General features: G+C 47.4%; 6 protein-coding genes and 1 non-coding gene across 9 annotated transcripts; 3 read left to right on the forward strand and 4 right to left on the reverse strand.

Annotated features, from left to right (window-relative positions):
* Positions 1-19,192: 19,192 nt before the first annotated feature.
* Positions 19,193-32,215, reverse strand: PSMD13 (proteasome 26S subunit, non-ATPase 13). The gene is made up of 13 exons (XM_063093714.1): positions 32,049-32,215; positions 30,436-30,514; positions 27,049-27,083; positions 26,908-26,963; positions 26,641-26,684; positions 26,363-26,449; positions 24,489-24,660; positions 23,415-23,494; positions 23,206-23,331; positions 21,449-21,511; positions 20,522-20,602; positions 20,225-20,341; positions 19,193-19,643 (listed from the first exon to the last, which is right to left on the reverse strand). The coding sequence occupies exons 1-13, from the start codon at positions 32,141-32,143 to the stop codon at positions 19,548-19,550; spliced, it is 1,131 nt and encodes a 376-aa protein (XP_062949784.1). The 5' UTR covers positions 32,144-32,215; the 3' UTR covers positions 19,193-19,547.
* A 545-nt stretch (positions 32,216-32,760) lies between these two features.
* SIRT3 (sirtuin 3) lies at positions 32,761-52,262 on the forward strand. 2 transcript variants are annotated; one of them, XM_063093082.1, is made up of 7 exons: positions 32,761-33,029; positions 36,716-36,907; positions 36,995-37,227; positions 38,550-38,650; positions 47,225-47,386; positions 49,807-50,016; positions 51,689-52,262. In XM_063093082.1, the coding sequence occupies exons 1-7, from the start codon at positions 32,761-32,763 to the stop codon at positions 51,707-51,709; spliced, it is 1,188 nt and encodes a 395-aa protein (XP_062949152.1). In that variant the 3' UTR covers positions 51,710-52,262. The 2 variants fall into 2 exon arrangements, with proteins under 2 accessions (XP_062949152.1, XP_062949153.1); XM_063093083.1 differs by lacking the exons at positions 36,716-36,907; positions 36,995-37,227; positions 38,550-38,650 and having other exon boundaries at positions 32,990-33,029.
* On the reverse strand, positions 51,205-58,806 carry RIC8A (RIC8 guanine nucleotide exchange factor A). Its single transcript, XM_063093081.1, has 10 exons — positions 58,659-58,806; positions 58,386-58,433; positions 57,708-58,298; positions 57,088-57,179; positions 56,405-56,555; positions 55,262-55,357; positions 55,013-55,157; positions 54,785-54,929; positions 54,272-54,391; positions 51,205-53,853 (listed from the first exon to the last, which is right to left on the reverse strand). The coding sequence occupies exons 1-10, from the start codon at positions 58,740-58,742 to the stop codon at positions 53,733-53,735; spliced, it is 1,593 nt and encodes a 530-aa protein (XP_062949151.1). The 5' UTR covers positions 58,743-58,806; the 3' UTR covers positions 51,205-53,732.
* A 1,937-nt stretch (positions 58,807-60,743) lies between these two features.
* BET1L (Bet1 golgi vesicular membrane trafficking protein like) lies at positions 60,744-65,153 on the forward strand. Of its 2 annotated transcripts, XM_063094024.1 has the most exons (5): positions 60,744-60,831; positions 62,163-62,254; positions 62,542-62,598; positions 62,748-62,847; positions 63,859-65,153. In XM_063094024.1, exons 1-5 carry the CDS (start codon positions 60,813-60,815, stop codon positions 63,984-63,986), a joined length of 396 nt encoding a protein of 131 aa, XP_062950094.1. In that variant the 5' UTR covers positions 60,744-60,812; the 3' UTR covers positions 63,987-65,153. The 2 variants fall into 2 exon arrangements, with proteins under 2 accessions (XP_062950094.1, XP_062950095.1); XM_063094025.1 differs by having other exon boundaries at positions 62,748-63,951.
* Positions 65,154-66,372: 1,219 nt separating this feature from the next.
* CIMAP1A (ciliary microtubule associated protein 1A) lies at positions 66,373-68,903 on the reverse strand. The gene is made up of 6 exons (XM_063095212.1): positions 68,795-68,903; positions 68,454-68,654; positions 68,001-68,102; positions 67,743-67,864; positions 66,845-66,985; positions 66,373-66,465 (listed from the first exon to the last, which is right to left on the reverse strand). The coding sequence occupies exons 1-6, from the start codon at positions 68,901-68,903 to the stop codon at positions 66,373-66,375; spliced, it is 768 nt and encodes a 255-aa protein (XP_062951282.1).
* A 1,795-nt stretch (positions 68,904-70,698) lies between these two features.
* SCGB1C1 (secretoglobin family 1C member 1) lies at positions 70,699-71,759 on the reverse strand. Its single transcript, XM_063095213.1, is given in 3 exon segments — positions 70,699-70,731; positions 71,185-71,387; positions 71,705-71,759. Coding segments are annotated over 3 exon segments (291 nt in total).
* Positions 71,760-101,896: 30,137 nt separating this feature from the next.
* LOC134377510 (small nucleolar RNA U3) lies at positions 101,897-102,108 on the forward strand. The gene has a single exon (XR_010023535.1). It is a non-coding gene; the product is annotated as a small nucleolar RNA U3 (small nucleolar RNA).
* The last annotated feature ends 31,603 nt before the right edge of the window (positions 102,109-133,711 follow it).

Consider the following 133,711-nt stretch of genomic DNA (forward strand, 5'->3'; position numbering starts at 1 on the left):
AATTTGGCTGCATCGTGTCCATACCCTAGGACTTCGTGGAAGTTGGAACTTCAGAGTTGTGAACCAGAGTACTTTGGGGAAGAAATTTCTAAGCAGCAAAGCATTTAGGAAGCTGCACGGCTACTTGCAACAGCTGAGTTATGGCGGCAAAGGCATGACATAAAGCCAGAATTTAAAAGAGAAGCAAGGTGTAAAGATTTGGAAAATTTGCAGCCTGGCTATGTGGTAGAGAGTAGAGAGCATTTTCAGAAGAAAAATCCAGTGGTGCTACGAAGATTAGTACAAAGGGAAGGGATTATCAAGGGAAGGAGAAAAAGGCCCTGAAGGACTGCAGAAGCCTCTGGGGCCAACTCTTCCATTTCAGGCCCAAAGACCTAGGGGTGCAAAATGCTCTTGGGGAACAGGCCTGAGGTGCCCTCCACAGGCTTGATGCCTAGGACTACCTTGAGAAGCTGCTTCCAGCACCCCAGCTGCTTTGGCTGCTCTAGCCATGGGTAAATTGGCCCCAGGTGTGGCTGGGCCTGCAGCTTTGGAAAATACAAGCTGGAAGCCTTGGCAGTGTCCACATGGTGTTAGATCTAAAGGCTCACAGAATGCCGGAGCTGTGAAGGCTCAAAAGCCTCCACCCTGATTTCAGAGCATGTATGGAAAAGCCTGGGGGCCCAGGGAGAGATCTGTCACAGGGGTGGAGTCACCACAGACAACCTTCGCTAGAGCAATGCCGAGTGGAAATGTGGGGTCAGAGTTGCAGCAGAGAAACTCCATCAGTGCCATGTCTAGTGGAGACCTGAGAGTAGGACCTCCATGGAGACCCCAGACCTGTGGAGCTACCAGCGTGGAACACCAGCCTGGGAGAGCTGAAGCATCACCTGAGACATAGGAGCAGAGCTGCCTGAGGACATGGGGACTCAAGCCCCACACCAGCGTGCAGAGGACATTGAACATGGAGTCAAGTTAACTGATTCACCAGCTTTGAGATTTAATGCCTGCCCTGCTGGGTTTCGGACTTGTTTGGGACCTGTTTCTCCTTTCTTTTGGACTATTTCTCCCTTTTGGAATGGGAATGTGTACCCTGTGCTTGTCCCACCATTGTATCCTGGAAGTAGATAACTTGTTTTGAATTTCACTGATGGGACTTTGAACTTTGGACTTTTGAGTTAAAACAAGTTAAGACTTTGAGGATAAAGTGAAGGTATTTGTATGTAAAAAGGACAAGAGTTTGGGGGGGGCCAGGGGTGGAACGTAGTGGATTGAATTATGTCCCGCCAAACTCATTGAAGCTTGAATTGTATCCCCCACATTTTACGTATTAGAAACTTTGCCTTCACTGTGATTGTTAAGAGGGTAGGAAATCCTATTATGGTAATTGAAAGGTGGAGCCTTGAAGAGGTGATTGGATTGTAGGACCGTGCAGTAGTGAATGGATTAAAAATGGTGGTCAGGGGCGTGGTTCTGAGGGCTTTAAAAGAAGAGGAGAGTTTGTCTTTCTCTCTGCTCTCTCTGCTTCCACCATCTTGCAGTGTGAGACCCCTGAGTCACCGTCACCACCACCAGATGGACTTTGGACTTCCCAGCCTCAGAAGCTGTAAGCAACAAATGTCATTTTTCTTTATAAAATACCCAGTTCCATGTATTTTGTTATTAGCAACGCAAACGGACTAATACACAGGCAAACCCATCACAAGAAAACTAAAGACGAATATCATTTATGAATAGAGACACAAAAAAACTTCTCCAGAAACTGCTCAGTGAACAGAATTCATTAACATGTAAACAGAATTATAAACCATTACTAAGTGTGGTTTCTCCCAGGAATGTAAGTTGGTTTAATATTCCCAAATCAATTAATGTAACATATTACATTAACATTAACAAGGACAAAAACTACATGATCATCTCAGTAGATGCAGAAAAAATATTTTACAATATCCAATGCCGCTTTATGATTAAAAACACTAAACAAACTAGGAGAAATAGAACGGAACTTCTACAGCTAGAAAATCCCAAAATACTTGGAAACAGTACAATTCCAAATAACACAGGGTCAAAAAAGAAGTCTCAAGAAGAATTAAAGATATTTTTAACTAAATGAAAATGAAAATACAAGTTGTCAAAAGTTTGGGGAATTCATGGAAAGCAGTGCTTAGAGGGAAATTTATAGCATTGAATGTATATATTACAAAGGAAGAAAGTTATAAAATCAATAATCTAAGCTTCCACCTTAAGAAACTAGAAAAAAGAAAGGCAAATTAATTTCCAATTAAGCAGGAAAAAAAGAAATAATAAAAATTAGAGCAGAAATCAATGGAACTGAAAGCAGGACATTAACAGAGAAAATCAAAGAACCAAAAGTGATTCTTTGAAAAAAATAAAATTGATAAGCCTTTAGCCAGGCTAACCAAGAAAAAAAGAGACAGGACACAAATTATTAATGTTAGGGGCCGGCCCGTGGCTCACTCGGGAGAGTGTGGTGCTGATAACACCAAGGCTACGGGTTCGGATCCCATATAGGGATGGCCGGTTGCTCACTGGGTGAGCGTGGTGCTGACAACACCAAGTCAAGGGTTAAGATCCCCTTACCGGTCATCTTTAAAAACAAAACAAAACAAATTATTAATGTTAGAAATGAAAAAGGGTCATCACTACTGATCCAATGGACATTAAAAGGATAATAAATGCATATCATAAACAATTCTGTGCCCACAAATTTGATAACTTAGGTAAAATGGACCAATTCCTAAAAAGACACAATCTTTCAAAACTCACACAAAAAGTAAATAAATTAAGTAGGCCTATATCTATTAAAGAAATTGAATCAACCTTCCAAAACAGAAAGAATTAGGTCCAGATGGTTTCACTGGTGAATTCTACTAAATGTTTAAAGAAAAAAATGCTGACAATTCTCTGCAATCTCTTCCAGAAAATAGAAGCAGAGGGAACATATCTTAAATCATTCTATGAAGCCAGTAATACCTTACTACCAAAACCAGACAAAGACATTACAAGAAAGGAAAATAACAGACCAATATTGCTCATAAATGTAGATGCAAAAATTCTGAACAAAATATTAGCAAATCAAATCCAAGTTGTATAAAAAGTATTATACATCACAGCCAGGTAGGATTTATTTCAGGCGTCCAAGGCTGGTTTAACTTTCAGATATCAAGTAACATAATCTGCCACATCAACATGGTAAGGAAAAAAAATCATATGCTCGTATCAACAGAAGCAGAAAAAAATATTTGACAGAACTCGACCCCTATTCATGACTAAAAAACTCTCAGCAATCTAGGAATAGAGTGGAACTTCCTCAAGTAGATAAAGAACATCTACAAAAACCCTGCAGCTAATATCATACTTAATGATGAGAAACTAGATGCTTTCTCTTTAAGATTGGGGACGAGATAAGGACAGTCCTTCCTACCACTCCTGTTCAACATTGCCTTGGATTTATAGCCTATGTAATAAGACCAGAAAAAGAAATAAAGGGTATACAGACTGGGAAGAAAAAAGAAATAAGTTGTTTTTGTTCACACATAATACAATCGCCTGTGTAGAAAATTTCAAAGAACAAAAAACTCCTGGAATTAGTAAGGGATTATAGCTAGGTTGCAGGATAGAAGGTTAACACACAAAAGCCACCTGATTTCCTTTATACCAGCAACATTGGAATTTGAAATTTAAAACATAACACTGTTTACATTAGCATCAAAAAAGCGAAAACTTAGGCATAAATCTAACAAAATATGTACAAGATCTATATGAGATAAACTACAAATCTGGGATGAAAGAAATCAAAGATCTAAATAAATGGGGAGATATTCCATGTTCATGGATAGGAAAATTCAACATTTTTAAGATGCCAATCCTTCCAAATTGATCTGTAGATTCAACGCAGTCCAAATCAGAATTCCAGCAAGTTATTTTGCGAATATCAAAAAAACTGATTCTAAAGTTTATACGGAAAGGCAAACAACTCAGAATAGCCAACATTCTACCGTAGAATAGCAAATTGGAGGACTGGCATTACCCCACTTCAAGACTTACTGTAAAGCTACAATGCTCAGGACATTGTGATATGGGCAAAAGACTGAAAAAATAGATCATTGGAATACAACAGAGAGTCTGGAAATAACCACACGCAAATGTCGTCAACTGATTTTTGACAAAGGAGCAAGGGCGATTCAATGGAGAAGGAAAGTCTTTTCAACAAATGGTGCTGGGACAAGTGGACACCTCCATGCAAGAAAATGAAGCTAGACACAGACTACACACACTTCACAAAAATTAACTCAAAACAGACCATAGACTTAAACGTTAAATGAAAACGCAATAAAACTTTTAGAAGATAACATAAGAGAAAATCTAGGCAACCTTGGGTTGACAATGACTTTTTAGGTACAACGCCAAAAGCATGATGCATGAAAGAAATCGATGAGTTGGACTTCGTTAAAATTAAAAACTTCTACTCTGGGAAGACATGGTTAAGAGAATTAAAAGACAAACCACACACTGGGAGAAAATATTTGTAAAACACAAATCTGATAAAGGGCTGTTATCCAAAATACACGAAAAACTCTTAAGACTCGGTAATAAAATAACAAATGACCTGATTAAAAAGTGGGGCAAAGACCTGAACCTCACCAAAGGAGATATACAGATGGGAAATAAGCACATGAAAAAATGTTCCACATCATATGTTATCAGGGAAATGCAAATTAAAACAGTGGGACGCCACTACACACCTACTAGAATGGCTAAGATCCACAGCACCGATCACCAAATCCTGGCGAGGACGTGGAGAGACGGGGGCTCTCAGCCATTGCTGGTGGGAACACAACATGGCACAGCCACTGTGGAAAACCGTTTAGTGGTTTCTTACAAAGTCAAGCATAGGCTTATCATACTGTCCAGAGACTACACTCCTAGGTATTTACTCAAATTAGAGAGGAAACTTAGGTGCACACAAAAACCTGCACATGGATGTGCATAGCAGCCTCCTTCATGATCACCAAAACTTGGAAGCACCGAGCTGCTCTTCACTAGGTGGCTGGATAAACAAATCGGGGCACGTTCAAAACAGCAGAGTATGGGTGCTTCAAAAAGTTCAAGAAAGAAAAGACTTGAAATTTAGTATGAATCTTTCCATGAACTTTTTGAAGCACCCATTGCATTAATCAGTGATAAAAAGAAATGACCCGCAAGCCATGAAAAGATATGGAGGAGCCTTAAACACATAGCGCTAAGTGAAAGAAGCGAGTCTGAAAAGGCTACGTGCTGCATGATTCCAACTATAGGACATTCTGGAAAAGGCAAAACTATGGAAACTGTGAGAAGGTCAGTGGTTGCCAGGTTAGGGAGGACTGAGGCATGATTAGGTGGAGCACGGGGGACTTTGAGGCCGGTGAAACTATTTTGTATGACACTGTCGTGGTGAACACCTGTTGTACGTTTGTCCAAACCCATGGAAAGTGCAACACCCAGAGTGGGCCTGAATGTAAACCACGGACTTCAGTTAATAATCCTGTGTATCAATACCCGTTCATCAGTTGTGACAATGTACCACGCGACGTCAAGATGTTAATAACACGGGAAAATGGGGCTGTGAAAACTCTTTGTACCTTCTGGGGAATTTTTCTGTAAACCTAAACCTGCTCTAAAGAATAAACTCTTAAAAAACCATAATATGGGGCCGGCCCGTGGCTCACTCGGGAGAGCGCGGTGCTGACGACACCAAGTCAGGGGTTAAGACCCCCTCACCGGTCATCTTTTAGGACCCCCCCCAAAACAAAAACCCGTAGTATGACACACACTTTTCAACTCACTAGGACGGTTGTAATAAAAAAGATGGAAACAAGTGTTGGTGAAAATGTGGAAAAATTAAAACCCTCATATGTTGCTGGTGGGAACGCAAAACGGTGTAGCCATTTTAGAGAAAAGTTTGGGAGTTCCTCAAAATTTTAAACGTGGTGTCACCGCAGGATCCAGTAATTAACTCTGAAGTATCTACCCGAGAGAAGTGAAAATTCCCATTCACACAAAAACTTCCACACAAAAGTGCACAGCGGCCTGATTCACAGCAGCCAAAAAGCCTGAGCAACCGCAGTGCCCAGCCACTGAGTGGACAGACGACGCGGACACTCACACGCGAAGCCCTGCTCAGCCAGGGGAAGGGACCAGGCGCCGCCACACGCTGCTGTGTGGACGGACTTTGAGCCCATCACGCTGAGTGAAAGAAGCCAGATGCAGAAGCACAAGCAGCGTGTGACTCCATTCGCGTGAAATGTCCAGAACGGGCAGATCCACAGACACAGAGAGTGAGTGGGGCCACGGCTGCCGCAGGCTGGGGAGGACCGCGGGTGACTGCTGGACGGCGGGTTTGTTGTGGCGGAGGAAACCCTCCAAGCTTCGGCCGTGGCGATGCTGGTGCAACCGGGAATGAAATGTACTGAGAGCCCCTGAACTGCGCACTTTAAATGGGTGATTTTATGGTGTGTAAGTTCTATGTCACTGGAGAGGTTTTAAAGACGTTAATTCCAGTCTACGACTTTAGGGGGGAGTTTCCTAAGCAGCCTTAATTTGGTGACCACCCCAGTGTGGGTAACCCTGGTTCTCTGTCTGGGCCCCCAATTCCCACAACGTGTGGTGGCCAGGCCATTGGCTCAGCTGCAGTGACAGACCCCAACACATTAGTGGCTTCAATGAAGAAACGACCTGGGCCTGAGCATTGCCAGGACTTGCAGGGCTGCTCTGCGGGGCCAGGGGCCCAGTGCCCGCTGTCTGGGGCTGGTCTCCTACCACAGTGCAGCCTTGTCTGGGTGGCCATATTCCGAGCATGCTCCCTCCCTCCAAGGTCAAGGCCAGGTCTGCACCTCACCTCCGCTCACTCTTGGCTACAATTACTCGTGGGGCCACACCAGCTGTAAGGAGTCTGGACCACGTGCCCCACCATGAGTCTGCCAAAAAGTTACATTCCGACCCCACCAGTCCCCTTGACCTCCAGGGTCTTCCGGCAGCTGGTGGTGCCAGGGACCCTGGCTCAGGCCTAGGGTGACACTCCAGTTCAAGGTGCAGCAGATACCAAATTTAGGTCCCGAATCCCTGAGGATCCCCCACTGGAACTCACCCAAGTACAAACAGCCTCATGACCCAGAGGCCACAGCTGCACCCAGAAATCCTCAGTCACCACTGGAAGTCTCGACAGAAAGGACACTCTGGTTCAACTTCTCCAAAGGGGCAGCAGAGGAGCTTACCCCGCCACGGAGCAGCATTTTCCTCGAAGAACCTCCAGGCATTTCCCCGCTGCCCGGAGTCCTGTGCGCAGTGCAGTGGCTGGAAACCCCCTGTCCCCTTTCTCTTTGTCTCCCCACTTGCTTGACAGTCCCTTTGGTAACAGATCCTCTGTCCTTCTCTCCCCTCAATTCCCCAACACTCTGACAGCCCCAGGCCACCCCTCCGCTCCTGCTGAGGGCGACACCAAGGCTCCCGCGCCCCAGCGCCCTCCACTCTCCTCTGGGGGCCCCACGTGGAACCAGACGAGGCGGGGCCTGCAGCTGCTGACCAGGGCCCTTCTCCCTTCTTCCTGCCAGCAGAACCCCGTCTGTGTGGGCAGTGAAGCGCCTCCCTGCAAAATGCGATTTCAAGGGAGGTGACCGTGAGACGTCCCGGCAACAAGCAGAACCCAGGTGGGCTTCCAGGAAAGCCACAGGTGTCCCGAGGATGGACGGAGCTGGCACGGACCCTGGCTCTTGGCCTCCCTCTGCCTTGGTCCGGCTGGGAGGGGACGCAGGGCCTGGAGGTACAGGAGTGACCCTGGGGCCGAGAGGACGGCGACGCTTGCTGGGGCCGAGGAGGAGGCCCCCCACAGTCAGCGGGGCTGCCTGGGGCCTTGCCACTGCCGATCGCTGCCCCGCGTGTCCCCGTGCCCGCGGCTCCCCCAGGGGTGCCCTCTGCTGCCCGCCCACAGGCCCAGGGGTCTGGCGAGGCTTAAGAAGGAAGGAAATTCATGCTGCAACACGGATGGGTCCCGAGGACACTGTGCTGAGTGAACAGGCCAGACACAACAGCACAAATTCTGCAAGGTTCCACTACACGCAGTACTAGAGTTGTCACACTCAGAGACAGGAAGTGGGATGGTGGCTGCCGGGGGCTGGGAGCTGGTGTGTAACGGGGACAGAGCTCCAGTCTGGGAAGATGAGGACGCTCTGGGGTGGGTGGTGGTGATGGCCACACAGCAGCGTGAATGCGCTTAACACGACTGAACTGTACCCCTAAAAACAGTCAAAACAGTAAATCTTATGTTACGTACATTTTACCGCAATTAAAAAAGTAAGACAAAGAAAGTCAATGTGTCTATAATCTGATTGATTATTAGCTCAAGTGTTCTCCGCAGGCAGGTCAGGACTCCAGGCCTCTGCTGTTTCTCCAGAAGGGCCCGAGGCAGGATGAGAGAACGGCAGTAAGTCTGCCCCGCCCGGCCACAGGGCTCATAAAGTCTTATCAGGACTGTCACCACCACCGACACTTGCTACCCTCGGAGAACAGGGTCCTGCTGGGTGCCCACCCATGCCTGCCTCCCTCTCAGAGCCTGGGCTGGTCAGAACCCTGAAAGTCCCTCAAGGATGAATGAATCTTACCCACTGGCAGCTGGCGGGGCCCCTCCTGTCACTCTGGGGTCTCTGCCATCCTTGCTGGCCTCAGGCTCCTGCTGGCCCCACTGGGGCTTGGCAGGGAGTCATAGGTGGGCTTCTCCTTGTAAAAGGTACCTGGACTCCCAGCCTCAGGAGAACAGATCCCCCATTTGCCTCCCAGATGGATGTGAGGGGGGCACCTGTGTAGGAGCCCCGGGGCCTGCCCCTCCACTTCCCAGGACCAGGAGCCAGGTGCCCCGGGGAGCACAGAGCCCTGAGTGGGGCTGGCGGCTCTCCTGGCTGCTGAGGCCGGAGCTGCAGCATGGGGGGCCCTTGTGCCCTCCCCAGCTCACACTCCAGGGTGATCACTGCAGTTCCTGTGGCCACTCCTGGCCCTTCTAGTTTCATTGCTCCCCCTTGGCGAAAACCTCACCAGTGGTGCCGAGCATGGCTGGGGACAGCTCTGGCAGTCTGGCTGCAATGGCTGCAGCTGCAGGGGCCCCGAGCATGGCCCAGCGTGGTGCTGCTACCCCGCTGCTACCTCCTCCCAGGAGAAGCACCTGCGCCCGTCCCAGCCCACCTGTGGCAGTCCCGCCTCTGCTCCGGCTCCACCGCTCCCCGGACACCCCTGCCCGGCCCCTCCCCTGCGTGCCCGGTGCCTGCCCGGACTCTGGCACTGGTTTCTTCCTCCCAGACTCACTCAAGATGCTCCCTCCTCTCCCTGCGCTCCCCTGGACCATCCCATTCAGACTCGTGCTCTAAACAGCATCTCTATGTGGACGACTCCCAAATTAAGTTTCCACCTGAACTGCCATCTTCTCTCCTGAACTCCTATGTCCCATGTGTGCAGCCACCAGCTCAACAGCTCCACCTGCATGTCCAGCAGGTGCCACAACTGCACCTGCCCAGTGGCGCAGTCCTGGTCTCTCTCGCACATGCACTCCACCCGCAGCCTTCTCCTTTGCAGGTCGTGGCAATCTGTCCTTTCAGTGGCCTGGGCCAAAAACCGTGGAGTCATCTTGGATTTCTTCTCTCATCCCCCGAATCCAGTCTGTTATGACATTCTATTGGTTCTATCCCCCAAATACATCCAGAATCTCACCACCCTGGTCCGAGCCCCCGCTCACCTGATTCTTCCAGTCCCTGGACCAACTCACTCCAGCCACCAGAGTGGTCATGTAAATATGTAAGTGAGACCGTACCCCTCTCTGCTCACTTCCCCAGTGGTTTCCCATGTCACTAGAGTGAGACCAGCTGCTGCGATGACCTGCAGAGTCCCACAAGGCCACTGGAGCCTCGATCATCTCTATCGGCCTCCCTGTTCTGCTCTGGCCCTGCTGGCCGACTGCTCCTCCTTGGACCTGCCAGGTGCACCGCCACATGGCTTTCATCCTCACGTCCTTCAAGTCTCGGCCCAAATGCCACCCGCTCATTGAGGCTGTGCTGGCCACCTTTCAAAGCTCGTGATGTGACCCTTCCTGCTGTTCCTGACCCCCGACGGAGTCGTCACCCTTCAACACACCAGACATCTTAACTCTCTGTCGTGTTTATTGTATGTCTCCCTCTGCTGAAACCCCGTGAGGGGTGGGATTTTGTCTGTTTTGTTCACTGACGTGTCCCCGGCATCTAGAATGGCGGCTGGCACATGGAAGGAGTACAGGCAGTGTCTTCTGTGTGAGTGTGCCCGGTGGCTCGCAAACTCACGACGGAAGGGGTCTGAGGGTCTCCCCACCAGCATTATTTAAAACTTTATAAGTAGCAGCTGAATGTATTGTTTTTAAGAAATTCCAATAATATGAATATGTATAAAATAAAATGTAAAAGTGGCCTTTCTCTCCATGCCAGACTCTGTTCTTTTTGCAAATAATCACTGTTAATCACTTAGTGTGACACCGGAGACCAATTCTGGCGCAATGTGATAGATAAATGGTATGACAGTCCTTCAAAAAGTTCATGCAAAGTTCCTATTTTCTTTAAATTCTATTTTTCCACAAACTTTGTGAAGTACCTTTATACATATTCATTTACAATTTGAAGACTTTTATAAAACATAAAGGGATCACACAAAACATGCTATTTATTATTTTCATAGTTTTATCAAAGTATAACCTACGTACGAACTGTGGTACACAGACCCGTGAGTCACCACGAAGGAAACGCACCTGTGTAATCAGCACCCAGGTCAGGGGACAGACCTCAGCATTCCCTGGAAGTCCCCCTGTGCCCCGCCTGGGGCACGTGCCCACTCCCCACTGTCTGGAATCACGGAGCATGTGTTCTTTTAGGTCTGGCTCTTTCTTTCAATATTATGATTGTGAGATCCAGGTTGCTGAATGTTTTATTATGTAAATACACATAACTTACTTATCCATTCTATTTTGATAGATATTTCCCCCAGTTTTGCAACTGTGCTGCTAGGACTAGTCTTGACCATGTCATTTGAGCTATGCACGCATTTCTCCTGGTTGCCCGTACTGTATCGCATCAGGGGTACACAGTCTCAGCTTTCATAGACACAACAAACCATTCCCCAAGGCTTGTACCAATGCATGTTGCACGTCCTTACCAACATGCGGCAGTGCCAGTCTTTTCAATTTAGCCACTCTGGAGTGTGTGGAATGGTTCCTTGTTGTGGCTTTATTTTTATTTTACCTGATGGCAAAACAGGTTTAATACCTGTTCATATGCTTATTGGCCATTTGTATGTAAAACATGTAAAACATCATGAAGTGTCTGTTATGCCAGATCAGGGAGTTGCGTGTTCCATTTGCAGTCACAGTCATGTGGCCAACCCTGACAGCAGACAAGGGTAGGAAATGTAGCCCCGCTATGTGTCCAGGGAGACAAGAACAGGGATTCCGGACAGCTGCGAGGAGTCTCTGCCACATGACTCATTCGTGTTTTCTATTGAGTTGTCTATTACTAATTTGCAGGGGATATAAATACATGTGTATATGTAGGTATGTGTATATTATATACATACACGTGCATACCCTGCCCCCGTGGGAAACGACTTTACCCACTAGAGTGTGATGCTTACGTACCGTCCCTTTGCCTTTAGTCTCACAGACTCCACCAGTTTCCACAGTTGCCAGGTCAGCACCTTCTCCCACCGTCCCCTTCAGAGAGGCTGCTTCCTGCATTTGCGACGCACGCTGCTTCCCATCCCGGGATTCCCTGACATCCTAAATGACATTTAGATTTGCAAACATTAATGGTCACTCTTTGTGCTCTATGAATTTTGGCAAGTGTATAGTGTCCACTTAGTGCCAAAATCTTGGTTTCTAGGGCTATTCACCAGTGTAAGGCACCGGGGCTCTTTGGCTTATTCTCGGATTGGGGCAGGAAATATGTAAGGTGAGTGAGAGCATTTCATAGTGCCAGAAAGCAAGAAAGCATTTAAAACAAATTTTAAAAACTCCACAATTATAAGGATATGCCAAAGGGACACAGAGCCAAAAGACAGAACTTCCAATGCCTGAACCTTAGACAGTTTGAGCAAAAAACAAAAGTCGTATTAACTATAACCCAAAGCATAAAATAAACACCCATGAGTCCATACTGATAAACAGGGCAAAAAAGACAAATCTCGAATGCAAAAGAATTCTGAGTAAATTCTGCAGATGCCCCACTCTCAGGAGGTGGCACCTAACGCTGCAGTCCTAGTTGTGGGCTGTGCACGGTGACTTCCGAAGGCGGCAGCGCAGGGCAGGGAGAGGAAAGACTCACTTTACGATGGCGAGAACTGACAAGCTACCTCAGCCAGGGGACCCAGGTCAACATCACCAGCAATGAGTCATGTTGACAGTAGGCTTAATACCACGTGGGGAGAATGACTCACGTCTGTGGTCTTCCTCCCCGAGCCCCGTAAACCTAGCCCAATCATGGGAAAACAGTGGACGCCTCTCAGTGGGGCGTCGTGCACCGCGTCTGCCCAGCCCTCCAAAGCCCGCCACAGCCAAGAGGAGCCTCAGGACATGTGGGAACCAAACGCCACGTGGCGTCTTTATAGGATCCCGGAACAGGAAAGGGACGTTACATTAGGGAAAAACTGAGGAAATATAAATAAAGTAGGGACTTTATTGAGCTAATAAGTAATGTATCAATATTTGTTCATTAAGGGCCCACTTGGCTCCCTTGGGAGAGTGTGGTGCTGACAACACCAAGGCCACGGGTTCAGATCCCTATATAGGGGTGGCCCGTGGCTCACCTGGGAGGGCGTGGTGCTGACAACACCAAGTCAAGGGTTAAGGTCCCCTCACCGGTCATCTTTAAAAAAAAAAAATTGTTCATTAATTGTGACAACTATTCCATACTAATTGTGTTAGTCAGTGTCCTTCAGAGAGACAGAACCGGCAGCGTGTGCGTGTGCGGAGAGGGAGATGTATTTTAAGGGATTGTCTCCCGCCACTGCAGCCTCGGTAAGCCCCGAGTCCGATGGGGGAGGCCGGCAGGCTGGAGAGCAGGAGCTGAGGCCGCCCTGAGTCGAGGCCGTCGCAGGCAGGAGCCCTGTGCAGGGAGGCCGGCTCCATCCTGCTCAGGGCTTCAGCTGATCGGATGAGGCCCGCACACATTGTGCAGAGCAACCTGCTTTACTCATTTACCCATTGAAATGTTAATCTCACCCAAAAAGCACCTTTGCAGAAACATCCAGAATAATGTTTGACCGAAACTCTGGGCACCATCACCCAGCCAAGTTGAAACATAAAATTTACCATGATAGCAACAGCCGGGTTGTGAAATGCTGTGACTCAGTCAGCGCCGGAGTTTCCTGTGGGCATGTTCCATAGGAGGAGGCTTGGGTCAAAGCTGAGCTTCCGAAGGTGGGACAGAGGCCACACCCTGCAGAGGTCTCTACCCATGAGCCCCAAAGTTTCTGTGAATTCTGCCAAATGTAAGAAATACTTAGGGAAAGTACCTTTTTGTAGATAAAGGGAAGAGGCTGAGTCTTGCAACTTGGTTTAATTTTTCTGGAAGTGGCCATTTAGTTTCAAATGAAATAGTGTGAAGAATCAAATTTTTATATGACGCGAAAATCGTTCTCGAACTTGATTGTGTATCAGAATCACCTGGGGGGCTTTTATATCAGGCCAGGGGGCCCACCTCAGAGTTTCTTTCTTTCTTTTTTTAAAGATGACTGGTAAGGGGATTGTAACCCTTGACTTGGTGTTGTCAGCACCGCGCTCACCCAGTGAGCGAACCGGCCATCCCTATATGGGATCCGAACCTGTGGCCTTGGTGCCATCAGCACCACACTCTCCCGAGTGAGCCATGGGCTGGCCCTCAGAGTTTCTGATTCTTTTTTTAACAAGTTTCCAGGTGCTGCTACTGCTGATGCAAGGACCACACTTTGAGAACCACTGTTTTATGTGATAAAGGTAGATTTCTGATGCAATAAAAGAATATGCAAACGTTTGCACACATGTGCATTCTTTCTGGGTCCCTGATGCTAACAGGCTCCGTGGCAGAGGCTGCACCCCCCGCTCCTGACCGTGACTGTCTTTCTCCAGCAGCTTCTGTGGTTCCAAGTCTGGACACAGGGTGGTGCCACATGCCCACAGGTGTCCACCCAGACTTTCAAGGTGCTCCTGCAAGCCGAGGCGGCCTTGCAACTTTGCGAGGGAGGGTGTGCCTGTGGCTGGTCCCCTCCTGCCTCCCAAGGTATTGGGGGCACGTCCAGGGCGGGCTTGACTGGAAAGGGTTGAGTGTGGTTGGCTGAAGGAGGTGGGGAGAGGATTCAGCCAACAGGGCCATTTCTGTCCGTCAGAGCTCTACAGAGCACGTCCTGATGCTGCCCCCTCCAGGATGAGCCAGGATAAGCCCGGATGGGCCTGGTGGGCCCTGAGTCCTCTCCAAGCCTCAGTTTCCCCAGCTGTTCCATGGAGCCCTCACTCCATCCTGCACCCCCACTTGGCCCCCTTCTCTTTCTTCCAGGATCATATCGTTTCCCTTTCAGTAAAAGGCAGACCCGGGTGGAGGAGGTGAGTCTGGGAGGGGAGATGAAGGGAGAGGCTGAGCTGTGCTCCCACCTCGGCAGCCTTGGTGTGCGTGGGGACCACAGGTGTCTACGTAGTTTGGTTTGAACAAGTGGCTCAAACCAGGGATTAGGAACTGGGTTGGGGTGAGGACTAAAGCTCAGCGCTGCAGGCAGGAGGCCCCAGAAGCTGCGTGAGTGGGGAGCGGGGCAGGCAGTTCTGTGCTTGGAAGGGTCAGAGGTCAGAAGGCCTGTTGCAGGGCTGGGAGGGGGCGAAGGCTGGAGCTGGGTGCATGTGGGCTTGAGGGGAGGCCCGCGAAGTCTCTTGCTGCTGGAGGTTGGCGTCTCCTCCTTGCACGGCCCCACCAGTTCCCTGGCCCGGCCGTCACTGGGGCCTCACCCCCCGAGGCTGGGCTGCTGGTGGGGGCTCGTTTGGGAGCCTGATGTCCTGGGGTGCAGTGGGCCTGTCCACTGGCCACCGCACCCCTCACCTACCGAAGCCCAGGAAGGTGGAGATGAAGGCCTGGGTGGTGGGGCCGCGGGCTCTCACCTGCACCGCAGGCTGGGTTCTGATCCCCTGGGCCCAAAGCTGTAATTAAAGGCTCAGGCGGAAGAGATTACGGCAGAGGAGGGACAGAGCCCCCGCGGCCTGAGGCTGGCATTGACAGCCTGGAGCTCTGGAGATAAGTATTCAGGACACCCTGACCCTCTTCTGGCCTCTCGGGACTTGGCTCCTTCCTGAGAAACCAAGTCACAGGAAGAGAGTCTGGCCTGGGGCCTGGGCGGCCGGTGGAGAGGTCAGAAAGGAGGAGTCCCACACTGAGGACACGTGGTTTCCGGGGAGGACCACAGCGAAATTGTGCTCCCCGTGGAACGCATTCACACCATCAATTCGCCACTCCCAAGCAAATTGATAGGGGCACGGCTGTCCCTAGTGAGGGTGCTGACCTTGGCCAGTCGGGGGTGCAGAAAATGACCATGCCTGCCTGGGGACCTGTGGTCAGATATCCTGCTGCTTCTCCTGGTTCCTGGGCCCACGCCAGTCCGGTCTGAGGACAACTAAAGAGCACACTCTGGGCTGTGGCCTTTATCATTGTCGGTGACAATATCGTGGGTCATTCTGATGGTGCAGTGGAATCCCTGCAGTTTTCTCTCATGTGACTCAGCTTTGTATCCCCCAAATCTAGCACCGTGCCCGTCAGATAATGGAAACCCCATCCGTCCTTATATGCATCCCTGCAGTCACCCACCAACCCACCCACCCGTACGAGCCTCCATCCATCCAACATCAAAAAATTTGTTAAGCCAGACACTGCTCTAGGCCCCAAAGATTCAGTGGTGAACCCAACAGAGTCCCTGCCCTCATGGGGGCTTACATTCCAGCTGTGAAAGCAGACAAACAAGATATACGTGAGGAGATGTCGTTTGAACAGAGCCTAACTGATCTGCGGAAACAAGTGAAAACATGAGGGAAAATGCTGTCCAGGCAACAGCACCAGCATGGGCCGGAGGCTCCTGTGGCGACGTCGGGAGAGCAGGCGAGGGGTGAGGACAGGCACCAGCAAGGCAGGTGGCGGTCGGGTGGGAGGAAGGCAGTGAGTGGAGCCTGTTGCAGGACAACATTCAGCCTGAGCAGCTGTGGGGGGCTGGGGAAGGATGGGGGGTACTCTGGAGGGAGGGCGGGTGGAGGGACTGAGAGGGGCCTGGGCCGTCAGAGGTGAGGCAGGAGGAAAACCAGGAGCTCAGCATCCAGCAACCAAGGAGAGAGGGAGGCTGGAGAAGACACTGATGCCAGAGAACTGAGCCCTGCGCAGGTGAGAGGGAGGTCGGGGGCACAGGCTCAGGCTGCCTAGGGGCACCTCCAACAGGCCCACACTCTCCTGGGGGTGGGCGTGGGGGTTTGCACTGAGTGAGAGTCTCCCAGAGAGCAGGAAAACAACTTTATTAACTCATATTTGCTACGGGAAGGAATGAACAGCTCGTTGTCTGTAGAAGTAAGAGGAGAGAGAGGGGAGGCTTGGAGATCACTCAACGGTGGGCATGTATGCTGGAGTCTGACCGGTCCAGGACACCTGGCCCTGGTTCCTTGACCTCCCTTTGGGTCCAAAGGGCAGGAATCTGGGGTCAGACGGTGTCCCTGCCCACAGCTGGCACTCACAAGTGTCTGCTGAACTTCTCACACCTTTGCTCCTCTGCAGCACGACTGTGAGGGCCGCCCACCACTCAGAGGACAGAGGCTGCCTGCTCAGACTCCCCAGCCCTGCACAGGGCACAGCAGGCTCAAGAACCCCGGGGCTACTCTGCGTGGTAGCGCTTCAGTGCAAAGAGAAGGCTGGACAGCTCATTCAGGAACCCCTCAGAGAATTTTAAAGGGGCTCTACGTGGCACTGCATGGCTGATATCCCAGGTATGCAGGTTTACATCATGTCACTGTTTCCCTCTTGCATTCTCTGACCTGTCTTCCCTGGCCCACTCCTTTATCGAGGTCCTTTCTCACAAACAAGTCAATGCCTGAAGCTCCTCGGGGTCACAGCAGGGACAGCATGCCAGGGGCTGCCAGTTCTCTACTAACTCAAGTTGGTGTCCTTTCTGCCAAGCCCTGTGACAGGAGGGGACAGCTGCAGCTACCCCCTCCAGCTATAAAAAGTCTCAACACCCAAGCAAGCAGAGGACACACTGAGCAGAAGACATTCAGGGGAACCAGGCTGGACCTCAGAGAGGAGCGTGGCCCCAGAACCATGCCGAGGTTGGCCCCCGCTGCCTGGCTGCTCCAAGCCCCCCTGAGGTGTTGGGTGGTTCCGAAGGTGCACGTCTCCTCCAAGCCGGCCAGAACACCCACCTCCCCCGCAGTAAGTGACCTCCAAGGCAGCAGTGGGCAGTTCTGAGAACTGGGCCCATTTCCTGGGTTTCAGGGTGACACAAGTCCAGGTTGGTAAAGGGAAGAGGTGATTATGGTTCTGGGTCTCAATGCTATGGCTGCAACAGTGTCTGAATGCCAGGAAAGGGGTCCCTGCAGCTGTCGCCTGCAGGCCAGCAGTGCCAGCCAGTGGGGAAGGGGCTCTCGCTGCTAAGCCCCCACTCACCTGCTGGCAGAGGACAGATGCTAAGGGCTGAGACTGGAGGGTGCTCAGTGTAAGATCCAGAGTGGGGCTGCTGTGCGGGTCAGATGAGCACGCAGGCAAAAACAAAACCCTAAGTTAACCCTCCTGACTCCTGGAGGGTAAGCGTTTCTGTTGGAAGCATAAATAAACCAAGGTCTAGAAGGTCATTTGTCCAAGGTCATGCAGCTGGGACCTGAAGCCAGACTAAGGTCCTTGTTCTAGGCCAAATGTGCTCTTAAAACTCTGGAGGTTAAAGTCAAAAGGGAGGACTGGGCTCCAACCTGGCATCTGATTCAGATTTAGGATATAGAGGGGTGGGAGGACTGGACCCAGCCTGTTTCAGAAGGAAACTGAGTGGGGGTGAAATTTGGCTGGTGCCCCAGAACCTGGCTCTGTAAGTTCAGCCACCCACAGAGAACATGAGGCTCCAGGTGGGGTGGGGTTGCCTCTGCACACGTGCACACACGTGCACACACAACACCCACGCAGGCACACACGTGGGCAATCTGATCTTCACCCAGGCTTCTGCACAAGGCTGCCATTTAGAGAAAGGCAAATACCTTAAATCTCAGTGGTTTCTGCCATTCTTCAGAGGGGTATCCAGAGGAGTGTGTCACAGGCAGCCAAGCAGGCTCCTGGACAGAGGCATGGGGCTCTGACGAGTGCCCCAGTCTCCATGGGATCATCCCCCCTGCTGAGGGCTAGAGACTGCCAACCACCTTGACGACAGTGGCTACTCACTGCTCACGCGCCACGCATGAGAAGTCTGAAGGCAGATGGAGATAACATGGCTGGCATGAACTTGAGGGGGAGGGGCAGGGGGCAGTCTGTCTCTCCCTCTCCACTGCTGCTTCTGGATAGGACAGAGTCCCACACCACAGGTCCCCGAGGACGGAGGGCAGGCAGACAGCCTCCCTCAGCGACCCAGGCCTGGACCCGCTAGCGGCCTATTGGGCTTACGTGTGCTTTCCTCAACAGGAGCAGGCCGTGGGGCTCTCCCTGATATTCCTCAGCTTCCTGGTGCCTGCAGGCTGGGTCTTGTCCCACATGGAGAGCTACAAGAAGAGTTCCTCAGCATGAAACCTCCACAGTCACCCCAGGCACAGAGCGAAAGGCTGCATTAAACGCTCCTTCCACCTAATGCTCTCTGATTCTTCTTTGTGTACGTACGCCCCTATGCCCGGCTGGACACCTCAGAGTGGTTTCCTTGATGCCCAGCACCGGGAAGCTGCTGAGTGATGCGTGGTGGCAAGGGTGTGGACGCCGGTGTGGGAGAAGGCACCCCAGTGTCTCTCTGACAATGGATAGGACTCCCTTGCTTGGTGGCCCTCAGGGCTGGGCTGTGCCCCAGTCCCCTGTATGCTCAGGCAGATGAGGGGCCGAGACCAAATCCCCACCAATCCATCCCCAGGTCCCAGATCATACTTATCTCTTCAGGCACAGGCTTGGTCTGGAAGCTGAGCCCAAGGAAACAGAACCATGAAAAGGACAAAGCAAAGGTGTTTATTACAGGAACATTCCACAGCCACACTGGAAGAGGTGTTCCCACAGGAGGGTGCAGAGGTCCCCCTTGGAGTGCATCCTCCCCCCATGCTCTTGCCCTTCCTCATCACTTGAGACCCCCAGACCTCCTCCCACACTGCAGGCTACAGGAGACTCCCACAAAGGAGCCTTCTCCCTGGGGCTGGGGCCCCCGTCAATGACGGTCCTCAGTTTTTTAGTCCCTACTCCAGACAGGACCACACCCCCACCTCAACTCAATGCAGATCTTCCTAGCTGTCAGTTTCATCAGCCACAGAAATGCCTGGGGAAGGCGGGGGGACACCAGGGGCACCAGAGGCCCTAGGTGAGGATGTCGTGGGCCTGGTGCTCCACCAGCATCTCCATGCTCTTCACGTCGGTGCACCAGAACTCCAGGCGGTCCTTCATTCCCTTGATCTGAAGTGCAAATCAGGACCACATGGGGCGTTAGGACACTTGGGAGTTACAGGCCAAGCGGCCAGGGCACCTGATGGGGCAGTTCTAAATCTCCAGCTAACTCTTTAGGGCAGCACTAATAAAAAGAACTTCAGAGCTGGGGGTGTGTGTGTGTGATGGGATTACCCTGGCCAATTCTTATCACAAGAACATTTAAAAAAACTTGCATGAAAGAAAACAGGCAAGAATAGAGGAAATCCACGGGATTAAATTTCCAGCAAATGTGAATAAAATGGATTTGAGCTCAAATCACAGAACCAGGAATCTATTTGATCAGGGTACCAATTTTAAGATTAAAAAGCATCATCAGCACAACCAGCACTGTTGTCATATAAGCTTTTAAATGCAGGGTTCAAATCCCAGGCTTGCATTAAATTAGGTTCTTAGACAAACCCTTAGTCCCTACCGCAGTAATTCATTCTCCCAAACCTCTTCTCTAATAATGCTTTCTTCCTAAATGGCTTCCATCCAAATGAAACAAGACAGCATAGATACAACCCAAAAACCCCACAATGGTGAACTGTGGGTTTCAATCACGTCACCTGCTGCAAATCCAAGACTCGGGGCTGCACCCAGGTCATGTGAACTCGCCTGTCCACCTCGTCCACACTGCCTTTCACCAGCCCCACCGACAGAGCCTTCATCACCAGCAACTCCACCTGTGCAGAGAGACAGCTCACATAAGCCGCCTGCCACACACACCGTGGACCCTGGCAACCCTGGAAATGCAAGAAGCGGCTTCTCCTGTCTTCCCTGACAGGGTCTCAGGAGCAGAGTGCTCACACAGGAGCCCCTGATGCCTCTGGGTCTGTGGAACATCCTGAATCCAAGAATCATACCTCATTCACTGCAATTTTAGCACTTTTGGCAATTTCTTCAAAAGTGAGTTGTCTGTGATTGGCAGGTCGTGTGAAAGTCATCTGAAAAAAAACTCTTGTTTATTAAATATTTAAAACTATTTTTCCAAATAAAAATTGTTAGAGAACTGACTAGGATATTTCTGTCAATACTTGCTCTGAGAGTAGAGATCATCTTATTAATATGCCACATACTAAAATTTCTTTAATCATATACGTCACTAAGAACAAGCTTTTAATGCTTACATAAGAAGGTTAAAGGCAAAAATAAGCTTTATAAAAATGTCTGACAATAGACATTACTGATTCCCTGAACAAGGACTTGAGGTCACCATGTGTTAGGGGACACCACAGTGAGCCAGAAGTACAAGGTCCCTTTCCTGGAGAAGCCTGAATCCCAGTGGGGAAAAACTAGCAAGCATGCAGACAGGAGAGGAAGTGCGGTGAGCAGAAAGCTGCGTCCGCGCAGGAAGGGGCAGCCCTGTCAGCTCAGTCAGTCAAGGATGGCCTCTCTGGGGGCCGAGCCTGTGGCGCACTCGGGAGAGTGCGGTGCTGGGAGCGCAGCGACGCTCCCGCCGCAGGTTCGGATCCTATATAGGAATGGCCAGTGCACTCACTGGCTGAGTGCCGGTCATGAAAAAGACAAAAAAAAAAAAAAAAAAAAAAAAAAAGGATGGCCTCTCTGGGAGGGGCCGTTTAAGACCCAAATACAAACTTAAAGACAAAAGCACGTGGTGGCAAAGGAAAAAGGAAGGTAGTAAAGAGTGGGGCGGGGCAGAAGAAGTACCAATGAAAGTGAAGACTGCACTCAGGAGAGGCCTGGAGAGTCTGCAGGGCCTCAGCCAACCCACTGGCACCTCTGACCAAGGCCTTAAATCACAGGCGAAGTGGTTTCTGGGTGTTTCTTACCTCCATGAGGCACAACAACTGAATTTTCCTCAGAAGCTGGGCTTCGTTGGCTGCTAAATCAGGCTGTAAAGTGCAGAAAGACAAAACAATGTCTTCCGTGTTTGTGCTTATCATTTACCTAGCCCGGGCTTTGAAATTCTTTCTACACAGTTGATTGAACAAAAAGGAACTAGGCAGATCCAAACATTTTATGTTACAGATTGCTGAAGCTCATTAATAGCTTCAAGTAGCCTGAACTTCACCTTCCTTAGGAAATCTGAAGAAGAGTACCTAACTGAAAGGCCATTTCTCAAGATGAGGAATTTATAGGGTAAGATCTGTACTAATGTCACAGACACCACTATGCAGGACCACAAGGTGTAGGTGTTTCAGGACTCTCTTGGCACAAGGTGCCGTCAGGGAAGGACATACTCCCACGTCCTGGGAGGCCTCCGAGGGGCGCTGCCTGTTCAGGCAGCACAGTGCAGGGGAGTCCTTCTGAGGGACAGGCTCCTTAAGTTCTAGGGACTTGTTCTGAATCAAAAGAGCAAGTTATTAATTTATAATGAAGAATACTGTCATCATGAGAACTACAATACATCCTTCTACAAGACCTGCACAATCTTGTAGGTGGACCAAAAGGTTATATGGTGAGCAAAGAATTAAACTAAGGAGAGCTGATTACTTGACTCAAGTGTTTAGTAACTCAGACTCTGATACAGGTAGCCCAACAGAGACATTTCTGCCACAGGAGCTGGACAGGTCAAGCTCTTCAGAAAGGGCTCACTCCCTAGCCCCAGACAGGCTTTAGTGGCTTGGACAGATGCTGTTAGCATGCCCCTCTAAATTTCATGTTTTTTCTTTAAATTGCTAAGGCTAGCCGTCTTTCTTTCTGAGTGGCATGTTTGTTCCTTCGAGATATGAACACATAATCAACTACAGTTAGGTCTGGCTGGATCTGGTGTTTTCTGTCTCTTCACAATCCCTTCATGTATATCTACCCTGCTACATTATACATGAATTTTACAAGTTTATCTTAAAGTTTGAGAAAATCGAAACTTTCAGAAAAGTACAAAAACAGTAACACAACCATAAGTCTTACCTCAGTTAATATTTTAGTAATATTTGCTCCTAATAATTTCATTTAAAGAAGAATACATTTACTGTTAAAGCTCAAGTCCCTGTTAAGCATCTCTCACTAACTTCCACTTCCCAGAAACTCCTTCACCCAATCCCCCACCCCCATGAACTGACCTGAAATGACTGCCCCCCGTCCATGACTGGACCCCTGAGCTGACCACTCCCCCACCCCACTGCACCTGTTCCTCCCTCATCCCAGTCTCCCTCCCACTCTCATCACCCACCCACTCCCATCAGCCTCACACGCCCTCTCTCAGCTTGAACTTGTTGAAACTTTTCTCTGCTGAATATGCTCTTCCCATAGCTCTGCATTCACCCCTAAGCCACACAGAACATCATCGTTTCCTCTGGGATGCCTTCTGTGACACACCTCCACCCAGCACAGAGGAGGGGCCCATATTATATTCCGTTCTCTCAGAACACTCTACTTTCCCTTTCTAGCACTGAGCAATATTGTAGCTAACTAACCATTTAACTCCCTGCTTTATGAGAGCAAGGTCTACCCTGTCTTAGTCTCCTCTCTGCCCACTGCCTCCTTCTGTGCCTGGAGTGTAGAGGGAAGATGCTTAAAAACATTTGTTGAATAAATGAACAAATAAATGGATAAACAAGCACCAGGGGTATTGTGGGAGACCCACCTGCTGGCCCCATGCGGTCTTCAGAGTCTGGAATCTCTCTACATTGCCACTATTGAAGGCATAGAGGGTGTCAATCAGCCACTGCCGGTCCGTGTTCCTCAGTGATTCCAGCACAGGGTGCATGAGCTGCAAGGACAGAGACGGTCAGCTGGTAAAAAAAAAAATCAGTCTCCCCCTCGTTAAGGAATCTGAGCCCAAGGACAACTTACGAGTTCACCAAAGTTAAAAACTCCCTCGCCAAGAAGTCCCGCTAGTCCCAGTGTAAAAGCTCTCTCCTGCTGCTCAGACACTATGGCAACAACATACATCCAGTTACACCCTAGTCACAATAATCAGTCTTGTTTGGCTTAAAAAATCTCACATAACAAAAAAGTAAAGAAACCTCTCTTTGTATGGTTATATTACAAAGCTTTAACATTAGTCATCTTTTCTGAAGTTCTGGATTGACCTAGGTTATACCAGGAACCATATTACTGTGAGTTTTGTGGGAAGAGCATTCACATATTATTTTTTTCCTAAACATATATGAATCTATTCATATTTTCAGACTATACTACTTCCTGAAGTAATGAGTTCCTTAAATCCTTTACCTAAAATGGGAAGTAGTACCACCTGTTATTAACCTTAACGTTTTCTCATTTAGCCTCCTTTCAGCCTAGAATTAACGTTTTGTTTCCATACAAAGTCCTTACTCTCCTGACTACATTAGCTGCTTTTCTAATACATTTTTCTTGAAATATAGCAATCAAAACAGCATTAACATTTTTAAGAGCTGCTGGTCTTCTTAGATTCAACAGTGTACTGTGAGAAACACCTAAAATATGCTATAATCTCTTTTCTAAACACATATTCCTTGCATTTTCCCCCAAATTCACTGGTTACTTTTCTTTCTACCCTCAAATCCTGGAAATACTTTTGTAATTTATTCCCATGGATCTGGAATTTCAGTTTTCAGAACAAGGACCTCAGCTACAGGGGGGAATTAGAAGGTACTTACATTGCTGTACTTCCTACCAAAACCTCTGCTGCAGGTTAGGGCTTGGAGAAGAAACAATAAAGGGGCTAGGAGGAATTAGCCCCTTTTCATCAGAATTAAGCACTGGAGAGAATACAATGTAGAAACTGAAGATTAAACAAAATTTTCCACCTTTTCTTCAAAACAGGATGAATTCCTCGTGGTAATTTCTGAGACCTCCTAACTCAGGCACCTCACAGCTGCTATGTTTGAAGAAAACATAGCAGACTTCACTGAAGTGAAATGGACTTCAGTGGCCCCATGTTACCTGGAAGATCCTTTATGTCAACACAGCCCAGAAATCGCAGAGCATCTTTGTAGTAGGATGCATGGTTTCCTATCGTTTGATAGTATTTACTGGAGAGATCGTAGAAACGACTGTGAACTGACGTCACACCGGGGAGGTTGTTGAGCATTTCTTCAACATCTTCAATGGTTTCCTATACACAGGGAGCAAAATTGTCTTTCTTTTTAACTTAAAAGATTTTAAAAGTAATATATCTTAAGATGAAAAGCGTAAGCACAAAGGCAGATTGATAAATGTAACTACATTAAGATGGAAAACTTCGGTTCACCTAAAACACAGAAAAAAGTGCAAAGACAAGCTACAGAGTGGGAAAAGATATTTACAGCACATGTTACCCGCAAGGGATCATGACCAAGAAAATATAAATAACTATGACAAATCATTCAGGAGACAAGTAACAGTAGAAAAATGGGCAAAAGATATTCACAGGCAATTACAGAGTTGGAGACATAAATGAAATGGCCAATAAACCACTAGTAATTGAGAGTTGCAAATTAACTCCTCAACAAGATACCATTTCAACTCCATTAGATCAGCAAAAGTTAAACAGTCAGAAATATCAAATGTTGAAGATATGGAGCTTCGAGACAGCTCACATGGTGCTGCGGGAGCTTAAGCCACCCTGGAGAAACATCTGGGAATATTTGGCAGAGCTGGAGATGCACAGGCCTTACACCTGTGGTCTCCAGGCACAGACCCTAGTGAGATTCTGCCCAAGTACACAGGGGAGCAGGAACAGAAATGCTAATAACAGCATTGTTTTTAATTAAAAAAAAAACCAACAAAAAACCCAAAATCCCTTCAACATGAGACTGGACACATACATTGTGAAACAGTTATACAATGAAATACCACACAGGAGTAAAAATGAACTGGTTACACTGATGACGACTCTCAAACCTAGCACTGAGCTAGTAGTTAAACCTTACTTGGAGTTACGCACCCCATCTAGTGCAGCACAAGGAAACGCATGGGCACAAGGGGGCACTGCTGGGGGAGGAACATGGTCTGACGGGCACAGCATCTCAGACTGTGCTATGCTGCTCCATCCTCAGCTGTCTGGGGCTTGTGGATACCTATTATGGCATTCTTTAGAGTGTCTTAGAGCTTTCGGTATCCCAAATATCTCAAAACAAAACACAGTAAGTATGCTTATAGGCTAGGACTGGGAAGAAATCAATAAAAAGTATTTAGGGCAAGGAGAACATGGGCATCTTTAACCTTACACCCAATATCTCCTTTAATTTTATGGTTACCAAACAAACCAAGTCAAAACAAACACATGCAGCCTCTGGTTAAACAAGGTGGACTGAACACGTGTATTGGTCTCACTGCCACCCATATTCACACCTGTCCCCCAAATGGCACTAAAATGAAAATAAGGAAGGCATAAATGCAGACAGGAAACTTGGACAACATTTAGGAGCAGAAGGAGGGTGAAGGAGTGGCACAGGACCTGTCAGTGGTAAGCAGGGCTGACCTTGGTCAGGGAGAATCTGTGTGCTGTGGACCATCCCTGAGTGGACAGATGTGCTGTGGTCATACAGGGCAGGGCTCTTTTGAGTAAGGGTAAGAGGCATAATATCAGCAACTAACTCTTAAATGGTTTTGGGAAAAAAACACAACTACACACACACACAGAATAAGGCAAAAGTAGTAAAAGGTTAACTGTGGGAAATCTGGGTTAGGATATGAGTTCTTTATGCGATTTTTGCAACTTTTCTGTAACTTAAAAATATTTTTGAATAAACAGTTAAAGAGGAAAAATAGACTATTTTTTCTACAGTTCTAAACAACTTTTAAAAAAAGATAAGTCTGTATTACGGTGATCTTACTTTTGTAACCTGCAGGTCCCCAATGTTTAATTTTAGAGCTCCAATTGCTGTTTTACACAGGATCACTGCTTCATCACTACTCTTCACCTACAGACATCAAAAAAACAAGGGAACCTGAGAAGTATGGACAACCAACTAACAACTTAAGCCAGCTACCCATATATTGACTTAACTTTCATGACTAGAGACACAGTGGTCTCCAAAGGTGTGGACGGTAAGCATGAACACAGACTACAAGTCACACATTCTAAAAGGTATTGCTCAAACTTCACATTTACCTTCTCACGAGTCTTTTCCAGAAAAGTAAGAGCCACATTAGGATCTAGAGAAAAATAAAGTCAGAAGAACCACCAACAGAGTATCTCTACAGGCTGTTTGTTCTCTACCAACCAAGATACCTTTGGGTAGGATAATCTTTAGGTTTAGACTATAAAGTATAATAAAAACATATTTTCTATCAAAATACAGGAGCTCAATTAACATATTTCAAGATGATTTTAACTACCACTTGGATCTGCTCCTTTATGAAAGAAAGTGAGACTTACCAGTCATCTGTCTGACTACATGAAGAATGATTTCTACCAGGGACAAAGGATTCACTCTGAAATAAAAACCACCAGTCTTTGAGTGTCAATGAGCATTAATGCACTCATTTTCAAAGTAAAAAACTGACAAAAGGGTTTTACCTGTGTTCAAATTCACTGATGAAGTTTTCGTAAAGCTGTGGAACCAAAACATGGAGGGTAATTACAGTATGTCTTTCATTCTGCAAAATCAAGACTTCAAACACTATTTTTAAAGAAGTGGCATCAATGTTATCAGGTTATGAGTTTGCAAACAACAATGCCCATCACATAGTGAGCACTGCATAAAAGTTTGCTGAATGATAGGAGACCCATGCTAGGGCACATTGAAGTTCACAGAAATGCTCATCAATGGATTAAGGAAACCTAGGCTTTCTTTCTAGTTTTGGAATTAGAACACTGACCTATAAGAATCTCCTGAAAACCAATTCCTACATTCTTTCTCCAAGACATTCTACGTAAGATAGACTAACAGTTTAAAATGCTCACTAAGTAAGCAGAATGAAATTCCTTCAGATTTTAGAAGGCTAAAGGCTAATTACGTCCCAATACTAAATTTCTTGGCCATTAGCACACATTTCCTCAGACTCTACATTAGGTACCACAGACACAGAATGTCTAAGACAAATGCTGTGTCTTTGAAGAGCTCCTGGCCTAGTGGAAAAGACAGTCTGTAAACAAATAAAATACTGTGAATTTAAGAGCAAGAAAAAAAAGTACACAGGTGGATCAGCCAAAGGGAGAGGTTTCATGGAAGGTTATTTTAGAAGTGGTGATAACTGAGTTTCAAGAATGAAGAGCAATTAGAGAGACAGAGATTTGATGTGAGAAAGGGGTCTGTGGAGAGAAGAACACTCTAGACAGGAACAAATATGTGCAAAAGCTCTGAAGAAACACTGCATTGTTTCAGGAATATTATTGAAGGACACAGAGAGTGAGAGTCACTGAGGCTTGTCTCTGTCTTAAAGGCAAGGGTGAACCAGTGGAGACACACAACCAAGCTTCTTTCTCCTTTAGAAACATGACTGGAGGCAGAGAGGATAGCAAATGAAAAGACTGAGAGAGACTAGTTAGAGGTTACTAGTAGCCAAGACAGGACAGTGAGTGAGTAACAGCAGTGAGGATGGACAAAGCATCAGTGAAATCTGCTAAGTTGAGCCAGACTTGATCAGGTGTGGGCTGGTCACAGAAAAGGAAGCTCACAACAACCCCTGAGCTAATGGCCAGGCAAATGGGCAAAGGGAGTGCCCAGTTTGGGCAAAGCCGGGAGAGGGAACCTCCAGATGACCTCAACTTTGGATGTGGAGAGCCTGAAATTCCTCTGGGATATGAAGGCAGAAAGAAGGAAATGTCCCTGTGGCAGTTAGATATTTAAATCTGGCACACAGCAAACAGCTACCTAAATAAAACAGCTTTTTTATTACCAGGGACTATTTCAAAGACATCTTCCTCATTAAGAGGGAATATTTTAAATTTTCTGATACCTATTACAATTTATGAAATTATCTAAAGAAAAAAGCCCACTAATTCCAGAAACTCAAACTTACTTCTGGTGACTGCAAATTCATGAATATTATTTATCTTACACTTAGGTGAGCTGGGTCCCATAATGTTTTTTAAAAATTTACTATTTTTTTATTTGTTTGGTAGCTGGCTGGTATGGGGATCCGAACCCTTTGACTTTAGTATTATCAGCACCATGTGTTAACCAAGTGAGCTAACAGGCCAGACCCAGTCCCAACAATTTTAAATGTTTACTTTGTCCATGAAAAAAGTAAACTCAAATTTGCTAACCTGAGTAACTATCACATTACCATGAGGTTGAAGAAATAGTTTGCCATGTATAGAAAAGCGATTTAATCATAAGAAAGTAGACCAGCAAAACCTTTCAGTGAAGGCTGGTTTCAGAGCTTGCTTAATACCCCTCCCTTGATTGCTCCCCCGTCTAACAGCTGCATTTGGCTCCCTTCTAACATTCACTCCTAGACGTGGACACAGCAGCCTGTGTCAGTGCTGTCTGATGCCATTTTGTGGCCTCTGAAACATGTGCATTTGGGTCGTTGGTGCATATGAAAATAAAGGACAGGCTGGTCACTCAGATCCAGGACTCAGGTGCTTTTGAAGGCTTAGGAGAGCTTTTCTATCAGTCTTCCTCCCCCCGCACCCCCTTCCTCCTTGTTGCTGTGCTGTCTCCTCATGCCTCTCCATTCCTCCCTCCCACACTCCTTCCTTCCCCCATCCCCTCTATCCTTCCCTCAATCCTTCCTTCTCTTTTTTATCTCTCCTAACTCTTTCTTCTTCTATCTGCCTAATTCAATAAATATTTCTTGGGGGAGAAAAGAAAGCAATAGTCAGAAAAAAATACTTATGAATTATCCATCACTATGATATAGAACCATAGGGAATGAGTATTAAGACGGATCTCATTTATCATTTCTCCATATAATCTAGAAGATGAAATGTCCAGCAAAATCTCCAGGCTTACAGATGATTACAAGTTCCTTTTATAATAAAAGGTCAAATTGATGGGCATGAACCACAAGAAAATCTTACAAGCCCAGGTGGTGTAGTAAACTTCACTGTGAGCACATATAAAGTAATATATTCAGGAGAAATAACTCAAGCTATCATTACAAGCTAACTATCACTTACAATGCTGGTATAAATCTCTGATTCACTCTCAGAATCAGAGGAAGTCATCAAAGAGTAAGATGTCAGGAAAGACTTTAAAGAGGAGGTTACCAGTAAGCAAATTTGTGGGGATTTGTATCCCTTCCTCAGAGTATCAGGGGGAGGCTGGGAAAGAGAGCATATATTTTTTTCTGTTGGAAAAATTCTAAAAGTGCTGTATTAAAAAGGCAGCATGATATTATGCAGGACTCTCCCTCCAATCCCCCTCACCTTCAACTGAAATACAAGAGGTGTTCTCTCTTCAGCACTACCCAGGAAAGAAGTGTTTGGGCGAGCAAGCAGAGTCAGAGTGGGTGAGGGAAGGGGAATGACGGCTGTGATCTAAAGGGTTCCTATGGGAACCCTCCTTTATATCCCACCCCACCCCTAACTGGTTTTGAACTTTCAGTTTTTGAATAACTGTTTTCCAAAATTAGCGTACTCAAAACCAAACAAACCAAAAAACCTAAAACTTTATGAACAGTAAGATACTAGGGTATGCTTTAAGACAGTATTTTAGGGTAACTAAGCCAGAATGTCTGTTTTTGAATCCTCTTCTGTCTCTTATTAGCTGTGACCTATGGTAAGTTACTTAAACTCTTATGTCTGCTTCTACATCAAAAAAAATGGGATAAAAGTAGTACTTTATCTCCCAATGTTATTATGAAGAATAAAAAAGTAAATATGTAAAGTGGTTAGAACAGCATCTAATATGAAGTAATTGCTAAATAAGTATAGCTTATTATTACCACAAAGCCCATCTATTATTTTAAAAAATCGTTGAGCACATTCATATAATGTTACCTAGCAATTATTTACCTTAATGAGACCGTCTCCTTGGGCAAAGCACGGGTCCTGAACAAAATCAAGCACCTGAAGTGTCAGCTGATGCCACAACCTGAAAAACATAAGGCCCTTAGGATCTGTAAACTAATGTCCAGTCACAGACACCTTTAGCCTTGATGGTCCTGTCAAATAAACACTAACCAGTCTCTACTGGGTAGTAGCAAGAAAATGCTAACAAACCTGAGTTCTTTTGCTGGCTCTGCTACTCAGTGGTTGTGTCACCTTGGGATCACTTAACTTCTATAAAACTCAGTTTTCCCAGCTATGAAATGGAGAACGTCTTTCTAGATTACCTCAAAGGGTTACTGTGAGGTTCAACTGGAAACAAAAACTTTGTAATTGTACATATCTAAATTGAAACCTTGGCTGTTCTACTTATTAGCTGAGTAACTCAAAGAAAATGATTAAATCAAGCTTCAGTTTCCTCATCTGGGATGAATGAAAGGTTAAATAAGCTAATATATAAAACTCCAGGACAGTGACACAGCACTTCATCCAAAAACCAAAGGCTAATATTTAATAATGCAGGTAAAATGCTCTGAAAAATACAAAGTGCTACCCAACACAAGCAATTATTTGCTAAATACTAAAAATATTCTTTTCTTTCTTTCTTTTTTTTTTTAAAGATGACCAGTAAGGGGATCTTAACCCTTGACTTGGTGTTATCAGCACCACCCTCTCCCAAGTGAGCTAACCGGACATCCCTATATAGGATCCAAACCCATGGCCTTGGTGTTATCAGCACCACACTCTCCCGAGTGAGCCACGGGCCGGCTCCAAGAATTTTCTTTCAAAAACTGCTAACAGCAGAAGGCTGCTAAACATCATCAAAACATGTATTGAATACCTATGTGAAACGTACTATGTTAAATGCTAGGGATGTTAACGGGGAAGTTACTACAGGAAGTGTATTTTCCTACGGAACAGCTCCAGCCCAATGCTGGCAATTTATTATAGTCATTTTAAGAGAGGCTGGTGTTTAACCACGGACAACTTAATTGTTCTGAAATGTAACCTGTTTCTAGACAAACCTAAACTCTGACACATCTCTACGAGCACAAAGCGCAGTGTGAAATACAACTGAAAGGAGAGACAATAGGAGAGGAAAGAAGGAGGTGCACACCGTGGAACCAGTCGCAGAATCAACAGGAAAAAAGAACATACTGCACTGGTCTCTGGTTTATGGGCTCCAGACTGAGAAAAACAACTGTAGATACCACACTGTGGCATAGCTAAGTGCAAGTCACCAGGATCTCTTTCCCAAAAGGGGCGGCACCCCGGCCGTGAAAGTCTGCTCGCTTGTTTGCGATCCAGAGCTAAAATCGCAGACCGGCCTGAACGTCTTTAGTAGACCACGAAGGAGGGGGGTTCACAGTCCCTCGGTCAGGAACGCAGTGAACCCTAGACCCCCAAGCCCTGGCTACAGTTCTGCTTCTTAGTCCTCGTGAGCTGTCACCCCTTTTCCTCATCGGCCCTGCCCCTAGGGGTTCCTCAGCCTGCCTCCCGCCCAGCCCGTGTCCCCATCTCCACACACGTCCCCGCCTCCTCAGGCCTCCCCGCCCCGGCCCCCTCGCTTCGGCGCTCACTTCTTCGTGTAGAGCTCCTCCAGACGGTGCCACACAGCGGCCTGCCCGGGCCCGGAGCTCTGGCTCTGCTGCAGGAAGCCCGGGACGTCCTTCATGACTGCAGGAGGAGCCCGGCACTGAGACAGAACCGAAAAGTCAGCGCCGCGGGGATGGCCGCCGGAAGTGCTCGCTCACTTCCGGAAGTGTTCGCTCACTTCCGGCGCCGCGTCGCGCGGGGCAGGCCGGGAGCGCGGTCTCGGGTTGCCAGGGTGACCGCGCGCCTCCGCGCCCTGGCCACGTCGTCGGCGGGTTTGTACCGGCCTCCCCGCCCACCCGGCCGTGTCACTGAGACGTTAGAGTATGGCATCAGGGCCGAATCAGCCTTCGTGACCCGCAGTTTCTCCTCTCAAGTGGGGATGGGAGAGGGTCTTCTAGTAGCGTCTTGCGGGACTAAGTGTGGATGGATGTCTGACCGCAGGGAGCGTGCAGAGAGGATGGGTTAACATTACCGTCCCGGCTGAAAGAAGGTGGGAGCGCAGGGTGGAGGGAGGCAGACCCCGGGGTGGCCTCCGGGGCAAGAGGCCAGAGACCAGCAGGCTAGGGAACCGCCCGCACCCAGCGTCCACCTGCCCCTGGGCGCGTCGGGGCGGGACCAAAATTTGTGGGGCGGGGCTAAGTTGACGCCGGGGCGGGGCCAAAATCGGTGGGGCGGGGCGGGGCGGGCGCCGAGGACATGGCGCTGTGGGGCCGGCACGCGGGGGTCGCCCTCTGGCTGTGGGGCCCGGGAGGTGGGCGCGGCGGGGCCCGGGGCGGTTGGCACCCCTGCGGCTGTCGGCCGGCGTTTACCGGGACGGAGGGCGTCAGTGCGGGCGCGGTCGGCCTGGGACTGGCCCGCACTGAGAACCGGACCGCGGCCTGTCAGACGCCCCTTTCCGCTGACGCGGTCGCGACGGCGCTGCGGACGCGGCCCAGGGCGTCGGTTCCCCGCCTCTTCCTTCGCAGGTATTTCGGCGAGAACACGCAGTGACTCCTCCCGTCTTCAGGACGGGTCCGCCCCGTGCTGGGCGGTGTGTCCTAGAGGTCAGGCCCCTTCCCTCTCGGTGCGGTCCGTCCACTCTGTGGAGGCCTCGTCGTGTGTCACCTTTCCCCTGTCGAAACGGTTTCTGATCTTTAGTTACTACAGGTAATGCTGCGGTGAATACCTTGTCTGCACCTCGCTTTTTGGATAAGTTCCCAGTATTGGGACTGTTGGGTCTAAAGGTATAAATACACTGAACATTTTAGTTGTCCTCTATGGAGACTGTGCAGTTAATGCTCCCACCAGCGTGTGGTCATGCCCGTCTACACGTTACCCTTTTCGGAGTCCTTACCAAAGAACTGAGCCTACAGATGGAAAAATCTTCAGGCCCATAGTTGTTAATCATAGTTGTTAGGAAACATACTTAATTAAGTTAATAATGGTGCATTCACTTGATGCTGTCTGACACAGCTACTAAAAATGTTTATTTGGTGAAGAGTTTAGAAGAGAGATCCTGGGCTGGCCGGTTAGTTCAATTGGGAGGTCGTCGTGCTGAGAACACCAGGGTCACGGTTTGGAATCCTCTGATGAGCTAGCCGCCAGAAAAAAAAAGTATGAGAGATCCTGAGGAGTCATTCGTTCATCCAAGAGGACTTTGCTGAGCTCTTGCCCTTTGTCAGACTGTGTTCTAGGTGCTGGGGATAGAGCAGGGACCAGGACAGACAAAGGCTTGCTTCCATGGAGCTAATTCACATATCAGAGATTTGCAAGCGACTGTCATTACACAAATCCTGGCTGCCATCCTCCTCAAATGGGAGACACAGGGTTGCCTGTGAGGAGCAGTCCATTTGCATGGGTTTTCTGCAGTCTGGAATTTCTTCCCCTTGACTTTAGATTTTGGGGCGCTGGTGTGAATTCCTCCTTTGCGTCCCTTTCCACAGTGTCTCTCCCAGGCAGCACCTCAGGATCCCGCTAGTCACAGTAAATTTCATACTTCATAGCATATACTTTAAATCATACACCTTAAGTGAGGTAAAACTGTCCACGTGTTTTTCAGTGACTCACAAACATGTTACTTGTGTAAATGGGGATTGTGTTTCAAGTACCCTGTGTAATACCTTGCACTCGGTAGGCACTCAACAATGGTAATAATTTTCCTCTCATGGTTCGCATTTAGAAGGAGCTCAGTAAATGTTTGCATAAGGACCTTAGGTGAATAGACGTCCTTAATGCTTTGTGAAGTGGGGCGATTAAAGGTCGTGGGGTGCTGGCCAGTTAGCTCAGTTGATTAGAGCATGGTGTTTTAACACTGAGGTCGAGGGTTCGGATCCTTGTACTTGGCCAGTCACCAAAAATAAATAAACAAATAAAAGTTGGTGGGATGGTTTTGGAGTCAGGACATTCCCTCTTCCTGACCATCTGGACAGTTTTCATCAGAAAACCCCTTTTTAGGTTTCATTGACTTGCACTCACAAGAGCTACCTGGGCAAGGTGCTTTTATGCACACCTCTGATGTGGCGGAACATTCTTCAGAATCTGTGGCCTGCTCTGCAGCAGTGTGGGGAGGAGGAGAAGCATTGTCTTTCCCTGCTGTGTGTATTTTCTGTACTTTCTGGTGGGAGGTTTACAGCTGTATATTTTCTCAAAACTTTCAGCTTCGGCAGCTGAGGCTCAGGTTGAGTGGTTTGACTCCCCTTCTTGTGCCCTGGGCCCTGCAGTGTGTCTTCCCTTATCGTGTGTCCCTTTCTCATTGCATGTCTCTCAGAGGTGTGTTCTCTGTGTGGTGGGAGAGGCGAACACGCAGAAGGATGCATATGGCCTGCCACTGGTCTGTGAGCAGGAAACCAGTCCCTGAATTACACCGTCGCTGACCCAGCGTGGAGTGAGAGACAGCTGTGAGGCAGCTGCATGGAGGGAAGGGGCGACTGGCACCCGAACAGGAGCAGGGACCCTTCGTCTTCCAGAGGAGGGCCAGGGGATTCAGCCCTGGCTTTGGGAGGGAAGTGGCAGTTGATCCTGGCCTTGACGCTGGATTTGGACATGCTGAGGTGGAGAAAAGTCTTTTCAGGCAGAGGGAGCTGGGTGGGAAGGGGGCTTGGGAACATTGGGTTTAGGGCATTTCCACAAAACAGGGAGACTTTTTGTTTGGCTGAAATGAGGGGTATATAGGAGGGAGTAGTGGGTGGTTAAAACTGTCACTGGGGTAGGATATGTTGTAGTAAGACTTTAGGATCCTGTGGAGAGTAGAGAGCTTTTGGGAAAACCATGGCAGCAGTGTGTCAGGTAGATTGGTGTGTGGAGAGATTTTGTAGTGTTGGTTTTGTAAGGAGCAATGGGAAACACAAAAGACAAAATAGCAAACAGAAAAGTGAGTTAGGATCACCCTAAAAGAAAATTTCTGAATTGTTATGACATGTGTCTAAAGGTGAGCTTTTAGGTTGCTTTTTCTTGTCTGTATGACAGATAGGTAAAAGAAATGTTCTCAGTTGCCTGTTTTTATGTCTGTATTCACTTTAGACTGATCATTTATTTAGGGAGGGTTGTCAGTTTGGTGTGTGGAATCTCTTTTCCCATCAGAGTGGAGGGGTCTCTATACTGCAGACAGAAGCATTGTCCAGGATGGTCACATGGTCATCTTCTGGAGGAAGGAATGTGGTAGCTGCTAGTCCTGGGGTGTGAGGGAGGGGCCTGTGCATTGGGTCATGGCTTTCCTGAGCTCCGGGCTGATCACTGGGAGACGCCAAGAGACGAGGACTGGGAGCAGTTTGGTTAGATGCCCAAGAGCCAAGATCTAGCAACCCAGGAGGCTATTGAGGGCCTCGTGGCTTCAGTGCCTTGTGCCTCTTTCAGGTGCACACTCTAGGGGGATCTTTTCAAGTGCTGCCCCAGGCTGTGTGTGATTTGCATTGCCTGTGTTTTCTTCCTGTTGCTTTCTTGGGTGCTGAGTCATTTACAAAGTTCTGAGACCTCACTGGAGCCTGTGTCTTGTTTTTTGTGTGTTTTGTGCCTTTTTTTTCCTACGAAAGACCATCTCCTACTCCTGACGTACTCCTCATTCCTGGCTGTGAGTTTCTTGGCTCCTGGCTTCTAGAGAGAGCCCTGAGCTGCAGTCACTCACTACCGTCTACTATCTATAGCCATTTGAACCCCAAGCTGTCAGGGTGTGAATGTTTGTCTGGAGTGGTCTCTAGAGCCTACTTCTCATCCTAGTAACAAGTGTAAGTTCTGAGAATTTTACTCTTCTGTGAGTGTCACCGTGTGTTCATCACGTCCCAGGTAGGTCAAGGTGTGCAGCTGTGCTGAGAGCTTGCCCAGAGACCCCACAAAGGGTGTGTTGGCTCTGGTGTGAGCTTGTGCTGTGGAACCCTGTCCTCTCAGCACCGGCCTTTGGTCACGGGGATTGTGAAATGATACTTTCCTCATTCACACAGTTCTCATTAACCTGAAGTTTTTGCTCTCAAATAAGTCTTGATTTCTGAGTTGGGACTGCTTTCTCTTTGACCCCAGTAATCATCCATGATGAGAAAGGTGATTATTTGGGGTGATTGGAGAGAGGTGCATAGACATTCTCAACAGTGGGGATGGAGGGAAGGGGTGGAACCATACTTTTTCTTGCTAGCATGAGATTGATTGCCACATGTTACTTTTGCCACTCTGCTTTTTCTGTCAGTATCGCAGGTGGAAGAAGGCCCATATCTTTTTCTGTGGGTGCTTTAAGCATCTTTGGAAGCAGAGGCAACAGTGAGAAGGGGAATCTTTCCCTACAGGACATAGCTGACCTGATTCGGGCCAGAGCCTGCCAGAGGGTGGTGGTCATGGTGGGTGCTGGCATCAGCACGCCCAGTGGCATTCCAGACTTCAGGTACGGCCTGCAGCGCCTCCCTCACTGCCCCGTTACTCCACTCCCTGCTCTGTTCTAAGGGGCTCAGAGCCTCTTCTCTCTCTGCAGATCTCCAGGGAGTGGCCTCTACAGCAACCTCCAGAAGTACAACATCCCATACCCTGAGGCCATTTTTGAACTCGCATTTTTCTTTCACAACCCCAAGCCCTTTTTCACTTTGGCCAAGGAGCTGTACCCTGGGAACTACAGGCCCAATGTCACTCACTACTTCCTCCGACTGCTCCATGACAAGGGACTGCTTCTGCGTCTCTACACACAGAATATTGATGGGCTTGAGAGAGGTGAGCCCTCCATCCTGTCCCACACATTCTCTCTCCTGCAGGGAAAGCTCGGGTGCCTGTTTCTACATAAGGTAGAAACACTGAGGCCCAGTGCTTATACCTCGTCCCGGAGACTGTTTTTGAGCTAACTAGTTATGCCTTTGTTCCTAAAATAATGTCCTCTGGGAGTGTAAGGGCCACTCTAAGGCCCTCGCTGTGGGCCTGTTCTCCTGACAGACCTGCTGGGCTGTGAGTTTTGGGCAGAACTAACGTTGACATTGTTTTGCTAATTTGGTATGATGATCTCTCTTTTTCCCTTTTTAAAAAATTTTATTATGGAATTTTTTTGAGCATACAAAAACAAGAGAAAAATGTAATGAACCCTCATGTCTTCACCACCTGGCTTCTGTTTTCAGCACATGCCAGTCCTTTGTCTCATGTCTCCCCACCTTCTCCCTCATTCCCGATTGTTTTGAAGCAAATCCCTCATGCTGTAAATTTAGTCTAGAAGTAATCCATAAATACATCAGTGGGTAGCTCTAGAAGATAAAGACTTCTAAAAACGTAACTCTGATGCCATGATCACACTAAAGAATCACTCATAATTCCTTAATATTGTCAGACTCGGTTTATGATGATTTCTGGACTGTATCCACATGGTGGCCACAGCCAGTGATTCACAGACTGTGCTGTCCTCTGGGCGTGCATCCTGGAGAAGCATTTGATGGGGCCTCTTTCTCTTGTGTGGGGAGGTGGCAGGTGCTGTGGCAGTCAGCTCTCAGCCAGTCTACAGATGTGTTGTGCTTTGAAAAGAGGAGTCACCTTGACACCTGGCTGTGGGCATCAGTGCTGCAGACTTAGGATAGTAGCAGGGACGTGGGAGGCCGCCTGCAGCTGGTACCCTGTCTCTGCCCACCGCAGCCTTCAGAACCAGATGGTGGTAACAGACAACTTTCGTGAGAAGTTACTTTTTGTCTGTTTTTCACCAAGCAATTTTTAAAAATTTATGGTATTTATATCTTCATTTTTACCTGGTTTCTGTAGAATAGAAAAAGTGTTCCTTAGATACTGTATATAATTTTATCTGAGCTTATATCAAGTGCTTTTTTGTACTGTGTTTTGACAGGCTTTGTTGTAGCTGTGATTTGGCTCCACCTGGGAGCCCTGCGTCCCCGTGCCTTATCCTAGTTGGTGGAGCAACACTGTAGGTGATATGGAAGGGACTTCAGGCTCTACTGGGGGCTGTGACTCCTTCCAGGAGGTCTGCTGAGCCTAGAAGTCATGCTTTTGGACTTTGCAGCCACCCCAGAGGCAGCAACACTTAGCTTTGGTTTGAATTTCAGTGTCTGGCATCCCTGCCTCAAAGCTGGTTGAAGCTCACGGGACCTTTGCCTCTGCCACTTGCACAGTCTGTCGAACACCTTTTCCAGGAGAGGCCTTTTGGGTGAGTTATCCCACTGATGGTGTGTCCTTTTGCAGTTTGCAGTGGGGGTGACTGGGAAAAGTGGTATTTTATAAGCATCGTGTCAGAAGGATGACAGAAAAATAATAGTGTGAAAATATTTTTCTTTAGTTTCAAATTAGAGAAGTAATACATGCTTGTGAAAAATTAAGGTGATACAGAAATATGTAGGGAAAATGAATTTCCCATCAACCAGTTCCTACTAACCACTTTTAACAGTTTGGTGTATAAAGTTCCAGGCCTTTCTTAAAAAAGGAGGTATGTGTATGTAAACGTACATGCACACATTTATGTACATATACCCACACTAACAGATAAAACTTTTTTTTCAGTAATGGGATCATGTTATGCTTAATATTATACAACTTGCATTTTTACTGAACAAAGTTTCATGGATATCTTGTGTCAAAACCTACAGTTCTGCTCACTTTTTAAATTAACTATAGAGTATTACATTTAGCTCTTCACCTATTATGGGACATTTTTTCATATTTATAATTCTCACTATAAAAAATAATACAGTGGTGATACCCGTGCTTGTACCCCTGTGTACTTCTGTGAATATTTCCATGATAGGACAGGGTGGAAAATCTTAACAAGTAAGGATAAAACTCTGAAATATTAACATGGCGCAGGACCCTGTCTTTTGTTTATTTTTTATTGAGGTGAAATCCACATAACATAAAATTAAGCATTTTAAACTGTGCGATTCATTGGCATTTAGTCATTTGCAGCCTTGTACAGTCGTCACCTCTGTCAACTTCCAGAACACTTGGATCACCCCATAAGGAGACCCCATGCTCATTAAGCAGTCACTCCCCATCTCCCCTCCTCTGGCCCCTGGCCATCACCAACCTGCCCTCTGTCTCCATAGGTTTGTCTGTTTTGGTATTTCATGTAATGGAGTCATACACTGTGTGGCCTTTTGTGTTTGGCGTCCTTCACTCACATCACATCTTGATGGTTTGTTCACATTGTAGCTCGCATCAGTTTATTCTTCTTCCCTTTTTATGGCTGAGTAATGTGTGTGCCACAGTTTGTTTATCCACTCACACTCTGATGGATGATTTTTCCGACCTTTTTGCTGTTGTGGATATTTTTGCTGTGAACATGCATGTACAGGTATTTGGTGAGTCCCTGTTTTCTATTCTCTTGGGCATGTACCTAGGAGTAGAATTGCTGGGTTATATGGTAATTCTATGTTTGGCTTTTTAAGGATCTACCACACTGTTTTCCTTAGCAATTGTAATATTTTACATTCCCATCAGCAGTGCATAAGGGTTCTGATTTCTCCACATGCTTGCCAACACTTACTATTATTTACTTTTTGTTTGTAGCCATCCTAATGGGCAAGAAATGGTATCTCATTGTAGACTTGATTTGCATTTCCCTAATAACTGATATTGAGCATCTTTTCATGTGCTTGTTGGCCATTTGTATATCTTCTTTGAAGAAATTTCTATTGTAGTCCTTCCCCCATTGTTTAATTGTGTTGTTTGTGTTTTTATTATTGAGTTGTAAGAGTTCTTTATACATTCTGGAAACTTGATTCTTATCAGATATATGATTTTCAAATATTTTTTCCCATTCTGTAGGTTATCTTTCTTACTTTCCTGGTAATGTCTTTTGGTGCTCAAACGTTTTTAATTTTGATGAAATCCAATTCATCTTTTTTTTTTTCTTGCTTATGCTTTTGCCATCATGTCTAAAAAAACGATTGCTAATTCCAAGGTCATGAAGTTTTACTCCTATGTTTTCTTCTATGAGTTTTATAGTTTTTAGCTCTTAAATTTAGGACTTTGATCTGTTTTGAGTTAATTTTTTTATACAGTGTGAGGAAGGGGTTCAGCTTCTTTTTATTGCATGTGAATATGTAGTTGTTCTCATGCATTTTTTTAAAGAGACTGTCCTTTCTCATTAAATGGTCTTGGTACCCTTGTTAAAAATCGGTTGGCCATAGATGTATGGGTTATTTCTGGATTCTCAGTTCCATTCCACTGGTGTATGTGTATATCCTTACACCAGTACCACACTGTTTTAGTTGCTATAGCTTTGTAGTAAGTTTTGAAATCAGGAAGTGTGAGTCTAGCACATAGTGGGAACTCCATAAATGCATGTTAAGCTTTCCACTGATTCATTCATTCATTCATTGAAAGATCAATTTCTTCAGCAAATAGTTTAGTTTGCTGAATGCCAGCCCCTTTGCTGGATACTGTGGATGCAAAAACAAACCAAAGTGGAGTCAACCAACAGTTACAGTTGAGTGCCGCAAGAGTTTTACTAAAAATAAGTACCAGCTGTGGGAAGAAGGCAGCTGGGAGCCCTTTCAAGAGGAGATAATCTGAATTCCAAGCCTCTTCCTGGCAGCAGAGACCTGGAGTGTGGGAGGCCCATGTGCTCTTTTAGAGTACTGTATCCTGAAGATTGCAGGGGGACATTGAAGGATTTTTAAGCAAGAAAGTGATGTTAAGGGGTTTGCATTTTAGAGAGATTATTTGGACAGCAGTTTGAATTTTCTGAGGGGTCAGGAACCTACTGTGGGAGCAGGGTAATCTGAGTAAAAGATGGTAAGGATCTGGGCTGGGCAGCAGCTTGGAGACAGACTGGGATGGCTGGAAGAGACCTTCTTGGGGGCAGGGCTGATTGGAGGTGGGAGGAGAGGGAGGGGTCTGGGAAGATGTCTGGGCAGGGTCCTCTGGGTGCATCTGTCCAGGGAGATTCAGGAAAGAGGTGTGGGTGGAAAGTGTAAATTTGAGTGTTCTCATAGAGCAGGTGGTGGGAGCTATGAATATGGTTGATGTCTTTCTTTTTAGAAATCAAACAAGTTGGGAGACCTTTCTTTAATACAAAGTGAGATTAGGTTCTGGCACTTGGAAACTAGTCATAGTGCTGTAATCACCCTAGCCTCTTCATGCCCCCATGTATGTCTTTCTGGAACCCCAGGATGAAAAAGGATGAAAAGAGGCTTGGAAGTATTCCTAAGGGAGGCCCCAGGGAGGTGCCCTGGGAGGCTAGCAGGGCTGGGTGGGTACCGGCCCAGTTCTGGGGTCGCTGCCCCTGCCCACTGCCTTTCATCTTTCCTCTGGGATCTTCCCCTTCTCCGTTTCTCCGAGTCCTGCCTCCTCCGATTCCATGTGTTGTTATCTGTAGTGATCGATGTAAATTCCTCTGGCTGACTGCCAAGAGCGATTCAAATGTGTGCCTTGCCTGTCACTCCCACTGTTCTGCAATACTAAAAGATCTTTTACGTTCCGAAGCAATTCACATAAACCCACTTTTCTATCCCAGCATTCAGATTCTCTCCTGTCCTTCTTGCTTGGTTTGGTTTTAGTCCCATGAAATGTGTTGAGATTTGCTTTATGGCCTCATACATGATTTGTTTTTGTAAATGTTTTATGTGTACTTCGAAAAAAAAGTGTATTCTGCAGTTGTTGAATGTGTTGTTCTACATTCATGTTCATAAAATCAAGTTTAATTCTGTTCAAAGCTTTTATGTTCTTACTTATTTTTTGACTGTTTGTTCTATTAAATTCTGAGAGAGTTGTGTTAAAATCTCCCACTCTGTCAATTTATTTTTACTTCTATTTCTGTCAATATTTGCTTTATGTATTTCAAGAATAAGTACTTGAGGTGTGTACAAGTGTACCATTGTGTTATCCTCTTCTGTCTCTAGAATCACCTTTGCCTGAAAGTCTGTATTGTCTGGTGACCTCAGCTTTCTCTTGGTTAGTATTTGCCTGGATGTCTTTGTCCTGCATCTACATCCAGTTTTTCTCAATCCTTATGTCTTAGATGTGTTAGTCTTTAAAGCATATTTTAGATTTTATTGCTTAATCCCATCAGATAATTTTTGTTTTTTAATTTAAGGATTAGTTCACTTAGATTAATATAATTACTGAAATATTTGGATTTAAGCCTACCATCTTATTTTGTGCTTTCTGTTTTTCTCATAAGTTATCATTTCTTTTTTTTTTTTTTTTTTTGCTGTATGAGCCTGTAAGTTACATACTCTGTTTCTATTCTTTTAGTGGTGTTGACCTAAAAAAGAAACACACCAAATACGTATAGCAAGGATTTATTGAACTAATATGATGATTGTAATCAGGGAGACACATATATATGAAGTAGCTCTGAAAGTGTGCTTGGAAGAGGGCCAGCAGAGCCTAACATTTTATAATCACAAGAAGGGGGAAGGGTCAAAGGAGCGAGAAAGAAAGACAGACCTACCTGATTACCATCAGGCATCGTACTGGTTGTATGTGATGTATGGATTTGGGATCATCTTACGTGCAGAGATCTAGGGTAATAATAAGAAGTATTCTATGTTATTTTTACGGCTTTCTCGTGCCATTTTGGCTGCTTCTAAGTAAAATGGTCTCATGATAATGTTTTCAGGACAGGTGGACATGATTACTTACTTATCCCAGATCTCCCAAGGCACTGTGATTTAGCTGGCCTGGTCAGAGCATATTCTTTTGTTTTCACATTTAAAATATTATTATTATTTTTTTATTGTGGTAAAATATATATGACATGAAATTTACCATTTCAACCATTTTTAAGTGTAGTTTGGTGGCATTAAGTACATTTGTAGTGTTGCACAATCATCACCATCATCTGTCTCCAGAACTTTCTTTGTCATCCCAAACTGAAACTCCATACCCGTTAAGCATTAAGTCTCTAGTCCCCCCCCCGCCCCCTAGCCTGTGGTAACCTCTAGTCTATTTTCTGTCTCTATGAATTTGCCTATTCTGGATACCTTAAATGAGTGGAATCATAGAATAGTATTTGTCCTTTTGTGGTTGGCCACTTAGCATAATGTTCTCTAGGTTCATCCATGTTCTGGCATGTGCTAGAGTTTCCTTCTTCTTTAAGGTTGGGTACTATTTCCGCTGTACGTATACAGCACATTTTGTTTATCCATTCATCCCTGGAAGTGTACTTAGGTTGCATCTACCTTTTGTTATCATGAATAATGCTGCTGTGAACACGGATATGTAAATACTCTTTGAGACCCTGCTTTCAGTTCTTTCAGGGATATGCCAAGAAGTGGAATTGCTGCATCATATGGTAATTCTATTTTTAATTTTTGAAGAACCACCACACTGTTTTCCACCGTGGCTGTTCCACTCTGCATTTGCACCAGTAGTGCACAAGTGTTCCAGTGTCTCCACAGCCACACCAACACTTATTTTCTATCTTTTGATGTTACCCATCTCAATGGGTTTAAGGTGGTATCTCATTGTAGTTTTGATTTACATTTCTCTAATGATTAGTGATATTGAGCATCTTTTCATGTGCTTATTGGCCATGTGTATATCTTTGGAGAAATGTTTATTCAAATGCTTTGCCCATTCTTCAATTGGTTTGTTTGGCTTTTTGTTGTTGAGTTTTAGTTCTTTATATATCCTGGAAACTAGACCCTTATCATTTATATGATCTGCCTGTTCACTCTGTTGATAGTATCTGTTAATGCAAGAGATTTTTGACAATTTGAAGAAACTCCCAGACAAACTGCATTAGCCTGGAAATATTGATTGATGTAGATGCTGTCAGACAGACGATTTATCTTGTAAACAGATGACACAAACTTGTGGTATTGATATAGAACAGTACTGTAAGTATATCTTCTCTTTCTGATTTTCCTAACGTTTTCTTTTCTCTAGCATACTTCATTGTAAGAATACAGTATATAATACATATAACATATAAAATACGTGTTAATTGACTGTGTTCTTAGTAAGGCTTTGTGTCAACAGCAGGCCATTAGTAGTTAAGTTTTGGGGAAGCAAAAGTTATACACACATTTTTGACGGCACGTGGGTCGGCGCCCCAACCCCCACATTGCTCAAGGGTTAAATGTAGTTGGAATCTTAATAGAGTGTGTAGCTTTTCAGATTGGCTTCTTTCAGTTAGTAGTGTGCATTTCGGTTTCCTCCATGTCTTTTCATGGCATGGTAGCTCATTTCTTTTTAGCACTGAATAATATTCCATTGTCTGGATATACCACAGTTTGTTTATCCATTCACCTGCTGAAGGACGTCTTGGTTGTTCACAAATTTTGGTGATTATGAATAAAGCTGGTATAAACATACATGTGCAGGGTTTTTTTTGTTTTTGTTTTTTTTGGGGGGGGGGGGGGCGCTGGCCAGTACAGGGAACCACACACTTGACCTTGGTGTTACAAGGTTGTGTGTGCTCTAACCAACTGAGCTAATCGGCCAGCCATCACGTGCAGGTTTTTGTGTGGACATAAGTTTTCATGTCTTTGGGTAAATGTCAAGGAGCGTAATTGCTGGATCATTTAGTAGGCGTGTGTTTAGTTTTGTAAGAAACTGCCCAACTGTCTTCCAAAGTGGCTGTACCACTTTGCGTTCCCACCGGCAATGATGAGAGTTCCTGTTGCTCCACATCCTCGGCAGCATGTGCTGCTGTTGGTATTCTCTGGATTCCGGCCATTCCAGTAGGTGTGTGGTGGCGTCTCATTGCTTTAGTTTGCATTTCCACAGTTCCGTATGATATGGACTCTCATTTCTTATGTTTATTTGCCGTCTGTATATCTTCTTTGGTGAGGTGTCTGTTCTGGTCTTTTGCCCACTTTTTAATCAGGTTATTTTCTTACTGTTGAATTTTATGAGCTCCTTGTATATTTTAGATAGTAGTCCTTTATCACATATGTCTTTTGCAGATATTTTTTTCTCAGTCTTGGCTTTTTTCCTCATTTTTTTGACAGTGTGTTTTGCAGAGCAGAAGTTTTTAATTTTAGTGAAGTCCAACTTAGCAATTTTCTCCTTCAAACATCATGCTGTTGATGTTATATATAAAAAGTTATCACCGTACCAAGGTCATCTTGGTTTTCTCCTGTGTTACCTTCTAGAAGTTTTATTGCTTTGCATTTTACATTTAGTTCTTTGATCCATTTTGAGTTAATTGTGTGAAGTGTGTAAGGTCTGTATCTAGGTCCATTTTTTAGCATGGGTGTCCACTTGTCCCAGCACCATTTGTCAAAAAGACTCTCCTACATTGAATTGCCCTTGCTCCTTTGTCAGTTAGTTGATGGTGTTGGTTTGTGCCGATTTGGGGCTCTCTGATCTGTTCCATTCATTCATTTACCTATTCTTTCACCAATACCACAGTCTTGATTCCTGTAGCTTCATAGGAAGTCTTGAAGTTGGTGGTGTGAGTTCTCCACCTCTGTTCTTCAGTATTGTGTTGGCTATTCTGGGTCTTTTGCCTTTTCATATAAACTTTAGAGTCTGTTTGTTGATATCTGTTCTCTGCATATTTTTAAGACTGTTCTCTTTCCCTTTAGAGTTTTTTAATTTCTCTATGCTGTGTTTCCATATGGATTTCCTTTTATTATTCTGCTTAAAATTTGTCGCACTTCCTGAATCTGTGGGTTGGTGCCTTTTGTCATTTCTAGATAATCCTCAGCCATCATCTCTTCAGATATTGATTGCCCCTGCCCCACTTCCTCACCCCCTTTTTTGTAGGGGGTGGCTGGCCAGTTCGGGGGCTCACGCCTCTTTTTATGGACCTCTGATTAGAGAGGTTAACAACCCTCTGTCTATCCCACGGCTTGTGACCACCCCGTGTGCTCCAATACTGCCCTGCCTTGTCCCGCATTCTGGGTAATTTCTTCTGGCCTGTTTTCCAGTTTATCAATACCCTATTCCGTTATAGAAAATGAAGCTGTTGAGTTTTAATTTTGGTGACTCATTATTTCTAGAAGTTCTATTTTGTTCTTTTTCAAATCCACTACATTATTTTTTAATTTTCTATGTTTGATAGATGTCTCAAGCTTGTCTTGTTTCTTTTTTTTATTATCTATAGCTGATATCTGAAGTTTTTGGTGGGTCTCTTTTTTTCTGTTGTTTCTGCTGGTTCTTGCTAGATTCAGCTAGAACAAGTCCCATTAGCCATAAAGCAGCTGTCTCCTTTTCTATCTGGCCCAAGGCATTAATCCAGGCACAGCAAGATATATTAATAATTTGCATCACTTCACCTTGGCCCGCAAGGAAAGTGGTCTTTGGCAGATGTTTTACCCCTGTCGATGCAGGCAGCGAGTTGAAGCTGACCTGAAGGCCTCTCTGGGCTGAGGCAATGCCACAGTCACGTCAGGTCACACTAGGGACAGGTCTGATACCTCCCTCCTCACCCAGTAATGCCCATTGTTGGCCAGATGCCAGCAGAGCACCATCTGAGGACTGTTTGTTCCAGTGTTTCCTTAGCACTTGGTGGCTCTGATCGCACCCAGGCACAGTGGGAGGCACAATGGGAAGCACCTGTGTCTGCTGAAGCATGTGCGGGGGATCGTGTGCTGTCTGGGGTTTGCTTTTCACTTCTTCAACCCCCAAGTTTGTCGGACTGTACAAAACAATTGGAGAAATGTTGGTGATCGCTGAAGCTAGACACAAGGGGCTCATTATATTACTCTCAGCTTTTGTGCTTTTGTGAATGTTTGAAATTTTCTAATAAGAAGCTGTGGTTGCCTTTTCCTTTTAAAGTGTTTTGTGGCACCTTCCTTGGGCCTGTTTTCTCTCGGTGTTTCTGCAGGCTGACGTGATGGCGGACAGGGTTCCCCAGTGCTCGGTCTGCACCGGCATCGTGAAGCCCGACATCGTGTTCTATGGGGAGCCGCTGCCCGAGAGGTTCTTGCTGCACGTGGTTGACTTCCCCATGGCAGATCTGCTGCTCATCCTTGGCACCTCCCTGGAGGTTTGTCAACTGGCTTGTGCTGGGAGGAGGCTGGCAACGGGGGTGGTGCGTGGGGGAGGATGCAGGGTACACAGGAGTCACTGCCTGGGGGCTCGTGGGGGTGGCATGGCCTCTGGCCAATGAATGGCTTCAGCTGGTATTCTGGGCAGGAGATTGGGGAAGGTGGGAGATGCTCAGCTTTGGAGGTGCTGTAAGTGTTTGTGGGGTACCATGTGTGAGGGGAAGGGAGAAGGGGAGGGTCTGGCCTCTCAGATCAGATCAGGAAGACAGATCCTGGGCTGGAAGCAGCAATAAACCTGAAGGGATTGACCTGGGCACGTGGCTGCACACTCAGGGTCAGAGAAACCACTGAGGAGTGGAGATTGGCATGGGTAGGTGCCAGGAAGCTGGCCCTGAAGAAGGCAGAGCTGTGGGCAATGGCAAGGGACGGTGAGGATGGGGTGACTGGGCTTGCTGTCTGGTGACACCTTGCGGAGGGGAGCAGGAGGGGTGTGGCTCTGTCCGCGTGGTCAGGGCATTTGCTGGTGGGGGGCAGTTTGGGAGAGAGGATGCCGAGTTTGGTTCCGCCTGCGTGTATGAGGTGCCTGGGAGACACCACTGGACCTGAAGCTCCGGGAAGTTGTAAAAGATCTGATGAGACCAGAAGGTGAGCTGTTCATAACTGGATGTAGGTGCTGAGGGGCAGAGGGCCAGGAAGGCCAGCCCACAGGCCTGAGCTGTGTGTTTGCTTGGGAGTCATTGTCACTGCCTGCTGTGTGCTGGGCCCTGTTTTTGTACTTTGGACAGACACAGAAGGGTGTAAATATGTTAAATGGTAGGTTAGGAGATGATCTGTGTTACGTGAAAAAATGACAAGTAGGATAGGAAGACCAGGAGGCTTTGGGAACTGGTTGCAACATCAACTTGCTTGTTTTGCCTTGTCAGGAAGGCAGCCTTGGAGCTAGGGGTTAAAGGAAGTTAGGGTTTTAGCGAAGGGGGCAACTGGCAGGAGACACTGCCTACGACAAGCAGTGGGGAGGGCAGGTGAAGCCAGCAGGACAGGCTAGCAGGGTTGGGACAGACTGGATGACACCCATGTCCTGTGGAAAGGGCTTCTCTGGTGCTGTGTAGCAAAGCGACCACGGGACAAGCGTGGGTGCAGCAGACCTAGCAGAGGCCCTTGCAGGGGGTGACTGGAGGTGCTGGCAGGTGGCCATGTGAAGCCAGCCCAGTGTATGTGCAGCAGAGCAGGCACGCTGGCACGGTGTATGGGAGATGTGGGTGGCCACAGGGTACCAGGGCAGAGGCCTGAGCAGCTGGAAGAACGGAGCCACCATTTCCTGGAGAAGCCTGGTGGGTGGGTTTGGAGGAGCTCAGGAATTCAGCCTTGGTCACACCAGTTTGAGAAATGCTGAGCTGCCGAGGTGGGGGGTGTTGAGCAGGCAGGTGGATACATGAGTCCACAGTCACCAGAGTAGGAGCTGGGTGCTGGAGTGGGCAGACACGGCGGGGTGCCTAGGCTGGAGGGACAGACACAGGAGGGAGCAGTCCCAGGGGCGAGGGGCTAGGCAGTGTTGGGGCCGTGGGAAACACTGGGCCACCGGCCAGCCTTATTTTTGAGGTAGAATGAAAATAACCTTTTTTTAAATTATAAAAGTACCATGTGATTTTTCTAAAAGAACATTATATAAAGGTATAAAGTAAAGAGTCAACTTTAATCCTACCAGCAACTGTTAGCCATTTTTCTGTTGTCTTGTTGGGGTTCTTTTATTTTCTTTATTTTTTTTGGCAGCTAGCTAGTACAGGGATTGAACCTGGACCTTGGTGTTATCAGTACCACGTTCTAACCAACTGAGTTAACCAGCCAGCCTTGGCTTCTTTTCTGTACAAATGTACACATACAGGTGGTGATTTTTAACTAAAAGCTGGACAACACTGTACGTTCTGTCACTTGCTGTTGTCATATAATGGTGTGAGTGCATATAATGGTCTGCTGCCTCGTTAATGCTGATGGTTTCCCTCGTGTGGACACTAGCCAGGGGACAGTCGAGTGCGTACTGTCCATCAGAGGAGAGGTGGAAGAGGCTTGAAGCTGGGTGGAGACAGCCTGATGGGGAGGAAGGCAGTGCAGATGTGGAGATTGTTTGCTGTGGCTGGAGGAGGCAGGACGGAGCCCCATGGGCCGTGGACTGGAGATGGGGGAAGCCAGGGTGTGGGCAGCAGGGAGAGGAAGTGGGGGAGAGGGAGGCTTGGGGAGGAGACCGCGCCATGGAGACCACGTGGCAGGGACTTGCCTGAAGAAGTGGGGTAGTGGTGGGCTTCCCTGCACCACAGGGTCTGACCGTCGGTCTGCTGCCCCTCCATAGCCTCATTGGCTGTGGCACAGCGTCTTGAGGGCCTCATAGGGTGGACACTATGCTTACATTTGGGCCATTTTTCAGGTGGAGCCTTTTGCCAGCTTGTCCGAGGCTGTGCGGAGCTCAGTGCCTCGGCTGCTCATCAATCGGGACTTGGTGGGGCCCTTGGCTTGGCGTCCTCGCAGTAGGGATGTGGCCCAGCTGGGGGATGTGGTTCATGGCGTGGAAAGGCTGGTGGAGCTTCTGGGCTGGACAGAAGAGATGCAGGACTTGGTCCAGCGGGAAACTGGAAAGGTACAGACTATGAGCAGGGCTATCTGAGGGGCCCTTGTCTGCCTGGTATGGAGCCCTGTTGGCTAAGACAGCGACAGTCATAGCTAACGTTGCTGTTTATCCTGCACCAGGTACTAACCTGGACTTACCTCAGTGTCATTAATTTTACTACCTCCATGTAGAGATCAAGAGAGTAATGCTAAGTCCCTGCTCCCGAGGTTGCAGAGCTAATGGTGGCCAAGCAGGGATGTGGTTCCAGGCAGTCTGGGCTGATTAGTGTCTGCACTGTTAACACACTACAGGCTATTGCCTTTTGCTCCCTAAAATAAAGAAGCCAAACAGCTCCTCTCTAAGGCCTAGTATGTGATTCTGAGATGAAACAGGTTAAAGAACTTTGAGAAGCTGAAGTTCTTAGCACCGGTGTGGGATGAAGCCTCTGCTAGTGATGCTTTTAGGAAGTAATCAGTGTGAGAGCTTCTGATCTATTACAATCTGCTGAGAGTAGAAAGCCAAAGAGCCTTGATGCTTTCTAGATTTCAAACCTCCTGTAAACAAGTGAAGTTAAAGAAAATGCAGTTTCCTGTGAGAATCACGTAGCATATGTAGCCTCAATATTAAGGGCTTTTTCCTACAGGAGGTAGCATTAAGCATACAGTGTGCAATTTTATGACTATAGAAAGGCGTAACACTGGCCAAAGGGGATTTCACCAGAATAAATCACAACTGATGTTTTTCCCAAGGCAAGTGTCTCAGGAAATCTCCACCCTTTCTTCTTGTCCACAGCTGTGCCTGCCTTGGCTCAGGGCTCAGGGCCCTGGGGTCGGCCTTGTCCTCTCACCTCCACTGGTAAAAGCCCCCCAGCCTTTGGTCACAGCCTGATTTCTTACCAAGACTGAACCAAAGACAGACAAAATACAAGACTTATTAAGGATTTGAGATTTAGCACTTACCATTTCTACACATATTAGACATCATCACCATTATTATTTTTAGCCTCTCACTCCAGAGTTTGGCTCTTAGGGCTAAGATGTAGGCTGGTGCCATTTCTAGTCTCACTATATAGAGGGAAATAAAGACGATCAACTGTCAGAATCACACTGCTGGGTCACTTCATTATGGAAGCAGACTCCAGCTAACGTCAAAGCTTAAAACTTTACATACTGAGAGGCAGGTGTCTCCTGGCTGGCTTGCAGGGCAGTAGAGATCCTGGTCAGATGAGCTCAGCAGGATTTCAAGGGAACCTTTTCCTGGTTCTGACTTCCTGTCTCCACGTAAAAGCAAATTGTAACTCAGGTAGCTCCTCTGGATTTTTGGAAGTAGCCCTGTAAGATTTGACCTGTACTATTTTCTAGTTTCACAGAAATTTGTGTAAAGTGGGTTGTGATTTTAGATTTTTTTTAAAAAAGAATTGCTATCCAAAGGGTAACTTTTCCAAATAGTAAATGTTTTTTCAATATGTGAGCATCAGCACATCTTGTGTAGTTAGGATCCCTTAGATCGAAGCTCTCTGTTTAGCCTCCCTGCTCTGCCCAGGCCTGCTGGGGTCATCCTACTCAACAGCAGCATTTACAGAGAGATACTTCTGTGCCATGAAGTATTGTGCTTGTCTTCAGCTGGGCTGTTTGACCCAGGCCCTGAGATCTGCTGGCCTGCCTGGTGTGTTTAGGTGACTAATATCCTTTCTCTGTTCCAGCTCAATGGACGGGACAGATAAGAGAGTGATGGTCACCCCACGTACAGGAAATGCTTACATAGGAGAGATCCATATCCCATTTCTGATGAGACTTTGTGCCTGAAGACAGCTTGGGCAGGTTTCCAAATTTTGGCAGAATCAGGACATGCAACCTGAGGAACGGAGAGTGGAGGTCTGAGTCTGCTGCTGTAACGTCTTCCTGGGCTATGAGCTCCGTGCCGACTGGTAGTGTGCTTACACTCAGGGCCACCCCAGTCATGGATACAAAGGATTCTGCTGAAGCTCTTAATGCAAAAAGCTTTCTTCTGATGGTGATCCCCTCAAACTGAAACAGACGGCCTGGAGTCCCAGACTGGATCTACCTTTACTGTGCCCAAGTCACTGAGGGGCATCTCTGTTGGTAAGAAGACCCAGGCTTGAGCTGAGCAGCCTCCCTCACGTCCCAAAATGTCATCCTGGGGCCCTAGGGATGCAGCAGGATCTTCTAGCATGTTGTTCTCTTTAGTAGGGTTATTTTCATTAGAGAAAGTCTGTCCTTCATTTCCAGCATAAAATAAATTTTAGTTTTCTCAAAGGGACTGCAAGTGTTGAATGTGGAAAGGAGACCTTGGGGTGTACATGAGTGACTCCTCTATTGGAATAGTCTGACTGAGGACATTTGGCCCTGGATTCACCCTGGAGATGGCCCTGTGCCGCCTCCTCCACCCCAGCCCATAAGAGCACCCAGCTCCCTCTGAAGGCTGTGACATCCCGTTGTTGACCTTCTGAATGGTGTCTTTGTGTCAGCCTTGCCTCCAAACTGATGTTCCAGCACTTCTTAACCCATCTCCTTTCCCCCCGTCTACCAGGGCTTCTTCCACTAGTGCTGCTAGAACTAATCTCTCAGAGAGGGAAGGCACTATTCACTTAGGAACAGCTGCTCCTGGCCACTGGTCAGGATTCCCCTGACCCTGTGCTCAGGCCACACCATGACGTGTGGGCAGAACCCACTGCGAGCTTTGTACTCTGCACAGCCCTTTCTCCTGGCGGTTGCCCTGAGGCCCAGCTCTGCTGGCTGACCCCTTCGGCACTAGCTGCTGCTTCCTTGGCTCCTACTCACATACACATTCCCCTTCCCAGCACTGTATGGGCTGCAGGTTTCCCCAGCAAAAGCACCTCCTGTCCCTGAACGGCGCCTGCCTTGGGCTGGAGCTGGCAGGAACAGATTTTACTGACAGACTCCATGGAAGGGGGTCCCGTGACCCTGCTCCTCAGTGAGAACCAATGAGTGGTGGTCTAGGAAAAGTGTCGAATTCTGAAAAGAATGAAATTAGTTTCTATTTCTATTTAGCATTTCTTCACTTGGTATTTTACATGTATATTGGCACAGTTTTGCCTGAAGTTCCTCTTCTTTATTCTAAGATGGTGTTTCTGTGGCTATCTGTGGCACATGACAGAAATCTTAATTTATGGTCTCATGATGGGCATTTTTCTTCATGTTAAGTGTTTACAGTCAAAGCCAGTGGGAAGGCTTGAGATTGAGTTGTCACAACCAGTAAGAACTCGGGTGCTGTGGATACTACTGCAGTGGGCAGCTGAGCCAGGATCGAGGAGAAGGTGGAAGAGGCCACCAGCCCTGCACTCAGTGGGGACAGAACAACGGCACACCTCTGGCAGGTTCATTTCCCCTGTGAAGACAGCATGTGCCCCAACACCCCGGCTCTGGGCCAGCATGCCCGTCCTGGACATGCCTGCATTTGTGAACACCTGTCAGCCCCTTGCCCTGAGCATGCCCTCGGGCAGCAGCCTCTGCACACACTCCTGTTGGCACAGATAAAAGAAACTAAGTTCTCAGAAGTACAGCAGGACACCACCACAGTCCTAGAGATAAAAAATTGGGCCAGAAGCAAACCATGAACAGAACTCTGGGAGTAAAAGGTCTTCAAGCTGGAGAGAGGGGCACTGAGATGTGTGGCCAGTGGGACGTGGCTTCCCCAGGTTGCAGCCCCAGGGATGCCTCTGGAAGCAGCACCAGTTCTGAATTGGCGCCAAAGAGCTGCAATCCTCAGTCAGGGTCTGAGTCAGGGTCCGAAGAGAGCTGCCCCTCCATGGTCTCGCACATGGCATCCTGCAGGGATGTGAGGTGACCCCGGGGACTCATCCCCATAGGCTGGATGACTCTGTGCCTGTGGGGAAAGGTGCAATGGGGATGGGAAGGGCCCCAGTGGGCCAGGCAGGGCTACTGCTCACCCCACTGCTCCCTTCTCCACCACACAAGGCTGCTCGCATTTACTGGGGAAGCCTGGGTGGGACCCTGTGTTAACTGGGCCCAAATCCTTACTGCTACCTAACAGCTTTGAGGCATCAGGCAGTCTCAATTTCTCTGGGTCTCTGTTGTCTTCATCTGTAAAATGCGCACAATAATGGTCCCACTCCAACCCTTCCCTGGGGCAATCTCCTCCAGGGCAAGTGATTTCAAACTGTAATGCAGCCTTGCCAGGACCCTAACCCACCTCTTATCCCACCTCTCGGGGCTCATGGGACGGGACTGGGTCTGCTCTCCCTTGTCCCGGCTGCAGGCCCCGCCTTGTCCACACCACGCACCTGGAGAGCTTGTCGAACATATTCACCAGCTTCATGGCCTCGTGCTCCCGCTGCTCCTCCGTCATGCCCTCCATGGGGTTGGGTGGCTGCTCCTCCACCCTCCCGGTCACCGGGTTTATGCTGCTTCCCGGGGTGGGGGCATGGGGAATGTGTTAGTGACTCTCTAGGACAGGAGGGGCTGCAGGGGGTGGATGGAGTCCCGCATCTTCCTGTGCAGGACTGGACTGGCACGAAATCCATTTTCCAGGAGTTGGGGGGGGGGGCGGGGAGTCAGGTAACCCAGGAAGAGACCTCCTTCCAGGACATTCCCGGTCCCTTAGTCTCTGTGCTGTCAGAATGACACATCTTGACATCAGGACAGATGTTACTTAGGAACAGGTGCCTGATTCTGGAAGGTCTTACCCATCTGTCATCCTGACCTGCCCTCCCCACAGGGGTCCAGACAGGTGTGGGCACTGGGGGGAATAGGGGACTGTGAAAAGAGTCCTCTGCATGTGTGGTGGGAACACACACCTGGCCTTGGCTTCCTTGTACTCCTCTGTGTCCGTGTCCTCGTCCTCCGAGTACTGGCCCTCAGGCCGGCCCCCCGCCATGAGACCCCTGGCAGCCAGGAGGCCGGCGGCGTTCCCGTAGCCCGTGTACTTGATGAATCGGGGCACTGAGGGGCAGGGCAGAGGTCAGTGTGCACACGTGGCTGGGGCGGGGCAGGGCAGGCCTGGGGCCTGGGTGTCCCCTACTCACCGCTCTCAGAGCACAGGACAAACAGGAACTCAGCGGCCACCCTCTTCACGTCCGTGTCCAGGTGTGTCATGAGGCGGACAAGCTTGTTTCGCAGCAGTTCCCCCACCTCTGGCCGGGTCCTCACGTCCCGCAGCGGGGGCAGCACCTGAGGAAGGGGCTGTTCCTAAGCCTGGGCTTGGAGCAGCTGGGGCTCCAAGTGACCAGGGCCCTACCTTTGTTCCCCAGGAGCACCAACTCCTTTGCCAATACCTGGGCCTTCAGGAATTTCCTGGCTGGGCGGTGCATACGGGCACACTCTGTCAGCACGCTCAGCACGGGGGCCACGCTCTCCTTCAGCCTGTGTGTCTGCAAAGGAGCCACTGTCACAGCTGGTCGGGGGCTGCACACACACACCCACACCCACCAGTGGTCCTTGTGGCAGAGGCTTGGGATGAGGCCATGCTGCAGTCAGCCAGCCGAGGCCCAAGAGCCGAGAGCCGGTGGTGGGTGTCTGGGTCAGCTTCGAAAGGGAAGGGACAGGCCCTAACTCAGGGAGCTACTTGGAAACTTTGTGACTTGGAGCAAATGACTCGACTGCCCTAAGTCTAACTTTCTGAACTACAAACCAGGCTTGTGAGGAAAACACAAAACATTTAAAGCTGTTTGCACACAGTGGTGCACACACTGTCCTCAGAAAATGGTGGCAAAGAGAAACCACAAAATCTCTGCATGCTTTGTGGAAAGACACTAGGGAGCTTCTGTTCCTTCCTCTCCTCCTCCATTACCTCCCTGGATCTCAACACCAGCAGCAGCAGAAACAGGGACAGATGGCCACAGCCAGCATGTCCAAGGCCAGCTCCCCCATCCTGACCAGCTCCCATGGCCTGCAAGCACTCTGCTCAGGCAACGTGGATTCCTGAGAGGTCTACTGAATTTTGGCCTGCTGCACTCTGTAGCTTGTTTAGTGTTAGAGCCCCAGCCACCTGGATGTCCCACGGTGCAGCCGCAGGAATCAGAGGGAACCTCTGGTTAGAGGCTCCTGTGGGACACCAAGGGCTGCCCTTGCTGTGACGCTAGGAGTCTAAGGATCTCAAGCAAGGAGTAGAGGGCTTCTCAGGACCACCCAAGAAGGTCCACAAGCACCTTGCTAAACCCTGGAAAACTTGTTTCCTTGTAGCAATCAGCAGAGGTGAAAGTTTTAAGTGTGAGTGGGGGTGTCCACATGCTTCCCAAGGAGGAAGGGTCTGGCTTGCTGACTGGCTAAACTGCAGAGCAGCTGGAGGAATCACCTGAATCACACCACCATGATCTCCACTTACCCGTGTAGGCAGTGCAGAAGCAGTGACCACAGCTGAGCAGGAAAGCCAGGGCCAGAGCCACTGGGGGAGCCTGCACAGCCAGTCCCCTGCCTACCTGGTGCAAACGCTTTTCTAGGAAGGCGAGGAGGACATGAATCACATCCATGTTCACTCCCATGAATTCCAAGGAGCCTTCATGCAGCTCGAGGGTGAGGAGGACGTCCAGACACTTGAGGGGCAAGTTCCCTAGGAGGTTCACTGTGTGGCTAGGGAAAGATTGCAAGGGGAGGTCTTAACAGGGCTCATCTCCCAGCACAGGTGCAAACCTTACTGCCTCCTGCTGGAGCCACACCTGATGTGAGCCAGGGTCTGGGGGCTGGAGCAGCACTAGGGACCAAAGACAACAGCAGGGACTGATCTCGGGAGTGTGGTGGGGGTCCCCCAAGGAGGGGAGGCACTCTCTGCAGAGGCACTGCCTGCCACACCTTGTCTGGGCTGAAGCACCAGACGATCGCTGCAAACCCAGACCAGCCCAGGTACAGGTCACCAAGAATGAGGGTTAGGAACTACATTGCCCTGCAAATACCACGCCATCCATGGCCACTGCCCAAGGTCCAGGTGGCACATTCCTACCCTCAAATATACGGCTCTCATCCTAGCCACATATTAGAGGCACCTGGGGCTCTCTAGAAACACACTGATGTCCAGTCCCACTCACACATAAAGTCAGACTAGGGTGGGGCCTCCAGCTAGACACCTGAGTACACTTTCCTCCCAGCACAACAGGCCCCGCCTCACCCATGGAACTCCTCTGTGTGATCTCCAGCAACAGTGACCATCACACAGTGCCTCAGAAGGGTCGCCAGGTACTGGTAAAGGGAAGCGTCTTCCTGACCAGAAAGAGAAAGGGGTTCGTGTGAAAAGGAGCCCTGCTGCTCCCCCCGCTGCCAGCTGGGCTCCGACCTCTGCTGCATGCCAGGAAGTGTGGCCCTCCCTACCACACCTCCTCTGCTGCACACCTGGCCCTTTAGATTCTCCTTGGTGACCCCGGCCAGTGCTGGGGTCAAAGATGACCAAGCGCTGCTATTTTACTAAAGACTCCGCCAGCATCCTTCTGAGAACATTTCTCTGTCCCCTTGGGATGAAGTCACACTCTGTGCCCTGTCCCACACTCACAGCCTCACGATGGAGAATCTACCACCTCCCCACGCACCACACAGCTCTCCTGCAAGGCCCCAAGAGCCAGAGTGGCCCCCACCTGGAACAGGCATCTCCCTGGCCTCCTCCTGATAGGCGGGGAGGGCCGCCTGTTCTCTGCACGACTGACACCCAGAAACTTGAGGGCACCCAGTGGGAGGCAGGTCCAAGACACGTCCCAGCTGAGTGAAGCCCACCACTGGGCTTAGGTCGGTCCTCACCTCGTCCACCTCCCTCTTAATGGAGTCGAGCGTGATGTTGAAGAGCACTTTGAGGATTTCCATGGCGCGCTCCGTCTCCTGGGGAGGAAGGCGCTCGGGGGTGCTCTCCTCGGGAGTCAGCCCCAGCGTCAGCTCCAGCGTGTCGGTCAGCAGGCGCACTCCGTGCAGCTCCTGGAACAGCTGCTGGCGCACGTCGGTGCGCAGCGCCGTCAGCAGGAAGAGCAGCCGCAGGTCGAAGAACTGGACGTCGTGCGGGAAGCTCCTCTTGCGATACAGCTGCACGCGCTCGGCGAGCTTCACCACCAGGCGGGCCTCTGCCGCCAGCACCTGTGCCACGGGGCTGCTGAGCACGAGGTTGCACAGGCACTTGAGGGACTCGAGGACAGCATCCATGTCGGAGGGCTCGGGGTCGAGCCCCTGGGCGGCGGAGATACCCGCACAGCAGGCCAGTGCCTGCAGGCTCCGGCGGCTGGTGAACGGGTCCAGGCAGCTGCGGTCCCGGGACAGTATGCGGATGCTCTGCAGCCAAGTGACCGGGCAGGAGGGTGGCAAGCCCCGCTCCAGGACCGAGACCAGCAGCTCGGCCAGCCTCTGTGGGCGGGGAAAAGAGCGGCTCCACCGGGCCCCTCCTCCTGGACGACCAGCCCCTGCCCCTCCACCCCTGGGGCCCGCACCCACCTTCCTGTCCTCCCGTTGGGCATCATCGAACGTGAAGCTCTGGGAGTGCTGCGGAGAGACCCAGCGGGCTCAGGTCCACCTGGGGGCAGGACCCAAGCTCCGCAGACGGGGCGGTCTGTCTGCCTTCAGCTCCCGCCCCGACCGCTGCACACCTGCTGCCCGGGTGCACCCCCAGACGCTCCGCTTAGCATCTCGTCCCAGACCCGGCACCCCCACCCCGCCGCGCTCCCGGCGCGCCCTGGCACGGCCCCCCGCGCCCGGGGCTCCGCTCACCTCCCTGTTGAACGTCCGCAGGGCGTCCACAATCACGTCCTCCTCCCCCGTCTCCACCGCATCCGCCACCGCCCGGGGCTCCATGGCGTTGCGGGAACGCGGCAGGGGGCCCCGGCTGAGCGCTCCGCCGGCACCAGCCCCAGCCCCAGCCCCGCCCTGGCCGGGAAGTCCCGAGTCGGCGCGCGGGGCCAGGCCGGGACGCGCGTGCGCGAGGCGGGGCGGGGCGGGGCCAGGCCGGGACGCGCGTGCGCGGGGCGGGGCGGGGCCGCGCTCAGCCGAAAGTGGAGCGAGCTAGGGTGGCGCGGCCGGGGAGGCCCCCTAGGCAGCCGAGTCGCGTCCGACCCGAGCAGTGACCCTTCTTCTCGTGACCCACGCTTTGGGGCTGGGGTTTCCAACAGGAGAGGACCTCAGCGTCCACCCCAGCCCAGCACCCAGGCGCTGACGCCCGCCTCGCCCCGCAGAAGGGACGGGACGGAGCGGAGAGGGCTGTCCAGCCCGGGGCCTCTCGGCCTGTCAGGCGTCTGCCGAGCGCCTCCTGCACGCGGGGCGCTGGGGACGCGCGGGTACAGCTTACGCTCCGGAAGGGCAGGCGGTCACGGTGCTGTGATTGCTTTTAAAAAGCAGGTCTCGGCCGGTTGGCTCGGTTGGTCAGGAATGGTGCTGACGACGCTGGGTCCCCTCCCTGAGCCGGCCGCCTCCGGAAAACAGGCAGAAGAGCGCCTGGCGGGCTGCAAGGGCTCTGACGAAGTGGCATTTTTGCTGAGATCTGACGACAGTGAATGACCCAGGAAAGATCTGGAAAAGGTCATGCCCGGCAGAAGGGGCAGCAGGGGCCGCGGTGGGCTGAGGACGGGGGAGTGGGGGAGGGGCGGTCAGGGGCCGACGCTGACCACGTGCGGCGACCGTCGGGCCCGGGTTCCGTTCCCTCTTCCAAAACAGAGATGACAAAGGTGCCCGTTTCCGCGGGCCGTCGCGAGGATTAAGTGACACGCAGGAAGTGCTGCAGTAGCGTGACTAACTTATGAACACGGCCGTCCACTTCTCACGAGCTATCTGTTGAGCAGCTCCTCGGTGCCACACCCTTCGTTTGCCCCTGGGTCCCCACTCCTCCCCGCTCCCGACCTCTTTCCTCCCCACTTTTCTGCAGCTCTTCACACTTGAGCTGCAGGCGCCGTCCGAGGCTCTGACCTCCACGTTACAGAGGTGACCCTGCCCCGGTCAGGCCGGACCTCAATTGTTAGGCCGTCAGTCATGAGCAGGTTGAGGGAAATGGGAAGCGACACCTCCCCATGGTCACACCCAGGGCCCTCTCCTGAGGTAACGGCGGAAAGTCCGCCCAGAATCCACCCCTTTGGTGGGCAACTTGATACAGACACAATTTGACCACAAGGGCCTGCCAGTGACTCTCCAGGTGTGAGGACGTGCACACGAGGAACAACCTGAGGCCTCCAGGCCGGCTTATGCTCATCAGGGGCTCATACGTGTACAACCCGTGACTGCACGCCACTGCAACAGACTGATTTATGGGTAAAGACATGCGCGATGGGAAAGAGGCGCTGTCAGCGACCAGGTGATCGGAGGCATCCGCAAGCTCAGAGATTAGAAAACCTACACCTGCGTGTGAGGGCCACTGTCCGCGCGGGGAATGGCCGGCTGCTCTCTTGACGTGTTTCCTCCTTTGCGCTCATTAAAGCTTTTCTGTTGCTTTTGACTCGAGTCTGATTCTTCACTGACTTGGGGAAAGGACCAAGGCCCTCGTCCCTGGTGACACAGCCACGCCACCCGGAGCTCCCTCGCCTTGCCAGCGCCCTGCCGCTGGGACGCAGACCCCGAGGGCCCGAGCTGTCAGGACCCAGCCGGGGCCCTAAGACCACTAACCCATCTAGCGGCCCCAAGAGCGAGCAGCCCCGTCCGCACCCTGTTTACACGCGCGGAGACAAGCGTCACTTCCTTCCGCTCGCGTCACCGCCCCCCCTTCCCGAACCTTGGCCGGAAGTTAAGCAGCCTGAGGCGGAAGGGGCGGGACCAACACGGGGCGGAGGCGGGGCCTAACACGGGGGGTGGTGGAACCGGAAGCCCCTTCCCCGAGACTACGCCACGTCCGGACGGTAGTCGTGGAGCCGGTGATCTGGCCGCGGGGCTGAGCAGTGTACCATGGCGGACTGGACTCGGGGTGAGGGCGGCAGGACCGGGGCCGACGTCGCTGCCCGCAGGAGCCGCGTGTGTCCGTTTCCGGCCCCGCGGTGGTGACCTGGGCGGGGAGGACCCTGCCGGGACTGGCGCTGGGACGGAAACCGGGCGGGGTGGCCGGGCCGCGCCTGGGGGGTGTTGCTGGCGTCTCCGCCCTGCGCAGCTGCGGGGTCTGGAGCTCCGTGTTGGGACGCAGGGCCCCCACCCCCTCCGCTCCCGAGAGATCCCGCGTGGGGTCGTGGCGCCTCGGCCGGGCCACCCGGTCGGCAGGTCCGGAGACTGGCCCTGGGAGGACGGGCAGTGCGCGGTGGGAGGGCCCAAGCAGGCCCTACGGACTTGGGCCCCGGGCGCCCCGTCTGCCCCTCTCGGTGCCCGTGTTCTCATATGCGAAGTGGGTGCTGATGCTGGTCTTGATGGACCGTAGAGACGATTAGAGAAACTAACGAACAAAATGGTTGGCAGGATACTGGCACCGCTTCCTTTGGGGTCTGCGCACGTCAGTGATTCCTAGGTCGCTCCCTGCCCTGAGGTGGGTCACATCGAGGCTAATTCTTCCCATGCATCAGACCAACGGCGAATTTTCACTCTGCGCTTGGGGGGTGGCCTTTCTCACCCACCTGATGAGACAGGAGTTTGGCATCACCTGGCACAGCCTGTCACAGGCCAGGCTTCTGCAAGTACCATGCTCTGGGGTCACAGGAGGCCCGTGTGGGATGCAGACGAGGATCTGCTGTCGACCTCAGCTCCCATGGCGGGGAGGGGGAGCTTTGCTCAGTCGTTTTCTCTGCAGTAAAGGGCGCTCTTGATGTACTGCCTTGGTTACTTGTCATCTCTACAGGACCCGGTTCACAGGTTGTCCTTGCAGCAGCCTTCTTGTCACCCTCCTGGGTGCTCTTCCCAAGTCTTTCCTGTGCCCGTACCAGAGCTCACTGTTTTTCTTTGAGAACGAGTCCCAAGTACACAGATGGTGATGCCTGTGGTGTTGCATCTCACCAGTGTCACAGAGCTTGGTCTAGGTTGTGGTACATCAGTATCAGAGAGTGTCCGTTGGACTGAACCCGTTCGGGGCAGCTGCCCATCCCTGCCTGGATGTGCTCGCATGGCAGGTGCTCTCATACGTCATCGTTTACACAGCCTGTCTCACAGGTGCAAGGTCCACCCAATGGAACCTGGGTTAGGGCTGGACCTGCTCAGCAGACGCTGGTGGTCCTAGTCCCCCTAGATGTCTGATTCGGCCAGACACAATTGGAGTGTGGGTACAAGGGCTGTACTCATGGGTGGATGCAGCCCCTCAGCCTCTCTTTCTTCTCGCAGCTCAGAGTCCTGGTGCTGTGGAGGAGATTCTAGACCAAGAGAACAAGCGGATGGCTGACAGCCTGGCCTCCAAGGTCACCAGGCTCAAATCGGTCAGTGGTGGCCCTCTCCTCTCCCCTCCCCATGGTGCCCTTGTGGAGCAGGGATTAGAGGGAGGGCAGAGGGCCTGGAGTTTCTGGCAGTTTTCTATCCTCCTAATCCCACCTGTGGCTGTGCTCATCTGCATGAGGTCCCAGGTGGTACCTGGACTTTTCTGACCTCTGCTGGTGGCACCATGTCTAGCAGAGTTGTTAGTAAGGTCTGGCTGGTCCTGAGAAGGGTGAATGCCCTGTTATATGTCTGCCCTGGCCCGACCTTGCCCTCTTTGTGTCCTGACCAGCTGGCCCTGGACATCGATAGGGATGCGGAGGACCAGAACCAGTACCTGGATGGCATGGTAAGGGTCGGTGGCATGCTCGAGTCACGGTCACTCTGCCCCCACACTGCCTGCTACGCAGGTCCCCAGCATTTCCTGTCCTTCAGTGCTGGTGCACGTGGGTAGTCAAGGCACTGCCCCTATGTGACCCTTCTGGGATTTTCCCTCAGGACTCAGATTTCACAAGCATGACCAGCCTGCTTACGGGGAGTGTGAAGCGCTTTTCCACAATGGCAAGGTCCGGGCGAGACAACCGGAAGCTTCTGTGTGGTATGGCTGTGGGCCTGATTGTGGCCTTCTTCATCCTCACCTACATCTTGTCGAGGGCGAGGACGTGAGCCATGGGAGCTGGCTTCTGTGGGTGACAAGGGTGGCCAGGGTCTCCTCTGCCTGGCATCCTGGGCTCCAGAGGACTCACCTACAAAATACTCCTGTGCATTTACAATCGTGGGTTAGGAATCTTTCTGTGTGGCAGGAGGCTGCGGTACCTCTAACCCATCGAGTTCACGTTGGCTAGTCCCATGTGTGGAAGGGACTCTTTCCCTCAGGGAAACCAAGGCCCAGCCCTCACCCTCACTCCTAGGTGCTAGAGACCCCTGCAGAGCTGGGGCCACAGCGTGTTGGGAAGAACCAGGTCTGAGCAGAGCAGCTGTCAAATCCTGGGCATGGCCACCTGTGACTGGCAGCTGTACTGCTAGCTCTCTGGGCTTTGACAACTTAAGGCCACTCTCAACATCTGTGATCTGAGGTGCCTGAAGCTGACACAGGAGAGAGCTGTGGCTGTGAACTTCCAGGGAGCGCCCTCTCTTCCAACTGAGGGTCTTTGCCTGGAGACAGTTACCCTGGCCAGGGCTTCTGAGTATGGGTTGACCAGCGCAGGGTGGAGCCCCTGCTGCAAGGCCCTTGGGCCTGACTTCAGCTGCACAGGTGGAGGAGTGGACACGCAGCCTTGGCTGGAGGCGCTGGCCCAGGACCTGTCTGGGTCATATGGTTGCATTTCCAGGACCAGAAAGTCATGCTGTCAGGCCTCAGGACCCAGCACCAAAGATGTTCCCAGGGAAATGGACCTAGACACGGACTGGTCTGGCATTTCAGAGTCAGGCAGAGTGTTGGAGGCGAGAGGCTTCTCTGAGAGGACCCTCTTTGTAGGACCCGTAGGCCACCTGTAGAGAGTCACCTGTCAGTTGTGGGTAATTTTTGCCCCCCACGAAGCCCTGCCCTTCCTCCCATGGCCAATCTCCCTTTGCTGTGACCAAGCTCTGTGCCCTTTCTTGTCCCCAGCCTCTGCAGACGGCCTGTCTCACCCATCTCTCTCTGGGCCCTCAAGTCCACTTGGCCAGCTCCATGTTCACAGAACCAAACGTTTTCCCACCCCACAGTGCGATCTCAACACCTTTGTCTCTGTGTAAAGACACCCTTAAGGAATGAGCCCTGCGGCTCTGATCTTCTGCCTTCCAGTTGCTCCCTAGGGACTGTTGGCTCACTGTCCACCCACCCACGTGGCCATACCATGTGTCCTGTCCATCCACAACTGCTTCCTCTGAACCCCATGGATCACCCACAGCCGGGCGCTGGCTCTGCCTTGCTCTGGCCTTCAGCCTTGGGCACCCTCGCCTTCCCATCCCCTTCCTCCACCTCCACCCAGCAGGCCATCTTCCTCTGCTCACACCTGCCACAACCTCCTTTTCTTGTTGCCTGGCCCTTCCATTGCACCTGGCTGGGCCCCTAAGTGTGCTGGAGGTGGGGATGCCTTCTTGCTTCCGAGCTCCCTGTCCTAACCTTTTCCCATCCAGCACAGGCTCAGCTCTCATCTGGCCGGGCCGGCTTGACTGCCTTGTGTCTCTGGGGCTTTCTTTGCTGTTTTCCTGAAACCCTCCCGTCTGGGCTGGCCTCCCCTTCACAGGGCCATCCTCATTTCCCAGTGTCCTTGTGCGCCATGGCTGGGGCTTGTCTCTTGGTCACCAAGTGCCACAGCTGCCTGCATTGTTCCCCATCTGGTCACTGCGGACACCACATCTGTACCCCAATTGTGCATCCCCCCGTTTTTGGGGGCTGCATGGTGCTGACCTCGACTTCCCAAGAACACAGCTGAGCCGTGGGGAACAAACCAGAGTCCAACAGGTGTTTGCTGTGAGCAGTGCCCGCTGGTCTTGCTGCTGCCACCTTGCTCCTCAGACCTCCGTCCCCCCTCCCCTCCATCTCTGGCAACTCTGGGCTCTGGGCTGTAGGTCCCTTCTGGTTGGCTGTTTTGTTTCTCGTTTTTCTCATCATGTGAGGGTGAATTCCATGAAGGGGAACGGCAGCCCTGTGAGTTTGTCACACCAGAGTCCCCGAGGGCCCCACCCTCCCCCTCTGGCTCAGCCCTGTACACGCAGCACCTGGACCTGTGGATTAGTGGGGTTAGCTGCCTTTGGTCCCTGATGCAATAAAACAAGACTTCGGGGGCCCAGTGTGAGGGCCGGGATTGCCCACTCCGCCAAGTGAGGGCAAACTGCTAGTTTGTATCCCATAATTCAAGAGCAAGACATTTTAACACTAAAAATTTGGAATAAACGTAGCTTCATGAAGTAAACGCATAGTCCTTGTCCTCGTTTCCTTGGGATTTGAGGGCGTTTTGTCTGGAGCTGAGGCTGGACCACAGGCCGGCTGTGGGCACCGGGGCCATAGGTCCTCCCCTTTCCTGTCCCCACTTTTCAGGGGTCCCTGTGTCCTTCCTTTTCCACTCAGGCCTGGCCTCAGGCAGAGTAGCCACAGGTACCATCTCGCTGCCCAGGGTCCTGCAGCTCATGTGGGGATGAGGGTGGCATTACCTCCTAAGCACCGAGTGAGTGAGTGGGAATTGCTCAGGGGCGGAGCCTGGTGTGGTCACAGCCAGTGAGGGGCAGCAGCTGCTGGGCTGTGCAGCACACTCGGGTGACAGCCCACCGGTGTGTCTGATGGGGCTGCCCCCTGAAGTGATCTCCCCTCAAGGTGAGGTGCAGTCCAGGCTCCACCCCTTAGGGCCTGGCCTTGGCTCCTGGGCGGCTTCTGGAAGGTCCCTCTTCTGGCCATTTGAGACGCCCCCTGCCCCCTCCCCCGTCATGCTCCCCACATGTGTAACAACTCCAAACTTTGTCACTTAAAACAGCAACGACCACTATGTCTTATTACTATGATCAGCACTGGAGGTGGCACCGCAAGGATGGGGCTGCCGTCCTGGAAGCCCCTGTGTCTGGAGGGCAGTACAGTGGGGACTGCACGTGGCCTCACACATTGAGCTCACAGTGCAGCAGCTGGTGCTGGAGGGGAGCCCGTACCCCACTATCCAGGTGGTCATAGGCTCCAGTGCAGACTTAAGGGGAGGGACACAGGGCCCGTCTCAGGAGAAGAGCCCATGCGGGCACAGGGTGGCCGTCTTTGGGGCTCAAGGCGGCATCAGGAGGACAGGCACGGGTGTCTGAGGCTCCTGGGCCTCCCACCTCTCACCATGCAGACCCCAGGCCCTGGAAACCAAGACGGGGCCCTGTGTGGGTCCCTTTCTAGAAGACCTTGATCATTCCCCCAAGCAAACCCTACCAAATTAGAATCCACGATTTATTAAATAATGTGGCACAGCAGGAAACAAGATTAACAAGTAGGAAAGTAGTGTAGAGAAAAATACGTGGTCACAACTGTCTAGGCAAGCGTGCTTTGCCTGCAGGGCCAGACTGGCGGTGCCCAGCTGGTGGAAGGGGGGTAGAGCCCGACGGCCCAGGGAACCTCCTGTGGGAACGTGATGTGCAGAGGCCGGGCTGGCGGGTGGGGTGGGGGCTGGGGCTATTCCTCAACATCAACGACCAGCGGTGTCATATAGTCAGAGTGTTTGATGCCGAAGGTGACAATGGGGGCGCAGGGCTTGGTCATGGTCACCTGGGAGGGGGGAGGCTGTTAGGAGAGCCAGCACCATTGCCCCACCCCACAGGCTGCCGCAGTCCCTCCTGAACCCAGGGCCAAGGTGGCCAGGTGCCAAAGCTGTGCTGCCAGCTTGAACACAGCACTCAGCAGCATTAATGTCACAGTGTTTGGGGACACCACGGCCAGCTGGGGAAAAGGGCAGGGTTTCATTCTTTGTCCCTGAACGGTGGCCTCTGGGGCTAGTGCTGGAAATGCACAGGGTCCTGAGGGTGAGGGCGCAGGCCCTTTCCCTCCTCCCTGCTCTGGGCCCTACCCCCGCCCCCCACCCCTCCACCCCCCAGGCCGTGCCCCCTTCCCCCAGAACAGACCCCTCTTGTCTATGCTCTTTCTGGACCTTCTCAGGGCTGTGGGCTCCTGGTCCTGGCTTGAGGGTCTTGTCCCCTGGGGGCTCCACTCGGGCAGCCATGGTGTACTGTGGAGCCTTGAACTTGGTCACCTGCACATCAGTCTGGCGGTAGGCCGCAGGACCTGGGGTCTGAGAGGCCAAGGAGGCTCAGGCTCACTGTCCCCAGGACACATGGCCTCAGAGGTCAGGGGGGCTGCGTTGGATGGAGGTTTCAGACCCTGAGTTGCCAGGGTCACCTCCAAATTGGTGCCTGTGCATCAGGTTCTCTTCTGCCTCTGTCATGCATGGGGACAACACTCACTGCTGCAGGACACCTCTGTGTGGGGCGTCACCCCCACCATTTCAGCCTTACTGTGCAACGACATCCCCAGTGAGTGCTGATGCTGGCAGGTCCCTTCTGTGAGTGAGTGTGTGTGTGTGAGGCCCCTTCCCTGCCGGGACATGTCCTGTTGGATGTGGGCAGTGGCCTGGGGCTGGACGAGCAGTACAAGGCACTGTGACACTGCCTCACTATCTCCGGCCCCTCCAGCTCCCAGGCCCGCCCCAGGGCCTTTGCACTGGCTGTTTCCACAGCCGGAAGTTTCCTCCCCAAATAGCTCCTGGCTTATTTTTTCTCTTCTTTCTTCCAAGCCACCCTAGCTGAGACTGCTTCTTGCCCTGCAGGCGGTGCCCATAACCCCTTCTCTGCTTGTCTTCAGCAGAGGCTTGGCCTCTCCCTGCTGGTCTGTTGCCCACCCCACACTGCTGGGTGTAGGCCCAGCACAGGGAGGCACCCAGAGGATGAGGGGCTGAGGGGGCTGGGGGGCTTCACAGGACAGGGTGGGGCTGGTGAGTCCTGGCCTGGGGGGCGGTGCAGTGCTCTGTCCCTGGCTGGGGTGACCCTTGCCTTGTGCAGGTCGTCGCTGAAGCTGCCCAGCTTGCTGCGGCCCTTGATGGAGAAGGAAGGCTGGGAGGCCTTGCCAACGGCGTGCGGCCCCATCACCACGGGCAGCACATACGCAGCAGGCCCTGCAGGGCACCTGGACTCAGGCCAGAGCAGGCCCTCTGGCTCCCTCCCAGGGCTCCGTCCAGCCCGGGGACCAGCCATCAGCCTGCTCCGCTCACCCGCCCGACCCGAGACCCCCAGGTACGGTCAGCTGCAGACCTGGGCTGCTGTCCACTCGGAAGGTCTTGGTCCGAGCGGAGATGGAGTGGCTGGGTGCCGAGCCGAACACGTGCTTGGTAGATTTCTCTGGAAAGTAGTCGCCTGGGGGTGGAGGAGAGGGGTGCTGGGACAGCAAGGATGTGGGTGCCTGGCCTGGTTTGGGGGCTCAAAGAGGAGCACCCGACATTTCAGGTGTGGTAACCAAGTTTGGTCAGAGGTGTCCAGCATGGAAACGCTGACTTCAGGGCTGGAGGGACAGGGGGCCCTTTTCGGGCAGGGGGACTGGGGGTTGACGTGGTCTTGGCCCTGGGCTGAGGAAGGTCCAGGTTGGTGCTTGGCTTGAGGGTCTCAGAGGCTCCTCTGCCCAGGCCTGACATTGCACCCTTCAGAGCAGAAAGATGGGAGGGGCGGGCAGGACTGAGGCTCGGACAGGGCTGAGGCGGGGTCACTCACCTGGGCCAGGGGTCAGCATGGTCTTGGTGTGGTAGCGCCCCAGGATGGAGTAAGTGGGTCCAAGGTCCTTGCCGGTCCTAAGTATCTTGGGGTTCACACTGTAGCGGGGCCCCGGGGAGCAGTTCTCTGCCAGGAGCATGGGGGCCCCACGGAAGCTGTAGGCTGGTGCCCGCAGCTTGGTGGGCGTGTGCTTCACGAAGCCTGTGGGTGCAGTGGGCTCTGAGCAGCCTGAGCCAGACCTACCCTTGGGCTGGGAGTCAGAGATTGAGCCCCAGGCCCACCCCAAGCCCAGCTCCTGTCCCCTCCACCTGCCCCACCTCCCGCCACGCTCAGGCTTTTACCTGTGGTGGGTGGAATCAGGTACTTGGGTCCAGGGCTGCTGTAGAGAGCCATGATGGGCCCCCGGGGCCGATGGGGCCTCCAGGTACCCACCCATGTCTCCTCTGCCATGGCTGGCTCTGTCCATGGGCAAGAGGGTGACCGGATGCTGGGTGGCCCCTGCCATGTCCTCCCGGCCCCCATGCCCCCAGTCCCTGCTCCTGCTGATGCTGATGGGGCAGAACTGCAGGCTGCTGCGTCCTCATCCTCTGGGGGGTCTGGAGCCAGGAGTTAGGGGCAGTGCGAGCTTTCCGCTTGGAGCGGTAAGCTCACTCTTTCCTCGCCAGCTCCCAGGATGAGGTCAGACCCTGGTGCAAGCCCAGAGGAGCTGTCAATCCTGGCCCTTGACTGACCACCCCTCTTGGTCCTAAGGCAGGCCTGGGCAGCTTCATCCTACTCAGAGGACCCTGGCAAGGAGCGGGCTGGCAAAGGTGGGGAACGTCTTGGCTGAGGCTGTGCAGTGGGGCAGGGGGTTGCTGCTCTGGAGGGGGCCTTACCTCTTTGGTGCAGGAGCTGCTGTGGACACAGCCCACTCAGAGGCCGTCCTGCTCCCCGGCCTCGGCACCAGGGAGTTCCCACAAAAGGAGCATGGAGAGAAAGGCCTTCCTCTCTTCCTGGGGGCTTCGAGAATTGGGGAGGGATCCCCGCTCCTGAGCTCTAGAATGTGGCTCTGTGGGACAGTGGGTTCTAGATCCCTGTCTGTGTGATGAAGACAATGGCCTCTGCCCAGGAGCTCCCACTCCAGAGCTCCCTCACCAGGGACCCCTCATGAGGGTCCCCCGGGCCATGCCCCACCCCCTCTGCCAGGGCCTCTCCACGAGGCCCATCTCTTCATGGCTGGCAGGGGACAGAGGTGTGGGAGAAGGAACAGGGCAGTGAGGTCAGGGGTCCAGATCCCGGATGGCCAAGGAGGGAATGTGGGGATCCCACTCAGACCTGCCCCCAGCAGAGACCACCGAGCTGGGTAACTGAGTTGCAGGGTCCTGGCTGTTGGGGATCCTGGATCTAGGTTTGCGTCGGGGTCTGTGCGGGCTGTGGACGGGCAGGAGCTGGTGTGTGGAGGTGCTGCTGTCCTGGCTGACCTTCCTTGGACCACGTGGCCACTGCCGGCCCCTCCCACCCCTTGGACCCTGGGTGTCCTCGTGAGCAGGCGCACGTTCTTGTAACCCTTACCCTTATCGGGGTCCTCCTGGGGCTCAAGCTCGGTCCTGGTCTCTTTCCCTGGGTGGCTTTAGGGAGGGAGATTGTTCTCCAACCTCCGTGGACCTGTGTGTGATGTCTGTGCCACTGTGTGCATTCACAGTGCCCAGCTGTTGTCCTGCAACACCAACTTCCAGATGCTGACTCCTCCCCACACCCGTGGGTGAGATGGGGTGTGAACCCGTCTGTTCCCACCTGCCCTGGACACTTCCCCTTTCTGGGCTCTTTGCCTCTCCCTGCTCTGAGTGCCTGCTCCTGCAGACCCTGTGTCTGCACGTCCGCCTGTCTGTGCTCTGTCCACAGCCTGCATGCTGTCTGCCTGGATTTCTGTTTGGGTTGCCCCCTGTTGCTGGCTCCTGTTGTATACAGTTTCTGTTTGTCCCTCTGTGTGGGGCTTCTCTCTTGTGTGAGCTCCTTGCTTGTGACCCTGTGTATGTGAGTCTGCACATGTCAGTCTGCATGTGTGGCTGTGTCCCCGAGTGTTCTTGATGTGACCTTCCATGTGTTGCTGGAGGCGAGGAGAGGCAGGAGCCTGAGCTGCAGGAGACTTTATTGATTAAAGGGTTGGAGGGTAAATTTACACGTGGGGAGGCCAGGGTGGTGCAGCATGTCCATTTCTGCTTGTGTGGCTGGCCCTGTGCTGCTTGGAGCCACTTCTGGGGTCCACTTAGGTGCCATCTCAATTGCCCAGCACTTGCACCTGGAAGGCAGACATGTGTGGGCCGAGAGGGTTGTCCATCGATGGCTGGAGAGCCACAGCTCCATCAGGGAAGCGGGCCTGGGCCGGCCTCACAGGGGATGGTGGGCTCCCACACTTTGTGGCTTGTCCCCTCCTAGCAGCTGGGAGGTATTGTGTGTGCACGCATGACTGCATGTGTGTGCGTAGGTGGTATGTGAGCACGTGAGAGTGTTCATGTCCCAGTGTAAGTGTGCTTGTATGAATGCACGTACTGTAGCCCACGGCTGGAGGGGAGTCATCCGTGGAGTCTGGGGGCTGCTCTGTGGGCAGGGAGGTCTGGGGCATCCACCTTGGCTGGCTGAGGCAGGTTGGGGTTCCAGTGGGGCGGTGGCTGTAGGGTGCTGTGTTGGGCAGGTGATTGGGGGCCGTGCATTGGGGCCTTTGGGGAGTGGGGTGTCCCACCAGCCCTGGTACCAGCAGCTTGACCAGCTCTGCCTTGTGCATGGGCTGCAGGCCGTCTATGCAGGACTTGAGCGCAGTCAGTGCTGACTTGGCATCCTCGTTGACGTCGAACTTGCCCAGGGGCCCCTCGTAGAGCTCTTCTGGGGTCCCCACCAGCAGCGTTTGTAGGAAGTCCAGGAAAAACTCATTGTCGTCCTCCCCTGCAGCCACCAGCCCTGTGTCGTGGGGGTGAGATGACGCCAAGACAGGACCTGCCCCCAGGCTGGAACCTCCGTGGTCTCCCGACCTTCCCCATCAGTGCCCACCTCTTCTCCCCAGGTCTCCCTCCGTATTAGCCCTTGACCCCACCTGCCCGCAGACCTTTCCCCCATCATTCCTGCTCCCAGCTTCCCTGATTTCCGCTCCGGGATCCCCCAAACCTCTGGTGTGGGGAGAATTTCCTAACTAACTTTGGAGCTACCCCAGACCAGCCCCCACCATGTGCTGGGACCGTGGTGTCTGCCGCCGCCCAGTGCCCAGTGCACAGACTCACCGCAGACGCAGAACAAGGTGAGGGCCACCTGCAGGATGCCACTGCTCGCCTTCATGGCGATAGGCTCAGGAGCTGCCTTGGGGCCGGATCCCGGGGGTTTTATGCCTCAGCAGGTGGCACCTCGCCCAGGGGGCGGGCCAGACCTGCCCATCAGGAGCTGGTGAGCACAGCACAGGTGAGGCGTGTCCCTGGGTCCCCACTGCCCCCCAGTGGGTGCCAAGCAGCAACAGGCTTGGGTGGCTTGTGAGGGGAGGACCTAGACCACATGCTGGACAGTGCAGAGGGCCCAGTGCTCACCGTGCTGTGTGGCCTGGGTCTGCATTTGGGAGTGTCCAATGGGGCAGGGGCCTCCTCACTACACAGACGGGGGTGGCCACACATGCAGATGGGGCAGAGGGCTTCCTGGGGGCTGAGGATCCGGGTGGTGGGAGATGGGCCCAGGGCTACAGGAGGCCTGAAGTGGGTGGTAGCATTAGGGGTCGGGGGGGTGGCCTGAGAGGACCCGAGGGATGTGGAGCTGGGCCACCCCTGGGGCCTGGTCACAGCAGGAGATGAGGTAGGGGCCACAACCGGGGGGGTCTAACACTCGGGGAGAGCGTCCCAGAGCATGTTATAATGGAGACAGGAGGCCGGGACACCTGGGGCCCCCAAACCAAATCGCCCTAACCACCGTTCCTGGGGTGTTGGAGTCCTGGCCCTCACTCTGGCCCCTGCCCCTGTCCTCTGCTGCCATCTGGTGGCTGATGGTGTCCCATGGGACCCTGGCCTGCCCACCTGCAGGGTCTCTGTCAGGACCCTGAGGCCCTTGTTCCAGAGGCTGCTCAGCCTTTGCGGGGGCTCCTCATTAAGACCTGATCTTCCTCTCCCCTGTACTGTCGGGTCAAACCCGATCATGCCCCCTTGGCGCTGAATATCTCCTGTTCTGATGCAGACCCTAGACCGTTGCTTTGTGCCCCTCACGAGCATTTCCTCTGACTTCAGTGGCTTTCATCTACTTAGACCCCTGTTTATAATGAATCTTCTGTAACCCCCTTGGCTAACCCGAAATTAAATCTGTAAATGATATAACCTGCTTATATACGTAATTTCAAAAGAATACGAGAAACAATGTAATGACATCATCTGTAAGGAAGCCCTGTAGGAACAGGGGCTGTGCTCAGGCAGATGTGACTCCCTGTCCAGGAGGCCCCCGGGGTTTCGAGCTCGGGCGTCTGTCGCCCCCCACCCCTGCTCTGAGAGACCCGCACTGTCTTAAACTCGGTGCTGCCTGTTGTGATCACCTGGGGAGACTTTTTGTCCTTATTTATTTTAGTTTATCAATATACGATGTAGTTGATTTGTGTGTCCCTTTACCAATCCCTCATTTTCTCCCCTGCCTCTCCCCCGGGGAGATTGTTTTAAGCGCTGGCCTGGGCTTTGCTCCAACCTAGACCCACTGAGGCAGAGCCCTGGGGTGGGGCCTGGACCCCAACCCCGACAGGCAGAGCTGCGTCCTGTGGAGCGCATCCTCCTTGGCACCTGTCCCCTCTCTCTCTGTTTTCTCCGCAGGCTGCAGGTGGAGCAGGAGACCCCTCTGCTGCCTTTGTGGATCCGGAGTGTTCTCTCCTCCCCAACCCTGGCCCCTCTCCAGCCCCACCCAGCACCTCCCGGCAGCACCTCCAACCCTCTCAGGGTCGCTGAGGATCTGAGCATCTTGTCCTGTCCGTGCTCACCACTCCTGTGTCCTGTTGGGCCACGTCTCTGTCCTGGTAGCTAATCCATCTCACACCCTAGACCCTCATTCCCCGGCCCCCTCGCCCTCCACGTGCGTCAGACAGCCGCCCACCACTGCACTCCCTTCTAAAGCTCCACTTCAGGGGCCCTCTTCACCATCTCCTATCTCTGGGCTTGGTCCCCCGGGGCCCCCAGCCAGTCCAGTAGTTATTTGGGGAGCAGTAGTGCTGAGCCCAGCATGCATTCATTGGAGCATGGTCACAATCGCCCCCTGCTCACACCCTCAGCCTCCTGCCCCTTCCTTCTCCATTTGCTCTGACAAAGCCCTGACACTGCACCAACCCAACTCTGCCCACCTGGCAGAATGAGGCTGGAAACCCTCACGCGAGGACCTCACTTCAAGACCACAGCTTTGGGTGGGCCCTCAGGTGCTGCCATGACTTCTGCTAGATTTCTGCGGCGTGGTGTCCTCTCATCCTTGGAGGGGGGTCCTGTCACACTGCCCTCCTACCTTACACTTTACACCTCGGCCCTTCTTTTACCAAGAAACTGAAGTAATCAGAAAAGAAAAACATACCCACCAGATCTACCAACATGCCATCGTTTATTGGCATCTAGGTCATGTTTACTTGTGTTATTCCAGATGAATTGTCATCCTGAATATCCATGGCCAAAGCTCTTATCTGCACACTTTATATCAAGTCACACTCCACTCTGGCTTTGTGACGCAGGAGTGCCTGGGCCTTCTCTTGTTAGCCTAATTTGGTTAATGAAAAGCATCAGATATCAGAAAAAGATCAAAGGCTCAGGGTCAGGGTCAAGGTCAGGGTTAGGGTTACGGTTATTGCTCAGGATAGGATTTAGGGTTTGGGTTTGGGGCTTGGGTCCGGGTTCAGGTTGGGCTTCCGGTTAGGTTAGGGTTCGGATTGGGGTTTGGGGTTCGGGTTTGGGTCACAGTCAGGGTCAGAATCAGGGTTTAGGGTTTGGATTAGGGTTAGGGCTTGGGCTGGGGTTGGGGTTAGGGCTAGGGTTTGGGGCTAGGGTTAGGGTAGGGTTAGGGTTGGGTTTCAGAATTCCTTGAAGCTACATGCAAGTTCTGCATGGTGGTGCTTGTGTTCATGAAGTTAAATTTCATTCAAAGCAGGTAAACCGACGTGAGTCTTTTTATCAGAGATATGCAACACTATTTTCTACCGTGCGCAGAAGCCTGTTCCAATGGGCTTTTCCCATAGCGATTGCAAAGCCGAACTCCTTTGAGCTGTGTGCGAGTTCCACGCATCACTCTTTTGCTTCACTGAGTTAAGCTTGATTCTTCCCTTCCCTCCCCCCCTTCCCTTCTTCTCTCACTTGTGAGTGAGGACATGTGGCATTTCTCTTTCTGTGCCTGGCTTATTTCACTTGACATAATTTTCTCTAAGTTCATCCCTGTTGCTGTGAATGACATAATTTCATTCATTTTTATGGCAGAGTAGTGTTCCACTCTGTATATATTCTACATTTTCTTCCAACTCTTAGCTATTGCAAACACAGCTGTGATAAACATGGGAGTGTCAGTGTCCCTTTGACATGATTTCCATTCCTTTCGGTATATCCCCAGCAGTGGGATTGCTGGATCATATGACAGGCCTATCTGTAGTTGTTTGAGGAACCTCCATACTGTTTTCCATATGGCTGTGCTAATTTACCCACCAACATTGTAGGAGGGTTACCCTTTCTCCACATCCTTGCAGGCATTTGTTATTCTGTCTGTTTGATACTGGCCAGTCTACTGGGGTAAGATGGAATCTCAGTGTGGTTTTGATTTGCATTTCCCTGATTCTTAGTGATTTTGAGCATTTTTTCATGTGTTTATTGGCCATTTGCCTATCTTCCTTTGAGGACACCTATTCAGCTTCTTTGCCCATTTTTTTAAAAAATCAGGTTACTTGTTTTTTTACTGTTAAGTTGTTTGAGTTCCTTATATGTTCTGGATATTAATCCTTCGTCAGATGCATAGTTTGCAAATGTTTTCTCCCATTCTGTAGGTTGTCTTTCTGCTCTGTTAATTGTTTCTTTTGCTGCACAGAATCTTTTTAGTTTGGTATAATCCCATTTATTTAGTTTTCCTTTTGTTACCTGTGCTTTCAGAGTCTTGTTCATAAAGTATTTGCCCAGTCCTACCTCCTGAAGTATTTCCCTTATGTGTTCTACTAACAGTTTTATAGCTTTGGGTCTTATATATAAAACTTGAACACATTTTGACTTGATTTTTAGTGAGAGGTACAGGTCTAGTTTCGTTCTTCTACATATGGATGCCCAGTTTTCCCAGCACCACTTATTGAAGAAGCCGTGCCTTCCCCAATGTATGTTCTTGTTGCCTTCATCAAGGATCAGTTGGCTATAAGTATGCAGGTGGTTGATTTCTGAGTTATCTATTCTGTTCCGTTGGTCTGAGTGTCTTTTTTTTAATGCTGATACCATGCTGTTTTGGTTACTATAGCTTTGTAATATAATTTGAAGTCAGAAAATGTAATGCCTCCAGCTTTACTTTTTGCTCAGGATTGCTTTGCCTATTTGGGGTCTTTTGCTTTTCCATATGACTGTTAGGATTATTTTTTCTATTTCTATGAAGAATGTCATTGGTTTTTTTATGGAGATTGTGTTGAATCTTTAGATTGCTTTGGGTAGTATGGACATTTTCACAATGTTGGTTCTTCCAAGATCATGGGATGTCTTTCCATTTTTCTGTGTCTTTAATTTCTTTCAGCAGTGATTTGTAGATCTCATTGTAGAGATCTTTCACCTCCTTGATTAAATTGATCATTTGGTATTTTATTTTATTTCATTTTTGTTGACTATTGTAAATGGGCTTCCTTTCTTGATTTCTTTTTCTATTGGTTCATTGTTGGAGTATAAAAAAGCTACTGACTTTTGCATGTTAATTTAGGTGAGGATGCCCACTCTCACCACTCTTATTTACCATAGTATTGTAAGTACTAGCCAGAGCAATCAGGCAAGAGAAAGAAAGAAAGGGCATCCAGATTGGAAAAGATGAAGTCAAATTATCCCTGTTTGCAGATGACATGATCCTCTATATAGAAAAACCTAAAAACTCTACCTAAAAATTCTTAGAGCTGATAAACGATTTCAGTAAAGTTGCAGGATAAAAAATCAACATGCAAAAATCTAACTATAGGTTCTCTATTTCACACCCTTTTAGAAACCCTGAAAATGCTGGGTAGAAGTTTCAGAGACAGATGCCAGCCCTGCAGGTATCTTAATTGCAAGGCAGGTAGAGAATCGCAAGTCTTTCCTGAGAAGGACACAGCAATATTTAACTAGAATAAATTTTAAGGAACCATTTATTAAGCTGAGAGCAAATGACAATTAGAAGATCAAATTGCAGGGGCTGGCCTGTGGCTCACTCGGGAGAGCCTGGTGCTGACAACACCAAGTCAAGGGTTAAGATCCCCTTACTGGAAATCTTTAAAAAAAAAGATCCAATTGCAGTGCATAGGAACATTAATTTTCTTAAGAAAAACCTAAGCAAGAAAAAAAGATAAAAATAACAGCAGAAAATGGTAATAAGTAAAAGAAATACAATTGATGCTGATGCTATGGTAGGCAGAATGACCCCGAAGCCCAAGCACGTGTCCTGATCTCCAGACCTTGTGAACAGGCTGTGGTACCTACCAGGGTGGAGTCAGGGTTGAAGCTGGACTTAAGGTTCTGGCCAGCTGACCTTGACATGGAAGATAATCCTTGATTAACCTGGGGTGGAGCAGGAGAGAAAGTGACCGAGGCGTGGTATGGGAAGGACTGGACCTGGCTGCCATTGCTGCCGTTAGAGTTGGATGGTGACCAGGAGCCAAGGACTGCGGGCACTTCTAGATGCTGGAAAAGGCCAGCAACAGGATTCTCTCCCAGAGCTCCCAAGGGGGACGCAGCCCAGGGGACCCCTGGAGTTTAGCCCAGAGACCCTCCCTTCAGACCCCTGGGCCCTTGGGACTGTGAGACAACAGGGTTGTGTCGTCTGAGCCTCTGAGTTCCTGGTCATTTGTTAGAGCAGCCACAGGAAACTCATATCACGGCGACACGTGGGGAAAGATGCGCCGACGTGCCACGGGAGACGTGGAAACCCAAACACAATCGCTTTTCTTTTTTGCGTTCTAGGTCAGCATCAATTAAGTAATAAGAAGAAATTAATAAAATCCTTGAGCCAGTAGGTGCGGGTGGCGGTGATAATGCGGTTCTTTAATCAGTGAAACAAAACATTAGCTCAGTCATTTCAGAGGGCAGTTGGGGAAAACACGGTTTTTTAAAGGAACGTTATGAATGTATAATTGGAATTAAAAAAAAAAAAAAAAAAAAAAGGAGGGCGGGCGGGCGTGTGTTCCAGGCGTAGAACCCGGTAAGTGTGTGCCCCGCTGTGACCGTCACCCCGGAGCCGGAGCCGGGAGTGACGTTGTCCTCGTACGTCACCCTCACGAGTGTCGGCGCCAGGATTAGGGTCCGCGCTGTTCCTGGGAGTCTGGCGGGCGCTGGGGCCTCCGGGGACGCAGCGGGCAGGGCCACCGGGTCGCCGTGGGCCCCGGAGGCGGCGTCCCCCGTGGGTGGCACGGAGCGGACACACGCGGACGCGTCGCAGCTCCTCCTGCTGTGGACTTGGGGGGAGAAGTGACAGCCCTGGTGCGACAGGTGACCCTGCGGGCCGACTCGTCCCAGGTGAGCTGCGGCCGGGGCTCCCGTGGGAGCGGCCTTCGGGGACCCTCGGACTCCTCGGGGACGGTCGCCCGGGCGCTCCTGGGCCGGCTCCGCCCGGGCTCCGGCGAGGCCATCTGCGGGGACGTCGGGGAGGGTCGGTCCCGCTCGCAGCCCGGCCCGGCCGGGGTTCCCCGAGGCCCTGCAGGGCGACCCGCGGCAGCAGCCGCGCAGAGAACGGCCTGGACGCCGTGTTCGCTCCCGGGGGTCCCGGACGCCGACCCCGCGCTGCCCGAGGACAGTGACAGCGGCCACGGGCGCCCCCGGGGACGGGCCGGAGCGCGCCGCCTCCCCCGCCGCGGCCGCCCCTGCACGTTCCCAAGTGACAGCTGTTTCTTACACATTCGGTGGAATGTGGAAACTAATGTTGATATAGTTAAATTTTATACGGTTGGATTTTTTGAATTAAAAACATTTAAAGAATTGACTGGATCAAAATCTTTTGACGGAGAAACAAAGAAAAAGCCCAGCGCATGTGGCGATGAGCAAACCTTTAACCACAGAAGGGTTTGCAGGAAAAAAAGAGTCTTGGAGTGATTGGACTCTGTCCAAATGACCCGAGCACGTCGCACTCGTGGCTTAGAAGCACAGATGCTTTACTACAGGGCAATGCAACTTTGGGTTCTAGTTTTCTGTTACGATTGTGTTTGCTCTGTGTTCTAAAGATCTAAGATAGTTGCTTATGAGCTATTTGTAGAAATCATTTGCAATGCAAAGATTTGCCCAATATGTTATTCCTTTATTACGATTACATTTACAAGCAAGCATACTAGTCAAATGATTTTTATTTTGAAAATGTGAGGTGATTTTTTAAAGGTACAACAATAAAACAAAACAAAACAATCCCTTTTCTTTTTTTGCATTGAGGGGCATGAATGTGACATCCCTATCCAGCCTCCTGTAGTGTCCAAATGGCACTGCAAAGTTGAAATCAATGAGCAGGAGGTAAGTGGGTTTGGGGGAGTCAATTTTTTAAACTTTTTATTTCACTTCTTGCCTATTTATCAGTTAGTTACATATTTTTCCTGTAGGCAATGTTATTTAACTTCCGTTCCACGAGTACAACATAATTAAATGGGTTCTGCTATGGATGAACCTGTGCGACTAAAACATGGAGACGTAATAACTATCGTGATTGATTTTTCAGGTAAGTGCAAGCTAATCGGGCTAACGGTACAAGGCATCTCCTGATTCTCCACAACCAGCGTCGCAGTTCCGCTGTGACCCTCAATGCTGATCAGTGTCAAAGGGTCTGATTGTCACCCTCAACTAATCTCAATGTGACAGCATATGGATCAGCAAGGTGTTGGGAAGGAAAACAGTAAAAAACAAACTGTGAACCTTTCCAAAAACTAACAATGATCAGAAAATTCACCTTAACAAATATTTCCTAATATTCCATGAACCAGTTAAACTGGCTTCAAGTGCACCAGCCTTTGTCTTGGAGCACACGCCGCGCTCCCTTCGCTCATGGAAGTTCTCTGTGCAGGTAAGTTCCTGGTCTGTCTTCGTCCTGTGTTGGGATCATCCGTGTGACAAGGAGAGTTGCTGCCACTAGAGCAGATCAGACATAGGATGACCTACGGCTTCGGCCTTGCACATTTGCAAATGGAGAAGTTTTCTTGGGATGATGAGCCGGAGAGCTCATAAACACGTTTTGTGCCGACACTTCCAGTCGGATTTCTGAAGAAGACTCTGCTTTTCCTGATGGTTGAGGCTGCTCCTGACAAGACGGAAATGTTTGCACATCTGGTGTGGGAAGTCACCAGCTTCAGGGCTTTACTTTGCAAAGGTGAGGGCCGAACCTGGGCCCCGACTTCTCCCCTCGCCACCCAAGTATAATTTTTTCTCATTCCAGGACGCCCAGCAGTTCTCCCCGTAACCTCCCTGTGGGATTTTTGAAGACTGTTCAGACCCAGAAAAATCTAAGTTTTCTTCCCTTAAAAAAGCTGATAGTGTTACTTGAGGTACTTACTTTTTAAGTCATGGCAAGAATGGTATTAGAACTTCTCACTAAGCTAAACATTACTTCCTTTTTTCCTTCTTAAATTTCTTGGCTAAATATCTTCAATGTGCCGATGACTTTCAGCTCTGATTCTCTTGCTGCACGTGCTGTGCTCGTCCTGTGTAGGAAGAAAAAGAGAAATTTTAAGTAATTTGAAAAATAATTTTTGTTATCAACCCTACTTTGCACAAAACCCAAATTGTTACTAGGTACTATGCAGGTTGTGAGTGCTAGAAAGTTAATTGTGAGGGTGGGAATGAGTTTTAAGATATATCCTGTTAAGGGTTTTTTTTGTTTTTTTTTTTTTAAAAAACCTGTTTTTGCTGTTTGTTTTAAACATAAATGCTTCCTCTTTTCTTGCAAAAGTTTTTAATCTGTTTTAAATTAAAACATGATACAAAAAAAGAAAAGAAAAGTTCTTCACAAATGTACCCCATTTCATTAATTAAAAAAATACCACTAGGAAATAGTGAATTCAAGTGTACAATCAGCAATAAATTTTTGGGTTCTTTAAAACTACCCCTCTAAAGGGGATACTCACTCAATCTACTTGAGCGTGATTGAAGGCCACCTGGTAGGGGCCCTCCATGCAGGGCAGTGTCTGTCCTCAGCAGCTGGGGAACTGAGGTGTCCTGCTGAGTGCACCTAAAAGACATCTAACCCTTTATGCAGCAAAACCTTTTGTGCTCAGTTTCATTTCATTATTTCTAGTTGAAATCTGATATGCATAATTTATCTGGGGATTTCTTATTTGGTAGGTTCATCAATATAGAAATTTAGATAAAAATTGCTTAAAACGGTGATCTTGCTTTTTCAGAATGGGCTCCCCAAAGCCTTGGGTGTCTGTGCATGACATACAGGTGAGCACCTCAGGTGTCTGCGCTCATACCTAACAAAGTTCATCAAACAAACAGCCAGTGAGAAAAAGCTAAGTGTGATGTCCAACATATTCTAGAAGGAGTCATCCCAACAAGTTTATCAAGTGATTTTTGACAGTCAGAATGTCAAGGGTCAGAATAACAAAAGGCGAAAATTCAAAGAGTCTAAGACTTAGTTTGAATGTAAATGATCTTAAATGAGCTAATACTTTCTGAAGATGCCATCACATTACAGTGCAGCACAAATGTTGATCTTAATGACAGAAGCATCAGGAAAAGTTCAAATTGTAGACTGTGTACTCAGATTAAATTTCTAAGAGGTCATTAACGTGATATATATAAACTAATGTCCGGCCATTTTGTTCATTTGGAGAAATAATCATCTCTACTAATAAATCACAACTAACAAATTCAGAAGAGATTTCTGTTAGGATGTCTGAATGTGATATAAATAAAATCTGACTGCAAGAATTTATATTAAGGGAAAATGCCCAATTATATAGGCAGTAAATCAATCATGAATCTTTTAACAATCACTGCTAAAAGAGAACAGGAAATCTCCATTTCTGGTGTTTTTCCACACTTCTCTGGATGCAGTCGCGGCCTCTCCGAGTCCCAGTAGTCGTGTCCTTTCTCAGAGACACACGCTGTCCGTGAGGGGCGCTGTAATGGTTACAGCGCTGACGTGTGCACCGTTTGGACTCGGTCCTGGTCTTGGTGACGGTGCTGTGAACAACACAGAACTGAGCGGCCCACCTTCTTTAACTTATTTTTGAAACATGAAAGGGGAACAAAACACATTTGAGAAACTACCTGAGAAACTCTTCTTGAAGTTTTCAACAAATATTTTGACTAGTTTGCTGCTCACATCAGTCTCTTCCCTCTGTAAATCCCAGAAGGGCTCTTTCCCGTGGCCTGCTCTTTTCAGCTGTGTTGCAGGCGGGCCTCTGTGACAAAGGGCCCCACTATAAGCTCAGGTCACGTGCACCTGTCATACAAGGACAGAGAACGTCCAGTTAAGATGACATGTGATGAGTATGTGACAACTTCCGTCACCCTGTTTGGAGTGATTACATGTCGCCTGCTGTTTTCATGTTTGTGTCTGTCCTGTCTTCCTCAGGTTCAGTCTTTTTGTTTTTTTATAAAGATGACCGGTAAGGGGATCTTAACCCTTGACTCGGTGTTGTCAGCACCACGCTCTCCCAAGTGAGCCACGGCTGGCCCCTCAGGTTCAGTCTTGTTTGCAAAAATTTGCAGATATTTTTGGTCCCAGTGAAACTTGCCCCTTCTCCATATTTCAGGGAGTGTTTGCTGCTTTCACTTAGCACTTTTACAGGGTCTCTGGTGCCTGCCAGGTCTTCCGTGGGCTCTGTATTTCCACTGGGTTTTATATAACCACAGAAATCCTGTGATTATTCTCAGAGTTGCACCGCGCCCGGGTCTAGCTGTAGAGTGCTCTTAGGGCTGGGAGCGCCATTCTGGGTTCCTCAGTGTGACCTGCTGTTTGGGACAGCTCCTTGAAGCCAGCAGGTCTTCTAGGGGTTGGGGTTCCCCTTCAGTGTCCCTGAGCGAGCCTCGCTTCCGTCTCCTGCCCGGTCCCGTTTCTGCATTGGACTTTGGTCACACACTCTGATGGCTTTGCTGTCCCCTACGGGTTCTGTGTGCGTGTGTGGTTCCCGCTGAGCTGTGTGGGCGCTTCCTGACTGCCGAGAGCTCTTCTGTCACATCCACTTGTCCCGGGGCGTCCCGAGCCATCTCTTTGTGCTTGCGGGGGTGTCGGCTGTGCTGGTCGTGGAGGTTTGCAGGGGATTTTGGAGGTTTTGTCCTTCTCAGTCACTGGTTCCTCAGTGCCGTCTGGTGTTTGGAGGAGCCCTGGGCTCCCCGCCGGGTCCCTCGTGGGTTCTGCATCGTGCAGCCGCTCGAGAGCTGCCGGGTCTGCTGCTGGTGCACGTCTGCCCCCAAGTTCCTCTTGATCACACAGATGTCCTCTTTCCAGAATTTTCTTTTGATTGGATATGTTCCTCATATGTTTCAGGAGGTCTCTCACTTCCCTCCATCCCTCCCTCCACATTCTTTTCTCCTAATGTGTCTTCCTCAGACATTGTCCTGCCATCTTCTCTCAGCAGTGGCAGCTTCTGTTCCTTTGTGACTTTCTGTAGGTGGCATCCATGTCTTTCTGTGCACCATAGACCTTCTAAACTTGCATGCACTGGATACTGTCTCCGGAGGCTTTGTTCCAGAATCTGCAGTTTTCATCTCAACGTCTGCCCTTTTATAGGTGATCCTAGGAGTGTTCTTGATATTTTCACCTTCTTTTGCAGGGAATTTCTCATTGAAAGGCTTGCAGGACCTTCATCAGGCAGGTCTTTTGCTGCATTCTTGGCCTGGAGAACATTCTCTCCTGTAAGAAAAACGTACACAACACATATTCTCTTCACTGTGTTACACAGACCTACTGTTTTAACTCATAAAATACTGAGTCAATAATTCAGTTTTATATCTATCTAATTAAGGATATTAGGCTTCCTGTGTGGCTACTAAAACCATTTTAAACATGAGCAATACAGACTTGAGAGTAATGTCGTTTGGTGATAGACAGAGGGGTCATAACACAAGTGCAAGTTGGGACCTACAGGGATTACATAAGGGGGAAAGGCGATAGGAAGGGTCTTCTGAAGGATGCCATGCCGTGTGTCACTGACCTAAATATAGGCATTTTTTCCTTCAAACTCTAGAAACAAAGAGCTGCTTCTTGCATCGAGTCGCTCATGAAATAGCATGGCTTGTGCTCAGTGCGCTTACAGTGTGAGCTACACAGGAAACGTCTACTTGCAACTGCAGCAACCCTCTTCACGGTAGCAGCTGTTCCCTCTGTGACAGGAACCAGTGACCAGCAGCGAAGGGAGAGTAGGACAGATGCACACAACCCGTGTCACACTCACCCTGGGACCTGCACCCATCCCAAAGATTAGCACTGTACGAACGGTTAGCTTCGTGCTTTGTAATTTCCAGTAATTGTGAATTTGAGTAATTTATCTGTAAGTATGATCAGAAACAAGTGTACTTTTCTGCTATAACACCCTCTTAGCTTACAATAAATAAAGAAACCAAAAGTGTGCACAGATCATTGAAACTTATTAACTGAGTCTTTCTATGTAAGTCAGTGAACGCCTACGTTAGTTCAACTGCAGGTGGAAATCTCCCCTTAAAACAACAGAACACAGAAGATGGAAATGGTATTTTATTAGGAACATTTGCTGTAGGAAAATAATACAATGTTGCTTTTGAAGAAACAATACCATCTATAAGTTCTTATCTGAAAACGGTTCTGGTGAAAAAGTAAACCCACCAAAACTCTCCGATGTGCGTATCAGAGGTTTTTTCTGCTGAATTAGATACCTGAAACTTTTTTCCAAGCAAATTCCCTGAATTTGAAAGAGTGACGGGCCATGTGCTCATGACTTGTGATGTGTCCTTCACTGGAGTCTGGAGCATGTCAGGTGCCTGTTAAATGAAAATGTTTGAAATGCAGTAAACATATTGTTTACACACGCAAACAGCCAACAAGCAAACGATGAGGAATAATTACAGGTGACTCCCTAGAAGTCCCTGCAGACAGAGCCTGAAAGACAAAGGTCATTTCATTAATAATGCACTTGTATTTTTTTAAAAAAGGAGCATTGAGAAGATAAATGTATACAGCTTCACATCGTTCCCTTCTTCTGTAAAGGAAATCAAGTGAGGAAAGTTGACATATGTCATCTTCTAGCCTAGTCCCCAGACTGGAGCCCTGGCAGGAGGACAGAAGCTGGTCATTGGCGCCCCAATCTCAGGGCCTCCCCTCCAGGCATCTGGAAACCCAGTGCCCCCAGACTGTCTTCTAAAAGTCCTGGGTACCGCAGTTCTGCATTTTATGTAAAAATGAAACGCCTCCACATATTAGAAAATGACTTAGGACAGCCCAGTTTTCATTTTGTCAAGTAATTAATTATTAAAAAACAACAAATATCATAATGATTCCATTTTAACAACAACAAAAAAGTAGTACTGATAATCTCAAAAACAAAAAGGAAAGGAAGAACAGCACTTTATGGACGATTGAACTTTGTGAGATACTCGTGACATCCTGTGTGTCACTCTGGCCTCAGTGGATAAAATGCTTTTTCAGCAGCAGCCATCTGCACAGTGTGCCTGGAAAGCCTGTTGTGAAGGCTCATCTGGACCTGTCCATTCACTTAAAAATCTCTTCCTTCTACCCCCTTCAGGCTTCACACAAAAGCCACAGGATTTAGTCTTCAGCAGATACTGATGTTGTGCAATGAGCGCCACTTACACAAAACAGAGTGAACTGTCTGACTCTAGAAAAGTAGCTTCAGAGAAGAAATGCTTGGCATGATACACACGGTCCCAGCTGCTGAGTATTTAAAATGTATCTTGAAGACACTTTTGAGTGCTTATTTTTAGTGTTTTAAAATATATGTATCGCCATAGTAATACATGTACGTAATTATTATATTTACCCATATACACACATATCTACGTAGATGTGCATATTGGGTGGCATATGCCCAAAGGTTTTTACTCCTGGAATGTACTGTCAAAACTTTGGCTACCACCGTCCTAGATTGTTGGGTGGGGGGGGGGGGTGTTTTTTTTTTTTTTTAAAGATAAATATATTGATCCAAATGTGACTCTATTTGGAGAGAGTTTTACATGGGGTAGACTGAGTAGTACAGCAACTCTTCCAACATAAAATCAGCCAGGAAAGAAACCTAAGATTTCACCTGACTAGTTCATTTGCCCCCTTCCTCACAAAGTGTTCACAGTGGACACCGCTGGTCACACTATGTACCATGAAATCTAAAACCTGGTCTTTAATAACTACTTTATTGGAAGAAAGCCACATCCATCTGTGTACTCAGGAAATGGACTAGAATGAGGCAAGGAAGGCTCCCAAGGCACAAAATTAGGAAGGTATTTACTTTCAGGATCCTGCACTTGAATGACCCTGCAAATGACTGCTGCTTTCAATGCTGTGCCCCGGGCATTCGCACCTCACTCCACCTCAAACCCTGCTTTTGCAGATTGTCTCAGGGTACATTTACTCTACAACTACAGAACAGAGTAATTTTCACAATGACTCTATGGCCTGCACATCCTAGAATATTTACTAGGTGACCATTTACAAAATTTTTTCATCCACCTCTGATTTAGAGAGATTCTTATTTGAGTCGAAAGGAGTCATAAATTTCGAAGATCTGAATAAAAGATGGACTGTTGTTAGTGATTCCTTTATTTTGTACATAAGATAACACCTACTAAAAGAAGACTGACCATGGAGATAAACGTAGTAACATGAGCTTCCTAAGCAGAAGGATTCTGAACAGAGCACAGTGGGTGACACTTCGATCTGCCCCCTGTTCCACCCTCTCCTTCTTTCCTTCCAGGACTGAGAGCTGCAGGCTCGAAAGCCAGACCACCTGGGCTCAATCCTGACACTGGCACTTTAGAAGAACGTGCACTGAGGTAAGGCGATTCACCTTTCTGACCCTCAGTGTCTCCATTTACAAAAGCAGGCAGGGAGGGAACACAGTAGCGCCTCCCTGAAAGGATGTGGGTTTAGAGTAAACAAGGTAACTCATGGAAAGACTTTAGAGCACTGAATGGCACATGGTGAGACAGTAGGTTGTCAGTAAGTACAGATGCTACTTGAATTACAATTATGTCCAGATAAACCCACTGTAAGTTGAAGATATCCTAAGTCAAAAATGCACTTAATACACCCAGCCTGCCAAACATCATAGCTCAGCTCAGCCTCCCTTGACTGTGCTCACAGCCCTTACATCATCCTCCAGGTGGCAAAATCATCTAACACAGTGCCTCATTTATAATAAAGTATTGAATGTCTCATGTAATTCATTATTGTAGTGAAAGTGAAAACAGAATGGTTGTACGGCTACTTCAAGTAAGGTTTCTGCTGAATGTTTATAGGTTTAGCACCATGGTGAATTCAAAACATCTTCAGCTGAACCATTGTAAATCAGGACTGTTTGAATTAGTAGTTAGCATTCTCATCTGAGGCTGTGAGAGTGAAGTGGCTATCAGTAAAAACTAGAGCAACAATTTTTACTGAATTTTGAAATACATTGGGGAAATATGTGATTACATTATGCCTGCCATTTCTATACCATGTGACAAAAACAATAAAGTCACTACTGCTTGTTTGCTATAGCCGTTCCTCTTTGGCACCACATGGACTCAGAGCTGAGGACAACAAAAGCACTTTGGGGTTTTTTTGGGAGAAAGTTGAGGTCCAGCAGTGGTCAGGACGGGGTAACAGGGCAACTAAATCTGAATTAGTCCAGTTCATCATGTGTCATTCCTAACAAAGATTGGGAGGGCCAGTGGAATTCTGGTTACAAACATTTTTACATACATCTCTAGAGTTTAATAATGAAAGACACTGAGAGATTCATGAATATAATGCTACAAGAATTTAGATGAGGGAAAGATTATTTTCATCTGGGTATTAGGACATCAGGAAAGAAAGAATGAGTAGATTATTTAATCAAGGCTTAGGAGGATGCACAGCTCACACACCAAACTGACCTCAACATCTAAAGGACACGATAGAAAGCTGGCAAATTCCATGAGGGACGATTCAGGACATCAAAGGGGTCTAGAGGAGTAGAGTGTTTTACATGGAGTTGCTAATCACCAACACCTTCTTCCTTTACACCACATGATAGAAGAAATGAATCCATAAATGTCCTATGCCATGTCCTGCCTATTTTTTATTGTTTGCTCTGAATGATGTTAAAATAACATCATCCGCTCAACAGATTCTGCCTTTATCCTCACTACTTTATACTGTTTTGTTAATCTCTTAAGCCTATTTCATTATTCATATTACTAAAGGGTCAAGCATATGTGCTGCTCTTACAGTCTAATTACATTTCAATACGTTTGTTGGAATTTTTCCACTTCTCTTTGTTACAATTAACTGCAGTTTGAAGAAGAGTTTACAAAGATGTTTCTAGTTCAGAATGTGAGGACAGCTTGTAAGCATGCCATGAATTTCAGTGGTCCATTAAATTAATATAAGTGTTATCTGAATCAAAATAGTTAAAAGTTATAAGCATTATTTTATATTGTCCATATTTTTTTTCTCAGTTTTATGCTAAAAAATATTTGATTACATCATTCTATGGTCTGTCTATTTGGAAGAAAGTATTGAAGTCAGCTGAAAATACCTCTGATTTGGAATTAGCAATATCTTCTAATTATCATCACAGAACATTTTGGTCTACAGTGATGGTCATATCTTACATAAACTGGAGGGCTTCCAATGTGCCAAGTATTGTTCAAAATGATTTGCACATATTAATTGAATTAACAAACAAACCAACTCTATTGCTTGGTACTATGTCTGTCATTCTTAAACATGTGGTGACTGAATAAACGGACAGCCTGGGGATCTTTTCCGAGGTCGTGAAGCCAGTAGGGTGCAGAGCCAGTGCTAGAGAGTCTGCATGAAGAGCCCAGGCTCTGTGGTCTTAATCACTACTGTTCTCACCATAAGATACGTTTAAAATGTTATGAGAACATTGCATTGGCCTGCCTCTGGGAAGGTAGACACTGGCTTGCTTGAACTATATTCCCGTCACATTATTCTGGAACAATTAATTTTAAACAAAGCAAAGTAAAAAAGAATCTGTTTTGGCCACCAGGCAGACGGCATTGCTGTCCTCTGTGTCATTCACGTCCACCAGCACTCTCAGTCTCTAGGCCATGCTCTTGGTTTTAATCATAAATTGAAAATGAGAAGCAGAGTATTTAAAGAGCAAACTGTAATTATGAGCAAGATTTAAAAGGAGTAAAACTAATGTTGAGTATAGGCCTTCAGCTTCCTATTAGTGCTTTTAGGATGAGCTATAAACAGCCTTGTTAGGCAATTAAATAGTCATCACAAAGATTTTTCTTATTAGCATGGGCTGAGTGACTTGACTTTTTGAACTATGTTGCTAGTTATACACAAGCATTTTTCAACATTGACTTTGTCTTCTAAGATTTTTTTTTTTAGTATTACTATTTATATGATCACAGAGCCATTTAAGAGTTCTTGAAGGATACTGATTAGCATAGAAAAGTTTTTGGTGATTTTCTTAGAAATGTTCTCTGTTCCAAGGATAAGTAACAGTATTTAAAAACATTTCAAAATATGGAAAAGTGGAATTTCCAAGATATTATCACATAGTTTGGTTTAAGGTATAATAAAATACAGAGATGCTCAACAAAAGTATAATTCACAACCAGAGGAGATCGGGGTATTCAGGGTGGCATGGCCATAGACCACACCGATACAGACTAAATACATACACACACAGAACATATATACATAGTCTGTATTTATGTATAGACTATTCAAAGTGACCTACAGATTCAATGGAATCCCTATCAAAATACCATCGGTGTTCTTCAGAGAAATAGAAAAACAGTCCTAACATTGATATGGAACAACGAAAGACCCTGAATAGCCAAAGCAATCCTGAGCAAAAACAAATAAAGCTGGAGGCCTAAGACTACCTGGCAAAGTTATACTACAAAGCTAAGGTAACCAAAACAGCATGTTACAGGCATAAAAACAGACACACTGACCAATGGAACAAAACAGAGAGCCAAGAAATCAGCCCACACACTTACAGTCAACTGATCTTCAACTAAGACAGCAGGAACATACACTGGGGAAAGACCATGTCTTCAGCAAATGGTGCTGGGAAAACTGGACATCCATACGTAGAGAAATAAATCTAGACCCATACCTCTCACCAAATACCAGAATCAATGCAAAATGGATTAAAGACCTAAGCATAAGACCTGGATCTGTGAAACTACTATGGGAAAATATAGGGGAAACACTTCAGGAACTAGGACTGGGCACACACTTTATGAACAAGAGCCCCAAAGCACAGGCAACAAAAGAAAAATTAAATGGCATATCAAACTAAAAAGCTTTTGCACAGCCAGAGAAACAATTAGCATAGTAAAAAGACAACCTACAAAATGGGAGAAAATATTTGTAAACTATGCATCTGATGAAGGATTAATATCTAGAATACGCAAACAACTCAATGGTAAGAAAACAAGCAACCCAATTAAAAAGTGGGCAAAGGAATTGAATGGACATTTCTCATATGAAGGTTTACAAATGGCCAATGGACACATGAAAAATGTTCCGCATCACTCAGCATCAGGGAAATGCACATCAAAATCACACCGAGATATCATCTCACCTCATTTACACTGGCTACTATCAAAAAAGACAGGGAATAACAAAGGCTGGCAAGGATGTACAGTGTTGGTGGGACTGTAAGTTAGCACAGCCATTATGGAAAACAGTATGGACGTTCCTCAAACTACAGATAGAACTGCCATGTGATCCAGCAATCCCACAGCTGGGTGTCTACCCAGAGGAATGAAAGTCATCATGTTGAAGGGACACCTGCACTCTCATTACTGCAGCTCTGTTTACAATAGCCAAGATATGGACCCAACCTAAATGTCCGTTGTCAGATGACTGGACAAGGAGAATGTGTTATATTTACACAGTAGAATACTCAGCCATAAAAAAGAGTGAAACACTGCCACGTGCAGCAACATGGGCGAGCTTAGAAAAAATTATGTCAAGGGAAATAAGCCAGGCACAGAAAGAGAAATGCTGCTTGTCCTCACTTATAAGTGGAAGCTAAAAACAAACAAACAAATAAATAAACAAACAAGGAAAGATACAACAATCACAATAATATGCTTAACATTCAAAAGAAGAGACCAGAACTGAGGTCACAAGCCACGAAAATGGGTTACATTGTGTGATGCTGAACATACCGATCGTCCTGATTTGAACATCACGTGTTGCACGCAGGTACCATTCAACGCTGTTTCCTACAGATATGTACAACCAACTATGTTCCAACCAAAAACAAAAATAAAAAATAGTTCACAGCCGCATGGAGACGACTTGTTAGAATGTCTGTTGCTTTGTGTTAATCACACCCCTGATACCTTTGGTAAATTCAATGAATATTTGAGAGAAATGTGCTCATAGTGCCAAATCTGTGTGGTACCTGTTATACTTTTTCCTTTTTTCTCACTCTGTGGTAATAGTTACTTAAACCGTTTATTTTTTCCACATATTTTGGCGGTTACAAAACAGGAAGCTGCTGTTTTCAACATCTGTTGGAACAGACTGAGAGGCATTTTGGCAAGTGTGTTATCACATCTCACTGTGGAATAGCATTTCAAGCCAGTTTGAATGGAAATTAAATTTGAAATTTCTGGACTGCTCTATGCTACATCTGTAGACTCCGTGGGTTCGAGACTGTGCTGTCAGTGAGAAATTATGGCAAACATGTTAGGCAATGATGTTTTAGCCGATGTCTACGATGGCAGCGGGTGGACAGGAAGAACGCCCAAAAGGCTGCGGAGAGTTGCAGGTCCCCAGAGCAGCACGTTTTCCGAGAATCACAAACCCCTTGCCCCTTCTTCCTCACCAGCACGTCCGCTTCCCGTGGGGGCCATTTTGCCGGCCTGTGAGGAAGTCCCGGCCCAGCTTCAACCCCGTCCGCTCCCGCCCCTTCCTTCTCAGCCAATAGGAACCGTCCAGCTCAGCCCGACTGGATATAAAAGGCCCCGCCCGGCTCTCCCGGCTGCGGCTCGCACTTCCGAGGGGGCAGCGCGCTGGTCCGCTTTGCCCGCCTGATACACGTCGGGTGAGTCCCTGTCTCCTGCTGTGTTTTATTTTTGCACTCAGGCCGGGGCTTTTCGTTTCAAAATATTTTTTTATGATACTGACAGTATTTTTGTTTTTACTTGTACAGTTGATAGACAATCAGTTGTTTTAATTTGTTGAAAGTATTTCTCAATCATTGCCTTCACAATGGAATTTAAAAGATAAAAGAAGTTTTTCTTACATAGTATGGTTATACTGAAGTTTTTTACATGGAGGTATTTATCAGATACTTGACACTGATGTGCAAAGTTAAAGAGCTGTTTTTGTATTCCCACGGGAAATAAATGGAGGGATTGCAGTGACTAGTGCGACACGCGTCAGACTCCGTGCAGCGTCACACGTGCAGAGTGGAGTCCAATTGCCCAACTTTTTGTATCACTGAAAATTTCAATTATCTACCCTCTTCATTAAAAAAAATAAAACCAAATATATGACAATTTTCTGAGTGTGTAAGCTGTCACGTAGTGAAATGATGTTTAAATAAAAGCGGAAGAGACTGCTTGATACACAAAATAGAGCTTTGGTTAGCAACGTGTTCTACTTGACGTAATTCCGTCTGTTCCTCCAATAATATAGAAATTCATGCTTTCTAAGTTTTTAATACAGTTACTAAAGAAAATAAGAAAATGAAATATAAGAAATCTCTAATCTGACTAAATGATCTGAAATGGCCTCTTCTGGGGGAAGGCACCGTTTGACCCAGATTTTGTTAATTTGGAATTTTCTGCTTTGTGTGTGCCTGCTAGACTTTTCCAGTGCTAAAAAGCTCACCCTACCAAATAACTACTACTTTCCGTTAAAATGCATAATTATTACTATCTAAACAAATAAGTTTAGTATAAAGGTTGAATGATTTTAACAGATTATTTGTTTTTGAAAAATAGAGTCTTATCTAAACTCCACCTAACTCAAGACACAGATGTTAGCGGCTGTAATTAGAAAGTCAAGTACCAGCCAAGGTAATAAAATGGAATAATCAGAAAATCATCTTTTTTGGTCTTAGTTTTTTCTTGTGTATATAAATACTGTGTTTCAAAGTGTATTCTTGGATATTGTAAGATATTTGAACTAAGTGGATACAGCTTTCCCAGGAAATACACGTTTGAAGCAATAATTTAAGGCTTCTGCTATACTACAATGGGCAAAATACTATATTTTAGTTATTAGCTTTACGTTGATTATTTTTTTAATAGTAACGTATTACTAAAAATAACAATCAAGTTATTACTACAACTTGGGAATTATTCTGCATATTTCTTCAATTACAGAGTTAGTGCCTAAAACTAACTTTGGAATGAATAATTGCAAAAAAAACTTGTTATAAAGCACAGTGTGGGAGTTTTAACAGAAAACAATTATGTCAGCCTTATTTTAAACTGCTTGATTTTTTTCTCAAATTTTCAGTTGCAGTTAGTATTTTCCATTCCTAGTTCCAGGCCAGAGGTGATTAGTTTCCAAAACCATAAATTAATGTCACTTGTAACTTTCCAGTTAGGAAACTGGAGGAAGTATATGTTTTTATTTCTGTGCACCAGCCACAAAAATTCTGATATGGGCGGATGTCAAAATTCAAACTTTGCCTGTAGCTGCTCTTTAGTGAGGCGTGGTCGTTAATAAATGCTGCAGTATAAAGATAAATGATTTTTCTAAAAACTTGATCATTTTTATACTCAATATTAACACTAAGCCTATGTATATTGTTAAAAAATAAATTGGTAAAATATAGCAGTACCTTAGCAAACAGCTTCAACCATGGTTTTACCAGTTATATTTCAATAATTTAAATAAAAATATTTATTTCCCACTTGGATTTAATAGAAAGTTGGCTTACTGGTATGTACTCATCTATTTGATTTCATAGAGATGACCTGAGTGCTTTTTAAAATTAAAAAAAAAAAAGGTTGATGGTTTATTAACGTAGAATCATTTCTGTTTGGGGTTAAACTGTTATTAGATAAATATCTATTTTAAACATTTTATTTTATTTAAAGCAGATTGAAATTATTTTAGAAAAGTGATCCTCCACTCTGCAGTCCTAATTTTTCCTTGTGTGGCTTAATTAATTTATTTTCTGTGTTTCAAATGGGATTAAATTCCATAAATTAAATGCTAGACATGTTTCTTTGTTTTGTTGTGGCTGGTTGCTATGGAGATCCAAATCCTTGACCTTGGTGTTGTAACACTGTCCCCTGACGACTGGTCAACTGGCCAGCCCGACGCATTTCTTTATGTAGATTTTTTTGACCATAAAATATTAGGCTAAAAGTTTACTCTCAAACTGGGTGAGTAGATCTGATGGAGTGAAGATGAGACTATCTACAATCATGTTCCAAAATGAGGAAGTCTGTCTGCACAGGAGAGAGCCACGATTTTAGAGGTTGCCGTTGAGAAATTATTTCTCTAGGGGTCTTGTCTTATATGCATGAAAAATTGACAGAAAATAAGCATTTGTGGCTTATGCTACCTTCAATTTTTAGTGAAAATTTCTACTTTACCAAAAATTTTAGAAATCTATGAACTGATCACTACTTTATTTAGTTAGGGGAACTGAAAGTGGTATGAGAATGCATGAGGATATAAATGCCATACACACCGTAAATTAAAGTATAAAGTTTTACAGGTTTATTTAAAAATGACAAGAAAGCTAAAATTTCAATAGTACCATTAATCAGTGGTGAACTTGTAATGGTCTTGAATCAAAAGCCTTAAGTAACCTGCAGGAATCAATTCTCGAAACAACGGCAAATTGATATAATGGTCAAGAAAGCTGTTATTTAATAAATTAAGAAAATATATACAGCTAATGAGAAATTCGCACCGTTCTCACATTGAAAACTCTTTATCGTGGTATTAATTAGGCCAGAGAACATTTTCCTCCAGCATTGTCTTCAGCCTCATTATTCACAGCTTTGGTCTTGGCTTGTGGAACATTTCCATCCAAGTTCTAGTTCTGAAGTGCCCCTAGTCACTCCATTTTCCCTCTTAGCTGTTAGTTTACATAAGAGACCACCGAGTCCCAGTTCATTTTACACAGAAAGGTCAATGTTATCTAAGAATAACAAACTGTGCCTCGTTTCAGTTTTTTGTAAGAAGAACGTAATATCTAAAATTATTATCGTGAGATGCGGAATTTCTCTGGCTCCCAGATAGAATTTTTTCAGAGATTATATGATGGAGGCAAAAGTCAGGGTGTGCTTTGCTTATGAACTGAATTACATCCCCAGCAGATCTGTATGTTGAAGCCCTAACCCCCATGTGACTGTATTTTTGAGACTACATATCCAGCACTATAGAGATCACTGATATTCATAAACATGGCCTTATTAAATGATATTAGGAAGTTATAGTACATAGTACAGTAGGTACTTTATGTTTAGAAAATATACTTTACTTGCTCCTGTTGTCCCCAGTTGGACTACCATAGTTTTGTGATTATTTAGGTGTCTTTGCTGCTAGGGCTCTTAGTCACAGTGAGCAGAGTTTACGCAAGCTAGTTTAAGCCAAAGGGGATTTGATAAACACTAGGGACCCTAACAAACAGAACTATGTCACAGAACTGGGCCATCAAGGATGTCGTTATCTCCAATAATGTGAGGAATTTGAAAAAATGATTTACCTGCTGTCAGCTCCAGATCCACACTAACTCTGGCACTTTGATTAAGCCACTGTGACAAGAAGCTGTCTGACAGATCAGAAAGCAGCTACCTCTGCGGCTGGTCACATAGACTCATGTCTGCTACAGAACACACTAGCAAAAATATATTCCAACTCTCTCTCATCATGAAAAATCAAACTCATGTCATAGAAGAAAGTCCTGTGAACTTGAGTTAAGAAAAAGGTTTTAAATATGGCATAAAAGCATGATTTATAAAAAATAAAATAAAAATGATAAATTTGACTTCATCAAAATTCAGAAATGTTTGCTCTTCAAAAGACCCTGTCAAAATCAAAAAGACAAGCAATAAACTCAGAGAAAATATTTGACAATCATATATCTGAAAAAGAACTATATATCTACAATATTTTAAAGAACTTTTACAACTCAATACTTAGAAAACAAACAACTAAATGAAAATGGGCAAAAGATTTGAATAGATATTTCTCCAAAGAAAGCTAATAAGAGCATGAAAAGATGTTTAACATCACTTTAAGTTTGATAGTTTCTTAAAAAGTTAAACTTAAATTTGCTGTAGTAGGCACCTACTCCACTATTAATTATCTGCCCAAGAGTTATGAAAGCATTTGTCCACGGTAGGTTTTGTAGCAAATTTTCATAGCAGCATTATTAAAAATAGGTAAAAATTATAAATAATCCAAATGTCCATTACCTGATAGACGGATGAGGAGAGAACATATCCATGCAGAGCAAAATTATACAGCAGTAAAACGGAACAAACTACCACGACCTGCCAACACGTGCTGCAACACGGCTGAGCTCCGAAAGGAGAATGTCATTTATGACTCTATTTATATGAAATGTCAATAAAAGGCAAATGGAGACAGAAAAAATAGACCAGGTTGCCTGGTGCTTCGGACGGACACAAGGTTTGACTGTTAAGGGGCAAAAGAAGTGTTTGAGGGTAATGGAAATGTTAGAAAAGTGAACTTTGGTGCTGGTGGCGTAACTATGAGTTTACTAAAAATGACTGATTTGTATATATGTATAATTTTTATACGTAAAGTAGGTGAATAAAAGGGGTAGGTGAATAGATATTAAAGAGTCAGATTAAATAAATTTCCAATTTTTTGAAGAAGTAAAACTCCATACTCATTTTTTTCTCAGCTCTGTTTACCTTGGAAAAAATCTTTCAATATTGTCTAATGCGTGTCTTTAAGTGTTTGAGGGCCTGCACTGTGTGTGCCGATGCATATGTCTTGAATGTATTAAATTGGGCTTACTCAAACTCTAAAAATTAAATTCTTTTAAAAGTATAATTTATAACCACTATTGCTCATAATTTTTGTGTGTTAATTTTATTTTACAGAGTGAATCCATGTCTGACACCTCATTTGATTTTCTCAGCATCTCTGTAGTTTAGATAATAATATGATTATTATATCCAAGTCTTACTAAGTAGCTGCTTGATCTGGCAGAACAGCCTCTCAACTAGTTTCTCATCTGTAAAAATGGGTGTATTAATATTCTCATCAGGTCATTATGGCATTAAATATTTTGTAAAATAATATAAGTTATGTAGAACATAGTCCTGCAGAGTGAACACTGGGTAATTGTCTATAAAAATAACCATTATTTTATTGTAATTAATGGAAGTATTGTTCTTAGAGACTAAGAAGCTAAAGCTCTCACAGCAAAAGTGACAAGCTGAGGCTCAGTAGCTACCAGATGTAGAACAGTGCATACAAACATTGCTTCATCACATCAAAGATGCAGGTTTTTAATACTGATGTTTGTTCTAGTTGGGTGTTAGAACTACTGGTATGTTTCAAATAATGTTTACTCTATCAACTATACTTATGAATGTGCTATGTATTTAAACATAGCTTAAAGTCATTTACTTGAATTTCATAAATATATCTGAACACACAGATCCTGCAAATGTGTTTTGTATTTTTTAAATAAGATTTATAAACTTTTATAACTTGTTTGTAAAGATTTTGCTTCAGGAGGGGCCGGCCCGTGGCTCACTCGGGAGAGCGTGGTGCTGACAACACCAAGGCCACGGGTTCAGATCCCCTTACCGGTCATCTTTATTTAAAAAAATTTTTTTTTTGCTTCAGGAAACATTTTTATATTGAAAATAATATATATTTTTATATTATTATTATAATATATATTTTTCTATAATAATATATATATAGAAAATAATATTTTTCTATCCAAATAGATCTTTTTTTGTGTACTCATAGTACAAGAGAATACTACCTAAATTCAACTGTATAAGAAAATCTGCCTACAGATAGGAGATAGCTTGCTCAATTTTAATGAGCACAGTGTACGTTTCAAACATCCATTATACTTATGAATATATATTTTATATTCTAATGTCTCTTACAAGCCAGAATCTAGTCTCTTTGGAGGTTATTGGTTACTGCTCATTTGGATAAGCCTTCTAATATAAAGTCTTTCCATTTTCTTTAGAAATATTTATGCTTACGTATAAAAATGCTTTCATATGGGTGTAAACTTAATTGTATGAACTGTATTCTTCAAATGGCTGCATTTTGTGTTGGTTCATAAATCGTGAATACTAGAACATTTGCAAGGTTAACTTTTCAGCCTTGGAAAATATTCTTAAATTTTACTGCACAAAACTAGGATGAGCTGAAAGCATGAATATTCACTTGTCTCAGGTCTTTTTCTCTCTCTCTGCATACTTCTTTCTCATAATGTATGGACCTCAAGTTCCCAACCCTTTTTTATGAAGCTTTTACAAATGATTCCAAATCACATTCTGTGTGATTTATGTGATAATCTAGAGTTTGACAAAGGTAATTGTGGGTTTCCACATAAATTACACAATTCAACCATTATAATAATACTTTATGTGATTAAGTTGAGTTTTAGGTACAGACCAACCTCAAAAGTGTTCAGGGAATCACAGAACAGTAAATGTGACATGTGAATTCAAGTCAAGGTTTTATATTCTTGAGAGGAAATTGTGAAAGAATGTCACATAAAACCACACAGATGTAAAAATATTAATTAGCTAAAGAAATATGAAAAATATATTGAACATGTAAAGTAATGATTCATACTATCTATTTTCTAAAGATATTTTGAAAATGCACTAAGTGTGGAACCCCAAGACTTGGCTTTTTGCACTATGAAATGATGATGAAAGTATCCGATCATATAGAGAGCGTCCCTGACAGTGGCACTTGCTTTTCAGGAAAGTAGAAGCTTCTCATAGGGAGCGGATCTCTTAAAAAAATTTTTATTGAATCATAATTGATTATACATATTTTGGGGGTTCAACGTTGACATATGTTGATCAAATCGATATTACTAGCATATGTATTGTTACAAATTGTACTTATTCTTCATGCCCCTTGTCCAATCTCTCCCCATCCCCCACTCCCTTCCCCCTCCCCCCTCTAATGACCCTAGATTTCTTCTCTCCTTCTGAAAGAGTAATGGCTAGATGATCTGTCCAATGCTGAGAGGTGTGATCAGGTCCCCCAATATTATCATAGAGCAGATGCTTCTTCTGTCACTCTGAAATGGGTTTTGTGGAAAGAGACGTCCTCTTCTTTTCATTGATCTCTGCTGGTGACTGTCCTTGCGTCAATGCACTCCAGTGGCTGGCAGACCATCTGTGTGGTGGCTGTGACATCTAGCCACTTTCACAGCAGCCATGGTTATTGTGGTGGCTGTGGTGGTTGTGGTGGGCCACCCACATGGAGGTGCTGTTTTTGACATGCTCCTTGACACTGGCGGTATGCCTGGTTGTGGGGTGTGTTTGGTCCCCTTCTCCATGCCTCTGGTCTCTGGGCAGGCCCCAAGGTGCTGGCACCATGCGCCTGGTTGTGGGGAGTGTCTGGTCCCTGGGTGGGCCCCGAGGTGCTGGTGCGGTGTGCCAGGTTGTGGGAGAGGGCTCCAGTCCCCAGCTCCATGACCCAGGCCCCAAGTGGGGCCCCGAGGTGCTGGCAGTGTGCCTGGTTGTGGGCAGGTGGTTCGGTAACCCTTTGCTTACTTCTAAAATGAGGAACTTCCTGTGGGAACCAGTACTTGAGCTGTGTGGTTGTTTAAATTGCTGCTTTGCTGCTGATTCCCTGGGGAAGGCTTTTTGTGCAGCTCAGGGTTTAATGGTTGACCTTATAGGTACTTCTGGCTCTCCAGAGACCCGGTGCACCTGGGTTGTGTAGAAACTCTGATCTGGACCTGAGTCTTTTCATCAAACTTCACCCTATGCAATTCTGCATTTCTGACCAGTCTCCTCCAAGTGGTCCTTTGCTGATTGGGGGACAGGTCATCTGTCCTTGCTGTGCCCCAATGTTCTCCCAGTGGGCCTGTCTCCCCTATTGCCCGTGCTCCAAACACTTCCCATGGGATAGGCCCTGTGCTGGTCCCTTGCGATGACTCACTGGCCTCTGAATGGCTCCCCTTTTTCAGCCGTTCTGGCTCCTCGTTCCTGTGTGGGTCCACAGGAACCCTATTAGTGGTCTTGCTGTCCTGGGGGCCACCAAGGCCCTCTTCTCCTCTGCTGACTCCAAATAACTCCATCTGAAGGGCACAGCTGCGACTTCTGCCAGCTCCTGCTCCATGTGCTCAGCAGCTCCAGCCCTAAAGTGGCCGTGGCACAAAACACTCCAAGCAGTTTTTTCTTTCTCTCATCGTGGCTTCTCCCACCTTCATGAACTCTGTAGGTCTCTCCTCTCCCCCTGAGCTCCAGCAGCCCCAGCTTGGCTGATGTTACATTTTTATACCTGTAAAGTGGTTGATTTGTGGGAGAGAGTGATGCTGGGGACTGTGTATTCCACCATTGTGACCAGCACTCTGAGAGTGGATCTTAAGAAGCAAAGAGCCCAGCTTGGAAGTGCCTGGAGAGATCTGGAGAGGGACAGAGAAAGCCAGGCCTTTCTTGGGATGGGGCTGGGGGCTGGGGCTGGAACGGTCTGGGACACTGGGCTTTAGGGCCAGGAGAAATGATCGAGGTCCTGTCTCTCTTGGAGGGTGCAGGGAGCCCAGCTCTTGGACGAAGGTCAGATGAAGATCAAGGACATGGATCTGGGTGGGATCTGCCCTGCCTTTTCCTGTGGGCTACTTTTGCTCTTTCATTTCTGGACATTTCAGGGACAGCCCAACCCGTGACTGATGAATACAAGCCTGCAGAAGCTGACGGCCCCTGTGGGACAGGCAGATGAGGCCTCCGATCCTGACACTCTTAGCAGGATGGGTAGCTCCTCATAGGGGCAAGCTTGAGAAACCAGAGCTGGTCAAGACATCTTTGGCTACCTGATGTTTGCTGGCCATTGTCCTGCTGGGTGTCTTCTGCCAGCTGAGGGGACTTGGAGGTGATGATGGTCTCTGTGTCTGCGCTCTGAGCTGCCTTAAGGGGCAAGGTAGCATTGTGTTCTTGGGGGACTGGCACAGGCCGGCTCCCAGGGGCTCCCAGGGGCTCGTCTCTCTGAGGGCATCCTGCGTTGGCAGCAGTGAGGCAGGTGGGCAGTGGGCATCCAGCAAGTCCTGGGCAGGGGTCCCAGGGGCCTTAGCTCCGAGTGCCTGCTGTGTGCCTCAGGCGCGGTGCTAAGCAGGGATGCATGACTGGAAGAAGCCCAGACTCGCCCTTGCTCTCGTGCCAAAGTCGGCCTCATCCGAAGTCTCAGACTGTGATCAGGACTAGTGAGGACGCTAGATGCGGCCAGGCCACAGGGTGCAACAGGAGAGCGGACATTCAGGCCTGACTCTCCAGCTCGTTCCTTGGACTCTGAAGATGTTATGTGTGAAGGGGAGTTAGTGGTAATGAATGAACAGGATCAATGCAAACTCATTTTGGAAGAGGCCGTTACAATGGTCCATTTTGGAGATCACTTCTCCCCGCCCCCGACCACGCGACCCTGCCACCAAACAACTATCTTTATTTTAAAAATTTGAAAAGTGTGAACAGCTGGTGCAAACATACAGTACAAGAACCAGAAGGTTCTGTATCCAGGCGCTGGGTCTGTCACTCAGTTCCCCCCATGCCATAGTCACAGTGGTCGTCTCTTACTAGCGTTTGAAAGTCACACTCAGGGTAGCCACGGCCGCAATTGCCAAGAGTGACCTTCCCCAGATTCAGCTGGATTCTCAGCAGCATCGGCAAAGGCCAACCTTGCCCCGAGGGGGCCTGTGGCTTTAGCAGGACACGTGCTCAGCTTTAAAGAGGCGGGTTGTGATTGGCTGTCATCCCATCATATGTTAATGAAGTGTGGCCATTTAAAACGTTTTTTAAAAATTACGTCTCCACTTAAATGTTAAAACGTGTTCTGAAATGATTGAATTTGAAGAGATTGTATTGCAGAGCCTATTTTCCTGTCTAATTTTCAGTGGAACCAGATGTGGGGACAGTAGCCATCACTGTAAGGTGACTGCCACTGTAGACCCAGCAGAGGCTGTAGCTGCAGTTAGGACTATACTTTCAGGGATCATTTCTATAGTCTGTCACTGGAGAAGTTTCTTTGGACGTGTGGGGCACTGACAGCCCCGAGGAGACGTGGTGTCTTCTCCTGAGCGTGAGGCTGCTCTTGCTGTTGTTTTATTGTAACTGCCATTTGCAATCAATGACCGCGCTTGCTCTTCCTTAGGAGAGTGAGGTGGAGGGGACACGGGCTGAGTGGCTTTGGTGACGGGACAGTGAGTGTCTTTGTCAGTCCCATCATCCTGTCAGCTTTCTGCTGCTTGTCTAGCAACGAGGTTTGCGTTTTGGCTAAAGGAGTTTTTCTTATCAAGTCTCATAACTACATACAGCTGGGCTGTTAGGAGGGATGTTAACTTTTTTTTTAGAATTTATTAAGTTGGGGGATAACTGGGTGGGGACAGGGGGTACAAAGGTAATTTCTGGTAAGGGGTATGCCCCTATGGGAAAACTGATTTTTTATTTGTTGGTTTATTTTCACTAAAAACACAGGAACAACAGGGCTCCAAATAATTGATTGCTGTGTTTTCTTAGGAAGTGGTCCTGTTAGTTGTGGCAAGGGGTGGGGAGGCTGAAACTGGTTTTCTTCATTAGAGAAGAGGGCAGGGTCTGGCAGAGGCTCCGGGGTCAAACAGTGCCCTTCGATCCTGGTCTCCCCGCTTAGGGTCCTCACACTGCTTGTCTGGTCGTCTGGTTTCAGGTGGGCGAGGCTGTGAGAACCAACGCAGACCAGAAGGCAGCGTCGCCGGAACTCAGCAGAAGGTTGTTTCTGACTCAGCAGTGGCTCAGGCCGGCTGTTCCCAGCCACTAGGCTTTGCTCCTCCATGCTGTGACTCGGGGACCCAAGCTTCTCCGTGTGGCTCCATCCTCCCTTGGGTGTCGTGCTTGTGCCTTCAGGCTGCAGAGGGGGAAAGAGCGAAGGGAGGAGGCCCAGCTCCTGTTCTCAACCCTCCTGCCCCAGCGCAGCCCATTCCAGCCACAGCAGACATCACTCAGCCCCATTCTGCAGGCGAGACGTTAGTCCTGCAGCCCCCCGAATTCAAGGAAAGCTCAGAGGTGGAGCGTGGCATCTTCCGGGCCATAACCCTCCTGTGACATGATGTGTGTGACATACCCAGTACCAAGCATATGGTAAGAACTCTATAAATGGTCTTTGCTGTGTTTTTGCAGATTATTGACAGTTACCGTCTGCTTTGTTTGCAGTTTCAAACCACAGTTGAGGAAGGAGCCATAGGAGTTGTCAGTTTGACGGTAGGACGATCCCAGCACAGTCACATGAAGGGCCACCTGCACCGTCATCAGCAGAAACCCGGGCTGAGCTTCGAGATCCACACCGACCCCCAAACCAACGAGGGGATCTTTCCGTTGTTGCAGTCAGGGGCTTCCGACGGCCTCTGGCTGTGCGAGCATTGAGGGCCCCACGGAAGGGCTCGACAGTCACTGAGTCCGGAAGGTCATGGATAGATTCTCCTGTCCTGTTCCTTCTGGGAACTCACAAGGAAAGAGGCGCACGGCCTAAGCGGGCCCTCGTGTCCTCAGCAGCATAGTCCAGCTGCCCTAGAATAAACCTGCTTCACAGGCTCCAAAAACTCAAACTCATGTATAGGTTTGAGAAAGCCAAAATTAAGTTTTAAATGAGATTCTCCATACGTTTGCCAATGAGTTATCGAAAGATGTGCAAAAATGGGATATGTGAAGGCCTTTTAAAGATCTGAGCTCGAAATGTGGACGATTATGTTTCCTCTTAATCTTCCTTAGCAGAGTCTCCATTACTCTCTTAAAAGCACACGAAATACTTCCCGGTGTGAAACCTTCTGTGAGCCTCGCTGTCCAACATGCTGAGCCTCTCTCTGGCTACAGAAGGAGAAGAGGAAGCGTGACTGTAAACGCAAAGCCCTTGGCTCCTGCTCGTGATCCAGAGGTATTAGGTGGAAGGGTGGACGCACAGGTGGCTGATGGAGGGTCTTTGTGCCCTAGAGGAAGGCGTTTTCACACAGCTCCACTCTGGGAAGTGCTGGGGAGAGTTTCTGCCAGTGACCAGGACCTTCACTGGGACACATTTTCTTTTCTAGTGGATGAAGACATTTGCCCCCAAAGCAGGGAGTAATCATGTTTATAATAATAGCAGCAGTGGGCAGAGCAGGGACGTTGCTGCCTGCTCCCTGTGTGCCCATGGCCAAGACACCTACCTGCGTTTTCTGTGCCTTAGTTTCCTCATCGGTAAAGTGAAGATAATATAACCTACTCCTTAGGCGGTTGTTGTAGCCCATCTGGGCTGCTAGATCAAATTACTGCAGACTGGGTGGCTTATAAACAGTCATTTATTTCTCACAGTTCTGGAGGTTGGGAAGTCCCAGATCAAGGCACTGGCAGATTTGGTGTACGGTGAGGCTTCCTGGTTCATAGATGGTGACTGCTGGCGGAGTCCTCACCGGTGCAAGGGGCATGGCAGCTCTCTGCAGTCTCTTTTATAAGGACACTAATCCCGCTCATGAGGGTTCTGCCTCAGGATCTAATCACCTACCAGTGGCCCCACCTCCTAATACCTTAACACTGGGGGCTGTGATTTCAGCTTATGAGTTCTGGGGGGAGACAGACATTCAGTCTACAGCCATTGTGGAGATTTCATGAGCTATTATGTAAAACACTTAAAACAGGGACTGGGACTTTCAGCCTGTCTCAGCTTCCTATTGCTGTTATAACAAATTACCACAAATTCAGTGGCTGAAAAAAGAACATGAATATATTACCTTACAATTCTGAAGGCTGGAAGCCCAACACGGGTCTCACTGGGCTGAAATCGAGGTGTGGGCAGGACCGTGCTCCTCTGGAGACTCCAGGGCAGAATGACTTTTCTTGCCATTTCCAGCATCCAGAGGTCTCTGCATTCCTCGGCCCCAGGCCCCTTTCTGCTCCTCAAAGCCTGCAGTGCAGCATCTGCCGATCCCTCTGACGCAGACCCTCCGCTTCCATTGCCACATGTCCTGCTTCCTCATCCGACCTTCCCACCTCCCTCCTACGTGGACCCTTGTGATGCCGTTCCACTGGATAATACAGGACAATCTCCGATCTCAAAATCCTTAACTTGATCATGTCTACAGAGCCCTTTTGCCCTGTGAGGTCATATATCCACGGGCTCAGGGAGTAGGGTGTGGACATATTGGGGGGCATTATTCATCTTTCCACAGAGCCACATAAACAGCTGCACCAACAAAGTTCCACGAGGCCCCTGGGGGCGGGGCCCAGAGCCACAAAAGTGGCAGATCTCAGAGACACTTCTGGCTTGTTCCAGAGGAGGAGGGGTCTGGGTTTCTCTCAAGCTCTGACCCTTTTCATGCTCTGGATCATTCCAGTTCTTCCCCAATAACACAGGCAATGGCAAAGTTGTCAGGAGACCCTGGCACTGGCCTTCTGCATCCATGGCTGCACTTTCAAAGCTGTGGAAGTCGTGAGATAACATAGCCCCTGGCTGTCCTTTGCAGCTAGTCCCGTGTCCATGGAAGCTTTCAGGCAATTTTCCAAACCTGCAGCTTGAAGATAAAACTTGGGTAAATATCCATCTCCGTCATGAATCCTGGAAGAGCTCAGTTCTCCCCCAAAATGTGTTTGCTAAATACAAGCAAAACTAGACTCGCAGGAAGGAGCTGTTATCCTCTCCCCACACTCCTGTGTTGGTCCACAGTGCTGTGACTCTCAAATGTTAGCATATATAAGAATCATCTGGAATGCTAGTTAAAATGCAGGCTCCTGGGCCCTTCTCTGGCCTGTTGGGTCAGAATGTGAGGGACAGCTGCACCAGGTGACTGTGTTGTTCACAGGGCATGGCCTTAGGAGACGGTGTTTCCACCAGCACGTCTGCCCTGTCTGCAAATTCCTGAGGAGCAAGTGCCCACAGAGGCCGGACTCTCGCTGGGCTTCGATTTAGTAGTGCGTGGGCTTCCTTTGCCTCAGAACTGGGGTGCACACTCCCCTCCCTCTGGCTGCCTCCTGCACGAATTCATAGGAAGGGCCTTCAGCTCTCCCTGCCTCTCAGCACATGTGAGGCAAAGCCCCAGGACAGTCTTCTAGAGACAGGTCTGGCTACGCTCTCTAGTGCTTTCCGTCGTGCTGGCAATCCAGTGCATTCATTAGGAATGCCTTCTGCTGCAAGTAACAGGGTGCCAGACTGACAGTAGTTTAAATAATGAAGAGAATCTAAGGATTTTCATAACTTGATGAAGATGGGCCAGTACAGAATTGGCTGGCAGTTTGAGGTGCCAGAGAGCCAGCAGGGGGCACCTCAGATGCTTTTGGCTTTTTTCTCTTGGACATAAAGTGGCTGCCAAAGCCCTGGGCATTGCTTCCTCCTGCTGCTATGTCCCAAGGCAGGAAACACAAAGGCAGCCAGGCAAGCGGGAGGCTGTGCTGTCATGTGCTCCTCTCCTCTTATCAGGACACAAACTCTCTCCCAAGTGTCCCTCAGCCGGTCTCCCTTGGTGTTTCACGGGCCAATGACATATGTTTACCTTTAGCTTCCAGGAAAGCTGAGAAAGTCAGATCTGGTCTTTTGGCCTCTACAGTAAGAGGTGAGTAAGGGAGAAAGGGCTGGTGATGGTTGTTGGGCAGCCAGCCATGGTTAGGTCGGCCCTAACCAGTTAGCAGTCTCAGGTACTGAAGAACTAGTAGGAGGCTCAGGACTGTGCTGGTTTCCAGTGGGTCCTGCCTCCCAACAGGACTGAAGCCTCATGGTTCAGGCAAATGAGCTCCTGTTTCATCTTTAAAACCTTCTGGTCAGGAACACCCTTAGTTGCTTTGTAAGCCTGTTTGAACACTGTCAAAAGTTTCTTCTTTTGCCCTGTATTTTAAGTCTTTTTTCTCTTTAACCTTCAAAGAAGAAAGCCTCCAGAAAGCATCCTTGACCCTGAAACCTATTATAGGCTTAAAAATCACCATCGGATCACTTCCATCTTCCAGACAGCAAACCCCAGGTCCTCTGTCCTTCCCGGGCGGGTCAGCTTTTCTAGCCTTTAAATCCTCCAGGACAATGGTCTACTCCCTCTCTTGACTCCTGATAAAATGTTGATTGAATCACATCTCTGTAGCTTCCATCAGGAGCATTGTCGAGTCCCCTGTCCCCCACAGGGTCCAGCACCAGAGAAAGCTCATTAATAAGGTTGTGTGCCCAAGATTACTGGGGGCTTCCTAATCCAAGGGATGACCCTCAGAAGGGACTGGGAGTGGAGCCCCACATCTCACCAGCTCCAGGTGGCCTGGCCTGAGCATCTTACAACTGGAACCATTAGATCCTGCATTGTGCAAATGGAAGTAAACACTGGAGAGGCTCCGCTCCCCAGAAAAGGCCAGGCTCATGCTGTGTGGCTGTCTCTCTCTCTCTGTTCCCTGTCTCTGTGGCTTTGTTCATGACTCAATTCCTTGGGAGCCAGTATTCCACTCAGGGAGTGTCCACCTGCAACATGCAGAAGCACAGGCCTGGAGCAGTGGCTCTTCCAGCCACTTCAATCCCACATTCTTCTTCCTCACCCTCTTCACAGCTTCTCGTTGTGGGTGTCCCATGCCAGGCTGAGCTCTGTGGGAAGCAGCCACCATGCATACTGTCCCCTGATCTGTACAACAGTCCTCTGCACTAGGATTTTGTGAAGAGAAGGCTGAGATTCTGAAGGGCAGTGGCTTCCTGGTCCCACAGTTATTAAGCATCAGGGTCAGGAGGTGACCCCACTCCTGTCTTTCTATTTAATAGAAAGCTATGGGGTAACTTTAAAAAGAGTAAAGTATCTAATGATATTAGATTTTTGCATAATCAAAGTAATAGATCATTGTGTTGCTAAAGACTAGTGCTGGAAAAAAGCACAGGGGTGATAGTCATCCGTTCACACGCTCATTCATTGCATGGTCTTTGCGTAGAGCCCACTGTGGGTCTGACACTGCGCTTGTGCTGTGCATTCCCCAGTGAAAGACACGGTCTCTGTCCACAGCCCCCCAGGAGCTTGTAGTCCTAAGAGCAGGAGTATTTGCTGCAAGTGATGATGCCCCCTGGAAGGAAGGAGGGAGGGAAGGAAGGAGGGAGGGAAGGAAGGAGGGAGGGAAGGAAGGAAGCTGTTTCCTGGGGAAGTAAGAACCAGTGGTCCCTGCAGAGGAGAAAGAACTGGCCACACGGATTGCTTATTTCCCAGCATCTTGCTGTCTCACTTGTCACCAAATTGCTGAATTCCCCAGAAACCCCACGATGTCCATGCCTTTGCACAGGCCTCTGCCTCCTGGGAACCGGAGCCCAGTCCAAACTAGGCCGAGATTTCCCCAGCACCCTGAAGACATGGAGTTTGAGAACAATAGTAATAATATTGCTAGTATTAGGATTAAAATTCCTGACAGTTTCATATGGAAGTTTACCAGAAGTGCTGGTGGCAAAGTCTTCCTGAATCCTCATAGCCACCCTGTGAAGGAGCAAATCTTAGTCTAAGGAAAGCGTGGCCTCTCTGAGCCTTGCTTTATGGAAGGAAACATGCAAGTGGGTGTAGAGAGGCTGAGCCAAAGCAGAGAATGAGACTCCAGATGTCACCTGCCAGTGCTGACCCGCTGCTCTGTGTCCTTCCAGCACTGCTCTGAGGGCTTCCCGAGCATCCCCGAGTGTGACGTCGTCATGCTTTACTAACCCTAACCCTAACCCTAACTCCTGACCTCACTGTCCATGTTCCCAGTAGATTTCAGGTTGCGTGAGGTCAACGATCTTCTTTATCTCTTTCCCTTGTAAAACACCAGAGCCTCAATAGGACCACTTAATTAATTAAGCACTTTAGGCCCAGGACCAAGACCTTCACACTTTCCAGAGGCCTGTGAAAACGTCAGGGACCTGAATATAGAATCTATTGTTTTCAAATTTTAAAAAAAGACAAAAATTGAAATTGAAATTACTGAATTTCAAATGTCTATGGCAATGTGACAACTTTAGCAGGATAAATTTAATACTTGCATAAATGCCTTTATATTTGCAAATGATTCGTAGATCTCACCTTGCAAGAATGTCTGCATAGACACTAGAGAAATCATAGGCAGTTATTAATGAAATATTCCTATGGCCAAATAATTCCAAAAGCAAAAGTATAAAAATCATCTCAAAACTTTTACAGGAAAAAATGTATTTGAAATGTGGTTACATTTTAGTAAGGTTGATATGATTTGGGGTGAAGCCATCATAGACAGAGGAAATTCTTAGTGGCTCAGTCTCAAAATAGCCAGAGCCCAGCATCGTGGCAAGTGCGCAGCGCACAGGTATGGAATGGACCCATGGTGGCTGGTCCGGGGGTATCTGCATGCAAACATTTTTGTGCATAAGCAAACATAGGTTATTATTTCTTTTAATCTTCCAACGTTGACTGTCTATCAACCATGAAAACATTTGCACATAACCTTGTTTTAAACCAGTCCCAGGAGAGGTAACCAGTCCCAGGAGGGAGGCCTTGGCAGGACACAAAGCCTTCTCGTTGAAATTCCCAGGACCATTAAAGTTACATTAAAGAGCAATTTTCATCAGCCAGTTCTTCTTTCAAAGCCTTGATCTAAACTGAGTCTGTTCTTTGAACACAGAATATCTGAATGAAATCCAAATTACTCATCTCTATGAAAACTACAACCTGCTTTGTCCTGATTTCTTTGGGCTCTGTCTTTTTTAAGTCATTTCCTTTCCCCTCATCTGGGCGTGGGTGCTTCGTAGCCCTGTGGCAGAGTTCATTCATGCGTTCAAACTGGTAAAGAATGCGACATGGAATAATGAGAATGCAACCCCGAAAGATTTGTTAAAGTGCCCGATTTCTGTTTTCACTGGTCTTCCTGTGATTCAAGTTTTCTTTAACACCTTGTTTAATACAGTATTGGAGTCCATTCAAAGGAAATCAGACAAAAAATGGTGGGATATTGAACAAAAATCATTGCTTTTTGCTGCCTGGCTGTGGGACATCTTACTCTGTACCTTTTAAGACCTTCGGAAGTAGAAGGAAAGAAATCGATTGGCTTGAAAATGTGAATTTTGTCATCACTGGCACCCTCAGAAGTGATGACATAGCTTACCATTTACTGGGAGGACGGAGGGTTTCAAACCCCAAAACCAGATTTTAAAGCCAGATTTAAGGGTTTAGTTTGGGGTGACTCCCACCTTTTAAATTTTAATCAGAAGTTAAAGGTCAAATAACATTTCCACCCGGGGAAATTAAGAGAAGAGCCTCCATCTAATAAAATATATTGTTAATACTTCATTTTAATTAAATGTGGTTTCTGACCTCAATAATAGGATTTGGAGTAAGGTCTATTTTTGTTGTTTTGTAATAAGTTAAGATATTTCTTTCTTAAATCAACACAGAGTTTGAAACGTAAGTGAATTGTTCACAGTGGCACTGGGGTAATTTTTAATTAACGTGATGTCCTTCCGTCGGAAGTTTACGGTGGCGATACGTCTTATTGCCTACTCTGCTGTGGAGTTTTTATTTATTTATTTTGAGTTTTTAGTTATTTAGGTAAGTATATTATTAGCACAGCTGACTTATTTTTAGTGGTCAGATTTTCTGTTACAAAAGTGCCAGTGGGAAACAAGTTTTGATAAATTAAACAACTGAACTTTTAAAGGTTTAACGTCTTCACTGGCTGAAAATAAAACCCTGGCCTGAGACCTGAGGTTTTTATTAGTAACTTCAATTAAATTAATTAATGAAAGGTGCTTGATGTGGTTATATGAAACAGCTGGCCATTTGGATAAACATTTGAAAGTTTATTTTATAAATCAACGACCTTTTCAATATCCATTTGCATATACTGTTAAAAATTTGCTTTTATTATTGAAAACATGGTTTTAAATTGGCTATATGTGAATATAATTATGATGGTTTTTCTAGTCAGCCTGAGAAATTAATTCTCAAAACCAATTTAGAAAATATCGACAAATGTTAATATTGTTTCTTGCCCAGTATTTTCTAAGCTGTTAAATCTGCTTAGCTTCTTTTTAAAATTTTAATTAAGGCATTTGAAATAGATGAGGATTGCTACAGAAGCTACCAATATAGTATTGACTGAGAAAGCCACACATTTCAGGATTGAATTGGGAAAATAGCTAATTTATTATATTATCTGAGTTTGTCTGTCAGTCACCAGTACCAGCCAGTCAACGGACACATCTTGGGGTCTCATGAGGGGCTCCGCATGACATTAGCACTCACGTGGGTAATGAAACCACGGGCAGCGAATCATGCAGCTCATTCAAGAAACGCATGTCTTCCCCTCCCTCTTTGCCTTCCAAATGAATCTTGAAGCTTGTATTTTCAAGCGACGAGACTCTAAACTACAGTTGTCCCACGTGTGTTTAACTGAAGGTGTTCCTTACCTGTTCCAGTGGCGTGGGCAGGAATCTCACTATAAGACCAGACCTTACACAGCCGGTTCCAACAGTCTCGGGCCCCGTGTGAAGGATGCGCACGTGAGACGGGGCTCTCGGTGTGAACTAGGCCACGATGGCAGAACACGTCTCCTCACTTCCTCATGCCACAGATATTAATGAGCATCGACAACACACTGGCTGCTTTTCTAGGCACTGGGGACACAGATGTGCTCCAGGTTATGATACAGGAGCTGGCATTTACTTTGACCCAGACCCTTTTCTAGGCAATGGAAACAGAAATATTTGTCATTGTGTAGATTATATTCCAGTGGGGAAAAGAGGAAAAAACAAGAAAATTAATAAATAGGATAAATAGCATAGTAGCTGGTGATTGATGCCAAGAAAGCAAGCAGAGAAGGTGTGGGGTGGGGGCTGTAACTCTAGGTAGGGGGCTGGGGCAGGCCTCACAGAGGATGTGACATTTCAGTAAAGAACCGAAGGCAGTGAGAGTGAGCCAAGCGGTTTTCTGGGAAAGAGCGGTCCAAGCAGAGGAGACAGGTGCACGGGCCTGCAGCAGAGCGTGCGGCCTGTGCGGTGCAGAGGAGGCCTGTGCCCGGGCATGGTGGGGGCGGTCAGCGGAAAGTCTTTTCTCTGAATAAGATGGGGGAAGTGTTAAGCGCTCTGGTGGCATCAGAAAAGAGCAGGTGGGGAGGAGCTACGTGGAGGGGAGACTGGGCAGAGCAGAAGACCCGTGGCAGGTGTTGCGGTGATCCAGGCAGGAGGGGCACGGTTTGGACGTGGGTGGTAGCAGTGCAGGCCACGAGGAGCAGGCAGTTGCTGGGTGTGTTTTGAAGGTACTGGTGACAGGAATTTGCTAACCAATTGTGCGTGCATGTGCATGCGTGTGCATGTGTGTGTGTGCGTGCATGTGTGTGTGTGCTTGCGTGTGTGTGTGCGTGCGTGTGCATGTGTGTGTGCATGTGCGTGTGCATGTTTGTGTGTGAGAGAGAGAGGAGTGAAGGCTGGCTCCGAGTTTTTTGTCCTAAACAACTGGAAGAGCAGAGTGGACGTTTCTGAGCAAGGCAAGCTCACTAGAGAAGGAGCAAAGTAGCTTGTGGAGGGAAGTACCGGGAAGTCGGTTTTGCTTGTGTTGAGTTTGAGATGGAGATAGGGAGCAGGTGACCTGGACATCAGGGGAGTCTGGGCTGGGTGTCATTGATATTCAGGTGGAACTTAAATCCCTGAGACTTTGAGGTCCCCCAGGAGGTGAGTGAAGGCAGGAAAGAAGGGAGGCCGAGGGCAAAGCCCCGGGCTCCTCACGTCCAGAGGCACGGCCCTGCCGGCACTGGCACTGTCCTGCATGAGGCACCGTTTCCTGAGAATCGCTGAGCTCACAGTTAAATCGCAGCTGCTCTAGGGTCTACACAGGCCCTGGGGTAGTGTGGACGCTCTCACCGGGAGCCCATCAGACCGAGGCTGTCCTGGCTCTGCCCAGCTCCTTCAGTTCTGCACACAGCATGGATGGCCCACTTCACCAGCACAGTCACTCCGAGTCAGCACTTTCTTATGGCCACGCTGATGTGCTCAAGGTTGCAACAGAGTAGCTGGCATTTACCTTGTCCCAGATGCTGTTCTCCAGTCCTTCTAAGTATGATCACTTTTAATTTCACAACAGCCCTGTGGGGCTGTGATTACCCCCACTTTACAGGTGAGGACAATGAGGCTCCAGGAGACTCAGGAAATTGCCTGAGGTCTCACAGATTTACAGGCAGGAAACGACTCAAAGACAGACACCTTCACTCTCTGCTCTTCCACCTCCCAGATCACTCTGAAGCCAGAGCAGCTCAGCTCTCAATGTGCCACTACAAACAGACCCAGTAGCTTTGCTCTGTTGGATTTCTACTTGCAGAATAAAATTGTGCATTCCATTTCCAATTCTAGTTAATAGTCCTTAAATCTATGACAACTTTCAGCTCTGAGAACCACAGCAAAAATCTCTGCTGCCCAGATGCCCATAGGAGCCCCAGGGAGAAGGTTTGAACAGACGTCCCTGGACATGAGGTTGCAGAAAGCCCTCGGGGATGCAAGCTTCCGGGCCTGGCCTTCCCACGGCACAGAATCTCTTCCTGCCATCACACACCAGGGATGGCTTTCACTGCTAGACATCCACCCACTGCAGCAGTTGCTGCTGCTAAACATGTTTACTGTGTCTGTCACGGATTTTTTCCAGTTAACCCTTTTATGCCCACTTCCCTGTGCATTCTGTTCCTGTGGCTGCCTTACAGAGAACAATGCTCCATCACATACTTCTTAATTTTGCCCAACTTGTTACAGGAGAATAGAGATCCTCAATCTTGAAAGACGTGTTTTCTTCATGGAAGCAGAAGAAACAGACCTTGACTTTTCATTTCGTCAGAGATGCAGCTTGTCTGCAGGGCTGCCAGGGCTACGCTGGTAAAGGGGCAGGGCCCTGGGCTCTTGTGGGCTTGCAAAGAGAGGTCCCATAGCCCAGTGGCTTCTGCTGCCAGCCCAGTGCCAGACCTCCTGAGCTCAGTCCCACTCATCCATTCTCCAGATGTGTGACCTTGGGCAGACATCTCATCTTTCTGGGCCTCAGTTTTCTCACCTATAAAATGGAAGGAAATAATATCTAGGTTACAGAGTCACTGTGAAGAAAAAAGGAGTAGACAATTCTGGAAAAATGCTAACAGCACAGTGCCTGGCACACAGTAAGCATTTGACTGACTGATTAGCATTGTTAGTAAAAAGAGTATACCACATAGCCATTCTCTAAAGGTGTCTCTTCCAGAAAGACAGGAGTGTTTTCCTAAAATCTGTGGTTTTCACGCTTTATGGACTTACAATAAACCAAGCCCGTGGAAACACTTCATAGGAGTGTTATGGAGATAGTGACCCCTCCCAAGAACGATGTGGCTTCCCACCTTTCTTCCTAGAGCACCCTGCGGCAGTCCACAAGCCAGCCCCAGGTTTGTCATTGCTAAGGTCTCATTATGACAGTCTCTTCCCCACTCCTGGTGAAATTTCAGGGTGCAGATAGAATTTTCTAAATATTAAGTGTTGTCATCTGCTGATTATGAAGGTGCGCAGGACATCGTCACACTTCCTGCTAGTGAAAAGCACGTCACACTGTGCAAATAACACCAAGAGTTGTGGAGGCTCTGCCACCCAAAGAAGTCTAGGATCTGGTTGAATGTCTGAAGTAAGAGGATCAGGGGCGACCGTGACCTGTGAGCAAGCAGGATGTCACGATTCAGACCCGCTCATCATTTCTAGTGCCGTGTTTGGCCAGGTCTGTGGTTACAAGCAACAGAAACTACCACCGATTACATTAGGTGGAATAAAATGACCCCTTACTAGATTGACATTGGGCATCACAGAATGGACAGGGGGCCAGAGGATAAGCTGGGACATGAGTGACGACTACGTAAAACTCAAGGGGGAGGCAAGAGGGGCCACCACAAAGGGAACAGCGGTTCCCATGTGGCTTCCCACAGAGCGAGCCTGAGCGCCACCTGCCCGCACGTCACTCGCTGGAGCTGAGTCGCAGGATCTGCGTCCTTTCCTGTGCACGCAGCAAGGACGGGAGTGGGTGACTACCTCCCACCACCAGCGCTGCACAGAACAGGGTTTCCTCCAAAAGAGCGTCCAGATGCTGTGAGGAACGATGACGATGGAGACCAGCCAGGAATGACAAATGTCTGCTCCAACCCCTCCCGCAAGCTTGAGTCTTCCACAGCGCCTGTGACCTGCAGTTGACGACTGTCCCCAGTAGCCTCTGTGAGGATGCGAGCTTGAGATGGGAGGAGCAAACGTTTGTGTGCTCAGTTACTGCCTGAAGCGCGTCTCTGTCGCAGCGCAGGCGCAGGTGGCACGGGCGGAGGGAAATCTCACAGGGCACTGAGGGCCCAGAACGCTGCGGAGAGCGGCGTGAAGGCAGGATGGCGCGTCCCTGGAGGCGGAGCCCTGCCCTGCGACCTCCCCCCAGGGCTGGGACTAGGGTGAGAGGAGCCAGGCACTGACTTTAAAGGGGCATTGGAAAACTGAATCATCAAGACAGGTCATATTTCAATGTAATTTCTAAATTTAAATTAATGCAAAAATCTATGATAAGCAAAATACCTGATTTTTAGGTAAAGCAGGACCAGTATTCCTAATTTTTCCTTTTGTATCCAGCTCCAATATGACTCATCACGACGCTGCCTGGCACAAACCACTTTCCACTTTGGACCCATTTCTTCTTTAAAGGGCGGGGTCAGAAATGCTCCGTGACTCTGTGGCCCCCTGGGGCCAGGGTGGACATGAGTTCAGCCTAAAAATAGGCTGCACGGGAGACACTCTGTGCCAGCCTTCAGTCTGCCACCTGGTGGACGAGGTGAGGGCAGGTGACCTTACTGTGACAGACCATTAGAAGTGATGGCTTGGGCCGGCCCGTGGCTCACTCGGGAGAGTGCGGTGCTGATAACACCAAGGCCACGGGTTCGGATCCCATATAGGGATGTCCGGTTCGCTCATTTGGGAGAGGGTGGTGCTGACGACACCAAGTCAAGGGTTAAGATCCCCTTACCGGTCATCTTTAAAAAAAAAAAAAGAAGAAGAAATGATGGCTAAACTGTGAGCCAACAACTTTAATCCACCATTTCAATGTCAAAATTAAAGGAAATTTATATTGAAAAAAAATTTTTTAATAAAATAAAATGATTAGGGGAAAAGGACAGAAACCATGAAGGAAAGATAGAACATAGTGAAATAGAAAAGGCAGGTGTGAAAAGTAGCTGAACATAACGTGGACAAGTCCGATCGTGTTCTCTCCTCTGCACTCTGGGCACTGCTGCGAGGTGGGCATGGTTGTCCCTGTGCTACAGACGAGGAATGCAGGTGCCACAGCAGGCCGAGGATCAAACACTTTGTGAGATGGAATTCAAATCCACCTATATTTATGCCAAAGAATTTTCTAACAGGAAAACATTTCTTCCTTTTATTTTGCAAGAGGAGACACTGCCATTAAAAAAAAATCTGCACCCAGTAGTAGTGTGTACAGTTTCCTTGGGCTACCATGAAATTTCTTTACAACTCTCTTCAAGGTGGGATCTTTATCTCAGCAACTAAGCGGAAGATCAGGGTGCAGAGGGTTTTCCCCCTGTTCTCCACTCACTCGAACGCTGTGTCTGGACCACTGTAGAATCTGTAGAGATGGGACAAGCGGGGGCTCCAGCAGGGTGAGACCATGAGAAAATGGCCCTCAAGTCCACGCCCGCAGGCACCTGCACATCCTTGCGTGGATGCCCACGAGGAGCCGTTCACCAGGAGTGGAAACAGCAGCTGCCAAAGAGCATCTTCGGGTGAATGGTGACTGTGCGATGCTTTACCCCAAATGTATAAGAAGGAAGCATCTTTCAGTTCCAAAAGTAAATGTTCCACAAATACTTGAAACTTGGTTGTCTAGTCACCAGTAAAACACATCAGATAGCCCTGGTGCTTTCATCTTCAAAAATATCCTGAATCTATGCATTTCTTGCAACTTGATCTAAGCCACTGTCATTGTCCCCTAGATGACAATAATCACCTTTCCACCCTGGCGTCCTTCTGATGCACCTCCCTTAAACTATATCTTCGATCCTCTTAAACTGTCACTTGAATAAAAATCTGACCCTTACCATGGCCCATGAAGTGCCCCGGTGGCCTTGCCTCCTTCTCCTTCTCTTACTCCTAACGGCTGTCACTGCTCCAAGCACATGGCCTTTCTCAAGCCTCTTCCCCACTCAGGGGCTGCACGAAAGTCACTCTCTCTGCCTTGAGTTACAGTCGATCCTCAGTATTCGTGGATTCCACATATGTGTATTCACCTACTTGCTAGAGTTTATTTGTGAGCCCAAGATCAATACTCAAGGCACCTTCGTGGCCATTCCAGAACAACACAGAGCAGGGAAAAATTTGCCACCTGACATGTGTTCCCAGTGGAGGTTGACCAAGAAGACGCTCTGGCTTCTTGTTTCAGTTCTCATACTGCAAAAAGCATCCTTTTTGTGCCTTACTCAGTGCCATTTTTTCACATTTTGCTGTATAAATGGCCTCAAGCACAGTGCTGAACAGCTATCTAGTGTCACTAAGCACAGAAGGCTGTGACTTGCTTTATAGAGGGAACACGTGTGTTGAATAAGCTTCGTTCAGGCAGGAGTGACAGTGCTGCTAGCCACGAGTTCAATGTTAATGAGTCAACAATATATGTTAAATGAGATGTCTTTAAACAGAAATGCACATAAAGCAAGTTTATGTATTGATCTGTTGACAAGGTCGTTGTGACCAGAGGCTCACAGGAACAACTAACCCTGTATTTCCCCAGGAGCAATGGTTCAGTGTTTGCTTATTCAGTGCTGGTGATGACTTTATGGAACATGAAACGACAGCACGTGGAAAGAATCGACCACAACTGCGTGTCCGCATGTTCACTGCCTGTCGCCCCCTCTCCAGACGATCAGCCCCTTGAGGGCAGGGGCCACGCTGGTCTTCAGTAGTGCCTGGCATGTAGTAAGTGCTCAATAAATTATTGTTTAGTTAATGAGTGAAGGGCAAACAAATTATTTTCAAAAATAGTTTTTAACCAGTCTTTAGACTAGAGTGAATGCTGTTCGGGAGTGAATGTTTAATACCTCTATGTAAAGTATAAAAAGAGATTTCCATCAGGGTCTGACTTTAATATGAACAACACAAATGAATGCTAATTAGATATCCTCGCGTACTTACTACTTGATGCTCTCCCTGGTTTGAGCCTCCCATTTGTGCTTCAAAAGATGAAAGGAACTGCTCCTGATTCATCACTGTCTCCCAGTGTCACTGGCCGGGCCCTTCCAGCTTTGCTGAATCTCCCTGAGGCCACGTGGGGAGACGGTGCTGCTGGGTGCTCGGTGCTGAGCTCTCCAGGAGCTGCTGCCTTGGAAAGCTGACAACACGCCAGCAGCATCATTTTGTGCTTCCTCCTGGGGAGAAAGGAGCTACCTCTGAAGTCCATTCTGCTCCTCACTAAACCACACAGGCAGCATGAGGAAGACTTTGAGCCCTAACTGACCCCGCTGATCTAGCCTGCGACCTGAGAGCTGGTCTGATAACAAGCAGGGTCTGCAGCTCCTGACCTCACTTCCTCCTCAGTTCCTTGTTCTGCATAGTCTCTTCCCTTAGAGCAGGGGCTGGCAAACTTTTTCCATAAAGGGCCAGATGATAAGATATGTTGGCTCCGTGGACCACACAATCTTTGTCTCAACTACTGAGCTCTGACTCTGTAATTCAAAAACTGCCACATCAATGAATGGGCATGGCTGTGTTCCAATAAAACTTTATTTACACAAGCAGGCAGAGGGCCAAATTTGGCACACAGGCCAGGATTTGCTGATCCCCATAGGACAGCCCTTCCATATCATGGTGTCTTCATTTTCCTGTGTTCTATTCTGCACTGTGAGCTTTTGGGACTGTTTCATTTACTGTTTTCATCTCCACACATCAGGTGCAATGCCTGCCCTGTGGCGAGCACTTGGCCAGTGTTTGCTAAATGCATGGATTCTACGACACAGACTCAAAATCTGTGGGTGATGTGAAGCGTTCTAACCAGATGAGAGGTGGTCCAAGCTCCAGCGCAGCCCCTCCATCATCACGCTACCTCCTGCTGCCAATACTCCAAATAGCAGCAGTTGTTTTCCTGTCAACAAATCAAAATAATATTTCTGTATTCATTCAACAAACAGCCACTGAGTGTGGGGGCAGCATCCAGATGTCAGCTGGGATCTGCCTGCCTTCTAGGCTGAAATAAACTTGCGATTAGTCCTGATTCCATGCCCTGTAGCAGTTCAAGGGCTTCCCCAAGGTTTATGCAAATCCCAGAGGGCTGGAGAAGGAGGACTTGAATGTCTAGAGTGACTTCTAGCTCCAAGCTTCCACTGGCGCAAGGTCTATTTCAAAATTGTCTCACTGTCCTGTATGTGCCAGTCTGTTACACTCCATGCTGCCCCTTTCCTCAATCCTCTCTTGGCGCACACGCACACACACACACACACACACACACACACACACACACACACACACACACCATCATCAGAATTGGGTGCATGAGGTCCACTTGACTGAGGATGTGTGCAGGCATGGGAAGGACAGGTGCATGACATCAACACCTTCAATCTGAGCCCTGTATAGCCCTCGACTTTAAAGTCTTCTCACCACCCCATTCCTCTGTATTTTTCATGAGGCACATCACCCCTGAAAGTACCCCGACACACTGTGACTCCTCTCCTCTCTCCAGTTGGCGCCTCTCCTCGGGAGGTATGACTGACATGCAAACATGCACAGTTTGATGAGTCCTGACATAATGTATATACATGTGGCACTTGTCCCTGTGATTAGGGTGGTTACATACCCAGCATCCCCAAGTGCCTTTGCCGCCTCTGTAATCCTCCCTCCTGACCCTCCTTTTTTGCACCCCACCCCTAGGCAACTGCTGATCTGCCTTCTGTCACTGTAGATGACTGTGCATTTTCATAGTTTTATGTAAATGAAATCATAGAGTATGTATTCTTTTTCATCTGGCTTTTTCACTCAGCACAATAGTTTTGGGATTCACCCATGCTGTTGCCTGTGTGCTGTGGTTTGAATGTCCCCTCCAAAACTCATGCAGAAATTTAATTGCCATTGTGATGCTATTATGAGATGGGACCTTTAAGAGGTGATTAGATCCTAAGGACTCTGTCCTCATGAATGGATTAACTGCTATTTTGGGTGTGGGTTTCTGATAAAAAGGATGGGTTTGGACCCCTTTCTCTCTGCCTTGCACACTTGCTTACTCTTCCACCTTTTGCCATAGGATGACATGTCACAAAGGCCCTCATTAGATGCTGGCACCTTGATATAATCCTTCCCAGCCTCCAGCACTGTGAGAAATAAATATCTTTTCTTATAAATTACCCAGTCTGTGGTATTTTGTTATAACAGCAAAAAACACACTACAACACTGTGTCACTGTTCTCTCCTAAGAGCAGAAACAAAGCCCTTCTGCAGAGCAGTCCAATTCTAGGACCCCCCCAAAGAGCTTCAGGCTGACTTTTAATAGGTGGAAACATGTCAGAAGACCAGAAGGGCCACACTATCTTTAGAGAACCATGGTGGTTTTAAATTGCACTTTTCCTCCCTAAATTACACATATCTTTTTATCCTTTAGTTGATTAAGCAGCTGTTTAATAAAAAGCTATTATGTGACAAGAACTGTGGTTGGAAACATAGTGGGAATCAAGCAAACAGGGCCTTCCTCTTGTGGAACAGCCAGAGAATAAGTAGGTGGACAACTAAAAGGATAGCTCCAAATGTAATAGGTGTTATGAAAAAAACTAGAAAATATCTAGGAAGTCGTCTGGAAGGACATACATCTAACCAAGTACAGCGACTACTTCTGGGAAGTTGAATGAGAGTTGAAAGCCGGGGAAAGTATCCATATATTTATTTTTGATTACAGGTATTTAGAATGTAATCCCATATTTTATTTTTCCAGTCATTTAAATGCTTTTTAATGAGCAACACGTGCTCATTGTACAAAAATTAACAAACACAGAACAGAATAAAGAAGCAAATTAAAAATCACCCTTAATCCCACCACCCAGATATCGCCACCATCGTATTTCATTTCGTTAATTCCATAGTCAAGAAGCAGAGGAATACATTTTGTTTCATTTTGTGTAATTAAACAGGCCATGGGAACTGCTATCAGCAGTTCTCAACATTATTCCCCATGAATTGTGGAGTCAAGACTCTGAGGATGTGCGGCTCTGAGCTGGGGAATTATAGGGGACATTTTTCGTGTCGCTACCTAGCCAGGTCTGTGAGTGCTCCAGCAGGGAGTTATCTCAGCTGCAGGTTACATACCCAGCTGAAGCCAGGGCTAAATAACAACTCACTTTGTCATTACTTAATTCTGTGATGGCTGCAGCTACTGAGCCAGAATAGAAAGTCTCAGTCCCTGCAAAGATGAGGGATTCAGTGTCAGAAAAAGCCAGGGGCAGATGAATGGGGCGATCGAGGTGGCTGCATAAAGAAGTCCAAGGATGAACACAGTGCTCCTGATTCATTTCTTTTCTAAATGACATATTTGCATGTTTCCTTCATCAGTTCATTCGGTCCACACGTGTCCATGGAGCACATCCTATGTGCCGGTCATAGAGGCCACACCCAGTCACAGGCCGTGCCCGTGCACAGCTGTTCAACCCAGGCAGTTGACAGAACAGAAGTTTGCCCTGTGGGAGATTGAAGGTGCATGTGTTTTAGCTAAAACTAGAATGCCCGGGCCCTTGCATGGATTCACCAGCACCTGGCAGTTCCCCACACAGGCCGAACCCTTCTCTGCCGCTGTGCTAGGGCAGCTGCCCCGAGTGCCACCCCTCCCCACCTCCACTTCTCCCCCAGGACATGCTGCTGTGTTGCAGCCCCACCTCAGCACCACGGCCAGCATCCGCCCAAAGCCCAGGGCACCTGCTGAACGGGAGTCTGAGTTCTTTGCAAATCAGCTCTTCTCTGTGCCTTTGCTCACGTTGCTTCCTCTGCTCTCTCTTCCTCCAAGTAACAGCCACCTGGCTAAAGTCTGCTCACACGCTGGCAGCACAGAGCAGTGCATAAGCACCCTGAGGTTGGTAGCCAGCTCCGCCCCCGAGGGTTGTGGGACTTTGGGTAAGTTACTTAATCTCTCCAGATGTAAAAGGAGAAAATACCTAGAGTCCTTGGGAGGATTAAATAGGCGAATCTAGCAAAGCTCTTAGCACAGTGTCTGGAATATAATAAGAACCCAGTACATATTGGCTAGTATCGTAATCCTTCAAGAATCATCTCAAACATACCTTGTCCTAAAAGTCTCTCCTCATCACCTCCTCCCCACTCCAGGTGGGCTTGGATGCCCCTCTCGGGCACCCACTCAGCACGGCTTTCATCACGCTGTATTCTGTAACTGCTGGTGAGTGTACTAAACAGGACAAGTAATATAACTGCTGTAATAGATAACCCACCAAATCTGAATGGCTTAACACAAAAGTTTACTGCTTTCTCACATCACAGCCGAATTGCAGTTGCTGGGGCTGGAGATGGCTCTGCTCCATAACATCATACGTACAGAGACGCAGGCTGCTCGGCCCCTTCCCTGTCATGAGGCTGTCTCTTGAGTTGCTGTAGAAGAGAAGAGAGAGAGCAAGGCAGGTCTTGCAGGGGTTTTGTGGCCAGGTCCAGAAGTGACATTATCCTTTTCACAACTCTCCTTTGCCCCAGCCTAGCTGCAAGGAAAGCTGAGAAATGCAGCCTGCCTTTATGTCCAGAAGGAAAATAAGAGAGTCTCCACCCCTGGGAGTGCTTCTCATCTCCTCACCCAGGCCAGGAGAGGATGGAGGGGGGCAGTGACCCTGTGCCTTGGGTCTCCCACCCAGTGTTTTTTACCTTCTGCCTATCCTTCGGCTGTCTTAAGAATTAACTCTGGAACTAACTAGATGGGGAGGGGCTTTCCAAGCACAGGTGACAGGAGGTGCAAAGGAACAGAGGGACCAAGGGAAGGCTGAAGGAAGACACAGGGAGCTGCAAGTAACAGCAGCACTCACTTGGGCTGCACACTATAGTGCATGAAAACTGCGCATTGCCTCATCCATTATTACCCCATCTGTATTACCTCGTATTTCCATTACCTCATGGAAAGGGAAGGGAGAAGTAACGGCAGCTCAGGGGAGCAGAGCCTGCAACCCGCTGAGCCTGCAACCCGCCAGCGTTTCTGAGCCCATCTGCCTGTGCTGTGGAGCCTACATTGCCTGGATTCCGATGACAAGGCTAATAAGAGCTTTCTTCCTTGGGTCGCCCATCTGTTTGAATAGAGCTGCATGCCTAAGACAAGAAGGCATATTGTAGTGGTTAAAAACTAGTTTGGCAAGGAATGCAAACTGGCACAAAATTTTGAAAGACATGCTCATTATGTATCAATTCTTTTCAAAGAGTCATCCTCTTCATGCCAGCAATTCCACTCCTAGGAGTTCATCTCAAAGAAATAGTTAGAAATGACGTCAAAAACTTACATACTCAGGAAACAGATTCATGTGCAGAGTTGTACACCAAAGCCTCATTTATGATAGCAGAAAGTCAGAAAGCAGCCTCAATGTCTAGTAACAGGAGGCCTGATGAATAAGTTATGGAGCATCCACATGATGTGATGGAGTTTGGATGTGTCGTCCCCTCCAAAACTCATGTGGAAATTTGATCTCCAATGTGGCAGTGTTGGAAACTGATTGACTCATGGGGGCGGGGGGATTAATGAGTGAGTTCTCGCTCTGTTAGTTCCCATGAGAGCTCATTACTTAAAAAGACCCTGGCACCTTCTCTCTCACTCTCTCTTACTTCCTCTCGCCATTTGATCTGCTTGTACCCACTGGCTGCCTGCCACTTTCCACCATGAGTAGAAGCAGCCTGAGGCCCATGCCAGATGCAGCTGTCCCAGAATCGTAAGCCAAATAAACCTCTTTTCCTTATTAATTACCCAGTCTCAAGTATTTCTGTTATAGCAACACAAAATGGACTAAAACAGAAAATTGGTACTGAGGAGTGCGATGTTGTTAAACAGATACCTGAAAATGTGGATGAAGCTTTGGAACTGGGCAATGGGCAAAGGTTGGAGCAGTTTGGAGGACTTAGAAGAAGAGAAAAAGACGAGGGAAAGTTTGGAATGTCTTAGAGACTTATGTGGTGGCAATCAGAATGCTGATAGAAATGTGGACAGTAAAGGCCATGCGGATGATGAGCTCTCAGATAGGAATGAGGAACTTATTGGGAATTGGATAAAAGATCACCCTTGCTACACCATAGCAAGGAACCTGGCTGCATTGTGCCCATGCCCTTGGACTTTGTAGAAGTTGGAACTTAAGAGTTGTGAACCAGAGCATTTGGCCAAAGAAATTTCTAAGCAGCAAAGCATTGAGGACGCTGCATGACTACTTCTAACAGCCTAATCTGAGTTATGGTGGCAAAGTCATGATGTAAAGCCAGAAATTAAAAAGGATGCAGAGAGTAAAGTTTTGGAATATATGCAGCCTGGCCATGTGGTAGAGAAGCGGAGAGCAGGCGAAAAACTCAAGGGTGAAGCAGATAAACTGGTTGCTAAAGACATTATCTTGGCAGTGAGGCAGCCAGATGTTAAAAACAAGGACAATGGAAAAAAATGTCCTAAAAGCATTTGAGAACTCTGGAAGGGTGCCCCACCCATCACAGTCCCTGAGGCCTAGAAGGACTGAGTTGTCCCAGAGGACAGACCTGGGGCACAGATGCCCTCAGGATCCTGCTCCCTGCATCCCAGTTGCTCCGGCTAGAGCAGCCCCAAGTGTGGTTCATGCAGCAGTCCTGGAGAGCAGAGGCCTGAAACCTCAGTGGTGTCCACGTTGTGTTAAGTCTGCCGGCCAGCAGGACTTGTGAGCAGTGGAGGCATGGCAGCCTCCACCCAGATTCCAAAGGATGTATGGAAAAGCCTGGGGGCCCAGGCAGTGACCTGCCACAGGGGCAGAGCCACTGCAGAGGTCATCTACTAGAGCAATGCTGAGCAGAAAAGTGGGTTCAGAACCCCCACAGAGAGCCCCCACCAGGGAAATGTCTAGTAGAGCCAAGGTAGTGGGGCTGCTGCCAGGACCCCAGAACTGCAGGGCCACTGGCAATGTGCAATGCAGGCCTGGAAAAGCTGCAGGCACCAGTGCAGCTCCCTGGGCTGTGCCTGGCAGAGCTGTGGAAGTGAGGCTGCCTGATGCTTTGGGGGTCCAGATGCCCAATTGTGCCCAGGATGCAGGACTTGGAGTCAAAAAAGATTATTTTGTAGGTTGAAGATATAATGTCTGCCCTGCTGGGTTTTGGACTTGTTTGGGGCCTGTTTCTCCTTTCTTCTGGCCTATTCCTCCCTTTTGGAATGGGAATGTGTACCCAGTGTCTGTTCCACTATTGTATCTTGGAAGTAGATAAATTTGGTTTTAACTTTTACAGGTTTACAGCTCGAAGGACTTTTGCTTTTGGCCTCAGAGGAGACTTTGGACTTTGGACTTTTAAGTTGGTGCAGGAGCAAGCTAAGACTTTTGGGATTGTTGGGATAGAATGATTGTATTTTGTATGTGAGAGTGACATGAGTTTTTTGGGGACCAGGGATGGAATGATGGAGTTTGGATGTGTTGTCCCCTCCAAAACTCATGTGGAAATTTGATCTCCAGTGTGGCAGTGCTGGAAAATGATTGAGTCATGGGGGCGGATCCCTCATGAATGGATTAATGCTCTCCCTGGGGGAGGGGGGATTAATGAGTGAGTTCTTGCTCTATTAGTTCCTGCGAGAGCTGGTTGTTTAAAAGACCCTGGCACCTCCTCTCTCTCTCTCTTGCTTCCTCTCACCATGTGATCTGCTTGTACCCGCTGGCTGCCTGCCACTTCCGCCATGAGTAGAAGCAGCCTGAGGCCAATGCCAGATGCAGCTGTCCCAGAATCATGAGCCAAACAAACCTCTTTTCTTTATAAATTACCCAGTCTCAGGTAGTTCTGTTATAGCAACACAAAACGGACTAAAACACCAGCTTTCTCCTTGAAGAAGTTTGTGAGCTCTGTCTGTTTAGGCTTGAGTAAGTTTGTGCCTTTCGGTCAGCAAAAACGTGACAATGAAAAAGAAAATTTGTTTTCTGAGTTTCTCTTGGCTAGAGAAATAGAAACTGTTAAACTTTGTTAAGTGCCTTGGCAAAATTTTTCTGCGTACAGAGTTCTGCAAGTGTTAAAACAGAACGTCACTGTTAATGGCAATCCAGCCAAGATAAGAAAAAAGAGAAACTCCCCATTAGAAAGAATTAAGGTTACTTGTACATTTTATTTTTCTTATAGAATTCAGCCATAGCTACATGTAATAGTTGAGAATTTAACCATAAACTCATTTGAAACTGAAAGATTAAAAATGACCAAAAAGGTCTGATTCAGATTACTATGGAAATTGCTTCACCTAAGGTCTTGTCTATAACATTTAATGGATTACCTATTGGAGAAAATAAAGTTTAGCCATGTGAAAAGGTCTGATTTTGTCTGAAGTATGATTTAGATTCAACTCTGTGTGATGAACTAGTGAGTTTGTAATACTATGTCATGACTCAAATGAAAGCTTTAAGGTCTCTGTGCGTATGAATATGTGTTTAGGTGTGTTCATGCATGTGTACATCTACTATATTCTGTGTTGTGTCTTGGAATTAGAAACAACTTGCTCTGGAGCTCAGGCTGGAAACTCTTTCCTCATCATTCGGGGTTTTAACCATTTGTTGGTACCTTCTGGTGAGTGAAATAGTTGCTGGTCTTGCCATTTTGGAACTTCTTTTCCTCACCTTTTGGGCTTTTAGCCATTATTTGGTACCATCTGATAAGTAAAATAGTTCTACCCAGTATTATTGTATATTTTGTGGGTGTGCATTGTTTTGGATTTTTGTTTTGTTTTGTTTTGATGTCATTGTTTAAATCACATGTTGAATTTTAAAAATGGCATAAACTTTCATAAATAAAAGATTGATATATGGCAGACAGGTCAAAGTTATTTGCTTTCTAGGTTTTCAATAAAAAATTGTGGTTATTAAAAATTAAAAGTCTAATTAGTATGTATAATTCTCTGCGATGTGTATAAAGAATAGTAAGATGTATTTTTGATGAGAAAGGAATCACTGTGAAGGAGAAGAGAGCGACGTGAAGAAAGCTATGGATATGAAGATGTAGTTCTGGTTAGGAAGGTTAAGAAAAAAGAGAATACTTTCATCCGAGAACACAACTTTTGTAAGAATTTTTGCCCTTAAAATGACTGGTTGTTTAGTAAAGAGGAAGTATAGGAGAAAACAGAATGTCCAAAGCTTGTTATGAGAAAGTCTGAGTAAGGTATAATAATGGATTCTGAAGGGTGGGTTTATGAAAGAAATTTGTGCATGATAAACTTAGAAGGGAATTATTTCTACGTCTTTCTAAAGACTGAACTTTGATGTTACAAAGACATTGATGTAGAACTAAATTTTCCCACATATAAGAACCTAGTTTTCTTGATGTAATGATCTGCTCTAGTAAGACTGCAAGAAGTTCTGATTTTTCTCTATAAGGCATCAGATTCATCTAAAAGACTATAACAAGTACTTTTAAACACAGATTTCCATTTCCCCCAGATTTTCAAATTTGTTGGCATATACTTGTTTACAGTAGTCTCTAATGATTTCTTCTATTTCTGCAGTATCATTTGTAATATCACATTTTTCATTTCTAATTTTTGTTATTTGGGTCTTCTCTCTTCTTTTTAAAATTAGTCTTGCTAATGATTTGTCAACTTTATTTATCTTTTCAAAAAGCCAACATTTTGTTTCATTGATATTTTGTATTATTTAACTACCAAAACAGCCAAGAAGATACAGAAAATCTGACCAGAACAATAACAATAAAAGAGATTGAAGCTGTTATCAGAAGGCTCCCAACAAAGAAAAGATCAGAACCAGATGGGTTCACTGCAGAATTCTACCAAACCTTCAAAGAGGAATTGATACCAATTCTCTACAAAGTATTCCAATAGATTGAAACAGAGGCCATTCTCCCAAACTCATTCCATGAGGCAAACATAACCCTGATACCAAAACCAGACAAAGACACAACAAAAAAAGAAAACTACAGGCCAATATCCTTGATGAATATAAATGCAAAAATCCTCAATAAAATACTAGCTAACAGAATACAGCAACGCATATGCAAAATTATCCACCATGACCAAGTGGGATTCATCCCAGGGATGCAAGGTTGGTTCAACATATGCAAAATAAAAAATGTGATACACCACATCAATAAATGTAAAGACCATATGATCATATCTATAGATGCTGAAAAAGCATTTGACAAAATTCAATATTCGTTCATGATGAAGACTGTCTACAAGTTAGGTATAGATGGAAATAATTTCAACATAATTAAAGCCACATATGACAAGCTCACTGCCAATATCATCCCGAACAGGGCAAAGCTGAAAGGTTTTTCCTTAAGAACATTAACTAGATAAGGATGCCCACTCTCACTACACTTATTCAACATGGTATTGGAAGTACTAGCCAGAGTAATCAGTGAAGAGAAAGAAATAAAGGGCATCCAGATTGGAAAAGATGAAGTCAAACTCTCCCTGTTTGCAGATGTGATCCTATATATTGAACAGCCTAAAGCCTCTACAAAAAAACCTCTTAGAGTTGATAAATGATTTCAGCAAAGTAGCAGGATACAAAATCAACACACAAAAATCAGTAGCATTTCTATTCTCCAATAGTGAACATGCAGAAAGAGAAATGAAGAAAGCTTGCTCATTTACAATAGCCACCAAAAAAATAAAATAAAATAAAATACTTAGGAATTGAGTTAACCAAGGATGTGTAAAATCTCTATAATGAGAACTACAAACCACTGCAGAGAGAAATTAGAGAGGATATAGGAAGATGGAAAGATATCCCATGCTCTTGGATTGGAAGAATGAACACTGTAAAAATGCCCATACTACCCAAAGTGATCTACAGATTCAATGAAATCCCCATCAAAATTCCAATGACATCTTTCTCTGAAATGGAAAAAACTATCCGATATTTATATGGAATAACAAAAGACCATAAATAGCCAAAACAATTCTGAACAAAAAAAAAATAATAATAATAAAGCTCGAGGCATAACACTACCTGACCTTAAACTATACTACAAAGATATAATAACCAAAACAGCTTAGTACTGGCATAAAAACAGATGCACAGATCAATGGAATAGAATAGAGAATCCAGAAATCAATCCATACACTTACATCCATCTGATCTTTGACAAAGGCACTGAGTCTACACACTGGGGAAGAGACTGCCTCTTCAGCAAATTGTGCTGGGAAGACTGGTTATTGATATGCAGGAGAATAAAACTAGAGCTGTACCTCTCACCACATACCAAAATCAAGTCAAAATGGATTAAAGAATTAAATATACACCCTGAAATAATAAAATTTCTTAAAGAAAACATAGGGGAAACACTCCAAGAAGTAGGATTGGGTACAGACTTCATGAATATGTCTCCAAAAGCACAGGCAACCAAAGGAAAAATAAACGAATGGGATTATATCACCTAAAAGGCTTCTGCACAGCAAAAGAAACAATTAGCAGAGCAAAAAGACAACCAACAGAGTAGGAGAAAATACTTGCAAAATATACATCTGACAAAGGATTAATATCCAGAATACACAAGAAACTCAAACAACTTAACAGCAAAAACCTCCCCCAAGTAACCCAATTAAAAAATGGGCAAAAGAGCTGAATAGGCATTTCTCAAAGGAAGACATATTCATGGCCAACAGACACATGAAAAATGTTCAACATCACTCAGCATTTGGGAAATGCAAATCAAAACCACACTGAGATACCATCTCATTCCAGTTATGATGGCTAATATCCAAAAGACTGAGAATGATACATGCTGATGAGGTTGTGTAGAAAAAGGAGCCTTCATGCACTGTTGGTGGGACTGCAAAATGGTGCAGCCTTTATGGAAAATAGTATGGAGTTTCCTCAAATAATTACAGATAGACCTACCATATGATCTAGCTTTTCCACTGTTGGGAATATACCCAGAGGAATGGAAATCATCATTTCAAAGGGATACTTGTACTCCAGTGTAATAAACAATAAGCAGCACTATTTACAATAGCGAAGAGCTGGAACCAGCCCAAATGTCCACCATCAGATGAGTGGATAAATAAAATATGGTGTATGTACACAATGGAATATTAGTCTGCTATAAAAAAGAAGGAAATACTACCTTTTGCAGCAACATGGATGGACTTAGAAAAAATTATAAGTGAAATAAGTCAGGCACACAGAGAAATACCACATGTTCTCACTTATTGTGGGAGCTAAAAATTAATAAATAAATATCCAAATGGATGGTGGGGGTGGGGGGTGGGGAAGAAGACACAACAGTCACAATTCCTTGAACTTGTTAAGACAAGTGAACAGATATGATGTTGATGGGCGGGATGGGGGAGAGGGAGAGGGAAAAGGAATCAATAAAGGAACACAGAAATAAACTACATTGTATATTGATAAATTAAAATAAAAAATAAATTATAAAAAATAAATAAACAAATCAACACGGATTTCATATAATGTCAGATAAACGGACAAAATGAAAGTTTTTCCAAAATCTAATAACAAATCTCATGGGTTAAAAAAAAACTAATTAAGATAAATCAAAGCAAAAATTAATTACATAAAGTTAAATAATAAAGACAATGTTTTGTAAATTCCATTGTTTGTTCTTTACTGAAATGTTTTGCTTTTCAGATTTAAGGAAATTTTCTCTCAAGCTATCCATAACTTACTGCAATTTGGTAAAATATACCTTTGTGATCACAGATGGAAACATTTGCTTTTTTAAAAAAAATATTTGATTCCTGCAAAATCTGAAACTATGAGTATCTGTATGCTTTTTATGGCAAAATGATTATTTACACAAATAAGTTTAATAAGTATTTCCCCTCTCTTTATAATAATAGACAATTGGAAATATCGAGTATAAAACAGCATGGCGCTTCAAGGTCTTGACCCCACTTCGTGTGGCCCTAATTTGGCCTAACTGCTGTTTCATCCCACCCCTCTCCCCACACCCACAGCACAACGTGGAAGATGACAACCTGGGGATGAGCTTTCTCAGCACTGAGGGATCAATACAAAGAACAGTAAGAACTTTTCAATCGATCTTTAGAAAATCGATCTTCAATACTTCATGAGGAATGATTTGATCAAAAGGGGGAAATAATATCTTGTCTCCACACAAGCAGTTCTCTGAAAATATTCACAGCCTTGAAGCAGGGCTCATGACTTGGGTGAAACATCCTGCTCCTAAACAGATGATGTTTCCATATGTGTATACATTGTGGAGTGAGCAAATCAGACTCATTAACATATCTACCACCTCACATACTTATTTTTGAGGTAAGACATTTAAAATAGACTTTATAGAACTACTTTGAAATATTCAATAAATTTTAATGAAGTATATTCACCATGCTGTGCAATACATCACCAGAAGTATCTCATCCTGCCTGATAGTTTATACCCTTTGACCAACATGTTTCCTTTTCCTGTCATCTCCCATCCTGCCCCTCAGCCTCTGGTAACCTTCATTCTATTCTTTACTTCTATAGTGATTTGATTATCTTCCTTTGAAAACTATCTATCAAGGATTATTGGCGATTTTTAATAGGGTTGTCCTGTTATTGAATGGTTTGAATCCATTATATATTTTGGATATTATATGCCCTTATCAAATATATGATTTGCAAATAGCTTCTATAGAAGCCACAAATTATCTTATGATTGTCTTGTTTGTTTTCCCACATGGGAGCTTCTCTGATGTATGCAATCTCATTGGTCTATTTTTGCTTTAATTGTCCGTGCTTTTGGAGTAATATGTAAAAATTATTGCTCAGACCAATATCATGAATCACTCCCACTAGTGTTTCTTCTTGTAGTTTTCAAACTTTAGAATTTTAGAACCTTATGTTTAAGTCCTTAATTTATTTTGAATTGCTTCTTGTACAATGGTTGAGATCAGGGTCTTATTTTTTTTTTTGCATGGGGAGTGGTCGTTATCACATTTACTAAACAGACTGTCCTTTCCCCTTGGTGTGTTCTGGGTACTTTTTAAACAATCAGTTGGCTGTAGATGTGTGGGTACATCTATGGGCTATTTTTCTTATATTTCATTGGCTTATGTGTCAGTTTTTACTCTAGTAACACGCTGTTTTCATTATTAAAATCTGCAATATATTTTGAAATTAGGTAGCATGATGAATCTAGCTTATTTTTGCTCAAGTTGACTCTGCTGTCTGTGGTCTTTTTTGATTCTACAAATATTTCACATTTTAATTTGTATTTGTGTAAAGAATGACATTGAAATTTTGGTTGACGTTGCATTGAATATGTAGATGGTTTGGGGTAGTATAAACAGTTTAATAATACTGAACACTCCAATCCATGAACATGGGATCTCTTTCCATTACTTGTTATTTTTAATTTTCTCATCAATGCTTTATAATTTTCAGTATACACATTATTCACATCCTTCAGTAAATTCACTGCTAAATTTCTTATATGCTACTGTAATTGGGATTGTCTTATTAATTTCTGCTGCAGATAGTTGCTAGTGTATAAACATGATACTGGTTTTTCTATGTTCATTTTCTATTCTGCAACTACACTAAATTTGTCTTTGAGTCCTAAGTTTTTTGTATTCTGTTTGTTGGTTTGTTTATTTGTTTTTTGGTGAAGTCATTAGATTTTTCTGTGTGGAAGACCATGAATTTTTCTTTCTGTATTTGTTTGCCTTTCATTTCTTTTACTTGCCCAATATCTCTGGTTAGAAATTTCTTCCCCAACTGTATTGGCTGGAAAGATTTTAACTTTTCACCATTGAGGACGGCCCTGCCTTTGGGCTTGTTGTATGTGGCACGTATTGTTAATGTACATTTCTTCTATTAACCTAGAAAAAATACACTAGAGAAAAATATCTTTAAATGTTTCTTTCTGAATATATATATATAATATATACATATATAAGGGAGAATGAGGAATGTTTTAATATCTTCAAATATGTTTCTTTGTGTGTGTGTACACATATACATATATTATATATAAATATTAGGGAGAAAAAAAGAATGTTTTAAGAAGAATGACCCATTGCACATTTCTAGGGTCCAACTTGGCAACCTCCGTTTTGAGTAGGTGAGAGAGGTGATGGGAGCTGAAAGTAGATGACAAATTTAACTGTATATGAGGGTCCACAAATACAGTCTGTACAGGTGGTGGAACATGGAATTAGTGAATAAATGAGCACATCCTGGTGATCTTCTCTGAGGCATGGAGGAAACTGGGAGGTGTAGTTTATTTGCAAATTGCAGCTGCTCAGTGGAGGTGGGGCTGGGGGAGAAGGTGGATCTTATCTGACCTCATCTGCCCTCACCTGCTCATCTGCCACTTTCTCTACATTGAAACTGGTGGAGGCAAAGATGAAGGCCCAGAAGATGCAGCTGTGCTCCTTGTGTGGGACAGGGGACTGTCCACCATCACTGAGGGGCTCTACCTTCATAGCCAGGAGGCAGCAACCATGGAGTAAGATGTACAGTTGTAGACGGTGAGGGCAGAATAAGAAAAAGGTGCTATTCCTTACCTTTGGCCCACATGCAGCTATTCCAAGAGAACAAAAAGGCAAAGGAGCTTCTGGAGGCTTCCACCCAGCACCACCAGGGCTGCAGCATAAGCAGCAAAGGTGGGCATAAAGCCCCTGTTGAACACAACAAAGGTGATGGAGTCTCTCCTCTCCTCTTCACCTTCTGTCTCTGTGCCAGT

Source organism: Cynocephalus volans, chromosome 4, assembly GCF_027409185.1.
Source record: "Cynocephalus volans isolate mCynVol1 chromosome 4, mCynVol1.pri, whole genome shotgun sequence".
Classification (NCBI taxonomy): domain Eukaryota; kingdom Metazoa; phylum Chordata; class Mammalia; order Dermoptera; family Cynocephalidae; genus Cynocephalus; species Cynocephalus volans.

Excerpts from the sequence above, each read along its gene's own strand:
- PSMD13 (XM_063093714.1), bottom strand. The coding sequence starts at position 32,143 with ATGAAGGACGTCCCGGGCTTCCTGCAGCAGAGCCAGAGCTCCGGGCCC. Across the intron at positions 26,450-26,640 it reads TGGAAAAGACTCGTGAGAAG|GTGAAGAGTAGTGATGAAGC; the intron begins GTAAATGTGAAG and ends TGATGTCTGTAG. Across the intron at positions 20,603-21,448 it reads AGTTGTTGTGCCTCATGGAG|ATGACTTTCACACGACCTGC; the intron begins GTAAGAAACACC and ends GTTTTTTTTCAG.
- SIRT3 (XM_063093082.1), top strand. The coding sequence starts at position 32,761 with ATGGCGCTGTGGGGCCGGCACGCGGGGGTCGCCCTCTGGCTGTGGGGC. Across the intron at positions 37,228-38,549 it reads TATTGATGGGCTTGAGAGAG|TGTCTGGCATCCCTGCCTCA; the intron begins GTGAGCCCTCCA and ends TTTGAATTTCAG. Across the intron at positions 47,387-49,806 it reads TCCTTGGCACCTCCCTGGAG|GTGGAGCCTTTTGCCAGCTT; the intron begins GTTTGTCAACTG and ends GCCATTTTTCAG.
- RIC8A (XM_063093081.1), bottom strand. The coding sequence starts at position 58,742 with ATGGAGCCCCGGGCGGTGGCGGATGCGGTGGAGACGGGGGAGGAGGAC. Across the intron at positions 58,299-58,385 it reads CCCAACGGGAGGACAGGAAG|AGGCTGGCCGAGCTGCTGGT; the intron begins GTGGGTGCGGGC and ends CCCCGCCCACAG. Across the intron at positions 53,854-54,271 it reads ATGTTCGACAAGCTCTCCAG|GCACAGAGTCATCCAGCCTA; the intron begins GTGCGTGGTGTG and ends CTTTCCCCACAG.
- BET1L (XM_063094024.1), top strand. Across the intron at positions 62,599-62,747 it reads ACCAGTACCTGGATGGCATG|GACTCAGATTTCACAAGCAT; the intron begins GTAAGGGTCGGT and ends ATTTTCCCTCAG. Across the intron at positions 62,848-63,858 it reads CAACCGGAAGCTTCTGTGTG|CCTCTGCAGACGGCCTGTCT; the intron begins GTATGGCTGTGG and ends TCTTGTCCCCAG.
- CIMAP1A (XM_063095212.1), bottom strand. The coding sequence starts at position 68,903 with ATGGCAGAGGAGACATGGGTGGGTACCTGGAGGCCCCATCGGCCCCGG. Across the intron at positions 68,655-68,794 it reads CCTGATTCCACCCACCACAG|GCTTCGTGAAGCACACGCCC; the intron begins GTAAAAGCCTGA and ends CTGCACCCACAG. Across the intron at positions 67,865-68,000 it reads CCGAGTGGACAGCAGCCCAG|GGCCTGCTGCGTATGTGCTG; the intron begins GTCTGCAGCTGA and ends GGTGCCCTGCAG.